This window comes from Xiphias gladius, chromosome 14 (genome assembly GCF_016859285.1).
Source record: "Xiphias gladius isolate SHS-SW01 ecotype Sanya breed wild chromosome 14, ASM1685928v1, whole genome shotgun sequence".
In the NCBI taxonomy this organism is placed as follows: Eukaryota; Metazoa; Chordata; class Actinopteri; order Istiophoriformes; family Xiphiidae; genus Xiphias; species Xiphias gladius.
The window spans coordinates 16,552,640-16,661,789 of NC_053413.1; the positions used below are offsets into that span (position 1 = coordinate 16,552,640).

General features: G+C 40.6%; 9 protein-coding genes across 15 annotated transcripts; 3 read left to right on the forward strand and 6 right to left on the reverse strand.

Annotated features, from left to right (window-relative positions):
- Nucleotides 1-31,705: 31,705 nt before the first annotated feature.
- mylk4a (myosin light chain kinase family, member 4a) lies at nt 31,706-55,932 on the reverse strand. Of its 2 annotated transcripts, XM_040142944.1 has the most exons (16): nt 55,848-55,932; nt 42,012-42,550; nt 39,171-39,308; nt 38,565-38,700; nt 37,797-38,241; nt 36,884-37,221; nt 36,123-36,228; nt 35,542-35,635; nt 35,075-35,184; nt 34,699-34,840; nt 34,520-34,590; nt 34,285-34,413; nt 34,056-34,208; nt 33,849-33,927; nt 33,537-33,591; nt 31,706-33,277 (listed from the first exon to the last, which is right to left on the reverse strand). In XM_040142944.1, exons 2-15 carry the CDS (start codon nt 42,540-42,542, stop codon nt 33,538-33,540), a joined length of 2,526 nt encoding a protein of 841 aa, XP_039998878.1. In that variant the 5' UTR covers nt 42,543-42,550; nt 55,848-55,932; the 3' UTR covers nt 31,706-33,277; nt 33,537. The 2 variants fall into 2 exon arrangements, with proteins under 2 accessions (XP_039998878.1, XP_039998880.1); XM_040142946.1 differs by lacking the exon at nt 55,848-55,932 and having other exon boundaries at nt 38,604-38,700; nt 42,012-43,808.
- Nucleotides 53,013-61,672, forward strand: wrnip1 (WRN helicase interacting protein 1). The gene is made up of 7 exons (XM_040142947.1): nt 53,013-53,827; nt 55,874-56,068; nt 56,924-57,162; nt 58,106-58,329; nt 59,505-59,660; nt 60,681-60,760; nt 60,905-61,672. Exons 1-7 carry the CDS (start codon nt 53,186-53,188, stop codon nt 61,184-61,186), a joined length of 1,818 nt encoding a protein of 605 aa, XP_039998881.1. The 5' UTR covers nt 53,013-53,185; the 3' UTR covers nt 61,187-61,672.
- Nucleotides 61,673-61,758: 86 nt separating this feature from the next.
- On the reverse strand, nt 61,759-63,665 carry LOC120798574 (chymotrypsin-like elastase family member 3B). The gene is made up of 8 exons (XM_040142948.1): nt 63,626-63,665; nt 63,380-63,468; nt 63,205-63,287; nt 62,880-63,005; nt 62,467-62,603; nt 62,163-62,305; nt 61,922-62,074; nt 61,759-61,803 (listed from the first exon to the last, which is right to left on the reverse strand). Exons 1-8 carry the CDS (start codon nt 63,663-63,665, stop codon nt 61,786-61,788), a joined length of 789 nt encoding a protein of 262 aa, XP_039998882.1. The 3' UTR covers nt 61,759-61,785.
- A 1,081-nt stretch (nt 63,666-64,746) lies between these two features.
- Nucleotides 64,747-74,124, forward strand: dhx30 (DEAH (Asp-Glu-Ala-His) box helicase 30). The gene is made up of 19 exons (XM_040144652.1): nt 64,747-64,923; nt 65,909-66,045; nt 66,158-66,268; nt 66,372-66,641; nt 66,734-66,883; nt 66,961-67,113; nt 67,789-68,259; nt 69,153-69,536; nt 69,621-69,699; nt 69,818-69,922; nt 70,057-70,232; nt 70,389-70,595; nt 70,705-70,786; nt 70,911-71,104; nt 71,224-71,383; nt 72,322-72,479; nt 72,597-72,700; nt 72,786-72,925; nt 73,521-74,124. The coding sequence occupies exons 1-19, from the start codon at nt 64,752-64,754 to the stop codon at nt 73,778-73,780; spliced, it is 3,513 nt and encodes a 1,170-aa protein (XP_040000586.1). The 5' UTR covers nt 64,747-64,751; the 3' UTR covers nt 73,781-74,124.
- A 73-nt stretch (nt 74,125-74,197) lies between these two features.
- On the reverse strand, nt 74,198-85,100 carry LOC120798962 (alanine aminotransferase 2). The gene is given in 10 exon segments (XM_040143760.1): nt 74,198-74,222; nt 74,224-74,286; nt 74,507-74,607; nt 75,079-75,110; nt 75,113-75,218; nt 75,342-75,516; nt 76,109-76,245; nt 76,347-76,429; nt 76,528-76,774; nt 85,020-85,100. Coding segments are annotated over 10 exon segments (1,050 nt in total).
- LOC120798672 (ranBP-type and C3HC4-type zinc finger-containing protein 1-like) lies at nt 79,219-85,526 on the forward strand. 3 transcript variants are annotated; one of them, XM_040143147.1, is made up of 10 exons: nt 79,219-79,262; nt 79,525-80,086; nt 81,828-82,002; nt 82,948-83,040; nt 83,145-83,286; nt 83,382-83,472; nt 83,579-83,864; nt 84,425-84,528; nt 84,632-84,733; nt 84,827-85,526. In XM_040143147.1, the coding sequence occupies exons 2-10, from the start codon at nt 79,823-79,825 to the stop codon at nt 84,878-84,880; spliced, it is 1,311 nt and encodes a 436-aa protein (XP_039999081.1). In that variant the 5' UTR covers nt 79,219-79,262; nt 79,525-79,822; the 3' UTR covers nt 84,881-85,526. The 3 variants fall into 3 exon arrangements, with proteins under 3 accessions (XP_039999081.1, XP_039999082.1, XP_039999083.1); XM_040143148.1 differs by having other exon boundaries at nt 79,658-80,086; XM_040143149.1 differs by having other exon boundaries at nt 79,225-80,086; nt 84,635-84,733.
- A 1,070-nt stretch (nt 85,527-86,596) lies between these two features.
- Nucleotides 86,597-91,928, reverse strand: gpaa1 (glycosylphosphatidylinositol anchor attachment 1). Of its 2 annotated transcripts, none has more exons than XM_040143146.1 (13): nt 91,817-91,928; nt 91,362-91,482; nt 90,766-90,945; nt 90,386-90,497; nt 90,090-90,237; nt 89,763-89,864; nt 89,381-89,577; nt 89,082-89,278; nt 88,803-88,956; nt 88,613-88,684; nt 88,317-88,510; nt 87,680-87,850; nt 86,597-87,585 (listed from the first exon to the last, which is right to left on the reverse strand). In XM_040143146.1, exons 2-13 carry the CDS (start codon nt 91,433-91,435, stop codon nt 87,342-87,344), a joined length of 1,845 nt encoding a protein of 614 aa, XP_039999080.1. In that variant the 5' UTR covers nt 91,436-91,482; nt 91,817-91,928; the 3' UTR covers nt 86,597-87,341. The 2 variants fall into 2 exon arrangements, with proteins under 2 accessions (XP_039999080.1, XP_039999079.1); XM_040143145.1 differs by having other exon boundaries at nt 88,317-88,513.
- Nucleotides 91,929-92,577: 649 nt separating this feature from the next.
- exosc4 (exosome component 4) lies at nt 92,578-94,581 on the reverse strand. The gene is made up of 3 exons (XM_040142850.1): nt 94,297-94,581; nt 93,256-93,462; nt 92,578-93,118 (listed from the first exon to the last, which is right to left on the reverse strand). The coding sequence occupies exons 1-3, from the start codon at nt 94,465-94,467 to the stop codon at nt 92,759-92,761; spliced, it is 738 nt and encodes a 245-aa protein (XP_039998784.1). The 5' UTR covers nt 94,468-94,581; the 3' UTR covers nt 92,578-92,758.
- Nucleotides 94,582-97,131: 2,550 nt separating this feature from the next.
- Nucleotides 97,132-106,469, reverse strand: prkacbb (protein kinase, cAMP-dependent, catalytic, beta b). Of its 3 annotated transcripts, XM_040144352.1 has the most exons (11): nt 106,103-106,469; nt 102,981-102,989; nt 102,245-102,306; nt 102,035-102,163; nt 101,662-101,760; nt 101,489-101,571; nt 101,146-101,272; nt 100,956-101,051; nt 99,813-99,935; nt 99,458-99,622; nt 97,132-97,359 (listed from the first exon to the last, which is right to left on the reverse strand). In XM_040144352.1, exons 1-11 carry the CDS (start codon nt 106,146-106,148, stop codon nt 97,234-97,236), a joined length of 1,065 nt encoding a protein of 354 aa, XP_040000286.1. In that variant the 5' UTR covers nt 106,149-106,469; the 3' UTR covers nt 97,132-97,233. The 3 variants fall into 3 exon arrangements, with proteins under 3 accessions (XP_040000286.1, XP_040000287.1, XP_040000289.1); XM_040144353.1 differs by lacking the exon at nt 102,981-102,989; XM_040144355.1 differs by lacking the exons at nt 102,981-102,989; nt 106,103-106,469 and adding an exon at nt 102,934-102,972.
- Between the last annotated feature and the right edge of the window lie 2,681 nt (nt 106,470-109,150).

The window sequence follows — 109,150 nt, forward strand, 5'->3', positions numbered from 1 at the left end:
GGAAATTGTGGGGAAAGGTTAGACAAAACCCACATTCCTGCCCTGGCAATATGACCATATTTTTACTGTAAAAGCACCCACATTCTTGGTTTTAATATTTCTCTGTATGATTCGTTGGTATTTGTGACTAAATAAGCAACAATTCCCTCGATACATGTTTTATGACATATTAAAATACACTGCTTTGAATAATAATTTGTGTCTGCTGTTTTTTCCACACACATAAAAGTTAATTCAACTAGTTAACAAGTCTCAATAGCACGTTTACTCATTCCTCCTATTTTCTGTTTCCAAATTTTGACTGCTGAACACGAGATGTCTCCTACCTCACTGCAAATTGAGCCATTCTCTGTGGTGTGCCCTTGTCAGCGAAGGTTTCAAGTTTCCACATCTCACTTGTGTAAATCTGGATCACTTTTTGCATCACCCTCATTTTGGCAGATATACAAAAAAAATTCAGTGTAACTGTGTATTCATGTAGGTTTCCACTGGGTAAAGTGAGAAGCAGATTAGATTAAAAGAGGTTATCAGGTCTTTAAAGATCAAGGTTGGGATTGTACATTAATTCTTATTTGTTGCTGCTTATCAAATACTGAAAACACTAGAGCTGTCTTAATAAGGTTATGCCTGTGGAAAATTACTGAAGAGAATTACTGAAGAGGACAATCCTCTTGATTTATTCATCACTCCCACTGAGGACTACTGATAATGCCTGACTCTACCCTCTCAGGCCTCAGGTCACATTCAGGTGGAGTTTCTGTTTGACGCCACAGGGCCACGATCCCAACTCAACAGACCTCTTTTTTTAATCCTTCCGTGACCCACAGGCCCCAGACAGTACGCTGACCTGTGTACTGGAGCTTGAGTTAGCTTTTATAGAGGCTTTTCCGGTCCATCACTGTACGGATTGTGCCAAAAAGATGGCAACTATCAAAAGAGACGGAGAGTCTGAGGTGAGAAAGGGCAAAGAGATGTACAAACAAAGGGAGGGAATGAGAGATAAGGTGTCAGACAAAGAGATAGTGAGAGCAGCGGAGTGAAAAACATGTTATCGGCGGACCTGTTCGTCATACACTCAGGTCAGAGGGGTGTGAGACATGAGTTGGCAGAGCTAAGAGCAGGGGCTAGTTGGAATATGTGTGGGGCCATAGGAAGTGCTGTGTGGAGAAGATAACAGTGTGTGACTGTGTGTGTGTGTGTGTGTGTGTGTGTGTGTGTGTGTGTGTGTGTGTGTGTGTGTGTGTGTGTGTGTGTGTGTGTGTGTGTGTGTGTGTGTGTGTGTGTGTGTGTGTGTGTGTGTGTGTGTGTGATGGAGGGGAGGGGAGGCAGTAGAGGTGGGGTGGTTGAGAGAGTAACAGTGTCCTCAGCCCTGCCCTGCTTTCCTCTATTCACTACCCGCATCCTGTCTGTGTGCTGCTCCTTAATGGCTTTTAATGAGCCACCGGTGAATCCCTCTCCTTCCTGCCTTCACACAAAATGCCAGGCGAGAGAGCGAGTGAAAGGAAGAGAGAGAGACAGATAGACAGAGAGAGAGAGAGAGAGAGAAAGAGAGAAGGAGAAGTAGCACACTTGGAACATCACAGGCTCCAGTGGTGGTCACTTGTTCTATCCATTAAGATACCACGAGGCAACAACCGAAATGATAAGGTCATGGGGTGGTGGGGGTGGGGTCATTCTTTTCAGTCATTTTTCAAATTATTGATTAAAACTAAAATCCCATCTACTTGTTCAAGTCTATCTTAATACAACAATCATTTGATTTGCCGAATAATGTTTGTTCACTTCTGTGACTACTATAACACAATTTGTACAGAGGTGGTCGGGATGCATGGAGGACGTGCAAAAAGTTCTACGACACCAGAGACCTGGGTTTGCGTCTTTAGTCTTGGATGTGGTAAACTTCTCCTGTCTTGTTCTTTACGTCACTATTCACTTTTTCAGTATTTAGAGCTTTGAGGGCTTAAACATAACCAAAAAATAAACCAAAAAACCTTAATAATTCTTTAATTGTGAATTAATTTGACGTTCTATTCCAACAACAAATATATTATTATTACAGGTTGCCAGTGGCCATTTTGTAACTTTATACATACGTCCATTAACATCTTTTCCCCATGTTGTGTTGATTTTTTTTTAAAAACGCAATTAGGGCATTTCTCTCAAAACGTATTTGCTGTTGCAAAATGATAGCATATAAATGTAAGCAAAAAATGAATGTTCAGAATGTTCACTAGACAAAAAAAATTTCAGTGAGAACCAAAATCATCTCAGCCTGCTGTCAGAAAGATGAATGTTGTTTGAGTGTTTTACGTGAGGAAAATCAACACAGCCAAGAGCAAACAGACATGTGGTACACTAGAGAAACACTGCACAGGTTGAACACTTGTAATTGCTCACTCACGTAGAAAGGTATGAAACCCTACTTAACACTCCCTTGAAACGTCACCCTCTCTCATTCGCTGTCTCCCCCGCTCTCCTTCCCCAGTGTGGCTGGCAGGATTTCATGGCTCCGAGTTGTGTCTCGTCGTCGTGATAGATGACAGGTGAGAGAGTCTCTCTGATCCCCCTGACACTCTGTAATCGAGTTAAGAATGCTGGATTAGAGGCTCCTTTTGAAAGGGGCTGAGGTCAGCTCTCTATTCTGCCTGATGCATAGCTTCAGAGAGCGAGAAAAGGCCAGACATTGATTGCAGGAATGCGTGCGCATGTGAGACAGAGATAGAAGGGGGAGAGAAGGAGGGAGACAGTTATAGCGCTCATAGAGGAGACTGTGTGGGGCCTTGAGGGTGCTCTTAGGTTAGGATTGAAAACAAAGCTTGTAAGCAAAGTGGAATTGACTGTTCGCTAATCCCAGGCCCTCTTAGTTACTGTTGCTACGCCTGTCGAGTTTTCTGTTCGCCCGCAGTACGTAAGCAGTTTACAGTGATAAATGTGGCGGATTTACCACTCGAAATCAGTAGTTTTTGAAACAATAGGTATTCGATTTCACACAGAAGTAAACAAAACTAGGCTTCTCCTTTTGCGCCGACAACTGTTGATTTAGTCAGTTTTGCTAGCAGAATTTGGTAGCTGTAGATAGCTAGTGTAAGCTAATGCCAAAGCTAAAGCTCCGTGAGTTGGTTGAAAACCATGTCTCCAGCTGACTTTTTAATGTCTCTACTGGATTTGTTGATTGTTGATTTAAAACGAGAGGCCTGCAGAGGAGTCTTAAATATGCACATTATGGCTACATGTAAGGCTAAAAAATAAGGCCAAATCTACATGTCCCAGGCAATAGGTCAGCATACGTAATAGTGATGATAAAAAAAAGCATTGTTCATGTATTGCAGGATAGAACTAGTTATCCCTAGTTTTATAGTACTATATTATAAATAAAAATGTAACTAAATTGTTATTCCTCCAACATAATACTTGGAAGGTTTGAAACCTTATAAAAAAAAACATACTTATACAGGCAATGCAATGGTTAGATTTATGTTTTAATGTTCATGTTGTCAAAAGATATACAAGGATTTCAGGATGAGGAATAACCGCTGAGTTTGGCATCCGTAACACTTTATACTGTAAGTTTGGGTGGAGATGCTGGAGTGTAAACTTCCCCCAACCGAATAAAGAGCAGGACAGAGCCAGTGTTTACACTAAACTCACACACAGGCATCTTGCGTGGATGTTACAGTCCTGAACTTTTGGAACGTAACCTGCAAACCCCACAAAATAATGTAATTAGTAGCTACTGACATGCCCTTTCACTTTGGAAATAACATAAGGTTACAAAAAAAAAAAAATAAGACATGACCCTACATACTGACCTGATCATCCTTCCCTTTCCGACCAGATCAAGACCTTCTATTGCAGTTAATGACGCATTAGATCCACTGTACAAGCAGCTCTATTCCTCTGTGAAATGAACAATAGTGAAAGGAGAGAAAGATGAATGAGGTCATTTAGTAAATCTACCGCAGGAAACACATACCACAATAAAAATGATGAAATATGGGATTTCATTCCATTCCACTGCTAAACAGCTAATGTTACCTAGCTATTATTTTCCCATCAATATATGAAACCAGATTTATTTTAACTTTAGTGTTCAGTTTTACAAATTTGTAATAACCTACTGAACCTGTTGTAACCTAATGATTAAAAGGTATAATTTACAGTATTTTCTTATCGTCATCTTTTGTAATGTTTTCTTGGGATTCTGTTATAACACAGTTGTTTTAGTATATTATAGTATATTTTTAGAGTATAGTGGTTAGAGTTGCAAAATTCATCCTTAACTATAACTGAAAGTCGTCATTTGTTAAGGGTTAATGATCAGGTAGTGACAGCAAAAGTCCTCAGGAAAAAGTTCAGGAACATCTACAATGCCCACAAAAATGGAAAAGCATTGCACCGTAGATGATCTTTGCTTCGAAATCATAAAAAGGATTTACGTCATGTCAAGTAAGTCAATGACCACAAATACTGTATATAGCACGCTGTTGTATGACTGTATAATAAAATCCATTCACACAGCAGAAGCTGTGTGAATGGATTTTATTCCAGTGTTTTATGGCTTTTATTCCAGTGTTTTATGGCTTTTATTCCAGTGTTTTCAACCACAGTTGAGCAATAGAAGGAAGAGTTGTCTTTTCATTCCTTAAAAATCACCCATCATTTCTTTGGGAATAAATGTAGTGGTGACAGCACCCAACAGATGGTGGTTAGGTTAACATTAGTCATAATAGTCATGATGGCAATGATGATGACAATAATAGCTCCAGCAGACGACGGCTACAGTTGCAGGTGGGGATACAAGGAGGAGGAAATGTGTTTGTGTGTGTGTCCATGCAAACACCTGAGTGTCTTGGCAACCCTCAGAGGAAGGGTCCCGGTCGTCGGACATCCCTGTTGCAGGGCCCACTCCCAGCACCAGACCCCCTAATCAGTGGGAACAAAGGGGGGAGGGCGTGTAACAGCTCCAAAATAGCTTGAGGAGTAGGAGGAGTGGAAGGATGTAGGGAATCTGTTGTAATGCCTTGTAGTGCACGTATTAGTTATGGTCAAAGTCGACTGAAGAAGCAGTACACCAAGTTACTATCTCTACTGTCTTATAAAAGTAAATACTTAATGTACAGGAAGCCAAGACAGTAAAGGAGGACAGAAAGTGAGGAAGTAGGAAGGAAGGTTTCACTGTTGTTTTTAAAATGTTTACCTTTCTGTGTTTATCATGCGTTTGATTATTTGAATCTGGAGGGTAATTGTGTGTGTATTATGTGTGTGTGCCGGCATGTGGTTGTGTGTGACTTCCTCAGCTGTTCATTATGAAGTGACAGCCTGACAAACTGTGGCTCTAGTGGTTGCATCAACTTCCTGACCCCACAAGCCACAGTGTTTTCCCTGATTGACTTTTCCTCTTAGACACCACACAAGATGGGAAAAGAGTGTACAGACATAGTTTCTGGGAAGGATTACTTCACTGATCTTGACATGAATCTGCCTGGATTGCATGTGAGAGTTCTGTCATGAATTTTGTAGAAATTAGTACCCTCAGATGTTCATAGAAATCCACTTGATGACACGTGTAAGCTTCCTTGTAGGTTACTCTAACCAGCCCTCTTTGTCTCCTGTGGCTCTTTTTCATGATAAGTCCCTGTCCACATGGAGAAGGGCCCATCAAAAGCAGGAGATGATAAAGTGGACAATAAGCGGGGGCCACCAGGTCCCCATCCTCTGGGGGCCACAGATTAGGCCTCCTGCACTTCCTTTGGAAAACAGGCACCGGACCCAGAGGAAGCTCCTGTCAGCTGCGCTCCCTCACCTCCCTGGCCTCTCTCGCTCTAATTCCTAACTCCCTTTCTCCACCGCTGTCTATCTCCCTCTTTCTCTCCCTTTCTCTCTCTCTCTTTTGCTCTTATTCTCTCTGTTTCAGAGATGAAACACAGGCCTCTCCATCCACAACTTGCCACCGTACTCCACCCGGATACCACAGGCCAAGCCTCATCAGGCTACTGCAGCATGTCACACCGAAACTCTTTTTTTTTCTGCTTTATACTGCCAAATGCCAAGTGGTAACTGAATTTAAAAAAAGAATCTTTTTTGTGGATAGCCTTCATCAATACATCATGAACCGTACCATGGGTGTAATTACAGAGGAATATAAATCTGTGAATAGAACAGCGAAGCTCCTGCTGAGAATATCCTGTGTTCTACAGCCAGGGCTAGACGGTCGGACAGTGAAAGGTTGTGTTTGTGGGGTTTTTTTTTTTGTTTTTTTTTTGGGGGGGGTCAGGTGGTCAACAGTGATTGAGTATGGACGCTCCCTTGACTCCAGTTACAAATCACAGTTAAAGTCATCAGACAGATAGTCCTCTACCCCTCTACTGTCTTGAGGATGACCCAGACAATTATGTTGGGATTAGGTGGTTCTTTGGCCTTTAACATCACAGTAGTATAGTCGGCTGCATCACACAGCAGCTGTAGCAGACTTGAAATCAGCTATTCGGTCATTTGTTGCAAGACTATGTAACTTTCGAAAACTTTGCAAAGTTTGCAAATAAAAACGCAGACAACTCCAGCAATGAACGCAGGGTCATCAGGCAAAAAAAGTAGAACCTGGCTTGACTTTTGCCAGACTGGAATACAGCATCATTTGGAAAGGCATTGCATTGCGTATCAAATACTTGCAAGCCCCCATTCCTAATGGATTAATGGATTGTTGGATTTCTACCATTTAACTCACAATTGTCGCAACGAAAGATAAAATAATTGCTGCTGTGAAAACCTTCCAAAGTTATAAAATCCTGTCTCATAATATCATATTATAGAATTATGTGCAGTTCCCTTGGTATCTCATAGGCCTTGAAATTCACAAACCTGTCACTCAAAAATGTCCCACCAGTATCTGAAACAACACATCCCCACTAACTTGGTTACTTGGTATGGTATGACCAGTCACTTTTGGTGGCTAAAACATCCATGGTCCCAGTTCACTTGTTCAGTCGGGTCGCCTTATGATAATATCACAAGGCTAACTGATACCTGACTCAAGATAATATTAAGAAATGGAGGGCATTTCAATTTCAATGTGCTATTATCCTTTAATTACCACTTGTGGCCACAGAGGCTGCTGTGAAGCAAACGTTACTTTAAAACCCAAGTTTAGTCTCAAAGAAAAAACAAGGTATATTACAACTTTCATTTTTCATAGTTTCGGCCATCAGTTCTATCAGTTATGATAACATCAATCTCTCTTGCAATATTGCAGGACTTGCAATAGTAGTGCAGACTCACCGTTTTCCTGTGCAATGAGAAATTATTAGCAACATTTTGGGTGCAGTCAGTGTCATGTTTACCTCCAGATAATGTAGTTTAGATAATTGTAAATAAATTGTTTGCTTGTTTAAAAACTCTGTTTTTAAAAACGCTGTCATAGGCAAACAATCGTCCAAGCTACAAAAGCAACAGCTGTGTTGTAATAAACCATAGTTTTCCTTTAAGCATATGGAATACAACCTTTATTTTGTTGGATTTTAACAGTATTTTCAACCTTACTCATGAACAGACTTTCACTGAACCTCATGACTGTACTTGAGGTTATATCCTGTCTGGCACAGACAATGCCAAAAATCATACTGAAGTCACAGACCCTAATGATTGACATGTTTAGTGTCACATGTGTGGTTATTATTCCATCCAGGGGCTGCATTCTGTTCTTTGTAGACGTGAGAGGCATTTCAGAAGACTGTGGTACTGTAGGTTCTATTTCCAGCAGAACCGCCACAGGCAATTTGGATCTCCAGCTGGCCAAGTAGTGTGCCTGGTGTGGGCGCACATGGAAAGCCTAAGTAGGTAACTCTGTCAGGCCTCCCTTCAGGCCCAGTGGCCACTGAAGGCTGGCACACAGTGCCCTCCTCACCACAAACACTGCCACAGGTAAAGTTTTCCTGAAGTCATGCCAGTGTTTTAAGAATTTCCATGCATTGAGGGAAAAAGACCCAGGCCTGACTCCTGAAATACAAGCACTCTTTTCAGCCAAGACCGACACTAATGTAGTCTGCCTTTACAGACAGCAAGCAGACTAAAGCTCTCCTGTCTTCGAACCAAAGAGGTGAGAGGATTAGGGCTTGTGACAACATTTATCGACACTGAACCGTGTTTGATTCAATCAAGTGTGGTAAAAAGCAGGCACAAACGACTCTGACCTAAACTTCCTGTTTTTGACCTTGCCATGCAAAGTGCGGTTGTGTTCATTTGTATGGGCTTCTATGATGACTGAGTGTGTGTGAGTGCTTGCATGCGTGTGTCTGCTGAGTGGAGAGACTTCTGGCACCTTGCAGCACATCAGCGACTGGAGAGGACAGATTGATCTTGAAGCAAATTTCATCATGTTTTCCCCTGACAAATTTGACAAATTCACAGGAAAATCCCATCATTTGTAATCAACATGCACCTCTGATGAGATTAAAGGTGAGACACTGTTCCTTTCCGAGAGGTACTTACTTAATGTCTGAATGCTGAACAACCCTATATTAACATGTACATGAGTCATTTTAAGTCTGAGGAAAACGATTTTTACAGCTGAATGTGTCAACATTATAAATTTTATGTCTACATTTTAAAAAGCTATATTACAAAAATGTTTTCTCACTAGTTCCTTCAGGTTCATATAAGATGAAAACCAACCTTGACACCTGAATACTCCTTTTGCATAAATTTCCAGTGTATGACAAAATGAATGACAGCTAACGTGCCAACTTCATTTTTACATTTCAGAGTAAGAGCTCAGCTCTTGACTGAGATGTGCCTTGCTATCATTCCTTCCATTTCATACGAGCCAAAAGCCAGACCTCAGCCAGACACCAGTACACCCTATCCCTCTGGAGGCAGGTTCTGTGATTTGACAGGGTCTGGGCCTCAATCTGGTCAGCCTGGAGCGGAGCGAGCCACAAAGGAACAACATGTGATAAATGGGTCTTATCTGGAGGTTGTGGCGTTGGGAAGCTGACCTGTTTCCCTTCGATTGCATTAGCAGGCAGGAAAATGGGACGCGGGGGGAATGGCTGGAATTCCATAGAACGAGGGGCAGACGCTTGTTTTCACTTGTTTGCCGACTGATAAAGAGACTAGGAGGAGGCATAGAGGAGGTGTGCTCGACACGGTCTGGGCAAATATGAGGACTGAGTACGATTTGCCATGGTTTTAGTGGTTTTAGTTGACTAAGCACAGTACACAGGTCATTGTGAATAGGGAAAATTAGATGAGGTCAGCTCAAGTCCAGTTAATCTGAGCATACACAACCCGTTCACATTCATTTGCGAGAGCAGAGTTCTTTCTTGCTGCCAACATAAGGGGGACACTATATGTGCTGCTATCTCTTGACCTTAGCCCCTGCAATCACAGACTGTTTACAGCCAATGTCCTGATGACTGCATGAGTCCATACTGGGTGATTCATTACTAAGTACCAAAGTGTCACCTGTGCCACTGCGCCACTTGACTGCACTTGACTGGATTGTTTTCCAGCCGCAGACTTGCAGTGTTGCACGGCTCAGTTTAAAACAGGTGTCACAAGGTCGTGAATCAGCAGCGCGTCAATCTCAGAGTGGGACAGAATTACAGTTCAATGGGAACTTTAATAATTTGGGTTCCTTTCAATGTGCAGTGGTTGAGTAGCAAAACATTTATAGATTTTGAATCTAACAGAAATTACAGAAATGTAAAGGTTTGGTAATTTTTTTTTAAAATCGTTTGCAGGCTTAGTTATTTGCTTATTTTTAATCAATGTTTATTTGAATATTGAAAGAAGCTTTATAAAAAACAAAAAGATTTTGGTATATGAATATTATTGAGTAAACAGATATTCATGGATTATCTGCACATACAGTGTTTGCATTGCATGATTTTTCACAAAGCACACAGTTTTGCATTTCGCCGAACAAAAACCCCTTTGCTATTTGATGTATATATTTATTAAATTGCTGAAAATGTTGGACAGAAATCTTTATAACTCACTAGCATCACCCAGATCCTGCAGATATTTCACACATCTGTGCTGCCAACATCTCATTCCACCTAATTTCCAAAGGTGATCTATAGGTTTGGAATCTTGGCACTGTGCTCTGGAGTAAACAAAACCTGCACCCACATACCTGGAAAAGTTTTGAGACAGAGATCATAACCTGCTGCAAGTGCTGATTTACAAAATTTTAAACAGAGGCACTGTGTAAACCGGCGACCATGAGCATGAAAGTTGATTCTTAAGCAAATTCAAAGTGGACTTACTACTTCATCATTGGGATTTTCACCCTAGTTTTTCGCTGGGTTTTTTTGTTTGTCAACCATTTTCCATAAAATGCTAGCTAGTTACTAACATACATTAAAAAAAAACATTATTTACCTTGTTGCAACTTTATTTCATCTCTCTGAGAAGAAATAACATTTTTCAAGATTTCAGAACAGATAGAAAAACACAGAGATATAGTATGATATTGAGGGAGAGGGAGAAAAAGGAAGAGAGAGCGGTTGTGATAAGAAGTAGGCAGCAGCCCAGACAAACATGGCGTGGCCCTTCCTTACTGACATCCTGAGGAGGAAGCTGTGGTGTTCTGGCCCCTCTGCTCCAATTCCTCGGAGACGAGCTCCTCCAACGGGTCATCAAAGTGAATCAGGATCAGCGCATTTTAACACTTTCCCTTCCGCTTTTTCCTTTCTCTCTTACTCTCTCTCTCTCACCCCTTTTTTTGTTTAATTTAACCTTAGATCAACACAAAGGCTACATGCTTGTCTGTCTTTCTGTCTGTCTAGATATCTTTCTTTCTGTATCACACTAGCTTGCCTGTTTTTGCTCCCACCATTGTCTTGTTTCTACAATCTATCTCTATTTTTCCATCATTTCCATCAACTTCCCCTCATTCCCTTCCTTTCCACTCTCTTCATTTCTTATTTTCCACACCTGCTTGTCATGGTTCTCAATGTAAATCATATGCCAAATAGCTGCAGATATCCACCAGACATGCAGGAGAGCAAACAGAGGGAAAATCCTACTCCCGGCTCCATAAATCACCATTCAGACAGTCAAGCTAATTGCTGCTCAAATGGCTCCTAACGAAGCTCTAATTGAATAAGGTGGCTGGTGCATTTAAGCAGCGCCGTAAGCTGAACTCTGGAAAGCATATCTTGGAGTGTGTGTGTTTAAGCGAGGCAGGCCTGCTGGCACCAGAGACACAGTGGTAAATGGCTCAGTTTAGCATTACAGTGGTGGCTCCCTGTGGGCCTGTCTTCCACTGTAGCAGCAACCTGAGGAATTGCAGGCTCTCGGAGAAAAGGCTGGAAAATAAAGAGTGAGACCAGAAGAGAACCAGGTTGTGCCAGTAAAATATGTACGCCGCAAACACCAGAGAGTGAGCGATTTACACACAAACTCGCAAGTGCATTCTGGCTGCAAAGTAAAAATGTGTCTGTGTTTAAGTCATAAATGTTTATGGGTTTCTTATTATTACATATTTCATTTTGTTTTGAAAGAAATGTGCTATCGGCTTTCAAACGCTGAAGGGTTGACAGATGTGTTTTAAACAAGGCGTCACCATCAAAAACATAGAATAGTCCAAAAAACAATGAGCAAACCACTTTTTTTACTATGTTGGGTAGGTATGATGCCATGTGTCATTGTTGTTATTCTCCCTTCATTTTGTTCTCACATCTATTCATCCTCTGGCGAGGTTATCTGCCTTCTGCATGCCTGTCCAGCACAGCAGGGGTCCCCCGGGAGAACAAACCCACAGCGGCGGGTATGAAGCAGTCCCACAATCCCCGTCTCCCTCCCCCTTCCCTCGCCTACTCTGTCTGCCTTCTCCTGTCCCACTATGTCCATGCCTTTATACCCCGCCAGTTTGCCTTATGACCTGGTTGCTGATAAGACCAGAGGCCCCGCAGTGCCCAGCGCCTGGTGCCAGCACTTCCCTCTCATACAAAGTCAGCCATGCTGTGTCACAGATGGGATAGGAGATCAAAAACAGCAGCCCTGCTCAAAAAAAAAAGAGCAGAACTATGAGACAATAGGGCTCCATGACATGGTAGTATGGCCCTTTTAACCCCGTGTGTAGCTCCTTTCTCACCATGAGAGATTTCTTTCTTAGGCATGCTAACGGCAAAGCTATAAGGATGGCAATGTTGGTCAGTCAGACAGTCAGTCCAACACTTTGGTCCAGACTGAAGTAGCTCAAAAAATAATCAATGTATTGAAATGAAATTTTATATAGATATTCATGGTTACCAGAGGATGAATCTTTGCTGATCCCCTGACTTTTCCTCTGGTGCCACCAGGAGATTCTTTCACTTCCAATACTTTGTTTTATAACCAAATATTCCCAACAGCCTCAGCTGTGCTTTGTGTTTGGTGCTAATTAGAAAAAGGCTAGCATTGTGAGCATGTTTGCATGCTGACGTTAGCATTTAGCATGACTGTAGAAACTTACTCTTGTTTTTTCTTTAAGATGAAGTCATTTTACCCAGGAAGAGAGCTCTGACTTGTTCAGCTGAGTAAAACTTATTTGGCCCCTTTTCCTGCTGCAGACCGACACCTATACAAGGTGACACACACCCTCACACACACTCCCACAGATAAATGTTTACGTACAACTCTTGACTCACTCGCTCAATTAATCACTCAATAATTCAGTCAAGAGTAGACATATTCAGAAAGAGAGAGAGTGTGTGCGCGTGTGCGTGCGTGTATGTGCCATTTGGGGTGGCTGAGTGTAGTCCCTGTTACTATTTGTCTGGACACATATAACAAGGCTCATCAATCTTCTTCAGGGACTGTTTCAGAGTTTGGATTAAAAACACCTGGGCCTCTACAGGCTGACTCATGAGGTGGAAACACACTCCTACCCTGTCAGAACACCAAACAGCAGCCAGTCTAACAAGACCTCAGACAGATAGAGATGGAGACCTGGGCAGGGTACAGACCCCGGCTGGTACTGTGGTGCTCTGGGAGCTGTCTGAAATGTTATCCCTTCTTGCAAAGCACCGCTGGAAACAAAAGAAGGAGCAAGACAGTTTAGACTAGGAACCTCTTCTTTCAAACCCATAATAAATCTGTTGTAAAAGGTCTGCGGTAGAAAGAATCAATAATCCTACACCAGCAGTCCAAAACATGCACTTAATGATGATAAGGCTGTGACTCACTATACAATGCACCTCCTACTGGTCGACGAATGTAGCAAAACATTAAAAAATCCCAGAACTGAGAAGGATATTGGCTTCCTTTGTGGTCTGTTTGCCTTCCTGAGCTGTTCTTGGCTCTCACATAGAGTAAGTCAACTACAGAAACAAGAAAGGTGAGACCTCAGGTTGACTTAAAAGTGTACCCATGTTGAAAGCTTGGTATAATCCACACAGGAAGGAAGAACAGGCAATCTGAGGCTGTTTCATAAACACATTCCTGAACAAAGAGTAAGCGGTGCAAACAATACATTTGTCTGGGGAGAAATTTAAGGCAGTCCTTGCAAAGAAAGATGATAAAGACATTTGAGTGTCATTCTGAGTCTTTGCACATATGCATGTTTTTGTGTGTGTGTGTGTGTGTGTGTGTGTGTGTGTGTGTGTGTGTGTGTGTGTGTGTGTGTGTGTGTGTGTGTGTGTGTGTGTCTGAAAGAGGTGCTTTGACCCCGGTCAAGTCACTTGACTTCTCAGCACCTCTGCCTACCCCAGCTGTATCAACACAGCCGAGCTCTACCCGCGCAGGCAGGCACTGGGCCGGTGGTGTGTCAGGAGCCTGGCTTGAGCTCATCACCCAGAGACTGACTGGGTGTTTGTGTGCGTTTGGGTGGAGGTGATAGAGGGTGGTTGAAAAGGACCTGCACCCCTCACCACAACTCCACTCTATGGAATTCAAATTATTCCTTGCTACCCCCACACCCCCCACTAGCAACCATGTCCTGAGTAAACAAGCAGCTGGGGTCAGGGGCAAAGCAATCAGCACCACTAGGCAGTGCTTAATGGATTGCTGTGTTTGCTGACAGGTGGCTCAGTGGTGCCTCCGAATCGATATCAGAAGAGGCCCCTTGTGTGACATGTTGTAATGCAACAATGCAGCAAAGATGATGTTGCATTTTTCTTTTGGAAATAAAAAAAAAAACTTCTCAGATGTTAAAAATTATGGGACAAAGAATTCATTTTTTAACGAGAGTAAGTCAGGGTTATGAGTTTCTCACTTTCTATGGTATGGTAAATTTAAAATAAATTTATATATATATATACATATATATATATAATATATTTTTTATTTTATATTTCAGTTCTTTAGCTGCTTTTAGCCAACACCACTTCCTGGAACATCATAAGGTAATTGTCACCAGCTCCAAAGAAGAGTGGCCACGGCAAGTAACAGCAGATTGATAAAGTTTCAACTTTTAATAGTAAATTTTGTAATAGATGGCCATTTATCTTATAATATTTACATTAGAGAGACATCCATAAAAACGACCCCATAGGTCGTCTATGCAAGAGGCTTATTGCGACTCATAGTTACGTTTTATTAAGACAGTGTGAGACAGCCTCAGTCTTTTCAGCAAATGCCCTAAAACGACATTACATTGAAGTGACAAAGCCCTCCATAATTATGACAGGAGCACAGGAGGAAGTCAGGTGAGGTTGTTACGTAGCAACAAAGTCAGGAGGAGGTCGGCATGGATGGATTGGTCGATAAAACATTGGATACGGCTGTTTGTTTCCCATTTCAAACTGATACCATGTCCATTCAAGAACCTCTTGACAAAGTAGTTATTTTAACCTAAACCATTTTTCCCTGAACCTTACTATGTTGTTTTTGTGCCAAAATCTAATCCAACCTTTACTATAGCATTGCCACATCATAAAAGGGTTAGTTATCTAATTTTGAACACTAATTTTCAACAGTTTATCTGTGGCATATCTCTTGCACTAGGGGCACTAATTCAGGAGACACCTCTGTGGGTCGTATCAGAGGTCAAGGTAAAGACAAACGACCTATATGGTAATTTAGGGACTTGTTGATACTTGTTGAACATATTTCATAAATGGAACAGCAGCTAGCCCCAAGGGGATGGCAGGGCATCACCCCCGTATATTTCATGCACTTATTAATCATCAACATTTTCTGTCATCACAGACAAGTGAAGTGTTGCATAACTGTAATTGACACGTCTACACGTAAGCTCAGGAGTAAAGGTGAAGCATTGCATTGTTGTATATTTTTAGCATAAAGTAACAAAGACATTTTTTGTTCCATTATTGGAATTTTGCAGAAATTTTGCACTTGTGTTTGAACACTCAAATATAATTCTGAAAAGTACACGACAGCAAATAAGGAATGAATTAGGATACAAATCACAGTCCTCCTCTTACCCACCGGGGATCTTGATAGTTGATAGTAGTCTTCATATTATGCTTTACTCCAGACTCACTTTAGACAGTCACCGGAAGAGGATGTGAATATGGGTGGAGGGAGAGAGTGGAAGAGGAGGACTCTGGAAGGAGGGTGTTTGTCTAGACATATAATATGAAAAGCAGAAATCGTTGGCATATGGTGTATCTTGCCTTTTCATGACAGTGAGGAAAGACACACTATCAAATTATCTCAATACACAAGTGTAGACAGGCTTGTTTGGTTAAGATTTTAAAAAGGACCCAGCCATTGAGCAAGCTGCCTACCTCACTTGACCTTGGTATAGGCCAACTCCTTTAACAATTTTATTAACAGATTTGTTAGGATGATGAGGCACTGCTTTTTTTTTTTAAGGATGACACAAATTTCACACCACAGGAAGACTGACTTTCAATGCAGGCAGCTCTCCTTGAGCAGTTGTTAAAGATATGATGCATGTTTCATTTCTATCCACTGGGTCCCCCTTCAAAGGATTTAAGGATGTTGCATGCCCTCACCAGTGACATTAAAAGCAAAAAGTATGCTACTTTGCTAATCCTCTCTGAACCTCTAATATCATTACTGTGGTAAATTCATCTTGGGGGAGGAGGAATGAATGGGCCTCTTTGTTTTATTATTATTATTTCTGGCACGGGGAACCACACACACGTCTGTGCAGCGCTGACCGAAGGTCTATACCCAGATGGCAATGGTGCTACAACTTATTGTACAACAAACACATCTTTCAGGCTTTCGAGCCAGCAACAGCCTCAATATGGGCTGGGACAATGGCCAAACAATGCATTACCTCTCACCGCCTAACCTCCACTGCTTCCATTTCACATAGTTAGCCCTCCTCTGAACAGGAGCATCCCAATTCCCGGGCTGATTTACTGTCTGAGGGATACTATTGGTTTCCTGCTCCAGAGTACACAGAAGCAGGACATAGCATGCAGACAAACATCCTTTAACACAATAGTGCAGTATATGGGGAAAAAGGGAACATTGAAACATTTAATTGCTTATCAAATATTGCATGCATGCCATTGGATGACAAATGACTATTTGGAGTTGAAAGCGTTGGTGGGGCCTTGAGTGCTTGGGTGTGCGGTTCTGTACAGTCTGTGTTCTGACAGCTGGCAGAGGAAAAAATTAACCTGGCAGAAACCTGCTCTCCACAAAAAAAAAAAAAAAAAGAAAAACAGTCAATAACAGGAACTCAATCAAACTGCCCTGGTTTCCGGTAAGCTATGCACTCTGGACTGCCTGGTCTGACAGAGGCTGGGCTTGGTGAAAGACTGGCTGGCTAGAGGTCGGCCCCCAACCGCAGCACAGAGAGCTCTCAGTTGGCTCCATTGTACCACACTCATTTGTACCTCATCTGAATGAGGTTTCGTCTTTTATTCAGGTGGGTAAAAAAAATGTGCCTAACAGTGCAATGATTTGCCAAAAACAGTATTGAGCCCCAGCCTCAAGTCAGGTCAATGCAACATAAAGACTTGAGTTATCCTGTGCTTGCTTTTCAAAACGCACAAAGTGATTAAAAATAGAACATTTTTGGGAAAAGCCACTTGCTATATGATGTAAGGGAAATAAAGGGATTGGGTAGGACTACTCACTTTTTAAAGTGATATTCAACCCAAAGAGCATTTTTTGAGACTGAAAAAAAGTTTGTCCTTCACAGAGAGAAGGGGCTGTGGTCAGCTGGGATTCACGGCAATTACAAAGGATTCCAATTGTAACAAGATTCTCAGCTGAAAGAAAACATCCATAGAAACTTGTCAAACCACCCCTGCTACATAATCCTCTTTTCCACTGTCAACGTGCATGTTCAGTATTTTCCAAACTGCATTGCGGCGTTACTTTTAGCACATTTGCGGCTGTCTCCTGATCTTCCACGGTCAAGTCACGACTCTGAACTGCTGTGTTCAGCTAGCCTGATCACTTTCAATGGCAGAATTGTTTGGATTTTATCTTATCACTTTGACTACCAGTGATGGTGTTTCGCAATCATTTTTCCAATAGTTTTTTGATATTTCTGTTGTTATTCTTACCTAGTTGGAGATATCGTAGCAGTCAGAAATGCCCGATATCTCCAACCCAGAATCCCAACTGGGAAGCTGATGTGAATGGTCTTTCCAACCCAGTTGCTAGTTTTCATGGTCTGAACAATAATAACGTGAACGCAACATAAGGAGCTATACACATAGCTTGAAGGCAGACATTCTTCTCAATACACAACTGTTAAGATTTCTAATTGTTCAAATGATAACTAAGACGCAATGTCTAAAGACGACAGCATGGGAGTTTTTTACTCCTGACAAAGCTGGGATAGATTTTTCCCTCTGCTTCCAGCACTTATGCTATGCTTTGCTAAACACGTAATGTCACATACTGATGAAATGAAGCTTATACTGATCTTCTTCTCTTGATAAGAGCTAACAAGCGTATTTCTCGAAATGTCTGAATTTAAAGACTTTAAATGTGATGTTGCAGTAACAAATGTGTACAGGTTAAAAGGCCTGCGTGACGCGGTGCAAACTGATACGGATACTTACCAGCAGGATGGTGCACATGGCACCTAATGTCACAGCCAGTAAACCTCCAGAGTGACAAGCAGTGTTGGCGGGTTGGGTCTTCCACGTTTTGATTGCACAGCTCCTGTCATCACCTCTACCTTGTTTAGCCTAAATGTCACTGTCTATCTTTTCTCCCTGCAGACAAAGGAGGAGACAGAGCTGTGAAAATCCGCTCCAGAACTGAGAAACGAGACAAACATTTATTGGAACCTTTAATGTATTGTAGAGACTTTTGTCAGATTTTACCCAAAATGAGAGGGGCTGTGCGTTTGATGACAAACAATAGAGTAAGACTCACAGGTATTCATCCGTTCATCTAAACTGTTTCAACCAGATATTTCAACTGTTCTTGGCTTCTGTTTCAGCTGTGACGTGGCTTCGTTTCATCAGCCAAGTCGCCACCCAAGATCCAGTGCATCCTCAGTTGACGAGAACTGTTTTTATAACTTGGCTCATATATGGATGCAGCAACATCACATAAAAGCTTTAAAACATTTTTTTTTCTAAGTGAAGTGATTCCAAATTTCTAAAAAACATGTTTTAAGATCGCGGTATGTTGAAAATGAAGCTCAACATACCCATTTATTTCCACCGAAAGACAAAACTGTGAGCATGCTGAGCAAAGTATGGTAAATACGTTGATCCAGACCTTGCTCTGAAATGCAACATCTATGACAATGTATACATTCTTTATAGAGTTTTGAATGTAAATTTAAAAAAATGTCATTTAATTTAAGCAGTCATAGTTTCAGTCATTTCTGATGTTCACCATTATCTCCTCTTATATCATTGTTTTACACCTGTATGGTGATTCATGTCGTAATGCTCTATGCAGTGACATGAAATGTTGACATGTTAGAGGTGGTGGTACCGATTTGTGAATTTGAAACATCACATTTTCATTGTAACAATGGTGATAAAATACTTGCCTTACAACAATTTTTATTTTATTTTTTTTACATTACTCTACATGATTTATCCATAATATTAAATTTATGGTCAGACACTCTGTACCCCTCAACTGCATGTGGGGTATGAAATACAGTTACTGCTTTAGAAACAACAGTGCTTGACACAAGCAGGCTTGATTATAATGATACTGTATAATATGTGTTAATACATTTATTACATTCAGATTTAGGCTGACATATAATTTTTCATCAATTATTTGCTCCATGCAAAGTTCATGAAAATATATTGCTGATCGTTAAAAAATATTAATAAATTACACAACTACCAAAAAGATATGATTAACTTTTGCTGGATAGTATGTTTGCTTGATTAATACAAATAATGTTAGGTAAAAGCTAATAAGAGTGCAGCTTTTACTGTGCTGAATTTTTACAGAGGAGGAAGAACTTGATGACTTTGCACGGAATTGGAGTCCGGAGCTTCAGGTAACTGAACAGCTGCCTCAGGGAGTGTGATTTAGGCTTCTGGCTTAGCGATGACCCCTCTGGAATGGGCTGTATCCTCTCACGTCCCTTTTATCAAGCTCCCAAAGTTATTAACACCTACTTATGAGATGTCATATAGGCGCCACCCTCTGGCAGGAGACCTCATCTACGCTTAGCAGGAACTTAATATCACAAAATATTTTCGGTCTTTCAGACTTTCATGTGCTTAACTCAGATAATTCCTGCCTCTTCAGCCCATAATAAAAGACACAGAATGGGTGCCTAAATATTCAACATAAACAGATATAACTTCCATAATAGCCCCACACCATCACCTCCAACATACACACACACACTGACCACCATCCTCTCTATCTGTACACTTTCTCACACTCTTTCTTGCCCTACCATGTTTAGAGCCATGACTTTGGACTAATTGAATAAGCAGCGACCCTGTGGACTCCCTCTCTGAGGGATTAGGATATGATCTCAAAAGAGCGCTCCTCTGAGGGCAAACACAGCCAATTTAGAGCCATTTCATGCTCTGCGCTCCAGCACACGAGAGGCCGGCATGGAGGCCACACACACACACACACACACACACACACACACACACTAGAAAAAAGTAATTCATGGGCTTTCAAATCAAGCATGCTTTAAATTCTGGTCTTTCTCTTATGAAACACAGCTGTTTTTTTTCTTTTCTTTTTTTTTTTTTGTCTGTCCCTTGCCTCTAAAAATGCTGCAGACACCATTAATTATCAAAAACTACCTTGGTATGCAAAACACCTGAATCCCACATGTCCATACAACAGCAATTCAATGTTAAATAATAGAGATAATAAATAATAAAGATCTTAAATACAATTGAGATCTTAAAGATTTCAAATGTTTGTTTTTTTTTTTTTTTTTCAATTAGTGGTAACAAAAAATATAATTTTGTCCATTTCTGTCTGTTAATGGTGATTTGACTGTATTTCAATTCTCAGTATTTGTTTGAGTCACCCAGCAGTAACCCCTCTAATGCTTTCACCCTTCTGGCTCTACGCCAAGGCTTTGTTTCTTCAAATTAATTGTCCAAATCCTGTTTTTAATGATGCTTGCTTCCATTACATTTATTAAAGCCCTCTCTATGGGCTGTTTCTTGTAATTGGAAAAAGTAAAAGGATTTAATTTACAGATAAGAATCCCCGGAGATCTTTTGACTCACCATTTTATTTCTGAAATATTTTTGCAGCAAACCATCAGAATAAGTCTGAAAATTTGTTTCCTTTGCTCACATTCCATGGTGTAAACCCAAAAATCAATCCAATTTCAAAAACCATAGCTATATTTAAAGAAAAATAATGATGCTTTCATGCAAATATTAATTCTTTTCTTTATCGATGTGCAGACAAGTTTTGTAATCCTCCAGTCTCTTATTTTTTACCTGCGTGTTTTGGTTTTTCACTCCCTTTCTTAAATATGAAATTCATGAGCATTCACATCACCTTAAACACCATTTCTGGGGGCTCAAGGGTTCAGAGGAAGCAAGTCAAACAGTGTGTGTTTTATTACATGCCTCAGTAATCCAGGAAAGGGGAAGCACATGTCTCGGTGAAATATGATCGAATTCAGATTATCTGTGGATATTTTGCCCCGTTTTAACCTCTCACATAAAATGAATCATATAAAAGTCTCTCGTAATTCAGTATATGTTATTTGTTATGTAGAGTCTTCTTCTTCTTCTCATAGCAGCCAGTCCAGTAGTTTATGTCTGCCTTTCTTTTTCCAGCTGCCTGTTAGGATTGTGGCTTCCCCTGTGGCGGTGTATTTCTCCCCCCTGGCAGAGAGAGAAGTATGCCATTAGTTCACCAGACCTGCCATTGCTGTCAAAATACAAGCGGGGAGTAGATCTATTAGATACCTATATTTCCTGGTAGAACAACCTCCATCTCTGCCTTCCCCCTTGGCACATTAAACAGAGAGACAAAACCCAGATGACTGGTTCTGAATCTATGAAAACATGGACTAAGTACACTGCTTTGGATGTGGATTCTAAAAGAAAATAATGAAAAAGCCACTGGTGGAAAAAATTGTTTCTCAGAGGACAATTCAATTGAGAAGACACAGTCTGCTGTCATGGTCAGCTATGATGCCAGCTTTAGACTTTTTTTTACTTTTACCATTTTTACTGATTTTTATTTGTTACATATATTTTCCACGATGCTCGGAGAACTCTTATTAAAAGACTGTGTTTTGCAAGAATTAAACTTTAACCTTGATCTTTCCCACAAACAGAGTAATTTTTTTTTTTTTTTTTTTTTTGTGAAAGTGCTAGTTGCAAATTCTCAGGATTTCACGTCATCTATCTTTATCACGAGAGTTAAAAAACAGTTGGAACCCATCTATGCTATTTAGTACTGGGGTGCAGCTCCACAATGATGTCAGCCTGATTCCTTTAGTAGAAGAGGGAATGGTGCAAGAAAGATTTGTAATAAAAGCCCACTCAGGTAAATCACTTTTCAACCTGTCATCACCCGCAATTGTAATATTATTAGAAACGGACAGCGTGTATAACAAGTGGATACTGGCTACTCATTTCACGGTCCCTTAAGACTTGGGCACCGGTGAATTCTATACTTTTTTATGAATTATCTTTAAACCTCGTTTTGGCAGAAATTTTGATGTCATTTTTCTCCCACTGATAAATATTTGATGGTTCACCCTTTTATGTATAAACTCTAAGTCCATAGTCAATGATAAATCATGAAGTCATTCTGTGGCTGGAATATCACAAACCAAAAATAGTCTTCTCTAATAAAATAATCAAATCTAATGAATTGGCTTCTGGTGAAAATGTCAAGTTTGTGCTCTCAGGAAAATTAATTCAGCAGTTATTTGACTACCCCCTCTGTCTGGCCAAAGCCTTATCCACTAAGCTGAGTCTCAGGGCGGTCCACTGTTTGTGAGAGCTCTGAATCTGCAGGCTTTACAGGCTTTCCTCTTCCCCAGGCAGGGTGGAGAGGCTGCTGACTCCACAATCTCATCCCTATATCCCTCTATCCCTCTTCCTCCATCCCTCCATCCCCCAGTGTCCTGTTTACTCTCTGCAGCCCTGTGGCCGTGCCACCTCGGAGACACTCCAGACCACCAAGGTCCTGGCGGCTGTCTCGGATTGGCCAGTGACGGCCCTCGCCATGGGAACAGCAGGGAGAGGTGCTAGAGTGGGTGGGGGAGTGGCGCTGACAGTGGCTTAGTGGTGAGGATTTTCTATGCTGTGGGACCAGGCAGGAGGGTGAAGGTATGATTAAATGTGGCTGGTCCTTGACATTCAAAATATAGCGATGCTGTTGCATTGTGTGGCCAGGTGACCTCTTACCGGGCTCCTCCACAGCAGTGGATTTTTGTATTTGTGAGCTTTTCAGTGTTTGACAAACATTTAAAAAAAAACCTAAAAACCATTATGAAAAAGAAATGGCATTTTACCGTGACTATCTGGAGAAAATTTGTGAAGATGTTGCATCTCTGTTACACAAGCACTGAATAGGAACATTTTCTTCTGTCAGATTATACTGTTACGTTTTGTCTCAGCCCTGGTTGGCAGGAGGTTTTCATACCATCCTACTTAAATTTCCTGAATAGCCATGAATGTAATGGGAGATGTTATTTTTGACACTGAGAAATCGGGAGGGGAGGTCATGTTGGCCTAATAATGTTAAGGGAATCTTTCCAAAAGCTTTAGTCGCCCTCTGCTGGTTAAATGCTCCACTGTTCTCCCTTCCTTGTCAGCAATAATGTGCTGTGTTTGCACAGAACTACAGCCTACCAGCTCAGCAACCTCAGCCAGCTCCATCATGACATCTATTTTTGCATGGGTGGTCCCCTTTACATTGTTGAACTCAGTGACAGCAAGCTCTCGTGAATGTAAAAAGTAAGTGCTGCTCCACTTTTGGGCAGTAAAAAGAGTTCTGCTTAGGTCAGTCTGTCATCAACCCATCAGAGCAAACAGCATTGGCCAAGCAGTGTATGCAGCCATTGAATGGTTTTCTCAAAACACTCCCTGGCAGGACATTGTATTCTCCACAAGAAGGCAGCCATTGTGGAATGATGAGAGAGTAAAGGGGATATTAGAGTTTTTTTTTTTTTTTGGAAGCGTTGTATATGAGGTGTTCAAGAGCTTCTTTTTGGGGGCAGACATCCAGGCAGGGATAAAGAGTGACTGCTGGAGAAAGAGAGGTGGGGAGGGGATACAGGTGTCTGTGCATTAGCCTCAACTTGGAGCCAGTCTGCACTAATTTTCTGCTGAGTTTCGGGAAAGTGGGTTCCCACTCTGAGGCAATCAGCGGTGTGTTTTCCCTGTGCTGATGTGTGCTGATGTGAGCTATGCAGGTTGCGATGGCCTTTCCCTTTCAGACTGGAGGGAGGGGGGCTGCTGAGACAGCATATAGGGGGAAAGGGCCCATGATCAAGTAAATTTCAAAAAACCCTGTGTTTGTGTAAGCAAGACCCTACCACTGCATAAAAAATAATCGCTGGAATATTCTTCCAAGATCCCTGTATTCCCCTACGGAGCAATCCTGACTTGTGTCAAAAAGAAAAGCTTCCCAGATGACGCTACAGTCCATCTGTAACTTCATATTTTGTGTCTCATCCAAGACAGGGAAACACACAACAGAAAGAAGAACTTTTCATCAGAAAAAAAAAGTGAAAGACTGCAACTTAAAAAAAAAAAAAAAACCTGGAACACTGAGGAAAAAGGGGGGATTTTGAGCCCTGACTCCAAAGTGTTTGTGTAGGGTCTTAAGACAGCCACAGGATATGTGTGGGCCATTGTTAGTCCCTTTCTCAGTGGTACAACTTCCTCCTCTCCCACCAGCCTCCATGCCCACACACATACACACACACACATACACACACACACACACACACACACACAACTATGTGCAACATTCACAACTAAGCATATTTCTGTTATACAGTATGAGTATGATTTATTTAAAAAGACTGAAACTTGACAATTCTGTTTCATTTTCATATTCACAATGTATTTATAATTTTTTTAATTTGTTACTCTTTTCATTGAAATTTGAGATGGAATTAGCTGCTATGTGATGTTGCCACATTTTCTGCATTTACATTTACTGCAATTATCAAAGGTCAGCTTAACTGAAGCTAAACTGGGAAAGCTTTAAGAGAGGAGGGATTGCACATTTTTTTATGATCCCAATAATGACCCCATTTCAAAAGATGTTGAAAAATTCCTTTAAAGTCAGGTATTATTTTTTATTCGATTTAACCATTAAATTATAAATATAACATTTAAAATTTAAAGAAATAAAAACCAAACTATGATTGATAATGCCACATTTTTAAATTGTATGAGCAATATTTGATATCAATTTAGTGAATAGATGTAACTGTATGAAATATAACCCTTTTATAATTAGATTATTGATTGAAAGTGATAAAACTTTGGTCCAAAAATCTCATTTCTGAGTATTTTTTAAAAAATAGATGACACATGATCTTTTTTTTTACTTAACACATCTATAAAACAGGTCACAAAAGAATGTAAAATATTTTCCCTCTTTCATGTTGCATTTAAAAATTTCTTTGCCAACACAATTCTTTAATATGTAGCCTATTCTTAATCTTTAACATATGTCACTGTTATACTTACTGTAATATGTCTTGCTAAAGATACCACACGACATCATACCAAAGAAGTGCAAAGTGTTCATGCATGTCATATTACACAGACATTAAACCTTTCGTGTAACAGTGTAGTGCAGCTTTATCATTTCATAAAATTCGTTCAATGTTGTCAAAAATGTCTATTTGATAGTGTTTCCGCAATAAATCCCCAGTCTCTACCAGTAAGAGCATGAACATCATCCAAAACGCCCCTGAATAGACACAGACACAGTAAATCTTTTTTGCCTGTGTTGCCTGCCGCACAACACATAAAATGTCTCCCTCAAAATGGGCTCTTTGTGTGGTCAAGTGAATATGGCCCGAAGAATGAACCACAGCACTGTGAGTCTTTTCCTGTTTCCCCTGTCTAAAAGCAGACTGGACTCAAATGAAGGCATGCCCCAAAAAACTCCAAACCAAGAACAAACCAGGCAATCATTGCTTGTGTAATCATTTTAATAAACTTAATATGGCCGGACAATGATACAAATAAAGCTATGTGGCTGCTGTGGCTGCATACTGTTTCTCAAAATATGCAGTGTGGCAAAAGTTGTACTCATTTTCACCATTCTTTACTTTACGTTTCAACAAGATACACGTTGTTACGACAGAAGTTAACTCATTGCATCTTCTGCTTCACCTCAGTCTGACCCTTGTCTCTCAATCTCAGGGTTGTGTCATCCATCGAATCCTCCTCTCCTGTCTTGAGCTCCATCGTGGGAAACATTTCACACTACAAAAGCAGCAGCAGCACGGGTTGCTATTTGGGTGCCTTGTGCTGTGTTTTTGTTGGCCATGGGAGCTGTTTTTGGGAGTCAGACAGAGAACAGGCAAAGGGTCTTTTCCCCTCAGTATGTCCCTGCTGCAAAGAGACCAGGGCTCAGCTCATCGATCACTGTGCACCGGGAGGGAGGACAGACTCTGTGGGTGGGATGGGAGAACATAACCGAGACATGTATAATATGGATACGTATGAAGCTTATGCATGTCTAGAATTTGCTATTCTGTAACAAATTAAAGTTATGCAAGCATGTGTGTGTACGTATGTGTGTGGGGGCAAGTCCAAGTTTGTGGGAGTAGATAAAGGGGATCCAATAAAACATGACCGAGGTATGTTTTGGGCACAAAAAGTAGATGTTTGCAGGGGTAAGGGGTCAAGAAGAAGTTCATTTGTCTGGCTGGAAAGATCTGATGTGATAAAACATGCACACAAGCAGCATGTTCATACACCCACGCCTGCACACAAGCTTGTGTTAACACACTAACCTCAGACACAGAGAACATGCTCCTTCAGTCTGTTTGAACAAGACGCTTGGCTCCATTTAGTTCCTTCAGCAAAGTCTCCTCAGCAAGAGCTAGAGCATAAAAGAGTGAAGCACGTACACACACAGAGGCCTGATGGATTATGGCTCTCTTGGCCACTGAGGCCTCTCAGCAGGGCTGGCAGACTGAACAGAGACCCCGTGCAGGCTGAGGGGTGAGCCAGAGGGACAAGTAAATACAAAGCTGATGGAAAGGGCCCCACTGTGGGACCGCCTGACCAGCAGTAGGGCCCAACATGGAGATGATATGGAGCCAAGCAGATGACCCAACAGCGGGGAACCTCCAAGATCATTAAAGGCTTCAGCGTGGCCATTTGATCAGTGTTGAAAACACCAACTGAAAACACTGGACACAGCAAGCTGCTGTGTTTCCCCTCATCTGGAAATCAATTTATGTGTGGATGGGAGATGGCTATTTTCATTTCAAAAGTCATGTTTTACTGTTACTGAAAAATGTGTTGCAGAGTAAAAGTATGGAGCACATATGGGCTGATCAAATAATCAAATAGTTCCCAATAACAATTGTTGAGCATATTACAGCAATTAGAAATTTTATACATCATAGAATATCAAGAAATACAATGAATCCATTATCAATACATAACACCAGGGATATCTAGGTTTAAACCTGCAATAATAGATCTTTTGACCAGCTGTCAGCAGCGGAAACAAGCTGTAAACATAACACTGATATATCATCACCTTTTATGTTGGCACAGGGTGAGCTTGTTAGCAACCAGTTGCCTATTTATACATCCAGCAGATAAAGAGCATAATTAGCATTCATTTGGACTCATTTGTGTCCACTTTGTGTCCACCTGATGAAAGTTCAAACTTTTAGCTTTGCTTTTGGTCTCCACCAACTCCTGAGGAAAATATCTGCTTCTTTAGCTGCTAAATGCTCCAATGCTATGTTCACCAGCTAGTCTCTAACTGTGTCTGTCTGCTGTTTGGTGCTGGTCAGGTTGTGTACAGTGGGTTTTTAGAGCCTGCTGCGGCCAAAGACCTTAGTGATGAGAGCCAGGAGAGTAAATCTAAACATTAAATTAGGAATTTGGATGGCTAAACGCTAAGCTGAAACTCACTATAAAGCTCTGTAAAACCAAGGGGAAGTGCAGATTTAGGGGAAAATTATCTGTATTATTACAAGAAGATAAGAGTCATAAAGGAAACTGACCCAGTAATGTCAGTTAGACACCAAAGTTTGTTAGCATTGGCTAACATTAGCCACCATAAGATCCTGGTCATACCAGACTAGCTAATGGTGTAGCAGTGAAAACCCTGAGTATATTGAACTGAACAAAGGTGTGTTTTATGCTTATGAATTCTACTTCTTTATAAGAAGAAGAATCTTTTTTTTTCCTATACATGTTACATAGTTACATAGCTTAAGTTGAACAACATTATAAAGATGATAAAAAAAGATCCTTTGAAAAAACTGGACACTATAAGTGATATCCAGGTTTATGATGACTACTTTTGAGGAAAACCATAACGGGATAATTGGAAATTGTGTTCTTATTGATGTCAAATCTCAGTGGTGTTAAAAACAGATAACGCACCCAGCATGTTCCCACCACTGGACGTGACGACACGTGTTCTGCTATTAACTGAACATAAACGTGGTCTGCCCCCCCAAGTAAATCAGAACCACCTGCCCCCAGGCCCTGAGAACTGGCTGGTCCTCTCTCCGGACCTCCTTGGAGAGAGAGAGCGCCTCTTGTTTGGACAAACGTCAGGCCCAGCTCCGGGGCTCATATATGAAACGAAGAGTGGAGCAGGGAATCTTACCCTTCACATAGTCTCCTACAACCCGGGGCCCCGTCTCCTCCCTTGTGAGCTGGGCCCAATATTTTTTAATTACGTACAGGAAACTCCTGTTACAAAGGACACTTTCTTAGTCAATCTGCAGGGAGGCTGTGAGGAGTTCTGGGGTCACCCTCCTTTTTTTTTCTCTCTCTGTCCTTTCTTACTGAGTGTGTGTGGGCGGTAGATGTATCGGCTAACAAACTGGAGAGCATGTCACCCAGAGATTCAGGTCACCGCTGACAGCCTACCTTCCCAAAGCCAAGATGGCATCTGGTTTCTGAATGCATTCCCTTTTTACACATGCACCAGCACCAAAGCTACACCCAGCTTGCCAACCCTTAACAAGCTCCTACCCTACCAAACAACTCAACTTCAACTGCACCTTATGTCTTACTTTCTTGTTCACATGTTCTGTATTTTAATACCTGTCAATATTAATGCTATTTTATATAGCAAGACATAGAGTTAGACATGCCAGTAGGCTTTTTCCACCCCAGCTTCTTTGCTCCGGTGGTCTCTAACTGACAGGAACTCAGACACTATTTGTTATCTTTAGGCCCAATAAGTCCATCTGGTTTTGGTTTGGCTCCTCATGATCGCCCCTAGAGATGTGGATGGAGGGGACTTAGGGGTGATGTGGTTGAGGGGCAGTTCTAGGAGGCTTTTTTCTCCTCTTAAATTGAATTTCTCACCATTCCAACCTGGGCCTTGGACCAGGGATAAGAGCGAGAGCTCGCGTTCAGCTTCCAACCCTCAGGCTCCTGAAAAGCTATGCAAAAAAGTAAGTAAGAGGGGGGGAAAAAATCCATGGAAGAAATCAGTATCACCTGTTTTGCCAACCAACTCGCATATTCGCAGTAATAGCTATTAACTGACTCGGATTCTCTCTGCCTGCGTGTGTGTAATAGAGGAATGTATGAACTCTCTCTGAACCATTGCTGACATGAAACCTTTTGTGTCTGATGAAATGATGTGTGAAAATAACCAAATAGTAGACTAAACAAAGCTGTCAGTCCTTGATAGGAAATCAGGAAGGAAAGTATTTGAAATTCGTGTTTAGGGTGTTATATTTAACATAATCTATCTATCCAGTTAACTAGCTAGTAGCTACATGAACCTAGCTGGATTTACCTGCACTTTGTATATTTTTTATTTACATATACAGTCAATATCTCAGGAAACTGTTCACTTTTCACTTTAAAGTCTTTGGGTTTCTCATGTCTTTATTTGAATTACAAGTAATCTAATGCAAAATTAAATTGAGCTTTTTAATTCTTTATTCTTATCATACGCATCTATGTTAAATTTTGTTTTTCACTTGGCTTTGATATCTGAAACTCTGTAAATATTCCAAATCATTTCTAAAAAGCCAAAGTCTAGTGAAGATCCGCATAATGTTGTGGTAGCAGTAGCCAACAGGAAAATCTCGCTTGATAGCTAGATAGCTAGATAGCTAAATAGCTAGCAAGAATGCAAGCAGCCATCTCCCTAAATCTATGTTTACGTGTCCTCGTCACTGAATCTGCACTTGAAATACACACTACACGCTTTTATTTACATGTACAATCAATATCCTACGAAACTGCAAGAAAAAGTGAATATTTGAGCCAAAGCAGGACTTAGCTTATGACTGTTTCCTTTTCACATTAAGGCATTCACATTTTGTTTTTCAGTTTTAAAATGTTTTAAAAGGATTAATTAAAAAAAAAAAAAAAAAAGGCCTATTGAGCAAGTTGTTTTCTTATACTTCTTCCTATGTTTGCCATCGTTGGTTCTTGGTTCTGAACCCACAAGAACCCCATCCATTAGGATTATGGAACATACAAGTTGTCAGGTATTATCCTTTACACATACTTATTTATTATATCTTTATTTTCAGTTGGCTTTGATATCAAATGTTCTGTAAATATTCCAATCCAGATGGATCCATTTTTAACTTCTTTACACTTTCTAAGAAGAAATTCCACAAAAGGAGCCTGATCTCAAGTCAATTTCGGGTTTTCACACGGATTGAAGACGTATTCTCTCTCTCATCCATCTCTCTTGTCACTGTCCAGTGCATGCTATATAAATCAAAATGTAAGAAAAAATTAAAATAACCCAAAACTGTGAATTTTTTGTTTGCCCTTACAATTTTTTGGCCCTAACAGTCTCAAACCACTGGATGTTAAAGTGGTGGTCAACTACTGGGTTTCTATGCTTTTTTGGTGGTACAGTTTGCTTTTCTGATATTTCTGTACAATTAAATACATGTTTCCCAGGTTATTCCCCCATAAAGTCTGCACGTATCCCTGACTAACCCTGTGGGTTCTGTAAAATAAGACCTTACTGTCTTTCAAAGGATAGAGCAGGCTGGTAGTTAAGGTATACTTTGTGTAAATGTAGCTTGAACTGTCATTCATCCTGTTTTTTTTCTGTTCTGTCAAGCCCTCTTGTGACCTCTGTAAAAATTCTTGATAGACACATTTTTTCTCCGGTTTATCTGATTCAAAGCCCGATTCCCCAACATCATCATCATCCCGCACCCTCATCTTATTTTGTCAGGTGAACAAACTGTATTGCACACACTGGCTCGCTCAGATGCTCTTCATTACGCCCCTGGAATTGCTGTACTTTCATCTTGAGTAAGAGTGTATGTTTGTGGGTTTAGGGTTTAAATAGACATGGGCTGAGATTGTAAAACTCTCACCAGAAATAGTTCAGGACATTGTCACAGACAGACAAAATTCTTTTATGAAGACTGCTTTTAATCACACAGAGAGAATGTTTTCCTCTCAATGACCCAGCAAGAGTTTAAAGACTTGAAAAAGGTTCATGTGATTGTCCCAGACCCAAATATACCACAGAGAGAGCTGCTGAAAACATTTGGTTGAGTTTAGACTTATGTTTCACATTAGAAGACCACAAATTGGCTATAATTTGTTTTAGAAAGAATGTATCATTACCCCAGCTGTATATCTAAAATTTATGTATGTGACAATTTACAAATGCTACTTGTTGACAAGTGGCATACTTTTAAAAAAGCATAACATTGTGTTTTCATTTCTTCTAATATAAAAACATACTTTATTCATAGATTAGTTTCAGGATATCTTTTAAGGTGTAATGGGGCATTCACTGAGACATCTATGCCTTAAGGGGCAAAGGTTGTCGAATTCCAATCTCCTAACTTAGCTCCTCACAGACCTCAGACTCAGAATCCTTGATTGATAGATATTTTGAGTTCAAGAGGAGAAAAGTTTTCCACTTCATGATTACACAAAACACAATTTAGCAGAATCCCTTACAAACCTCGATTCCAGGTTCAAGGCTCTTTATTTCATATATCACCCCTTATTTATGCACGCATTTTTTAGTGCACGCACTGGTTAGTGTTTCCTCATTTTCTTATTGCCTTCAACTTTAAATTCATGATCTTGTGTATTAAGTCTCTTTATAGTTTTGAGTATTCTCGGGTGTAATGTCTGTTGTCAAACTGAAAACTGACAAAAGTGGAATAAAAGCAAACAAACTCTGATTTAGGGCACAATTTCAGTTTAATGGATGTGTACACACTTCACAAATACATGCTGAATTTGAAATTGTTAACAATTGGTGGGGACAGCCTCTTTTACTAGCGCTCTGTGTTCAACAAAAACGTAATGTAACATTAATCATGAAGTTAAATAAAAATCACAAAAACTTAGTTCTAACAATATTTTATCCACTTAGGCATCATAAGGTAGGTAGTGTATTACTTTCAGTTAGTGAACCTTCACAGAAGGTATTTCAAAGATAACTTTGTAATGTGGAAAAAGCATCTACAGTGACATGAATATGCAGCCAGATTGGCACTGGAGTGGTATGACAGCTCAAGCGTAGAGTACAATAAAAAAGAACAAAGAAAAAAAAGTTTTAAAAAGTTATTACTCTGTTTCTGTCAAGTTTAAGATTTAATGGCTGATAACACATAACACATTACGACATGCAACAAAGAATGAAAATAATACACTTAACTGACAAACACATAAACTGTGTTGGTGAAATATATTTTCTTTATGAACACCGGGACAAAGAAGGATGAAACAGATGAAGGGGACACGAGGCGATCCGACCGCACAAGCCTTTTCAATGGAACTACTAGGTTCATGTATAATATATATTTAAATAAATAACAGTATAAAGTGCACATACTACAGCTCATGACACCAACCACACAAATTCCATTCTTTCCATACGTACAATAAACATCGCCTAAAATATGAGAAAATCAGGGTTTTAATCTACGGTTCTGCATCTATTTACAGCCCAAAAAGAATATTTCTAACTGAGAGGGGAGAAAGGCAGCACAGATTATTACAGTCACTTAATATGAATCATGCTGTAGCCCTCATACAGAGGCAGTTGAGGTATGTTTCTAAACATGTAACTTCTCATCTACAGTATCAGCAGAAATTGAAAACAGCAGCAAACAATGACGGCACAGTGTGTTTGGTTACAGATAAGTGAGGGTGAGTGGATATTTGAAAGTGAAGTAGAAAGTTGCATGTTTCAAGGCGAAGGTGACACACACACACACACACACACACACACACAGTCAGGCATATATGTATGATAGTATGTGTCAAATGATGCTACGTCAGATTATGACTAAGCACCACTTTGAAATACCATCTACAACAGGATGAAAAAAAATTAAAAAACACCTGACAAAGTAATGTAATAAAATAAAACACTACCACAAGTTACAAACTCAACAGCTGAGTTATCATTTCTCTTAGACAGCCTCCACAGTAATTGAACATTGTAAGCTTCACAAAGGTCGAATGGCAACTGATTAATGTTATAAGATGTTCCTGTTATTTCTTTCACCTGTTTTTCCATTAGCTTAACAATTATGAGTTGTGCACTATTCATGGGAAAAGTATTGCAGTACAATGCTTGCTGTGACTGTCGCCTATTTAATCCCATTTAGAAATGAAACTGTTCTCTTGCATATTGTTTTGGCATATGCGTTACATTTACACGGCACAATGGATCAAATTTCGACTGAAATTTAGGTAATTTACATGGACAGGAGGGTTGGTCCGAGTGGCCGCAGCTGGAGCTGTCACATCACTGTAGAGTCCTAAAATTAAAAAAAACCAATTAGGACAGTTATTATATCTGTAACACACAGGTACTGAATCTTTTGTCTCTGCTATGCTACCCTGCACAAGATTTGAGACATGCTTCCCCCTTGTGGATGTTTTGAAAGCCTTCCTGGAAAGGTAAATATCGAATGCAGTATTTACATCTCCTCTGACAAGAATAAAGAAGTAAATTGGTCAAAGCAAAAGAAGACAAAGTGACACCGAAATAAAACAAAAACAAAACAACAGACCAACCTCAACTATCAGTCGTGGGCACACAAGATGATCGTCGTGATCTGCACATAGTTTTCTGTGAAATAGAGAGGGTCAACAATAATACTTCACTAAATGACTAATTAAAACATATGTATTAGCACAGTGACACATAATATAGGTGTCCTTATTCCCTTACCATTTTTCTGTATCTCTAATTTGTTTTAAAAAGTTACATATTTTACTTACCAAAGCATTTCTACCATGGAATATAACATTATTATCGATATTACTAATATTATTTTATCACTTATCTTATTTATGATAAATGTTGGCCAGGACTGTATATTCTACCTTTGTGTGAAGGCGATAATGAAGCACTGAGTCAGATAGCCAAGGATGTCTTAAGGCCTCAGATGCCCCCATCCGCCAACTGATGAGAAACACAATGAGACATAAGCATTATTCACTGCATAGACTGTATTTCAATGGTAAGTGTCACCAGCTGTTAATCTCAGTTTAGGACAGAGACGCAACAGGACACAGACAGAAGATGGATACCCTTTATTGACAAGCAGGAGCCTGGAGATGAAATCTTTGGCTTCCTTGGATGTATCTACAAACTCTTGTTCCTCAAAGTTCCACTGACAGGCCAAGATGTTATTCAGAGTCTCATTGTCATCATCGCCGAGGAAGGGACAGAGACCACTCAGACTAACAAGAAGAGACAATTAGTCATTAACAATAGTCTGTTAAAAAGGTGTGCGCATGTGCTTGTGTGTTTGCTTACAGCATGTAGGTGATGACACCAAGGCTCCACATGTCTGTGTTGAACGACACAAAGTCGTAGTTGACGACTTCAGGAGCGAGAAACTCTGGAGTACCAAAATTCACTCGCAGCTTCTCCCTTGGTTTATATCTATGTGGGGATATAATCACAATTCACACAAGGACATTTTACATTTTGCATGATTACAGCAGTCAATAAAACTGTGAATAAAACAGAAGCAAATACCAGTACTTACACCCTAGCGAGACCAAAGTCGATGATTTTGATCTTATTTGTGACTCTGCTCACGCACAGAATATTTTCTGGCTGAAATTCAGAACAAAACAAAGGATTTGAACTGAGAAGCTTTAAATTAAACCGCAGGAATGTATGAACTCTGTTCTTAAAGAGTCATAAAAATATAAGTTTTGTTACCTTCAAGTCTAGGTGTAGGATGTACATTTTGTGCATGTGCTGCAGGCCCTCACAGATCTGCCTGATGAACACCACGGCGTCCAGCTCCATTAAAGTGTAGTTTTCATCAATGATCCTGTCAAACAGCTCCCCTCCACCAACACTAAGGTTGAAGATAAATGCATAAAAAATAACACTCAAACACCCCAAATTTAAAGCATATTAATTATGGTATTATTTTCTCTTAGCAAAATTGTCCGTACCTTTAAGAATATATTTCTCGTGCAAATCAATTAATAATTTAAGTCTCTTAAGGATAATATCTTACTACAAAGTGATCAATAAGATGTTTTGAAATGAATAAACACGTGCTGAAAATATAAAAGAAGGAGCATACTATTCAAGTACAAGGATGATGTCATTCCTTGACTCATAAGCTGCATAGAGCTGGATCAGGTTGGCATGGTCCAGATTATTCATGACCTGGATCTCATTCTTCACCACCTCCTACGAAAAACACAGGCACAGACAGTCAGACAGACAGACAGATGCAGACAAACATGGACACACAGATACACAGGCAAGCGAGCACACACAGACACACGCGCACACACACGATGAGAGCTGTCAGCTGTTCTCTGCTATGAGACAATGCATCTTCTCTTCTAGGTCAAATATTTCTCACCTAGGTGAGAAGTATTCCCTTTGCTTCTGTTCCAAGCGTGGCCTTGTAGTGTACTAGTATGTACTAAAAATTGCAACTGAGCCCTTCTCCTGCTTTTTATATCATGTGGCGTGGCTCTCACTGTAGTTATCAAAATAGGGCTAATTCATTATCATGACAGTGTGGATTAGGTGCTGTACCTTTTCTTTCTGACTCCTGGCTTTGATGACCTTCGCTGCCAAAGTGAGACCAGAGGAGTTTTCAACACATTTATGCACCTGGCCGAAGCGACCCCTTGAAAAAAAAGAGAGGAAAAAAACCTTGCCAACTCTATCATTTCAAATCGTACATCCTAGAAGCCTAGAAGCAGTTGTGAAACAGGACAGAGGTAGTTTTTGATGTGTTTGTGTGACAAATCAAAAACATGAGCTTGCTTCAAACAGGGATGTTTTAGAAGAGTGTCGTGCTTAATCTGTTATTTCATTAAATCTGAGCTGGGCTCTGTCTCCTCTTTGAAGACTTGGATTAACACTTAGTGATTAGCTACCAGCTGGCACAGGGGATACAGTTTCACATACCATTCAGTCCTAAAGTAAAAATAAGTACTGTGACTCTGAAGTTATGAACCAGGGGAGGGAAGCGGAGAGGAGACGAGGGGGGAGGGTTACGCAATCAGGCTTTATGGGAATTGAAACTCTTTCTCACTGTCTTTGATCTGTGATGGATCACCTAGTCAACGGTAGCTTTAATTTTTAAAATTACACAGAAGTACAACGCTCACCCGCCCAGGACCTCCTGCCAGTTGATGGTGTAGAAGTTGCTGATCTGGTTCGGCTTGGCCGACACAATGCGGTGATTAAAAGGAGCCGCTGGAGGAGGAGTGGTGTCTAAAGTAGGATGGGGGATGAGAGAAAAGATATAATCTGTTTTAATTGGTTATGAGGAATGTGAGAACACAGGAGCTTCGTTGTTAATCAGCTATAGTAAGGCTTTTGAAAGGGTACATGGGTGCCATAATCAAGTTAGCACATTGTGCTATAATAAACATCTACTACAGACACAGTTGTTGCCTTGTTATTACAGCGGAGTAACCATGCTTTGGCACAATATATCTTCTAGTCATAGTGCCAGACAACCATAAAGGCTTTATATTACTTCATACTGCTGTATTGTACCAACTGTCTCAGACGGGCAAACTATGTAATGGCGACACTGTGTCTTCATTACCTTTAACCCAGTTTGGCATTTCTGTGCTGCAGATTCTGTCACTCAGCCGACATATACGCTATCCCCAATATCTCTGCAATAAGCTACTATCGACCGATATATCAGCCTGGTTGATTCATCAGTTTATCTCTAGTATGAACTGATATATAGTATAAAGCAACTATATACTGTCTCCAACAAGTAGGTTTTGTAATGATTAATTTTTTTGGCACTGCTTTGGCTCTTTTCTTGACCAAAAGAATTGTGTAAATAAGACTCAGTTATTTGAACTTTCATCTTCCTACCATGATTAGTAGTCAATGAGTCCTGACTTACCAATAAAGTACCGCTCAGGATTGTCATCATCCTCCTTTTCTGCATCATTTTCTTTCCTCCCTCTCGCCACCCTTTGTTGAAGGTTTAACTGGATTTCAACTCCATCTGCCCTGAAGACGGCCCAGCCCTCGGACTCAAGCTTCTGTTCGTCCTCCTTGTCTTCTCTCTTTTCCTCCTCCTCTTCCTCCTCCACCACCACCAAAGAAGAACTCTTTGTGGGTTCTCCCAACACAATGTGTTCCTCAGTAACAAAGGACTTGATGATTGTGGTGCTGATCTCTGCTAACTGGTCTTGCCCGGCCTCTTGAGATGGGGTGGCATCTCTGTGGTCATCAGGCCTGACACAAAATTTATGGTAGTTCATTTTTTGTATTCTTTTTTATATAAATCAAGAGACTTGTTTTTGTATAGAGAATTTTCAGGAAAATTATTTTTTTTCATCAGAGTTTCAATACAGAGTAATAATTGACTAAGGCTAATTACAAATTGATTCTTACATCAGATGCATATGCTCAAGACTATCATGCTAAGAACTGTCTCATGGAGCTTGTTTTTAAATATATATATATATATATATATATATCAATTAGTCATTTTGATCAATAAAACATCAGAAAAGAGTAAAAATATGGCCATCACAATTTCATCGAGCCCTAGGTGACACCATCAAATGTCTTGTTTTGTTCAACCAACGGTCCTAAATCTAAAAATATTCAATGTACTATAATGTCAGAGACAAGGAAAGGTAGCAATTCTCACATTTGAGAACATGGAATCATCAACTGTTTGGCATTTGGTTTAAAAATGACTTTCATATTATTACCAAAATATTTGCAGATCAATTTTCTATTGACCAATTTATCGATTAATTTACTAATCATTGCAGCTCTTATAGGTGTTAAACATAGACTACCTTGTAGCAGTTGGTTCTTTTTCATTATGATGGGCTGCAGGTAGCTCTGGGGCTTTAGTTATTTCTTCTGCAACTGAAGCTTCCTCTTCCTTCTTTTCCTCTGCGACTTCAAGCTTTTCATCTTCTGTCTCTTTCACAGCATCCTCCACATCAAGCTTGGGTTCCTTCTCGGTAACCACTGCCTCTCCCTCAGGCACTGTTTCCCCCGCCTCCTCCTCACTAACTGCCTCCACATCCTCACGGCTCTCAGCAACCTGGGAATCTTCAAGCAAGGAGTCCACCAAATTACATGCAGGAACATCAGGCTGTTGATCTTCAGGGGGCACTCCAGCCTCCAAATCCAGATATCCAGGGGTGAGCTGGGGACCTGATTTCTCTGCATTTTCCCTGTTGAGTTTCTGCACCTCTTCAAGTAGCAAAACCTGCTTCTTCAAAGAGATATTATCTACAAAAAGTCCAAAGAGAATCTGGATTTAGACTTTTTTAACCTGTTAAATATTCATCATAGCTTTCCGTCATCCTCAAGATTGACTCCGTTTTTTGTGTGTGAAGGTTATAGGGTAAAGAATTAGGTTGTCAAATATTTCACTCCTTTGACCTTTTGAACGTGGTTTCAGTGTCACAGTATACATGCTAGTAGGCTATAGCCGTACATGTAATAGAATATTTCTCACACATTAAGATGTGCCTCTCATAGAAGCTTTGAGAGCAAATGCATGCTTTTATGTTAACAAGCAACGGAAAATGGAAGTTTAACCACTGACATACAGTATTTTTGTAGAGGTAACAGTATGTCGATCTCAGCACCTGCTGTATCTGGGGGCTTCATCTTCTTTTGAGCTGTCTGACTCTTAGGGCTCAAACATGGCTTCTCTGTCCCATCTTTACCTTTATGTTCTTTCAACTGTGAAATACAAATAAAAACAGTCAAAAGAAAAATCTGCACAATTTATCAACATAAAATGTTTACATCTTCAAATAAATGATCTCAATTACAATGTTATATTAAAAGAATATTTTGACATTTAGAATTTTCTTCTTCACCAGAACTTTGCTTTATTATTCCTGTTTAAAATAAAAAAAAATCAGCCAGTTTACACTGGTGCCATCCATCATCCCAAAGCTAAAATTAAAGGCATCAACTTTTCTTTTTTTCTTTGCCAAATGTAATTTCACATGGCTCTATTGTGGCTATGCAATAATTTCACATTGTTGCACTTACATTCACAGTATGGAGCTGACACTTAAAGCTAAAAACAGGAAAAACAAGGAGCCAGCCTGAAGCCAGAAATGTAAAAGCACATATACTTACATATTACCAAAAAAAAAGACATGTTCCTGTGTAAATACGCTCAATAAGCACAATAAACCTACAAAGTTTCCACATTTGCGACAGGCGATGAAATGCTTTGGTCCATGGAGCTTTATCTTGTGAGAAGGCTGTGGAGTACTGGGCTCACATGCAGGATCTATCTGTTGACTCCTTTTATTGGCTTTATTAGAAGTAGTTTTCTAGTAAAAAGACAAGACGGCAGTGCTTAGTAGGGTTATATGAATGCACATGGAATCTAAAAAATATCACATGTTAAGTATGATGTCAGTAAAACATTGATATAATGAAGTTAGGGTCACATGTAAAACACACACCATAAAAAATATACCAAAAATCAAATAAATAATTCAATAAAATTACAGTGACAGGTAGATGTGATGAAGTTAGGGTCACATGTAAAATGCACTACACAAATGAATCAATAATTCAGTGAAATGACACATAAAGTAATGAAAAAGACAAAATATAAACAACACTTTTCATCTTACAGATTAGCTCATTTATTGCACATCTCCATGCGCAGACTGACTTGTATGGCCTGCCTTTGATTATTCATGGCAGATGGATAGACAGCAGCAGGGCAGTGAATTTATAGCTTATCACTTGTCGCACTCAGCGATGGAATGCAATGCTGACCCTGAGCGGAAAATATTACAAGCAACCATAGGCTGTTGTTCAAATTTATCAGCTGAGGAAACTCACTAAACACTCTCTGACCAGGTTAGCATGGAAAACCCTGTCCCTAACCCTGGGGTTCATTTGTTCTCTGAATGCTGTCGTGAGGTAAACAGCACAGGAGTTATTTGGAGTGCAGTGTTTCCCCAGTGACAGTAGTGTTTTCAGGAGTTCAAAACTCTGATTGGGAGAGTGGGGAAAGCGTGTGGGGGCCACAGTAACACGCAGGAATCTCGCACCTCTGAAGGTGGAGGAAGATGGCGTAACCACCGGACAAGTGCTCTGACGACAACAGAAATTCTGTGAAATGTGACTCACACGGACGTCATCAGAATGGTATGTGGTCATTAATCATCAGCATATAATCTAAACCATGAATTTATGATCCAAGCTATTAAATGACTTCAAAAAGTCATGTCTTAATTTAATACAAATATGGATACAAAAAGGAGACTGCACTGTTGTACACTGTGCACTATAACATACGTATTTCTTCGAGTGTGTGATAACGTTGTCACCTCACGTCACAACCACTCAGGTGAGTTTGCTCTTTGCGTGGAGGTCATAGAGGAAAAGAGATATGACTCTAACGTCTGCAGCTACACAAGTGATTGGAGTGTGGTGGTGATGTCTGTAAGTGCAACTCATGCCTCTGATGCCAAGCAGCACTTAGTGACCTTTATACAGGGTCATGGTTTGTCTAATGATTGGATAATTAAGACAAGAGCTTCAGGTTTGATTTGGAGGTGACTTTAGAGTCACAGGCGATGATTGATGATGAAGTCTAAAAAGCCTTACAATATGTAGCTTTGAGTACCTTAGGGGCAATCCAGCCAAACCAAACTTTGGAGTTAAAAAGGTCAATTCTGCATCCGCACATACAAGTGCAGAGCACAGTGGAGCAACAGTAACCTCACTGAGATCATATTTACACTAGTACATATTTACTTTTTTTACTTTTCTGACCCTGTACCACCAGTTCTCCAACACTACATGTCGTGTTATATGCTGTCCTTTACTGGAACCACTAAATCAAAGGTACTTTGACAGCATTATCAGCAGGACTCCCAATAAAATTTTACGAAGAGCTATTTTGCACTGCAGGAAGTTCTGCTGTAAGAATCATATGGCATAGACTTTCAGTAATGCCTATATTACAGCAGAGGAGTAACTACTGGTAACTAGCGATGTAGAACATAACAAACAACTGGCACAGAATTGAAAAGGACAGAAGCAAGGCTACAAATGATAGGCACAAAAGTACCTAGTTTAAGTGAGAGAAGCAAACTGCTAAAGAGAGAATGGGAGAAAAACTGACTCATCACAATTTGCTGACAACTGACTCCTGGTGAGCTGAAGGGGTTAAAGCCCTTTAAGACCATAGACACTGCAGCCCCAATCCAAAAACAGCATTTCTAAACTGGGCCACTCACATTTCACCCCTGGCCTCACACCAGCCCTCTCGTGCCCTGCCGGGGGGACCCACAGTGAGTCTCATGCCAAGAAGGCCACGTTGCACTCAGCCCAGATAGAGGTCCAAAAAGTAAAAATTTGAGTCAAATCTGGACTTTATATAAGCTATAGGTGACATATTTATTGAGCAGCAACTTACATAACACTATAAAACGAGCTTTCTTAATCACTTTGCCTTCAATCAGCGGTTGTCAAGTATTAACATACCAAAGCCCAGACACAACCAATCACCCCTGCCCATTTTATGGAGAATTTAGCACATAAGCCAAGTCACATTCATAGGCAAGAGAACTGTTGGAGTGGTCAGCTTTGCTGCTATGATAATTTTCACATGTTCTGCCAAGAATAACAATATCCTGGTAAGATCTAAGAATTATAGCATGAAAAAAATATATCATCTTTTACAACACTGACAAGAACAGGACTGGATATCTATAACAATGGATGAAGGGCTGCAATACCTGGCAACACCTTTATATACTTAAAATGATAAATGCACACTTAGAAATGTCAAATACATAATTCATAATGTTAAAAGCATACTTCAGAATCTAAACGGGAAAAATATCAATCTTTAACCATATCAACAATAACATAAGTTGGATCATATTTCTCCAAAACCCACTTTATGCAACAGCAATAGAATGCAGCTTGTTAAAATTGAAATATACTGTAGGTACACATTTAAAACAAAGATATTTTTGAGTCTCAGCATTTCAGGCTCTAAATTTTACCTTGTCAAGCTTCTTGGTCATTATATCTGTAGATGTTTTTTTCTTGATAGCTTGCTTTCCTTTATTGTCTTTGGGTTTGGAGCCCTTCCGAACTGTAGGGCCTTTGAACATCAGCTCCATAATCCTCGAACTCTTCAACTTCTGTCCAATGAAGCTGATCACCTGCTGCATGCTGAGGACCAGTTTCTCCATCCCTTCCAGCTTCTGAGCCTGCTGCTCAGACCGCTGGTTCACCACCGACATGATGGTGCTCATCTCCTGGCATATCTCCCTTACTTCTCGCCCCATGACTTGGGTCTGGTTCACTACCCTTGGTGGCAGATGGATCTCCTCCTTGTCAACCTTCAGATTCTCCATATCCTTTTCAATGCCATCAATGTCCTGGGACATCCCGTCTAGTCGGTTGAGGACCTTTTCTTGAATGTTGATGAGCTTGTCCATTTTGATGCTCAGTGACTCAATCCGATTTTGGATGAGGTCAAAGTTCGCAATGCTGCCATCTTCTACTGTCTTCGTTACCAAGGTACTCATGGCTTCCGCTGATATAGAAATCACGTTAGGACAACCACTTGTGACAAAAATAGGACTAGCAATGTCTGTGAAACAGACGAAAAGACTTTTTCAAAAATCGTAGCCAGCTCTACCCTTCAGTGCTTCACATTGGTGTGCAAACTAATTAAAGTACATAAATGTGAAACAAGAAATCCAGCGAAAAAAGATTCAAAAATCATCAATCACCAGCTATGAAGATTTTAAATCTCTAAAACTGTAAAGCTCAAGTTAAATGAACTCTGCAGTGTATTAAGTCAAGAAAATCAATTTCTCTCACACTTTATCCCTGACGCCTGATTCTCTCCACAATACAAATGGTATTAAGAATGGAGTGAGCCGGTGTCCCTAAATGTAAATGGACAGCCTACGTCAGCAGGGGTCAAGTGTTTGGGGTGGGGGCTTGGCATTGCTTGGGCTATGAGACATTTGAGAGCCTTTAAGTGCTAAGCCCACCACCGTCATTCGCCTGTTGAGTGTCAAAATGGTCCATGTACACAGTACTTCTTCAGCGTGTAAGACAAGTGGGTCAATGTTCATTCATTTTTAAAGTTTTTCCTTTTAAAATGACAATGACATTAAGTCGTTGTAACAGGTGGAAATGTCTGGTCCACATTCTCGAGTGGACTGCACAGGTGCCCATAAAGGAGAAGGGTAAAGATGGAGTTAACAGGTGGGTTTTTTTAAGCAGAAGAAGAGATTTATGAGATCATTTCAAAATAGAAGCTGTTTTGACAATTTAAATGAAATGATTCAAATCAATGTCATGGCACTGAAGAGACTAAAAGGACTGGTTACTTGGCACGGCTGTATGTGGTTCTGTCTGTGTACAACTGTGACTGAGAAGCATGTTGCAATGGATCTTCCCTCCTTATCCTCTGCCTCTAACTTGCACCCAGTGTCAGGGGATATGTGAGGAACCCTGTGGTTCCTGGCTATGGGGATATACAGTAAGATGTTTGGCCCTTCTGCCGATGGGTGACACTGATAATTTATACGATGCCTACTCACTGACAAAAACATCCACTGATAACCTCACTTAAGAAAGTAAGGGATCAATTTTAATTTAGCTCCCGTAATATGATCGTAATCCGTGTTCTGTAATCCTGTAAATCAAAATATTATTTACTCTAACAACAGACGTGTTTATGTCAACCCACCGGGTACAAACACTGAAAAAAAATTCTGCTGTCAAAATTATTCAAAGTTTAAATAACCAGACGCTGAAACATTCTTGCCGCTGATTAATGAAGCTATTTCCTGACAAGTTTGCCTCCACAAACTTCACAAACTCATTTTGCCCCCATAATGTCACAGATGATAGAGCCAAGGAGGAATCCAGCTTTGCTCAAGCCACCATGAAATACTTTTGACAACAGAAGCACAGACTGCAAACTGAGCCACAGTGACCCAGGCCAAACCCGCCTCACTCCGATGGCTCAAGCCAAAATCTGGGCTCATGGTTGCAGGGACCAAGGAGGGATGTGAACTTGGCATATAGATATTGGAATCGAGTGGGGTAAGGTGAGGGAAGGGAAGGGAAGGGAAGGAGTTCACCTGTCAGCTCATATTTCATGACGAGTCATCACACCAGTTTGCATAATATTCTCTCTCTTATTTAGACAATAACCAAGTTGCGTTGTGCAAAACCTTGTGTCATTTTCCTACACCAGTGAGGCTTGTGAGAGCCAACCGAACCACTGCATTTCCCTGTATTTTTAGTTTCATCTGGGCTCACTCGCGTAAGATGGCTATGGCAGAAAGAAGTGACTCTGACGGGTCAGAAACAGATGGGACTGGAACCAACCATCAATCATTCAGGGAGAGACAGGGACGCTCACACCTGTCTCTGGATGCCAACAGATGACAGACAACGTAGGTCATTTGCAGCATGTTGTGTCAATTTGAGGGGCATAGACAGTCAACTTTCTTATGCAGTGGTGTGCATGGAACAGACAATCTGGATTTTTTTCCACAGAAGCAGCAAGAAGTTAGGTGTTTCTTTACAAATGGTAAAAGAGAGAAAAATAAATGTAACCGTTATTTTACTGCACAATAAAGGTTAGCATGCATGACTGCAATGGACCTATCGCATTATATCTCGCACTGCTTAGAGGTAGAGGGGCACTTTAAGGTTCATAAACCCTGCGGACAATATAAACAGGCCTTAGGACTCTGAAGACTATGACATAAAGCAAATATCGAGTTAACTTTACAGTGAAACTAACGCCAAAGAAAGTAACAGCATCATGACCGATGCTCAAAGTCTTCTCTCACCTTCTCTGCCAAACCCGAGCATGTGTACACATAGCCCGAGCACACAAGGTGGCAGCTGAGAAATCACTGCCATGTCTAGTGGTGCATGATTAAAATGTTGTTTAGTTAATGTGACAGCAAAATTATCAAGATGTTTGGAGACATTGTCAACTGCGTGAATGGTCGGAAAGGCTGTGTAAAATAAGATGAGTAACTGTGTGTTTGTGGGTGTGTGTGCGTCCTGGTTGACCTTGTAGTTTGAAGTTGAGGACTTCTAGAGTGGAAAGAATTTAAAGGTAAACTGATATACAGCAGAAGGCTTTGCTCCTTCAGGCAGTAAAACTTCAAACTTTTAAAGTCACCATGTTATCCTTTGTACCTCTAATGATTGTGAAATCAAAATCTTTTTTTACTCTCTTTATCTTTTGTTAAGTGTCTTTGACTAGCGTATAAATCTGATTTATTATAAAATTTCGGGGCTGCAACTAATGATTGTTTTCATTATTGACTATTTTGCAGATTGTTTAATTGATTTATTGACTAATCGAAACGCCTGGCATTTTGGCTTGAAAAAATACCTCAAAATAATTAAATTAATAGATTATTAAAATGGATCAGCTAATTGATTAATTGAGTTGTCATTGTAGCTTTAATACATTGTTGTTTATTATAGGTGAATAGATGACCTGATTGTAACATGCATAATTATGAGAACATCTGGAAGTCTTGAACATTCAATAAAGCATAATGGTCTTATACGCCTAATAAAGCACATGTTGAGCAGGATGGTTTAACGTCTATATAAAATGATACATACATATGGTACATAAACTGAGAGAAAAAAGGCAAAAAGGGCACTTAATCAATGTACAAATGTTTTTTTAGTTCGACAGTATCTTCTTTTTTCTGAACAATCCATTCATGTTGAGGGGTATATGGTTGGATAGTTTTGACCTGCATGGCCCTCTCTATTAGGCTATTTGTTTGGCATTTGAGAGAAGGTGAACTGATAAAAATGGAGCACCACCTCCCTTACAGAGAACACAATGTCCTGGGAAGCACCGGGTCTGTATGCTGTGGCTACTGTCCAGTCACCTCTCCAGTCTCCACTCAAACATCACACAGCCTGCCAGCTCTGGCTATACTTTCTCTCGGAAACTTGTGGGCTTAAATGTGTGTGGCAGCCATGAAACTTTACTCCTCGTGCTAATGTCTAAGACGTCTCTTCTGTTCTTTCCCTGTCATCTCAAGTTTGCTCTTGGCATGTAAACACGTTATGCTGCTGCACTTTGACAGACTTTTTGGTTTTGTTTATATATGGTGATAGAACTACATTAGAGAACATTATGTTGATTCAGTACACTGAATGAGCCTACACACACACAGACATACACACATTCAAACACATGCCTGTCTGTCTTGTGAAATGTGATAAATTTGTATGTTATCACACGCAAGTTGAAGTAATGTCGCAGTTTTGAGTAATGTTGAGAGATTACACATGATATGCACTTATGCCTTTTGGAACTGGACATGCTCAGAGGAACTAAATTATGTGAAACTGTATGTGCCTGGTCCAGTTACTGACAAAGTGATGGAAAGATCCACTTTTTTTTTCAGTTCCAATCCAATTCTGGTATCTGAATTTGGATATCTGCCGATACCGATACTGATACCAATACCAGAGCTCTTTTTTCTTGAATATTATTATCCTTATTATTAGTAGTAGTAATAATAGCAGGAGTATGTTACATGTTACATACTCATGGACCCACATCCCTTCCTGGACGGGTGTCCTCTTCCATGCTCTCTCTGCCACGTGTGAATCCAGCAGCCCACTTTTTCACCATGCTGTAAGATGGGGCACCCTTTCCTAGTGTTGCCACCATGTCCTTGTGGACCTCCTTGGCCCCTGAGACTGAGGTAGCAGATGACTGCTTGAAGGCCGATGTTGTCCATTTTCTCAGACAGTGCTGACTTGCAATTTTCAATAATCCCCGAAACAGAAATACCACAAAATTTATCAACTTCAAACTTTCTGCATAATCACTCAGAGTTGATCTGCACGTGCATGTAACGTATGCCACAAACTTATCAATCACCCATCGTACCGCTTTGAAAGGTATTGTTCTGCAAAATAAGACCTTACCTTTGGTATTTTAATTATATTTTGCTGATAATACTTTAGAAAAAATATGAATGCATTATCTTTACTCGTAATGGGATATTTTTTTAGGGTGGTTTTGCTACTGCCACTTACTAAAGTAAATGATATGAGTCCATCTTCCACCACTGCTCTCTAGTTTGAACAGCAGGTGGCAATGTTCATCAGCATAAATGATGAACAGTGCGACTTCAGAGGTTTGAACGGGGGCTGTTTTCCCTGTAAAGTATGAAAACATCAATAGAAAACATCTCACCCAAGTTCTGCAGCATAATCCACTTCTACTACAGACGAGTTCTCCTGACCAAAGGTAGAGCAGGAGGTGCATACTAATGTTTGCAAAGGAATGTATGTGCCTGCTCACATTTTAGAGTGTGAGGGAGCAGAAGATGATTGGCAGGAGTAGTACTAACTTTTGGTGCGTAAGGGCTGCAACTAGGGATTTTTTTCATTTTTAATGAAATTGTTTGGTCAATAAATTGCCCAGTCCAAGCTTGCATGTTGAAATTGTTTGTTTGGTCTGACCAGCAGCTGAAAACCAAAAGGTATTTGGTTTACTGCCAGAGACAACTAAGAAAACCAACAAATATTCATATCTGAGTAACTGCTTGGATTTGGTGCATTCATGGCATATTTGCTTTAAAAAAATGACGGAAAAAAAAGGTTATTTTCCATCGACCACCTAAATAATTGATCACTGAATTTTCTGAGAGATTAAGTGTATTCATTATTGAAATGGTTTAAGTGAGGATGACACATTGAATATTATGTAACTGGGGAAGCAGAGTAGTTTTGAAAAGAGCTGCTGTAGTACCTTTATCTCCATTCAGCACAAGTAATCTATCTTGTACTTGAGTAATACTTCAACTTCAATGCCTCTATTTGAGAAAGATATTCCGAGAAGCACTATTATTATCAGTATGGAAATGTAAGCAGCACTTTACATTGAGGATGTCCTATAGGGTATTAAAGGTTAGTGACAGAATGCAAAGAAAGCCTAGTCACATACTTGTGGATCTCCTACAGTAAATGTCAGTGTGGATCTCCTAAATGCCAAGAGAGGAATGGAAACAAGAGGGGGTGAGAGGGCTTCATCTTGTCTCTGAGGCATACTACCTCAGCATTGAAGATAACTATAGAATGTGTTTATTTAACTATATATTTATACATATATATAGTATATATATGTATAAATATGCATTTTACAATTTAAAACAGGTAAAGTGACACTGGTTCATATCTTATGGTTTGAACGAAACAACTAACCCATGAAATGCAGATATTAAAGGGTAATGAAACACTTAAAACAATCGGGCAAAAAGCTCTTTGCACTGATCTGTTAGAAGTTGAGGTTTCAAGCTTTTCCAACCACATGCACCGTGACAGTGAGGTCACCATTAAAGCATAATGCTGCACTGAAAGCAGCCGTGTAAAATGTTTACTCTCTAGATGGCAGCAAAAGCAGGATTGTGAGCCCTCAGTGTGCGTGTCATGCTGTACCACTAGAGCTCACTGTACCTTCACAGCAGATTCTCTACACTCTGCGCTCATAAACACCACCAACCCTTTAGCTCATGTTCCATCCTTCCTGCTGCTATCCACAACATAGCGAAGCACACATGCATCAGAACTACCAGTCTCACCTTTCACTTAGATACTGACAGTCACATTACTGCTGAAAGGACGATCCCCATATGTTGAGCTAACTAATTCAATTAGATGTGACATTTAACGGGAGGATAACGTGGGAAAAGTAAGGGGAAGAGTAAGCGCTTAAGTGCACAAATAAAATGTACTTTAAAGGCAACACAAAGATGGCTTCATACGCAGGTCATGAAGCTAAATGCTTATGGTTTTTTAGACAAAATAGAAATATATAATGGGACGCCATAAGTAGACAAGAAATTTAAAAGAAAAGAACTATGTACGGAGTAATGTAACAGTCATCTCATAACCATACCTGGTATAAGTATAATACGAGATGAACACACTGTACCTGTCTAATAAACCCATTTAAGTACAGAAATGTACTGATATTAAAAGTTCTTTAAAATTAACATATAAGTTAATCACGGGACGAGCTCGTTTGTGGTCTGAGGGTACAGTAATCAAAGCACTATGATTAAACAGGAAACCCATCTCCATTAGTTGCCAGCATTATCCCTGTCATAAGAAATGGCCGAGAGCCTACTCTTCGTGAAACCTGGTGCAACACTACATCACAACAGCACCAAGCCTGTGTTCCCTGCTGGCAACTCATTTGTTCTGTTTAAGAGGACTTGTGAGTTGGATATCACTCACAGAATTCAAGCAATTGGTGTGAATCTGTAATAATTCATGTATCTGAAGCATCAGGGCCTTTTCCAAGGTACCTAAGAAAATAGATATTAGCCAAGGACACTTATATCTGATAACATCACTGTAGAGATACCGTACATGTTTCAAGAAATGTCATGTTTCTGTTCTATTAACCACGACATATCATTACATATCTGAAGATTGTCCAAAAAATTGTTGACAAGATTTGTAGTATTAGTGAATGATCAAGGCATCTGTCTGGTATTCACACAACTATCCATGGTTGTTTCATAGGAAAAGCAAACAGAACATCACATACAATAATGAGTTTCTGCAGTACAGTCAAATTTGTATGCAATGTACCTATGAATGACAGTGAAGACTTAAATTCCAACCTACATATAATAATCATATGAAAATGGTGACATGACACAAAGATGTGTTCCTCTAAAAGCGTCAACTTTTGAAGCGGTAGACCTACCATCCTACAGGCAACTTATGCAGGTGTGAGTGAAGAATTCAAGAAAAGTCCTGACACAACTGAGCTTTTGATCTGATACGTATTCTCTCCGTTGGACTTGTAATAATAAAATTAAGTGGATTTTCAGTGGACTAATGTAGAATAGAGTACAACTTTATTGTCCTAAAAATTGTCTTTGGCCCATCTGGCAGTTAATTCAAACATTAAAACATATTCAGACTCCATGATAACACTGATGATATGAAAGATAGTTTTGGGAAGTCTCAGTCCATAAACCACATTATGAGGAAGTGAAATTGTGAAACTGATACATCAACAGCTACCATTGCTACAAGGTTAATATTATTGTTACGTTCCTTTTAAAGAAAAAAAACGTGTTAGTGATCCTCAGCTTATGTTTGAGTACTATTCAGCAAGTCAAACGTCCTTGTGTATACCTGAGTGGCAGGTGGGGTAGGTGCTCTGTGCCTCCTGCTGTAGCAGAGTAAATCAGATAGCCTGCACCAGAGGTATGAGGCAACCAAACACAAGCTGTTAACTAACCAAATGTCCCAGCCCGTGACGAATTTCTCCATGGCTTTCTCTTTACTCCTCATCCTTCTTCTGTAGTCTCACTTTTCCTAGCTTTAACTAAAAAGGACCCTTTGGAGCTCAGGGAGAAGAGTCTCAAGTGTAGGGTTAGAGGAGATGAGAGCTCCTTCACAGGGTAAGGACCGCCCAAACGTTAATACTACACTATCCTCCACAGCCTCTGTTAATTCCCCCCCTCACCAGCACTTAGAGCCAAAGGACGGGAAGTTTGTCCTCGTGACAAAAGAGTGACAGGTGCCAGCAAAGGGTGCTTGAGAGACATGTTCTTTCTCACCTCCCATCTTCACTAGAGGCTTTTTTTCTATCTCCTTTTCTCCCATATTCCTCACTGTGAATAAACTATGTGAACCACAATCTACCAAAGGCAAGATTAATCTCCAATGCAGCATTGACATTGAAAACTGAGAGAATTGTGATAGGGAATCTAGTCTCCCTGTCAACACAGACACTTGGATGTGGTGTAAATAAATAGCCTGTGCTATTGGATTACTGCTGCAAATGTCACACCAACTATTATGTGTGGGCTTGCACTAAGTGATCTCAGCAATGGCAATTTTATACCAACTTTTATTGTTTGCAAACCTGGATTACAGCACCCAGTGTAAACACAACCGTAATTCAAATACAGTATTATCATTAACTGCCAATCCAAATGAACATAGAACAGGTATTAAATGAGGGCAAAACAGGATAAGTGTGTGTACAATTGAACACTTTTTGAGTGAAACCCATATGGCCAGAAGGCCAAGAATGCAACATCTGGCCAACATTGGCCAGTCACAGCTATGTGCAGCATGTCTGGAAACTTCCCCAGCGTCCTCTGGCTCCACCACCGACTCTGCCAAATGAGCTCACTTTTGGATTGGAGCTGTGGTCTCACTGCTCAAATGAATCTCTCAGCTGCCATGGAGGAAAAAATAAGCAAAGCAATATCTCACAATGCTTTACAGAACTTAAGTTTCACCTACAACATGTGATTAATTGAATCCCAGACTACATGTTTTACACTATTTTTGGCACTTCTTGGCCATCACATGTGACAATTGATAAAACTGACATATCCAAAGCTCCAAAGCTATTTTGGCACTAATGCAGTGTGCTGAGTAGGCGCTACATATGGTGTCATATTTTACCACTTCATAATTTGGTAAACAATATGGTGTTTATTTTTGACTGTCTGGGTAAAGCCATATTGAATAACCATTAAAAATAAACGTCAAAGCCACATCAGTCTTTTAAATCTTGACAATAAAAAGTTCACTAGTGGTGTAGTCTCTGTTTATAATTGGAGCAAATTAGTGAATGAACCATTATATTGTTACAGCATTTCTATTATTTAAAAATGCATTAGCACCCACTGCTGGTGCTCATGCAGACTCAAAAGGTTGATTCAAAAAGCATATCACTGTTGTTCTCCTTCAAATAGGTTAACTAAACAAGGAATTCATGATCTACTTTGAAACCAGTGGTTCTAACTTCAATTTACTAGAAGCAGCGCATTGTTTTCACCTTCTCTAAGTAGGGGAACAAGGCCAGCTTGGTCGTGTTTCAGCTGTTGGCACACTGATGAACGGACTTCATCTTGGCCACTCTCCCTGAGGGGGACACCGCCAGCCCTTTCGTTCGGAGCTCTCTCTCAGTCGTCCTGGCCTGTTTGACCTCTCTGTTGTGTTTTGCTTAACTGAATCTTTGGTCTGAGCAGAGGAGAGAAAGACTGAGGAAGGCTGCAGTAAAACTCTTATTGAATTTGTAAAAAATGGAGGCATCAAATAATTTCAGACTTTTGTTTTTTGATCATACTCAATATATTTTTTCCTTACTTTAAATTATAAATCACTTATAATATTGTACAACTGTATCCTTTGTAGGATGGTGGACCTTGATGGTATTGCAAATTTCTGAAGTAGTTCAACAAGTCATACTTTGCCAGTATATATTCAGCCAGAGCCAAAGTAATGCTTTGTACTACTTTGATTGGACAAACCAGCTGACACACAGTAATCATGGAGCATTCGGGCCCTCTGCAGTTCTGGGGCCCTGGGACATGTTCCCCACTTTTTCAGGTTGGAAATCCAGCCATGCTAATTACATAAAAATTAATAAATCGCATTAATTTTTTATTTACTGTCTGGTTAATTTTTTAATGCTGTGTTGTGTTTTATCCATGCCTGTTTCCACCTCTCACTTAGGTGAAATAAATATCCATCAATGAACTTTGTTTTTATAAACATATGAACTAAAGCTGCAATGATTCATTAATTAGTCAACCAACAGACAATATTGGGCTAATAGAAATAATCATTAGCCCTAATAAAAACCCAGAAGTCCTCCATACTGGTGGTTTAAGTGTGTAGCCTGGTTGTTTCCGTACCTAGATGTTTGCTGCATTCACGTACCATAGAACCTACGGGAAAATAAATTGACCCTGGCCCACACTGAAGTTTTGAAAAAAACGGTTATGGTCATATTTGAGTGACAACGTTAGCTTTACTCACCATCTTAACGGTTTAACTAAGATTCAATCAACACTTAACTTTAAAACGTCTGTTATTTTTTGGTTAGCGTTTGTGCCGCAAACACACCATGGACCAGAAAAGTCCTCATGTCGGACCGTCCCGTCAGCACGTAAACGCCCAAAGACAGGAACGAAATCAAAGTAGGTCCACTAAAAAAGTTAAACTAACATAATCTTAGAATAAACGTCACTTTTAGCTTAAAAACGGGGGGAAGTCACAGCTGGGACCAACATTTAGGCGAAAACTGGTTTCTAACAGTTAATCTCAAAACAGTGTTTGGTCACGTGGTTAAAGGTCAAAAGTTTCACGGGGAATCAACATGGCGAACGAGATGACATCTAGAGCCCCGGAGTCGCTGCAATGTCCCGTTTGCTTTAAAGACTTCAACCCGGCCACAATTAACGGACACCTCGATGTGTGTCTGCTGAAAGGAGTCACCGACGGCATCCCGTCCCCCACGGAGGAGACCGGACCTCCCTCAAAGAAACCGCGCGCTAGTGCGGAGGCTGTACCACCCGGCCCCGCTGTCAACAAAACCGGGGCAGGGACCCCGGCATCTGCGATGTTCTCCCTGTTTCAGACCAACAAGAGTAACGTGTCGGTTCAAAGTGGACGGAGTGGTTTGTTTACCGCTAAGCAGAGCGTTGCCGCTGCCGTCAACAGGGGGGTTCAACGTGGTGTGCTGAAGGGGGCTGAACCTGAACCTGGACCAGCAGGGACAGAGACTGCGAGGGGCCAAACATGTGTGTCCAGCGGACAGACGGTGAAGACAGCACGGGGTTCATCGCCGCGGACACTGCTAGCGATGGACAAGCCTTTGGCGGAGATACTGCGACCAAACACACTGGCGGAATACTTTGGCCAAAGCGAAGTGGTGGGCCAGCGAACGCTCCTCCGGTCCCTTCTGGACTCGCAGGACATACCGTCCCTGATCCTCTGGGGACCACCGGGATGCGGAAAGGTGTGGTGGCGACAGCTGAGACGAAGAGCCCAGCATCGTGCACCGGCCACTTGTTGACCGGATCTGATTTTCATCTGTTCTCCCACTGTCTCATATGCAGCGCTTCTTTTCAACAACAGCGTGTTGCTTTGATAACACAACACTGATCTTATTCTTAACACAAGTAGCTATATCTGAAGCTTTAAGATAATCAATACCATTGACTAAGATTGTTCTCATTACCGATCAATCTGTTCATTATTTTTGCAATTAATCAACCACTGCTTTGGTCTTAGAGATGCCGGAAAATAATCAAAAATGCCCTGCATAATTTTCCAGAGCCTTAGGTGCCATCTTTCTTGTTTTATCCAACTAACAGTTGGATAAAACAGACGTGAAACAAAGAAAAGCAGCATATTTTCTAATTGTAGAATATTTGCTGCTTTTGCTCCAAACGTGACGTAAAGTGGAGCTGGAACAAGTTGTGATTAATAGATAATTAGTAGATTGACTGAAAATTAATCTGCAACTATTTTGATAATCAAATACTCATTTTACTAATTTTGAAAAGGTCTCAAACATTTGCTGGTTCTGGCTTCTCAAATGTGAGCTTTTCATGCTTTACTTAATCATACATTATAGTAAACTGAGTATCTTTGGGATTTAGACTGTGGGTTGGACAAAACAAGACATCGGAAAGACTTCACCTTGGGCCATGGGATGTTTTAACGTGACATTTTATCCACAAATGAATTAATCAAGAAAATAATCGTCAGTTTGATTGTTAGTGAAAATAATCATTAATTGCAGCCCTAATCTAAACAATACTCAGTTATCAAAATTGCTGTCAATCATGTTTCAGCTCTTAATACATTGCATGTCTTTAGCACTAACCTATTGCTTTTAGTAATACACCACTCTTGCCCAAACAAGGGAAGCTTCAAAATACTCAGCACCACTACCTATTGGGTTGCAACTCATATTATTTTCATTTTCTTTTTTTTTCTTTTTTTTCAGTTATTTGATTAAGTATATACTCTATAAAGTGTTGGAAAAACATTGAAAATGGCCATCACAGTACCCCACGGTAGGATTAGAGATTTCAGTTAACCCTTAAAGGTTTTACATAGACAAGGAAAGGGTTGTTGAAAAATACTAAAACAAAAATTAATTGGTTGATAAAGTACAAAATTTAGTTCAGACATTCAGATTGTTGTATGCTTTGAGATTTTTTTAGACTTCCTCTACAACCCCAATTCAATGGAGGTGAATTGAATTTCAGTTGTTTTGCTCTATGCATAAAAAATGCCATTTAAAAAAACTGAGAGGCTTTCTTTTCATAAACAATATCCCAGTTTCTTCAGATGTTTCATATATCTTGCCGTCCCCTGTTTTTTGTTTGACTCTACGACTAAAACTTACAATACGGCCTTTTCTGTTAGTGCAAGTTTTTTATTGCTGTTCTCTCTGTTGCACTTGATAAAGCAGGAAACGTTTACAGCATTTTTAAACGGTGAATTATTCAGTCTGTGGCTGCCAGGTTGGTGCTTGCAACTCTTCTCTTTGTCAGACCTTTGAACACAGCATGTTAATGATTACTTAGGTATGCCAAGCTATATGCATGGGTTGTTGTACAGCAGCTGGCCATACTTAGACTTTGTCAACATGCTTTACTCATACTTGACCTCTTTATCTCCACTGTCAGTTGTCCAACAGCATTCAGGTTTCGCAATTTAGTGTTTATTTTAGCAGCTGGTTTAAAAGATTAACAGTGAATATGAGATTTATGAGGCTCTTAAAGCAAGATGAATTATATGACAAGGGATATTACATGTATGGGTCAAACGCTAGAGATTAAAGATGTCATACATGTGCGAATAATTATTAAGATCCCCTACGTCGTCGAGCAGAAAATGTTTTCCAATGGTTGTTTTGTTTTGTTTTGTTTTGTCTTGTTTGTTTGTTTGTTTTTTAAAATTTGGTTTCACCTCTAGGCGCATTGAGATTCCAGAAAGCAGTGCATATGTTTTGATCAAATTACCTTGTATATGTTCTGTCCTCTTTCAGACGACTCTAGCTCACATCATTGCCAGCACCAGTAAAAAGAACGGCACAGCTCGTTTTGTCACTATGTCTGCGACCAGCGCGTCCACCAATGAAGTCCGAGAGGTTATCAAGCAGGCGCAGAATGAGCTCCGACTGTGCAAGAGGAAGACCATCCTGTTCATTGATGAAATTCACCGCTTCAACAAATCCCAGCAGGTGGAGTACTCAGGCAGTTCATGGGTTTTTAATGTTAGCTTCAGCTACAAAATGTTTAAAATGACTTCTGAGGCACTGTGAGATAATCTGTGTATTATAGTACAGGTTGTCAAGCTAATGTTTATATTTATCTTCCGTTTCTGTATCAAAAATACTAAGTAACACCAGTGTTTGTGTTTATCATTAGGTTTTTTTTTTTCACATTTCGAGATTGTGAGGTTTCCATTTAGTCTGATAAGATGATCATGTTTTATGATGTTATCCCCCTTGCTAAACTACAGTTAAATTTTTTCTACAAGAATAAATATAAAGTTATGAATACCTTACAGCCCAGCGTGCCTACTGCCCGTCAGCACTATTACGAGAATGTGCTCACTCAAAATAAATGCTCAGTTGATCCCTGAGTACCAGTTCCTCAGTTTGATTCTTGGAAAGCTTTCGTTATGTTATGTGAGTCAGTGAAAGAAGAAATAGTTTCAACTTTGCTGTACAGAGATTGCTTTAAATCTTAGCTATTTAGTCATCAGTAACACTTGACAAAATTTTAAACTGAGGTTTGAGTTATTTGAATAGTTTGAATAGTTTACTTCCCTTACTGTCCCTGTTTTAGCTGCCATGGAGGACCAGTCCAGATCCTCACTTAATGACCTGATTAATATTCAAAGCATGAAAATACATGTGTTCTCAGTGACTTTGTTTTACCATAGTGACAACAAAATGAGAAAATTCTCTAATGGAGCATTATGAAAGTGGTCAAACAAATGCTTCCTCTTGATACTCTTGTCGCTTTCCCGCTTTTCATTCCATGTTTTGCTCTCACCTTTTTCTTCACTCCGTATGTGTGTGTATCTGTAGGACACGTTCCTTCCTCACGTGGAGTGTGGGACGGTAACACTGATCGGAGCAACCACCGAGAATCCGTCCTTCCAGGTGAATGCTGCCCTGCTGAGCAGGTGCAGGGTGCTAGTTCTGGAGAAGCTCTCAGTGGAGGCAATGGGCTCAATCCTGGACAGGGCTGTGGCCACACTCGGTATCAGAGTCCTGGGGCGAGATCCAGCAACTCCCGAAGATCAAGAGCAAACAGATGGACATGAGTAAGCGCTCCTCTGGGGGCCGAGCCCTCAGTGTCCCACATGTCATGACCGGGTGTCACCTCACAATTCAAAATCTTTGTTTGAGTTGAGTCCTGCTCTCATCTTCTGTTCCTGGCTTCATGGGTTCAGTTAGATAATATATGGGAGGAGTGTGCTAGTAGTTGTTGGAGCTGCAGCAATCTCCCAGACTCTGGTTTGGTTTGATATGTTGACAGAAAAGAATTTGCATATCAGTTGCAGACAGTGAGACAGCTGTTAACTGCTGGCTGCAGATGGTATGCGATGATGATCTTCAGGGACATAATCAAGAAGCTGTGTTAGATTTAATGATTGGGATGTGCTGAAATCCGAGTCTGTAACACGTATTGAGATTAAAGGTTTAGCCAGCGAACTCGGAGCTTAAACAGGAATGAAGTCGGCTCATTTTTATGTATTGTAAATCACCATGGCAACCAATACTACACAACTAACCTGCTGAGGAGTAGTTTTTAAGTTCAGAGGATCAATCCGTGTAAACAATTCGCCTTTAAACCAATCAGCTCTTTAGAAAAATGTAGTTATCATTTCTACATATCCAGACATTGACAATAGTACTACATTTACAATAAATTGATAAGTAACAAGTAGAATGACTTTGCTTTCAATGATTATTCGATGAAAGTGAATCAAGAGACTTACGTGGAAATATATGTTTTCATATTTTCCTCAACATACCCAGTAACAAGCAGTAATCTGAGTTTGCAGTCATTTCTTTTTCAGGTGTAATGTGATATAACTGCAGTGGCCTTATTGTCAAATGAGTCCAAATCACTAATATTCATCTTTTAGCAATATTTGTCATCATTGTTGATTCAGATTTTATTCCTCAGGCACTGAGTCTTTACAAAGGAAATTACTGCATTAAAAAATATTGACACTGATGTATATTTTTCTCTCTTCCTAGGCCAAAGATTTACATTGAGCAAAAAGCTCTGGACACCGTAGCCTACCTCTGTGATGGTGACGCTAGAGCAGGACTCAATGGTCTGCAGCTGGCTGTTAAGGCTCAGGTGAGCTTGACCCAGCAAAACCTGTTAGCAGAAGACGGTTCTCCTCAAGATATTCTAGTGAAGGAGGAGCATGTCAAGGAGGGTCTTCAGAGATCCCATATACTCTATGATAAAGCTGGTAAGCCCAGATGTACTTGTCATTTCAGTTACTGTAGTTTCTTACCAGAGTAACCCCTGTGAGCCCCACTGATCTGAAAGGTGTCTTGTGCAACTTCAGGGCACCCTAAATTTATCAAAGCATCGACTGTAATAACATCCATACAATTCCTTTCTGTTATTATTGAAATATTACTAATGTATTACTTCTATCAATATCTTCATTTTCAGTAACTTCTAAATAACTTGAGGTTTTAAGCTTCAGAGCCCTATCATATTACCTCCCAGTAGCTGTTATCACTTTCATTTTGTCATGGGGCATTTCATATGAAATGCATTTAACGATAAAAGAAAAAGAAAAACCTGGGGGTGTTTATAGCCATGCTTATGGTTGCTTAGGAGTGCCGTGTGTGTGTGTGTGTGTGTGTGTGTGTGTGTGTGTGTGTGTGTGTGTGTGTGTGTGTGTGTGTGTGTGTGTGTGTGTGTGTGTGTGTGTGTGTGTGTGTGTGTGTGTGTGTGTGTGTGTGTGTGTGTGTGACACTTTATTTCACCACACACATTTTAGTATGGCCCCAGTGCCCTTTAGAACATGAAATATAAAACCATTACTCTGCTTAAAATTGGTTTGCTGTACATACATAAAACTTGGTATTTTCCTAACTGAAATAGCTAACCAATGAATAATAAAATCAATGCTGACCACAGTACTGGGGGAATTGTTTTTAGTAATAGGTTGAGGTTTTAACATCTACATAGTTTGCAGTTTCAGGCACTCCAGTCATTTACACCTCCCTACCCGACCCCTTTTGATGAGCATCCATGGATTACTCCCCTCATAAGACTTCAGCAGTCCTCCACACTGTCCTGTTACATAACACTCAACTGTCCCGAAAGATTGAGATTTACTGTTCCCTGTTACACAGGGTGATGAAAAAGCCCCGCGGTTTGACGAATGACCTTAATGGAAACAGTGGTTTTCCCTTCATTATGGTTTTATATGATCTGCTATTCGTTTACTTTCTGTTCCTTTGTCTTAGTGCAGCATGGTTTCATGATAATCTGTATGTAATGTACTTTGTACCATGGTGAAGGCTTGGGAAATGGTTGCTGTAATGCCACCTGCAGAATGTTTTTTTTTTTTTTTTCCTTGCTTCACACGTTGATTTATTTGAGTGTATGTATCTGTGTTACTCAAAGGGGAAGAGCATTACAACTGTATCTCAGCGTTGCATAAATCGATGAGAGGCTCCCATGAGAATGCCTCTCTCTACTGGCTGGGCCGCATGCTGGAGGGCGGTGAGGATCCCCTCTATGTGGCTCGCAGACTGGTCCGCTTTGCCAGCGAGGATGTTGGTATGTGAAATTACCGTATGACATCATCTCACCTGTTTTATCTTTTTATAATCTGTTTTTCTAATCATTCAATATGCAGCTGCCCAGTTGCTGCCACTCTGATCCTCCTGGTCTTAACATACTGGTCGCCTGTATGGATGAGATTAGATTTTACTGCTCGTGTGTGCAGCCTTGCATGGCTGTGCTCCTGGTTACATCACTGACACTGTGGTTCAGTTGTAGCCAGAGTAAAGATTGTGTTGATTGCACAGGGTCCTATTGTCCCTAAATCTCGGCTCATAATTAAAGATGATTGATGGCTGTTGTGCTGAGATCCTTTAGCACAACAGCCCACATGCCAATGGATCCTTCAGAAATCCATTTGCATGAGAAGTCTGTCTCTTCTTTTAAAACTTATTTTTATGCAGAGGCCTTTTATGATTGATTTTCTTAACCTTTCAGTAATTTAATTTAATTTAATTAATTAACTGATTTAATATTCTGCTCTTTTATGCTTTGCGTTGTTTTATTCGGGTTTTGTTTTATTATCTCTGCGAGCCGGTCCTGGTACGTCGTGGTGACAATTGAAACTTTTTTTAGTTTTTTTTTTTTTTTTTTTTTTGAAAGTACTTGTATTATGTTACTGTCCTTTAATTTACTTTTTGACAAAGTACTTTGTAACATTGTTTTGAAGAGTGAAAAATAGCGCATATAAAGTAAGTGTTTGTTAGTAAAACTGAATTTTTTAACAGTAGTTACTGTAAAGTGCATACTCACATATACAGTACTGTACTGTACTGTGCCTTTTAAACAACAGTGTTCTATCAATTGCTTATGAAAATGTTCCTAAACATTATGTGGGTCATTTTCCCTGATGTTGGGCAAATTGTACTTTGAATTTATTACCGGAAAGAGAACACTGGCTGAAATGCAAACAGAGAATGCTTACAGATGAAATGGGAAATGTAAGATTTTGACCAAGGAAAATTAATTTTTGAATGAGGTCTGACTGGGTGCCCTGCTTCTCATGTCTCCCTTCAGGTATGGCAGATCCCTCTGCTCTCCCTCAGGCTGTTTCCACCTTCCAGGCCTGTCACTTCATCGGGATGCCGGAATGTGAGGTAGGGTGAGCTGCCCAATCGGTGATGGTTTTACACAGTCTTCCCTCAAAATATCAAACTGCCATACCTTAGTCATTTACACAATCATTGTATCTCAGTGTCTTATCTCTGTCATCCTCCTTCTGTTCACATGCTGCTCCACAGGTGATCCTGGCTCAGTGTGTGACGTATCTGGCAAGAGCACCCAAGTCTGTGGAGATCTACAAGGCCTATGGTAATGTGAAGGCCTGTTTGAGGAACCACAAAGGCCCCCTGCCTCCTGTGCCCCTGCACCTCCGCAATGCCCCCACAAGGCTGATGAAGCAGCTGGGCTACGCTGAAGGCTACAAATACAACCCGGCCTTCTGCAGCCCCATAGAGCAAGAGTACTTACCTGAGGACCTGCAGGGCATTGACTTCTTCACCTGGACGCCCTCTGACCCATGAGATTCTCTTGTAAGGCTTTACGCCACATAATGTATAGTCTGAAACCAAGGCTGCTGAATGAAAATAATCTTTTGACATGAACTTTACTAGGGTATATGTTTTGATGTAACTGCTGATCCAAATTCACACTTGCAGTTGGGGCTTTTGACATGTTCATGTTCATGTTCAAATTTTCATCACAGCCATTTACATTCACATGTTCTGTCGTGCAAATGTATATACCGTTTTACTTTGGTCAATTGTTTTTGATTATAAAGGATACACAAACCATTTATAGTTTCATTTACTTTTCAATATGCTCATAATAAAGTCCTTAATTTGTTAAAAATAGCAAAAAACATACAGTTAATCTACACAACATGCCTTTGTGTTTCCATTATAAATACTTAAATGTTTACTATGTAAAATATGTGTATGTTTGGGTTCATCTTTGTCCTGCCCCTGTAAAAATGTCATACATTGTTGAAAATCATTAAAATGTTTTTTTTTTTTTTTAAAGTCATGAATACAGTCCCTTTTTGATGAAATACAAGACAAGTACATGGAAATTTCTTAATACTGTTTATTGTTCAGTCACTTCATCAGTTATGGAAACGTCTTCAGTTTTGGGCCATGGTCTGCAAGGAAATAACACAAGATTAAGTTTGTACATTTCACAAAGAGGCTACAGTATATTTACTGTATGTCTTCATGTAAAGTGATTGTGCAAAGGGACATTTAAGTGGTTTCCCTCACCTCACTGATCCAGGGGATGAAAGCGGCCAGGCGGGTAAAGACTGTGGGCTTTCGAGGGGTATTACATCCACGTCCATCCACAAAACTAGTCACTCCTTCCACATACCATCTACCGTCTCTGCCCTTGCAGTTCAGAGGGCCACCAGAGTCACCCTGGAAGATGATAGCAGATATTGGAGAATTGGAGAAAATGGTATCGTTTGTGTCACACAAAGCATGGAGTTGCATTGTTGTTCCTTACATGGCATGCTGACTTGCCCCCTCCTCCTGCACAGACCATTGTTGTCTTCGCTGAGCTGCCCCACCAGTCATTTTGACTGCAGATACTATGATCCACCACAGGAAGGAGGGCCTGCTGTAGTGTAGTTGCCGGGGGACCTCCAGCTAAAGAGAAATTGACACACTCATTGTAACAACAGTTGAACCACTAAATAATATTTGATGCATCTCTACAGATCCCAGAGCAGTGAAATATTTTGCTTTACACAAGGGTACACTACACCCAACATGAGCCGGGTGTTAGCAGACTTGGCAGCAGGTCTTACAGATGAGACGACCCCAGCCTGTGACATAACAGGGCTGGTTGTGGGCAAGGGTAGAGCCACGCTGCGGCAGGCAAGCCGGCTGAACCTTATCATTGATAACAGCACTCTTCTCCAGCTTAAGCAGGGCAATATCATTCCTGTGTAACAGAATGAAACACGAATAATTAACCATGTCAGTAATTATGTTTTCTCAATAGCTTAATAGAGTTTTCTTAACTTTGTAGAGCGCCTGTTTCCTCTACACGTTTAGGTGCATTAATTTATGTTTGACAAAACGTCTATTTACTTAGCTACTCCTCAACAGAAACTCAGGGTAAGCACTTTTTTCAAGGACATATTTATTGTGTTTCTTAATAATCCACCACAGATCTAGAGTGCCGGACTGAATATGTTGAGAAAGGATGATAACCTACCCACAAGACACACAGTTGTCATTCCATTTGGGATGGATGAACATTTTTTTCACCATAATGGACTGTTCAGGTCCCTCCTCCTTGTTCATATCATGCTCAGCAAGAACTACCCTGTATGTGTGGAATCTGGATTGGAAAAAATAGCTTCCATGAGTTTTAGAAATGAATATCAATGACATTACCATTACATAACCCAGATTTTAATCAGGAAATATTATGTGACCATCGCAAGGAAAAACAACCTAGTTTAGTTCAGGGTCCTCAAATGCCATTTATTTTAGTTTTTTAAACAACTGTTTATCATGAGATGTAAAATTTTCCTCACGTGATGCAGTGTGCAGCAGTCAGGACCCAGTCAGGTGCAATAAGTGTTCCTCCACAGGTGGGGAAGAAAGACTCCAAAGAAACCTACACATAAAAAGAAAACGGAATGGCTTAAGCAGCATGTGAATCAAATGGGAAAATGTTTGAGAAAAGGAAAAGCGTTTGCATTGACTCACCTGCCATGGCCAGCTGTAGGGACGGGCTTCGTCCCCATTCACCACACGGCCGGTGTTTGGCTGGTAACTGGGTACACCACACCCAGACACTTCAACACAGTGAGACGCAGAAACAAGACAAGTTGAATAAGAGTAAGAAGGTCCCCAAAAAGTATATGGCTTTCTCTCAAATCGAGATATATGCGTGCTTCATATTAATTTTAGTAACTCCCACCAAAAAATACAATGTGTTTAACATGAACTAACCAGTTGTGACAAGCAAGAGGAGGACAAATGCCAGTTCCATCTGTTATTGATCCAGAAGAGCCGTTTTATCATGCAGAGCTATTTATGGGCAGAAGTCCAGAAGACACTAGACACAGCCTGGGAGTTTTCCTCCCATTCTCCAGGTGTGTGCAAGCAAAGAAGTCAGATAATGGCTGAAATTCAGACTGTGGACAGCATGTGCAGATTGAGACAACCTAATAAGACAATGCAATAAACAAATTTTTACACCTTATGTTTTATCCACACTATCTACACCCAAACTGATAATCAAGAGATTTGACAAATATTCCAAATCAATATGTAGATTAAGGGAAAATGTCTATACCCCTTAAAGTTATTTAGGAGCATTATAAATTCAGTTTTTTTTTAAAGAGGTTTGGGTTTGCCCTTGATAACTTAATGAAATGACTGATAAAGAGTCAGTAAAACCATAAATTGATAATTGAGGGATTTGACATGTTCAAAATGTATAAAGGGAGTCATGTACCCTTTAAAATCTACTTAATTTATTCAACAAAAGATTTTGAAATCAAGGTGTTTTTAAGGGGTTTAGTTTTTGCCTTTTCAGAACCCTTTTAATTGTTTAAAAAAACCTTGAAATGATCATCAAGGAATCGGTCAAATATTTCAAATTATTGTGTAAATTAAAGGCATGCACACCTTAAAATGTCCTTAATTTATTAATTAAGGTCTTCTGGAATCGAGATTTTTTTAAAGGGTTTTGCCTTTTGGTTAATGCAACAAAATAGAACCTGAAATGGATGGTTAAGGACTTGGACAAATATTCCAGATTTTTGTGTACATTAAGCAGAAGGTCTTGCACTCCATGATGAGTACCCAGGGTGTTTTTACATTTTTCAAATTTATTTTAAATGAATTTCAAAGATTAAGAGATGTCTGGCTAATTTAGATTCAAGTGTTTGGTGTGTTTTCAGGGACAAATATAGGTTTAATTCATGTTATTTTATTTTTATTTTATTTTATTTTAAACCCCTGAGAAGAAAGTTTTATAGGAATAATTTATTCTCCTCGCCAAACGGTGTCGCTGTGAACACCACTGTCTACTTCCGCTCACTGCCGCAGAAGAAGAAATTGCATTTTAAAAATGGCGGTAGCCGGTGTTTCACTCATGCGACTGAAAGGGCTGAGCAAAATCGCCAAATGTGTTTATACAGGAGGCAAAACAGCGTCCAACTGGACCAGGGAAATGCGGTGGTACACGACTAAACCCGGAAGCTTTGAGGAACCCGTTGCATCTTATTTTCATACTAAACGAGGTGAGTGAAAACGGTTGTTAGGTAAGTTAGCTATCGGCTAACAGGTGACAGCTCGCAGCAGTGCTAAGCCTCAAGGACATCCATCCAGAAAACATAACTTTCACTCTTATATACAATGGTTTACCTGAGCATTAAATAAACAATAGTAACATAATAAATAAATTAATACAAGCCTTTCAGAAGAGTTATAAATAAAAGCAAAGTTTTCATGGCTGTAACATTGTAGTAAGACTTAATTGTGTCAAAACACCTCTTCACCACAACTTAAAAAAAAAACTAGGAACGGCCTAGACTTACTGAATACACATTTATGTAGGTAAAATCTGTCAATTTAAAAAATAACATAAATAAAAGCAATGCGGCCATTTTCCTTTTGGTAATTAAAGATACAAAAGCAACCATTTTTAAAAGAAAATCACTGAAGAGATGCGTTTTGAATTAAGTTTACAACATCGGAGCAGAATTTCTTAGTATGGATTCAAGATCAAAACAAATGAACCTGTGTTTCAGTGCTGGTTTCACAGAAGGAGCAGCAGGAGTCAATGTTCTTAGGATGAACTGATTTACCTGGGTAGAATTAATGGAGTGGTCTGAAAGTGATTTCTCTCGCAAAGTCCAGGCTTTCTTCCTTTTCCACAACACCAGACCAGTACGAGACGACTGAAGGTGTACTGTAAAAAATCCATGTTTTTTTTTTGTTTGTTTGTTTGTTTGTTTTTTTGCCCACATCAGTTTTCACAAGGATCAGGAAAATGAAAATTAATGTCTTTCAGCAACGTAACGACTCCAGAGGAAATGGTATCAAAACCAAGGAAGAAATCTTTAGGAGTTACTGGAGCAGCTTAAGCTGCATGAAATTCTGAATAGTTATGTGGCTGACCATTTGGTCTTAGCAGCTGGCCTGCCATCGGAAAATTATTCTGACACCAATTCTCCAAGAACTGTATGTGTGTCTGAGCTTTTTTTTTTTTTTTTTTCTATTTAGATAACCTTAGCCCAGACCTCCTGAAGGAGTTTCCAGATCCCAAAAGCCTCTTGAATAACACCATCTCTCGGTCACTGGGAGTCAGCGACCTGTCCCAGTTCATCCAGTACAGCTACACTGAACATGCGGGTATCAAGGTCAGAACAAAAGTCATGTTGATATGGGGTTTCTGGACCCACTGTATACTTGAGAGCTTGTGTCTCTAATAGGTGATTTTAAAAAAATTTTGTTGAAACTTTGTTTCTCTAGAAAGCCATTGTCACACTGCTGTGGCCCTGCAAGATTGAAGAGGAGGGTTATGGTTCCAAGAGGAGTGATGCAGAACGATTTGCTGCAGCTGCTGCTTGTCTCAAGCTCAAAGTAAGACTTAGGGCTGTAAAAAGCGGACACATTTCTTTTTTACTTTACTTTTTCTGTAATGATTTCCTCCGTCTCTCCCCTTCCCTTCTCTCTTTGTGCACAGGAAATGGGTGTGATTGGTCCAAACAATCAGCTCCCCAGGAGGAGAGCTGGCAGGGGGAGAGGAGGGATACATTCACCCTTTTATGATAACGAGGACGACTCTTGGAAAGATAATGTCCATGTGTCTAAAGCTAAAGCAGATGCACAAAAACAATACCTCCCTCCCGTAGAAGATACCGCCAATGTCGCTGAAGCTCTCTCCCTTTTTCCTCAACCTAAATCTCTCCTGGGCAGAGTCATCCAGGTGGCCACATCATCCGACAGAATCAAGGTCAGTGGCTGTCATCCTTGCCACAATGACAGCTAATCGCTCTTAGATCATCAGATATTCTAAATTCAGCTGTCTGTCATCTGTCATTAAAGGAGCTAATGAAGTTCAGAACAACAGGAGGGAAGCAAAAGAAGTGTGAACTAACCCTGCACTGGCCTGAGGAGATGACGTTCACAGCTACAGCAAGCAATAGAGTGACAGCAGAGAAGAAAGCTGCAGCTCTTGCCTGCATGACTCTGAAGGTGGGAATGACTTAGGCGAAATACCATGCTCTCACATGTTCAAGCTGTACTAAGATCTGTCATGTCACCTGGTTTAGGAGCTACAGCTGCTGGATAAAAACAACAATCCGCTGACTCATGCCAAGTATCACCATGAGAAGGTGAGGGAGGCTGGGGAGAGGGAGAGACGCCCCCTCCCACTGGAAGTCCCAAAATACCTGGAGATTCACATGAGAGAGTATCTCGCACAAGTGAGTGAGATGGATGAAAGTTGAAGGTTTGTTTGTTTGTTTGTTTGTTTGTTTGTTTGTGTTTTTTTTTTTTTCTTGTAATCATGTGTATATATGTGTGTGTGCACTACATGGCCAAAATTTGTGGACACATACTTTTGTGTACTTTTGGTCTGGGGTTGTTTTCATTTTTTTGTGTGTACCTCCTTAGAGAAATCTTAATGTCACAGCATACAATAATATATTAAACAAAAGTGTGTTTATCTTTGTGGCAACAAATCAGGGAAGAGTGGAGGACATTATAGCAGCATAGTAATGCCCTGGGTTTTGGAATCATCATGTTTGGTTGTAATGTTCTGCTGTCCACATGCTTTAGGCCAGTGATTCTCAAGCTTTTTGACTTGTGACCCCACATCCCAGGTTACGGTCTCTTCGATCTAATACTTTTTGTACTTGATCCCAAGAAGGGGAAAGTATTTCACAGGAAAAAAGAAGAGGGAAAAGTCCGAAAAAATATACATCATTTTGTGTAACAGAAATATTTTTATTTCTTAACCCGTCAGTTGTTTTGTGACCTCTCAGATTTATCGTGGGACCTCTTTGAGGGTCCCAACCCCCAGTTTGGGAACCATTGTCATAGGCCATGTGGTGATATTTTAATTTTCTGCCAAAGCTAAAGCCTCATCTTTATAACAGTACCCAGTGGCAACAGAAGTGCAGAAACTATGGGAGGAGGAAGAGGCGAGAGGACAGCAGACAGTAAACCAGGAGGATGAAGAGGAAGAGGAGGACTTGGTGACAGACGCCATCACTGGCAGACCATACAAACCTTTGTCTAAACAGGAGGCTCAGCAGCTCAACATCCACCTACAGGAGGAATGGGAGCAGGTGAACCGTGGACTGAGTGTGGAGCTCCCGGTTGATGGCCACCGTCAGCATGTGGTCTCGGCTGTGCAGTCCTCCAAGGTGGTTGTGATCGCTGGTGAAACAGGATGTGGCAAAACGACACGGATCCCCCGCTTCCTGCTGGAGGAGTGTGTGAGAGGCGGGGAGGGAGCCGAGTGCAACATCCTGGTGACCCAGCCTCGTCGAATCAGCGCTGTATCAGTGGCCCATCGTGTTGCTCATGAGATGGGGCCAGCTCTGAAACACTCTGTGGGATATCAGGTGGATACACATTTGCAGTAAACTGCATTTATTATTTAATGTATTATGTCAATTAGAGCTGAAGAATTTCTTACCATAGTTTAAGTTATTTTTAAAGCAAAAAATGGTAAACATTACCTGGTTCCAGCATCTCATTTGTGATGATTTGCTGCTCTTCTCCTTCTTATGTGATAATAAACTGAATGTCTTTTAGGATTTGCAGTGTTTTTCAGACAAAACATGAAATTTAAAGACATCATGTTCGGCTTTAGAAAAGTGTGGTTGACATTTGTGACTATTTTCACACATTTAATGAACTAAAGGATGAAAAAACAACTGTCAGATTAATCAATTATGAAAATAATTGTATGTTGCAGCCATAATTTTAGTTCACATTTTTTAATTGCAGTACTCAGCTATAGCCCTGGGGGGGGGCACATCTCTTTCTAGTGGCATTAAAGTACAGATAACAGAGGTAGAAATATCAGAAAAGAATTTCCAAACAAAATTAGTGTTTTGAGTTGCTTGGTTTTCTTAAACTGTGAATTATTTAAAGTATTATTATTTTTTATTATTTACTAAGATTATTAACTAATTGGCAGATGTAATATTGACAAATAGTTAAATTTTTCTTTTCGGCATCAGTACTGTTATAAAGAGTGAGCAGTCACAAATTTTCATCGTACCTTTTCATTTAGGAAATGATTTGATTTCATGTGAATTTAATAGACTTTTGCTTCTGGATGGTAGCACCTTTTTTATTAACTTATTTAATTTATTTTTTAAAAAGGATTTCAAGAGTACAGCTGACACTTTCCATTGTAAAGCTGTTACAGTTATTTGTGTTAGTGGGCAAATCTATGACTGTTTTGGAGTTTTTGTACAATAAGTAAGTAATTCTTCTCTGTGCATAGGTGAGACTCGAGAGCCGACCCCCAGAGCACAGCGGAGGAGCCTTGCTCTTCCTCACAGTGGGCGTCCTGCTGAGGAAGCTGCAGTCGAATCCGTCCCTGAGGGGTATCAGTCATGTGGTGGTGGATGAGGTCCATGAGAGAGACATAAACACAGACCTGCTGCTGGCCTTGCTGCGCTCCTGCTTAAGAGAGAACCCCGATTTACGAGTTGTGCTTATGAGCGCTACTGGGGACAACAAGAGGCTGGTCCAGTACTTTGGAGGCTGCCCAATTGTGAAGGTGCCAGGGTTCATGCACCCAGTGAGGGACAGATACTTGGAGGATGTGCTAACAGAGATGGGACGCCCACTGCCAGTCCAAGAGAGAGAGAAGAGAGACAAGCAGGTGAGTCAGGTTTTGATGTGTTACTTCCAGATTTATCCCACTTTAGTGTATTTTGTGTGTAAAATTTCTTTTATCTTGTTTAAGGGAGGAAGAGATGAGATTACACCCGATCTAGATTTAGTAGCTGATGTAATTGAGCACATTGACAGAAAAGGAGAGCCAGGTAACTGATATACTATCTTTTTTACTTACTTTTGCTTTTTTAATAATGCATTTATGGCACTGTTTAAGGTGATGGCCTCAGTTGTATTTCTCAAAACTTCTTTCCCCTCATGATTCAGGTGCAGTGTTGTGTTTCCTCCCCGGATGGCAAGACATCAAGGCAGTTCAGGAGAAACTCGAAGGGAAGCCCCACTTTTCCTCAGGCTCACAGATGATCCTGCCATGTAAGAGCACAGATAAAGACTTGTCTTATGTCTCCCAAGTATAAAAATAGGATTTCTCACTATAAACAGATGCATTTATAGTTTCCTTCCTTTTTTCTTTTTTTTTTTTTCTTTTTTTTTTTTCTTTCTTTTAGTGCACTCTAGTTTATCAGTGGCCGACCAGCAGGCTGTGTTTCAGCGCCCCCAAACGGGCCAGAGGAAGATTGTGCTCACCACCAATATTGCTGAGACCTCTATCACCATAGATGACATTGTCCATGTGGTGGATGCAGGAACTCACAAAGAACAGAATTATGACCCACGGACGAAGGTTGGTGTAATAGAATCTGCATTTAACTCCAGTTTTTTGTTTAACCTTTTCATATCTGCAAAAGTGTAGATTTGTGGATTGTTGTATTTTCTGCTAGAATTATGTAAAACAACAAGAAGTCGGTAAGAATCCAACCTTTTTCGTTTGGTTTTCCAGGTGTCCTGTCTGGACACAGTTTGGATATCCCACTCTAATGTCACTCAAAGAAAAGGGAGAGCAGGGCGATGTCAGCCAGGACAGTCCTACCACCTGTTCCCACGAAAACATTTGGAATCAATGACTCCATTCCCAATCCCTGAGATCCTGCGCACCCCGCTGGAGAGTTTAGTAATGCAGGCTAAAATCCACAGTCCTAACTCCAAGGTACTGACAGAGAACCATGGCTTTTCTGCACTTTTTTTAACTGTTTTATATTGTATTTTTCTGACATTGAATAATGACCTATGCCTTTTTTTTTTTTTTGTGCATGGAGGCTGAAGATTTCTTATCCCAAGTGTTGGACAGTCCAGAGCCAGAAGCTGTCAGATGCGCTGTCCGAAATCTACAAGACATAGGTGAGTAATTCACAACAACTTGTGTTTTGTATGTTGATATTTTAACTAATTTATGTGTCTAATTTTGCAAGTTCATGCATTTATATGCCGGATTAAATTGATGTCAATGCCTTTATTTTGGTAGGAGTTCTGGACAAGACAGAAACCCTGACACCTTTAGGAGAGCGTGTTGCGTGTATGTCATGTGACCCTCGGCTGGGCAAAATGCTGGTCCTGAGTGCCATGTTCAGATGTGTTCTGCCCATGTTGTCTATTGCTGCCTGTCTGACGAGAGAGCCCTTTCACAACAGCCTGCAGAACAGAGCACTAGTCAACAAGGTGACATGTTCTCACACCCACGTGTTTATTCATCTATGCAGTTTTAAAATAAAACAGATTTGACTTCTTCAATATAACATACTGATTTTCATTCAAACATCTGTGCTCTGTGTGTCCAGGCGAAAGAGGCTCTGAGCGGCTCCAGCTACAGTGACTATTTGGTGTTCAGTAGAGCTGTGTTAGGCTGGAGGAGAGTTCAGCAGGAGGGCAACAGAGAGGACAGAGATGAGTATCTGGACAAACACAATCTGTCCAGGGCCAGCCTTCGATTCATCAATGGTTAGTTTAAAGCATCAGTCTCATAGACTTTGTCCCACAAAAACAGACTAGGTCTCAAGTGGCTTATACAAGTGATTTAAGAGAATTTGTGGCATTCACCAATTTTCTCTGTGATACTAATGATATTTACAAGTGGCCCTGACCTGTCGTGAACAGGTCGTCTGCCTTTCTCCACGAGGAGAAAACATTTGTTTGACCTGAAGTCATAATGCCTTAATCTGAATGAATTTGGAGTTTTTAAATACGATACTGAAATTAACTAAAATAAAATATATAACTAAGAACAGACTTAACCTAAAGCTGCTTCAGGGTCTTTTATGCAGGTCGCTGTGGAGGGTCATTCTGTTATAACACCCGCCATGTAACATCAACTGCTGTTGGCTGTGATATTTTCCCATCTAATATCTCTGACTGCCACATGACCACCTCTCTTATTTTTTAAGTGCTGAGTGTTGTGCTTTAGAAAGACATTATTTACCTCAAGTTAAGACATTCCCTCTTTACTTCTGTCACAGTGGAGCGCTGCTCTTATGACATCTCATCAGCAGCTGTACTTATATTTTTTTTTTTGTTTCAGGTCCTCTAATGTCAGTATATGTACACTGCTAAATTGTATTTACAACAGCAGGACTTGAGGCTCTGCCTTGTGAAATTCTTCTTTTTACTCTCTGGTGACATATGTCTGAATGAAACTTGTTCACAAACGGAGCAGGACAGGTGTCCTTGTACGGCAATTTAAGGGCCATGGATTATCTTAATGAGGAAATCTCACCTTCTCGCAAACAGGCAGAATTCATCAGGCTGAAATGAGCTTTTTTTTTTTTTTTAATTTTCTGTGTCCCATGTCACTGGGTCTTAAAAGCCCCCCCTCTAACTTTTTTTTAAATTGTTAACTTTCTTCACAAAATGATTCATTTTATTGTGTCATCCTGTTGTAGGGCTCATCTCTCAGTTCAGTGAGAACCTGCATGAAGCTGAGATGGTTTCTCGTGCCAGTGAGTGCCAGCGTCACACTTCTCTCTACAATGAACACAGCAACCAGGATGAGCTGCTTAAAGCTGTGCTGCTGGCTGGACTCTATCCCAACCTCATTCAGGTACATGGCAACTTCTTGTGAACCTGTTCCTCTGTTTTTTGCTAATACCACATGCTGAGTTTGGATTCCAGCTTGACAAGGATGGAAAAATCTTTCGTTTATTGTGCTTTGTGTTAGGTGAAGAAAGGTGTCGTGACCAAAGGAGGGCGCTTTCGCCCCAATGGTGTGCTTTTCCGCACACTCAGTGGACCAGTGCTGCTTCACCGCTCATCAGTGAACAGGTTTGAGTACACTCAAGTCTGACTACAGCAGGTGTTGACTTACATAATGCGTATGTAAACGTTACGTCTTCCTTTTGTGTTGTAGAGGAGAGGAAGAGTTCCCCAGTCGCTGGTTGACCTTCTTCTCCGCAGTCAAGTCCAGCGGGAACGTTTTCATCAGAGACTCTTCTGTGGTCCATCCACTCGCCCTGCTGCTGCTAACAGACTGTGATATCACGGAGACAGGTAGGACATGTACCGCTGTCCATGAAGAAGATTCAAATAACAAATGCACTGGTGTTTCTAGGTGCTAAGGAGAGTCTGCAGGATTGTAGGGCACGCTCACCCTGCCCTTAGCTTGGTCATCGCACTAAATAGCAATTTAACTTCACTTCAGTTTATTCAGTCTGACATTGTGTTCATTTTAGCCGTTTTTTGAAATGGAGGAGTTGTTGTTATTGCTTTAACCGATCAGTAGTGACTGACTTACCCACCCTGTCAACGTCAGTTTCAGTCCGCTAGAAGCTGCAGTTGCTAGGAGCAGTTAACATTTTTCACTTCCAATAAAGTAATATTCTGATTTTTAAAAATTGTTTCTGTAAATTCAGCAACCTGTATAGCAGCTTAAATCTCATCAGTTTTTTTTGTTTTTGTCTTTTGCCATTCTTTGACTCTTGCAAGAAAGTTGACGTCACCATTCTTAATCCCACCGACAAATCTGATTGGTTTAGTTGGTTTTCGATCTGGTCAAGGCTACCCGTAACTAATCATTATTATGTATGTGTGTGTGTGTGTGTGTGTGTGTGTGTATGTGTGTATGTATTTTTCTCCTATGTCCTAGTGAGCAGAGACAGAGTGGAAGTGTCATTTCCTGGTCGCTCTCTGGTGCGCTGTGAGTTGACGGTTGAGATTTGGGAGCTGCTTTGGGAGCTACGCACTTCGATTCAGACCATGCTGTATCGAAACCTCAGCAATCCCAACAACGCAATCACCCACTCTTCTCAAGATGGAAAGCTCATCTCCTTACTTGTGGAGCTGCTCAGCAATACAGACTCAAATCCTTTTGCTCAAAATCACAACAGCGACAGTGAGGTGGATTGATGACGATGAACGCATGTGTACGCTAGATCTGGCTGGTACAGAGGAACCAAAAAAGATTATGGGAGACAGAGAGAGAGTTGTTTGTTTTGTTTTTTTTTTTTTTTGTTAAATTGAGATAAATGATAAACTCGAACTGTAGCGTGAGGAAATCCATTTGTATGGATTGTGAAGTAAGGTTTATTGTTTATGGTTATTTGCTTTCTGAAAAGCATAAATTGAATTTTACTCCAACGAGTAAAGACGAAGGTTGCCTGGCCGAAAGGTCATTAAAATGGACTGCATGCAGTAAATGTCATATTTATTGTAATAAATATTAACATGTCAACGTGAGGGGAAAACGGCTGATTTCTTTTATTCTCTGCACTGAATAAGTGAACTCATAACTTTTTTTTTTTTTTTTTTTTAAGAGCCTTTTATTTATGAAAAATCCTTCATAAACTGTGTGAAAGCTGGTCAGGTGTTTTAGTAATTCCTCCATGATGTCCACAGGGGTCATAATGTAAAATCTGCAGAAAGAAAGGAGGGTTACAGACCTGAGGTGTAAAATGAGTTAAACCTCTATTTACAGTGCACAGTTCAATATTTCAAAAGTACATTGAATGTAACTGGCCTATGAAATCCAGCCCTTATCTTTATCCATATCAGTTTGTCTACTAATAAACATGCTTTTTATTTGGTATTTGTTAAAGTTGTATTTAGACACTTGATTTATCCGCAGTATTATACCTGATGTGTTGGGTGCCCTCCTTTTTGTCGATGCTGATTAACACACCAGCCTCCTCTAGCAGTCTGACACAGTAGAACGTATCTGGCTGCAGCCCCACATCCTAAAATATCCAAAGACACCCCATTTTATGACTGATGTACCGATGTGACAGCTGTGGCCGGAGCCATTATGTTTTCAGGTTCTCTGTCCATATGCCCTATTCTCGTGAATGCGATATCTCACGAACGACTTGAGGAAGTTTCTTCAATTTTGGCACAAATGTTCAAACGGACTCGAGGCTGAACTGACTACAGCTGCTGGTCAAAGGTCAGAGGTCAAGGTCACTGTGACCTAACAAAACACATTTTTGGCCATAACTCAAGAATTGATATGCCAAATATGATGAAACACACTTAATACCTTTTACTAAATCCCTTTAAAGTCTGCTACATATGAGTCTGGACAGGTATGGATGTAAACGGCAACGTCAGTGGTTGGCAAAGGCAAACAACTGCGAGGCGGTAATTCTAGTTAATGATTATATTGCTCTGGTTTTGCAGTGTATACTTGGTTATATAAACAGTACTGTAACCTTTGCTCTGTGGATTGCTTTAGGTGGAACACAAATGCCCCACCTTCCACTGGTTGGCAGCTGAAACCCAGCAGACTGTTTAAAACGGCATAGGTTCTCGTCACATTATGACTCAGCACGGTCCTGATGTGTTGTGTCTCCTGCAGAAGAGAGAGTTGAAGGCAAGAACAAAAGAAAATCTCAAACTGGGACATAGAGTAATACCATTTTTAACATTTCAAGAAAAGCAGGCTATCAAACATCCTACAAAACAGGATAGTCACCTGATTATACAGAGGGTATGAGGAATCCCCTAGTTGTGGAGGGTTCGTCATCAGATCCAGGGCAACCTGACCCAATACGGGGGCACAGCTGTCTTTCGAGAACAGTTTGTAGATGTATGTCATAACAGCAGGGTCCAGGTTTACCAGCTCCACATATCCACCACGCAGACCACACCTGGTGGGAGAGACAAATCCAAATAGAGCTGTATCGCTGACAAAATAATCTCACCAGGTGCACATTTAGTCAGGAGCTTTTGGTGGTATCGTATGTCCCTCTGTGCTTTAGGGACTTCTCGTCAACACTTCACTTAACAGAGCATAATATAGCTGTTGGCACACGTGTGTTTATTAATGTATTCATCCCATGGGCACCCACACCGTAAGTGGGAGCCTCTGTATAAACTGATAATGAATGACAATGCAGTAAAACACTATTATAATAATATACAATATGTCTTCATAGGAAAAGTAGAAATTGCTCACAAATACTGTACATTGATAAACACTTGAAATGCCCTCATAGCTGCATACAACTACATTATAGTGTTTAATAAACGGTTTATTAAATGTTTGTCTTTAAGGGAATTAATATTACGTGTTACCAACTTCTCGTCTTCTTCTTCATCATCTTTACAACCTTGTAGTGAGATTATTTTGTAAACTGCCTTTTCCAGGGTCATGAATGAACTTTATTTCAAGTTTTGTGAAGATCACCTGGCACAGAGTAGCTGACAAACTTCAGATACTCATCAGGACTGAGAACTTGCTCTCCCACGAAGCCCTTGGATGCTGAGTGGAAGGACGCCAGCTCCACTGTGTCTGAGAGAGGAGGCCCCATCTCCGCTAGAATCCTCTTGTAGGAGACAAACGCACAGTTTTCCCCATAAACGCAGTCCTGATAAACCTGTTATAAGGGACATAGATCCACATGTTAATATGCTGTATACGTGCATTTATGTGTATGAATCTTTCATTATGTTTGGATAGATAACAATGCTTTAAGACATCCATTTCATCAGCCAGAAGGAAGAGCCTCTTCTCCGAAACAAACTGGATCACCTCTTGCATTGATTTTCTGCTTTGAACGTGACCCATAGGCGACACAGCATGAAAGCAACCATGTGCTATATAGTCTTTGATACAAAAATATACTTAGATTATCTCCATTCGTTTTTTTTTTTTTTACAACCTGATGGATTTCCAGGGTTGATGACATACAGAGAAACAGGGTTACAGACTCCCTTTGCAGATTCCAGCGCTCGATGGAGCTCCACCACCTGAAGCTCCCAGCCCTGCTCCTCACTCAGGTAGTAGGGAACGATGACTGCTCCACGTCCCGTTATGGACAAAATGGTGGTTTCGTGGCATGGCACAGGAATTAAAACACCTGTTGTGGTTGAAGCCTCGTTGTTCACCGGGACATTAAGAATGTTCTAGTAAGCACAGGAAAAGATTGGGTTAACTTCAAGAGGATGATAATTTACAGGAGGAATAGGCTGGATAAAACATACATACAGAGTGTTACAGACCTGGTTGAAATTATTGGCATCCCTGAATTATAAGCACAGAATTTAGAATATCTTAAGAAATAAATGCAAATTAACCAATTTTGTATGATCAAAATTAACACATATACAAACAGAAAAGGTACAAAGACACAATTATTGGCAGCCTTCACTATTATTTGGTTGCAGAACTTTTGGCAGCAATCACAGCCTCTAAACATTTCTTGTAGCCATCTAGAAGCTTCTCTCACCCGTCTGCTGTTAGTTTCTGCCTCTCTTCCATTGCTATGAGTTCAAGCTCTTTGAGTTCAAGTCCTTTTTGCAATGGCAGATTTCAGCTCCCTCCAAAAGTTTACAATGGGATTCAGGTCAGGACTCACTGCTGGCCGGTTTCAAACAGTCCATCTTTTCCTTTTCAACCATTCTTTTGTGCTTCTGGATGTGTGCTTTGTGTCGTTGTTCTACTGAAAGACCAGAGAACTTTGCCCGAAACGTAGTCTTCTGACACTAGGTAACACAATTCGCTCTAAAATGCCTTGGTCATCTTCTGGTATCATCATTCCTTTAATACATTCAGTGCCTCCAGTACCAGAGGCAGCGGGCAGCCCCACGGCATGATGGAACCTCCACCATGTTTTACTGTAGGTAGGGTCTTCTTTTCCTTATGGGCTTCATTTTGTTGTCTATAAACAAACTGATGCACTGCATTCCCAAGGAGCTCTACTTTGGTTTCATCTGTCTATAGAAAATTATCCGAAAAAGACAAAAGAAAGTTTTTGCAAACATCAGTCTTGCCTTTTTGTGCCTTTCTTTCAATAGTGGTGTCCTCCTTGGCCTTCGACCAAGGAGCCCTACTGATCTCCTGCAGAACACACATCTCTGCAAATTGTCTGTAACTTCTATCAGACAGGACCAGTGGCTGTCTTGAGCTGAGCTGTGTCTGCTGGTCAACTTGCTGCAAGCTCAATTATGTAAATGACGATAGGACGTCTAGTTAAAGATACACATGGGAAAAATGTGTTTGTCCGAGCCTTATTAACAGACACAGTTTAGGGACAATCTGTTGTAGGCAGTCTGACATTTACCCTTTCATTAGGTATTAAGTTTTAACTCATGACTGCGAATGGCACCAGGCTGAAATTACAAACATCTTATCTTAGACTGTAACCACTAGAGTATCAGTCCACATTTTTATAGTTTACAATCATAGAAGTCCTAACAGAGATCTGCATTAGTCAACTATTCAGTTTGATCTGTATAATCAATATATTAAATCCATATAAAGATATTTAGTACACATAAGAGACGAAAATCCAAATCAAGAAAATTTTATCATCTCTTCCAAGGCTACAAAGTCACAAAAGTATAAGCAAGTGGCTGCATTAAACTGGTAATGAATATCTCAATTGTCTGTACTTATACCCAACTATCTCACAATATCAAAATGCAGTACACCACAGGCAAAAAATGTGGGTGTTACTGTTGAGTGGAATAGAACCAGATTATATGCATGAGGGAGACAAAAGGTCAGGCTTTTTGTTCCCCTCATGCAGAGAAGTTTCTGCCTTCATGACAAAAAGGCTCAACTGCTGCAGTGAACTGATCTCAGGTCTTCGCAGAAAGTGTATAAATCAATTACAACTCATACAAAGTTCTCCTGCCGAAGTTTGAACTGGCGCACAGCCCACATCACTCTGACTCCAAAGTTCCTATACTGCCACTCAGTTAATCTTGAGATATATTTTAGGATCCTATTATATACAGACTACAGCAAAACTGAGCACACCCCTGTGCAATGTCACCAAGATGCTGGATGTTTTTTTTTTTTGTATAACTCTTTGGTGAGTGGGTTACAAACCAACCTCTTAACTCAGCTCCTGAAATCCCGTGTAACCTGTCGCTATATACAGTATTTAGCTGTTTTCTGTTAAATGTTTTGTACTTCTCAAGTATCACTTTATAAAGTATGTTGTTATGCCCTATATCTGTGGGAGGTGTTTGTTTAATTTATTTCTTTTACTGTTTTCTGATTTCCAAGCTTTTGTGCTGTTTAATTGTTTTTGTCCGTAGTGTGTGGGAAGGCAGAAAACAGTTTTTAACCGAATCGGTCCAACAGGTGGTACTATTTTTTTTTTTCTTTTTGTTTGTCCTGATAAAATAAAAATAAATACTTTTTTCTCTTTTTTTTTAAATTGTGTAAGCGCCTGTGTTGATGATTGGTGCCCTTCCCAGGAAGGAGTATTTTTCTTTTTGTAGATGACATACCATGTTTCCTCAAATAATAACCGATAGTTGATTAAAAATGGCTGGGGGCGTGGTCAGGACGAGCAAATAAAAGCTGGCCTGCAACTACCGGCCAGGTACAAAAGAAGGGTGGATCCATTCCTGACACCTGTTCATGCAAGTGAAGTATTATGTACGTTTCTATCGATCAAAACGAGGCTTCGTACTAAAATATGACCGATAATACGTATCGAGCAGAGGGAATTACAAATAAAGGCCTGCTTCTAATACAAGTCTGCTTCAAATAAAGGCCCTGAGGAAATACGGTGTATACATATACAATCTCAGAGAGTAATTAATTGTAATTAATTTAAAAATTGATTTCTGGTAATTATGAGATAGTAAGTGATGATTGTGAGATACAGAAGTCTTTTTTTTGTCTTTTGTAAATGCAGTGCGCTTCCGTCATCGTAGCAACATTGTTAGGACGGATGTTTCACGGCCACGTTTCTCTACGGAGATAAATAAGGGATGTACTCCTGCACTTCCTGTTTTGTTTTTCTTTCGCTCCGTGGTCGGGTCGGGTAGATATGGAAGAATTTGCGAGGCGAGGAGAAAACCACAGCCTGCCCGTTAAGAAACGCGCTCTCCTCAGACACCGGTGGACCTTATAAACCACACAGAAGCAGCGGGCAGCGATAACGTCCGCAGCCGGGCTTCAGACACCCTCACCCAGCCTCTGGTGTCCGCGACATGGCACTCAGCTCGGGCGGCTGGGCTCCTCCAGCCCCCGTCCCTGCGCCGTCCCAGCAGGCTGCATGCGGCGGGCCTGCGCCGACGGCTTGCTGCAGTACTGTTTTGATGTCAGTCCGGGTTTCGGTCTGCCACTCCGGGATTCGGCCCCTGTGCCTCCCCGGAGCAGGCAGCGAGACTCTTCGCCTACAGCTCAGCATGGACCCGAGCCGGGCCGGAGAGTTCAGACTGGCGCTGCGAGACACGAGCGGAAACCGCAGTGTGGTGAGAGTTCGCACATACACCTGTGTGTTTAGGAGAAGTGCTGTCACCATGCGCTTAGATATGTTTGTGATGAACCATCTTATTATACAACATTTAATTTTAATAGCAGCACGGGCCTGTACACGCCATTTTATGGAGCAGTCAGCCAGAGACATGCAGCTCCACAGATTAAGATTTCGGGGGTTAAAATTATCTAGATTTCTTTCTGTGCATGACTATATCGTGGCAGGCGGTTGCAACACCAACCAAGACTTTCCTCTGGATCCACTATAACAATTATGTGCCAAACGTTTAGCAAAATCTGAACTTTCCCTCTTAATTTGCTTTTTAACTGTACTCATCTGACAGTGACTCCAGTTTAGTCCTAATTATTTTGCAAATGGTATAACCTGCATGATGTAAACAGCCTCAAATTGTTGTTTATGAGTTATCAATATTGTACCAATTTAAGAGGGCTTTTAGTTTCATTTTCTTCTCAGCCTCCCCATCATTCAGTTTTATTAGAACCATGACAGCATCAGGGGGAAATCCTTCAGTAGAGATTGTAGTGGTAAACTGCTTCTGTGAGACTCTCCTGGACTTAGTGGGAAACCAAGTGGGTATTTTCCATTATACAGGGGAAAAAAAAGTCAAACCACAAAACCAGAAGGTTTCGACTGGGCTTCGACTGACCTTTACTCTGGCCCCCGAAATAGCAAACTCATTTTGTAAACCTGAGGCCGACAAAACCTAGACTGACTGAGGATGGCTGAGCAAAGTTTGGTCATGTAGAAGGGAGGCTGACAAACTGAGCTTGAGAAATCCTGCTGTGGACCTCCGTAAGAAAGATAAAGCCTTTTGATTCAACTAACAACATAGCATTTCTCTTGTGCCCCATTTAGGCCAAACTTCATGTATTTTTTTGCCCAACTATGTTTTCTCTCTCCATTTTTCATTCATTTTTTGGTATGTAATGAGTATTGCAGCATGGGTCCACTAGTGTGTTACCTATAAAAGAGACATTCCAATCATTTAGCGTTGCACTTCCATAAAGTTGGGGACTCACAGGAGACAGATTTTTTCTGTAGAAAACAATGGTCAGAATGGAGGCAGCAGTGGATGAGATATGTGGGTCAAGCTCCAAAAACACAGGGTCATACAATTCCCATAATGCAACTAAATAGTGTTTATCATTAGACACTCCCTGCCTGGTAAATGTCCATGTCTTTCAAACTCTACACTCCAAGTTTATTAGCAGACTTCATGGTGAAATGTTTAAGTCTTGACTTTACAAAGCTCCTCCAGAGCCACAGAAGACTTTTAAACACCAGCTGTTTTCACAGGTTGAATCTTCCGTACTGTAGAGCTAAAACAGTGACTCGATTTGATTGATTGGCCCATCACTAGGACAGCAATCTGCAATTATTTTGATAATGGATAAAATTGTTTTTGTCATTTTTCGAGCTAAAATGTTTGCTTGTTTCCAGCTTTTCAAACGTGAAGATTTGCCTATAAATAAAAGGTTTTTTGGATTATGGACTGTTTGGTCGGACAAAACAATCAATTTGAAGATTTCACAGTAAATATACATGTTTTTTTAAATTTTTTTATTGGATTAGGAGTAATTGGTGTAACCCTTTTCTTTCTTTTGTTTTTATTAATAGAAATGAATAAAATGCACTACATTCCCTGCATTATGACCTAGCAGAATGACAGGCCTTTTGAGATCTGGTTGTTTTTTGTTTTTTGTTTTTTCCCTCAGTTCATTGCAGAGTTTGACCTGCGCTCGGTGCAGTATGAGGTCAAGTCCCCTCGCTGCCATGAGATGCGTCTTGCTGCTCCGCCCCAAGACTGCATCCGCTTCAATTTCCGCTGCGACCGAGAGGCCGAGGAGTGGGCCACGGTGGTGATGTCGTCACTGAGAGAGGCACACAGGGGTCAGTCTGACAGCTGTTTTCTTTACTCCGCAACTTGCTTTGTGACCCATGGTTCAATTCAAAAGAAAATGATACATGCTTGATAATTGAAAAATGTGGTTAATAAATGTGTATTAAATAGTTCTTATCACGTCACACACACACTGCAATTATTCAAGAACAAAATAGCACTTAGATTATATAGATATTAAAGCTTATGTCATTTATTCTTACAGCATAGCACTAATAATTATGTGGACTATCAGTGACCTGAAAAATAAAATATAAAACAAGACTATTCCTATGATGTGTCCACATCTGGATTTCTGCTTCTTTTAGGCCAGGTAGAAAATAGGGTAAACCAAGAAACGGCATATTTTGGCCTCAGATGAAAACGAATGACTAAATGAGCTACTGCTGCATGTGAAAAGTTTCAAGAGACACCTGCACTTTGAGTAAAGAGTGGAAGGGCAAATCAGTTTCCACAGACGTGAAACAGAGAGACCAGATGCGCTGCTGCTTAAGCTCTTTAGGCTACTCCTCACCGTCTAGTGAGTGTTTCGGACACACAATTGTGGCCAGTTTTCAGAGCAGAAGAACAAGCGCTTTAGGTGCCCTGTGGCTGATTTGCAGGTGAAAGCTTTTGACCAGCCTTGTGTCCGCTACCCAGAAGACATAAGTTGCTAAAAAAAAACTCTGTCAATGTGGTTTCTTGTAGCAACTGTAAACTGGGAACATAAGGATATGTTAAGAAAGTTATGGGTTAAAAGCAACGTGTCTGCAAATTAAATATAGGTAAGAAAATGCCAGCTCCTGTGTCTGTGACCTGGATTCAACTGAGACATGAAAGTTGTTCAAACCTTTTCCCTGCGATTGAAGTGTGTTTGTTTGGGCCTTTGTCATATATATATACTGATACTGATACCGGTCGTTGTTGTTGTTGTTGTCTCGCCGCTCCTCTGTCAGTTGCAAATATCAACACGTGTGAATCAGACGGCAGACAGGACCACACAGCGGCAGCCGCGGAGCAGTGGAGCTCGGCCTCGCTGCCACTCACCGGTGAGTATCGCCGTTGGTCATCGTGTACGGTTGACCCCGCCCCCCCTTCTCCGTTACTGTGCCCGACAAACGTCCCGGTTGACTGCCGCCTCCTTGCTTTGCAGAGGAGCTGTGCTTGGAGCTCGCCAGGGCGATTGAGGCGGGCGACGCCCAGGCCGCCTCCCAGCACGCATCCGCCCTGGCCCGGCAGAAGGCGGTGCTGACGATTCAACCGTCTGAGAAGAACTACGCCGACGCCGAGATTAGGTGAGAGGTGTCGGGCCAAGGTGGCCCCGGCTGATGCGTTTCCCCAGGGCCGTGTGCGTCTGGCTGCGACTTACCGTGCCGGTTCTGTGTTGCAGTTTATCCGTGGTGGTGGAGGATGTCTCGTCTTCCTGTTGTGTCACGGTGAAGGTTTTCCCCTACATGACCGTGGCTGCTCTCAAGCAACAGGTCAGTCAACTGCCAGGTGACCGGTAGTGAAATGCAGACAACCAGGCGGCGGCTCTTGCGGCTCTTGCACCTCTTACCGGCGTCTCCCGCCCTTCTCCTCCTGCAGGTGTTCCTCGAGTACGGCTTCCACCCCCGCGTGCAGCGCTGGGTGATCGGTCAGTGTTTGTGCACCGAGCCGAGGTCACTGGCGTCCTACGGCGTGCAGAAGGACGGCGACACGGCGTACCTCTACCTGATCTCCGCCCGGCAAGCCCGCATCACCCGCCACCTGTTCCAGCAGGACCTGGAGAGCGCCCTCCTCGCCCCGCCCCTCCCGCCGGGCAACGGACCCGCCTCCCAAGATTGGAGGGGCTACAGCACCCTGCCCTCGAAACTACCCCACAGCAACCAGGGTCAGCTCGATAAATACCCCCGATAATCTGGGGCTTTTGACTCCGGGACGTTAGATTCAGTGCTTTTAGTGATTTGAGGTTAAAGTGCTTCCTCTCAGCTGGAAGGGGGTTCAGCGGTGTTTACACTGGGGTTGGCAGCCGTCGCGTAAAACACGGAGTCACTCCTGTAGTTGGAAACCAAAAGACGCGTCGCGTATTCAAACGATACCGGACGCGCTTTGTCCCGTGAGTTTCGATAAATCAATCCAGTGCTAATCTAAGGAAGATAAATACAACAGGTGAGACTATTGAGACAGGGCGATTTGTATGAGATGGAAGGAACCCAAGTTTCTTCAGCGCTTCCCTCCTCCACCGTCCATCCGATATGGATGTAACCAGGCACGTCGGCCTCGTACTCACTGTTTAGTCTGAAATCCAGCGTGCTGCAGTACAGAGCCAGCACCAGAAAAAAAACATGCATCACTTTGCAAATATTTACTGACCCACTGTAAATACCACCTTCAACCCAGAGAGAGCACGACTCTGTGAACTCGTTTTATTGTTGTGTTTATCAATTCCAGGGAACACAGGTGGAGGAAGCGATAGACCCAGTGATATCAAAGATGTTCTCGACATAGAGAATCTGCAACTGAATGATCCCACCAACAAAGCCAGTAAAACGCAGGTGTGTGACCAGTTCGTACGGTGTGCTTCTCATAAGTAGGCAGAAAAGTACATTTACCCCAAACCTTGTCCTTCTAAATCTGTATCAACCTTTATCCTCTCAGCAGACAGAGTGGGCTTGTCCTTCATGCACTTTCATCAACAAGCCATCTCGTCCGGGCTGCGAAATTTGCGCTACGGCCAGACCCGACACACACATCCAGCAGGTAAAGCATGATCTCTCACAATCAGTACCCTTGTGCTGCTCCTCTTAGCATTTCACCTCAGTGACAGTCACTCCTTTTTCGTCTCTCACAAAGGAGAAAGGAAGGCGAGAGGACCGGGGAGAGTCCGGTTTAAGCAGCAGCAGCTGACTGCCCATCCTCACAGTCTGGTTGCAATTTCTCACTCACTTACACACACACGCACACGCACGCACGCACGCACACACACACGCACACACACAGGGTGAGGATTCTACATCTGCCGCATAGATGTTGAACAAATACTCACATCAAGACTGTCAAGTGCACTGAGAGTCCTGTGACCGCTGGCTGGCTGCTGAAGACTGGAGCGTTTGAAGCACTGTAGCATGACAGAGACTCAGACGATGAACTGCAGCGGCAGCTTCGACCCGTTTATATGGACATGACACGACCATGACCTACATCTGAATTTGGCCTGACCTCTTTATTTATTTTAGTGTGTGCGTGTGTGTGTGTGTGTGTGTGTGTGTGTGTGTGTGTGTGTGTGTGTGTGTGTGTGTGTGTGTGTGTGTGTTGCAAACGACACAAACGGCCTAATATTTATTTTAGGGGAGAAAGACATGATGTAAGTTCTTTGCATTTGATTGTGGCTGAAGTTGAGGGAATGTCGTACTTTCAGTTTCTGCCAACTGTGAAGCGAGAGGAAAAGTAAAGCCTTGTGCAATACCCTGTTCTGTTCAAGTGTGTCATCTGTTGGTGCCAAAATCAATGTTGGGAATTAAAAAAAAAAAAAAAAGCCATGTGAACAGAGAAGGAATGTTGCATTTACAGGGTTGTCAAGTGTTTTTATTTTTTTATAACATTGTATTAAGTGTATTATTTTTAACAAGATGCATTGAGTAATTGATGTACATTTTAGCAGTTGATATAATTTTTCTTGATTCCCTCTGAGCTGTGACAGCAGTGGAATTATCTGTTTTCAGTACATAATACTGTAAAAACTTGCATTAGCTGAATAAACATAATGGAACTAAATCAAGTTTATCCATCTATTGCTCTGTTTTTATAAGATACTCTGATTGATGGACAAATCGATTGTTCATTAGCGGCCTTTGGTCTTGCAAGCGTCATGGCTCTGTGGATTCTGTTGGTTGAGCCACCACTTTGGTCCACTCTGAAATATCTCAACAACTATTCGATGGATTGCCATGAAATGTAGTTCGGACATTCATGGTTCCTAGACAAGGTCACCTAAGGACTTTGGTGACCTCTAGCGCCGCCAGCAGGTTGACATTCTTGGCTTTTGGTGAAATGTCTTGACAACTTTTGCAGGGTTTGCCAGGACATGGTACCCTGAGGACAAATTCAGTAGACTTTGGTGTTCCCTCTGCCTTTTCCTTTTGTCCCACCATCATGTTAAATTTTTCACATATCTTGCAAAATATCTGTCTCTACTACTGATTGGCAAAATAAAAACAGTCGTTCATGGTTCCCAGGTGATTTATCTCAATTACTTTGGAGATCCCGAGAGTTCGCTTCTAGCAACAACGTGAAGTTAACATTAAAGGGATTTAGTAATCCCAGTACAGCCTAGCAGGGCTAGCTAGTGTATCTGTAAACTCACTACTTCACTAAACTTTTTTTAAACCCTTTTGCTGTAATTGCACACAGTTTGTCTTGCAGGAGGCTGCGTTGCTAATGTTCCAGATTTTGTCTTTTGTGAATCATGTTTTTGTAATCCGTGAAATTACTAATTTACACAAAACATAGGAGTAAGTCCTTTGTACAATGTTTTTGAATTAAATTTGAAGTAAATATCAATTTCTTAGTTTTGAGGTTGTATGCAAGTGCACTAATATACAGGGAAGTATTATGCTCCAAACGTGGGACCCAAACTTTTCCAGTCTTTTATTTTGACATTCATAAATACAAAATAAACATGTTTCAAATAAGGTTATCAAAAAAAGTATAAAAATATTAGATGTAGTGATGGCTTAGTCAACAGGTGCAGGTGTAGAGGATGAAGACCAACAAACTGGTTTATTCTTTTTCTCCACTGTTTACCCTGAGAATAAACCATGTTGCTACTGTCTCAACTTCTTCCATCATTACAACCCTGCCCAATTTTAAAAAACAAACAAAACAAAAAAAAAAAAAAAAACTAACAGTGCAGTATTTTCCCTATGTATCACAAACCAAAAGCCTTAGAAATAAATTCCTAAACCAAAGTGTTTTTTTTTGTTTTTACAGAAACCAATCCAACCATGAAATTTCTTGTTAGTTGTTGAAAGATCATCCCCTCTTCCACTTATTTATAACTGAGATGTTTAGTAAAAAAACAGTCCATTCTGCTTAGTTTATCAAGAAGTCCTGATTTTTCTTCAGTGCTTTAAGAATGAAATACTTGGAGTTGATATTGAAATACCAACAAAATGTCCAAAAAAAGGGAGTCACTGTACTCTCTCCAAGTCTACTATAGATATTCCCCTTCTTTTCCAATTTCTCCAGTGGATTTAACTGTCATTCTTCATACCCCTCCACCCCCACCCCCACTGAAGACAAACCTGAGAACACCTCAAGGGGGTTTTTCTCCCCATGAAAGCCTTCAGTGGTCCTGCATGACCGGCATCTACTTCCAGAAGAGGATGTTCCAGAAAAGCAGCCAGCACGGATAGACCAGTAGGGATATGAGTGGGTAGACCAGAGAGCCGTACAGGGAGTGGTCCAGGATGCCCTGCGAGATGACTGACAGGTAGAGCAACCAACCATCCTGGAAGCTGACAGGCATTTCCTGTAGCTCTTGGAAGAAATAGACGGAAAAGAGGAGCGTGCAGGCTGGGCTGAGGATGACCAATATGAAGGCTGACAGAACCCTAAGGGGAGAAGAACAAAAGAGTTAAATATTACTTCCATATAACTATGGTATGGCAGTACAGAGCTCACGAAACATCTGTGTGCAGTTCTTACTTTGGGACGTGAGGTGTGACGAAAGCAGCCACAGGCACCAGGGTGAGAGCCAGGATGAAGCCCAGGGAGAAGTTGATGAGGGCGGTGCAACCCAGCAGCACAGCTAGGTACAGTACCGCAACCAGTTTCAGCACTCGCCAGCCCTGCTCCGTCCCCTCACCTGACAGGAATCTGCAAAAAAAAACGAACACCACAAACTGCTCACTCTCCTGCATCAAAGTGCCCCCAAAAGTTGCACGTTTCCCACTGTCTCAACTAAAGTGTTATGTGCTCATTTTCAGCTGCTCAAATAAGGGTTAATAGGATTTTGAGCCTGTGACGTGAAGTTCAGGAATAATTTCAAAGCCTGTGGTTGCACATAACCCTTTGTAAACCTGTGAAAAAACTCAGCATGAGAAACTTGTTTGAAGTTTGTAAATGTGTAATCCGTACTCGCATGTTCACGAAAAGCATTTTTTTCTGATTCTTAACCAGGATTACACCGGACATCACATTCTGCACAGTCAGCTCAGAATATTGTATCTCTTAACCTATAATGCCTTTCTTTAAGACCAGGAAAAGAGCATTAAACCATATAAAAAGTAAAAAAAAAAAAGGGGTCAAAAATCTGAGGGGTGTTGCTGGTGTCTGTATGTACCTGTGTGTGTTATGAGGCAAAGCCAGCCCTGCCGTGTAAACGGCAATAGCTGTCAGGACCACAGCCTCGGTCTCAGACACTGGGAAGTGTTCAACAGCCATCTCCTGAAAACGGATTGGCAGCGTGTACAGAGCTACTCCAGTCAGGTGGCTGATCACCAGAGGCGTCAAAACAGACAGCACTCCTGGACTGGACTGCTGGGAGGAAGCAGATCTCATTAAAAGTGGCAATTTATCAACTCCAGCCACGTAAATAGTTCAATTTACGCCATGTTGTTTGGGATGTGTGTTTCTCACCTGCTCAACGTCAGTTTCTCCATCTTCTGTTCTTGGTGGTGGAGTCGCGAGTTGAACCCACAGGTCTAAGGCCTGTAGCATTGTCAAGGGAAACTGACAATCAAGCACACATCAACAGCAATGTCAAAAAGTCATACTTTTAAAACTACAACGTCATCAAACTGTGAGTAAAATCATTCTGAAAGGATACACGAAGCAGCAGAATGACAGCCAGCAATCCGAAGGCAGGCATGTAGTAGCCAATAGAGACGAAGTGAGAGAGTGACGGCATGAGGTAGAAAAAGTAGGACTGGTGCAGGCGCTCCAGGAGGTTATTCAGCTTACGGTACATTCCTTCCAGAAGCCTAAAGGATTTTCATTGGGACAAAAACGGCAATTGTCAGCTTATACAAGGTGTAATCTACAAAATAAAGTACATAAATACATCAAACCTAAAATCAATTAAATGTCAGTGGACACTTGCTCTGACCTGCCAATTGTTGTAGTGTCAGTCTTGTACTGGCGGAAGCTGTTGATGCCCTTGATGGTGGCAGCCTCGATGTGGTAGCGCAGGAACAGGCCGTGGTCCCCCCAAGGCCGCCCGCTGGCCTGCTTCATCACCATCAGCATCATGGTCTGGACTGCGTGGCTGTAGCCGGATACACTGTCCCAGTCATTCCTCTGCAGCTATAGAAACACATAAAGCTAAATATGACCCAGCCTACACCGAGGTAATCGCCACTCTCTGTGAGAAAAGAGAAAATGTCCAGAGTGTTAGTGAGACTTCACCTTTCCCTGGATGGTGCAAAGAACTCCTATCTTCTGGCAGAAGGCATAGAAGAGGTTGGCTAAATCCAGGTTGGGTAACTGGCCGTTGAGGCCTTCCAATACCAGGTCCAAACTAGTGACGACATCACTGCTGAGCTCCAGGGACAGAGCTGCCTGGATTGAACCACCACGGCCCTGCAGCGGAGACCAGTCCATACCTAGATGATCCATTACAATTGGTAATGCAGAAGAAAAGTCAATTGAGAAATTCACTTTTTTCGTTTTTGATCAGCTCTGAAATAAAGTGGTTGAACGGTGTTGACTCCCAAAGTAAAGGAAGAATTCAATACTTGGAGGGAAATTTGTTGACGTGGTTTGTAACTGGGTGGAAGCAGGTGATCACCTGTAGTGTTGGTGTGGTGGTAGCCCTCCAGCCAAGCCTGCATACCAATCAGATCATGCTCATTGACGAGGAAGACGATGTCCTTGGCCCAGAAAATCTGATCTATTAAGGAAAACAGCAGTCATTAGACCAGGAAATGCAACTGTAACGTCATTCATATTGTGTCAAATTGTGTTGAAGCCATGCAACTGATGTGAGCGTGCAGTGTTCACATAAACTGAAGTACCTGCAGGAGTAAATGCACCAGCTGTCCTGTATATAGTGAATTTTACAGCATTGTATGCAGGTATACTGTTGCGCTGTGGACTTTATGGGAACTATACTCACTTCTGAAGTACTGTGCTAAACCAAGCAGCAGTCCCACAGCCTGGTTGTTGTTATCGCCCGGGCTGCAGGGAGCACTGAGCACCAGGGCTTCAGTCCGTGGAGCCCTAGGGGCCCGAAGGATCCCATATACATTAGTGCCTTTCACCATCTGAGAGGATGGCGCGAGATGAAGAACAGCCACAGAATAAGCACAAAAATAATTTTTTAAGAATCAGTCAGTTGCTTGCCAGGAAAAAAGTGAACAAGAGAAGCATCTTTAATACAAAAATGTAACAAGTCTTCCATCACAAACTCACATATCTCTCTTTGTTTTCATCAGGAAAGGGAAGAGTGCGAGAGAAGCTCTGGGTAAACACTTCTAGCCCTCTAGCCTGCATGGTCCTCACCAACCAATCCACGGGCATCCCACTGCAGAGAAACAACTGGTAACACTACAGCACAGATTTGAGGCATAAGAGCGAATGCTATAGGACTTAGAATTGCGGCTAGAGTCAGAAAACACATAAGGAAAGTTTTAAAATCCTGTGAGACTCCGACAAGGCTTAGCATTACAAACGTAACAACTGACTTATGTTTGTTATATTCCTAAATAAAACTCTGAAGTCTTGACAATCAGATTATAGTCAGGCTTTCTACCACGTTATGTCTCTTTTAATTGAGGCTGTATGTTACTTACCCCGCTTTCTTCTTGTGAGCTGCGAACTCCCTGCCGGTGGCCAGCGCCCTCTCGCCCGCTGGAAACCGCTCCTCCACCATGGTAGACCCCATGGCATTCTCTGACATGTATGTCCGCAGAGTGAACGGCTCAAAAGCTAAACCCATGAACCAAGCCACGCCCGCCATGTAGCAGACCATACTGAGATGGAGACATGGAGGTGACGGAAGTCATACAAGGTATACACACAGGTGCATAGTAGGTATTGTAATAAAATGCAAAACAGGCTTAAAAAAAAAAAGAGTCACCCTTGGTTCACTTTGGCATATTAATCTTTCAGTGAGTAAAAAGCACGTACAGATTATCAGATAATGGGCCCCTGGTTACAGGCATGTAAAAGCCCCCCCCAACCCACCTACACAGAAGCAAGGCACCCAGACTGGAAGAGATGCAGAACAACTACAACTGGTCGTTTTGCGCCTTTTTGTCGTCGTTTTGTGTCTCTGGCCATCAAGAAAAATGTTAAGAGTCACTTCAAACAAAGGCTCTAAACCCCTGGTGCCCCTGGGGCTGCGCAGGGGTCATTCCACGCTAAAAAAAAAAAAAAAAGAACTCACCAGATCGGGGAATTGAGGCGGGTGAGCAGGCCGATCAAAGCCCGTCTTCTGTTCGGGTCAGACAGTAGTCCCATGTTGTTATCCGCTGGAACACAATCTCGACGCCTGGACACACTGGACCCTGAAAGCGGCACACGCGCTTTCACTGTTACTATCATTTAAAATATGTGATTATTGATCATTTGTCATTGGGACAGACAACCGTAAAACTGGATAGCATGAGTTTGATCTATATAGGACACTCCGTTACTTAAATGGAAATCATTGTAAGCGTTTTCTGCCGCCCACTGTCTCAGCATCGATTGACAGCTGTGGTTAGCATTCTGTTAGCTCGCAGGCTAACTACGCTGGATTGTGCAATGTATCAAACCGCTGCCCACCGCGAAGGTAAAATGGCTATTAAAAGTTCTTCGGTTATTTTTTCAATACGTAGCACAATATGTATGAAGACATACCTGCTTCCAGTGTATAGCCGGTCACATCCACCTGCAGAGGCGGAGCTCACTCACAAATGTTTTCAATTTCCGTGTTCCTGCGGGAACATTAATGTGGCGGACTTACTTCCGGTCCAGAAACATAATCAATTACATTAAATTAAAAAATTAAATAAAATTAAAAAATTAAATAAAATAAAATAACAGATTTCACATCCACAGAAAAATATATTTTAAGAATTAAAATAATAGTATATAAAATGCCACAGCTTTGAATTTATCTGGATATATCAATCAATTGCTTATTTATTATTATTATTGCATTACTAAATTGACCTTCAAAGGAACCGTGTTTCTGTGTGCATTAAAATGCTCAATCCAATGCAATTTTAACAACATAAGCATTTTCTGTTTGTCAAATTGAACGAAATCCAAATCAAAAAAAGGGCACAGCATCACAAAACACTGAAACACTAGTCTGGTGTTCGTTGGCACATCCAAAGAGCGAAGTGAAAGCGAGATTCTGGTCTTGTGTTTTGATTTTTTTTTTAAATCTTGACGCTTTTGGTTGGAGTTTAGATTTGGATCTGGTGACTGCAAAAGGCCGAGCATATTGACGTTTTTCTTTAACTTTGCCATTCTTTTTATATGTTGGCTGTTAGTCAGATTAATAAATGAGCAGTTTTGTCTATTTTTGCATTTGAGGATTCTTCCTTCAACTACTTGAATAAACATGTAAATTCAGCAACTCACATATAAACAAGCAACAAAAAAAAAGGATGCAGAGCTCACATATTTATTGTTAGCTTCACAACGAATATACAAAAGTAAACAGTAATTGCTATGAATGCATTAAAAAAAAACTCAAACAAGATTCTCCATCATTCCTCTCCATTCAAAGTCCAAGAACATTTCCAGGCTTCAGCCAAAAACACAGTCCAGATGCCCCCCCTCCTCCCTGTATCACTCTCCAGTGAGCACTGACACTTCTTGGAGATGCTGTCGGACCACCTCATCCAGCACCTTGCTCACACCTTTACAAGCCGTCATGGCAGCCTCAATCAAAGTCTCTAGGTGGTCCTGATGCAGTCTGGCGTCCATCTGCAGCAAAGCGATCTGTCCGCTCCGGGGTAGCAGCGCTAGGGCCAGAGAGCTCACTCCTCCACTTTCCTCTGCATAGCAAAGGTCCGCAAGGGGGGTCTCGTCCACAAACCCGACAGTGCAGGCACACACGTAGTCCCGCATGGGGATGCCGGCGTCAATCACCGCGAGAGTGGCGGCATTCACACACACGCTGTAGTTCCCTCCATCGGACTGCAGGATCTGTTTGGAAGGAAAAGATGTCACGTGCTTTGGTGCAGCAAAAAAAAATAAATCTATTCACACTGATCAAATCTCGAAAAGTAAACGTAACCCCCATTCAGACCCACGTCTCCCTGTTCAACAGTCTAATTACTGACCTTGACATAGATGTCTATCTGAGACCGCGGGTAGAGCTGAGTCATCACAGCAGCTTCGAACGTCTGCTTGAGGTGCAGGCTCATCTCAGTGGACTTGCGGTCCCCATGCGGTCTCCTTTTCCTCTCTGCTGTGCTGAATGTGGCCATGCTGTACTGACAGTTGATAACGGCCCGATCGTGAAGAGTCCGACTGCGTGAGCCCCGCATCTGGCGGTGACAAACACAAACATCTCCTAACACCTCTTCATTATTCATATGCTGCTCTTAAATAACATTACTGAGACGTCATTAATATACACTTCAGTACAGACTGCCTGGTCAAATGTATGTGGACCCCCATGTGTGATGGGAGGGCATGAATTTGCTGGGGAGGCTTTCGACCAGATTTGGGAAATCTGGCCGCAGGGACTTGCTCCCCGTCAGCCGCGAGAGCATCACTGAGGTCGGGCACCGACGTTGGGCGATAGGGCCTGGCTTCAGTGCTCCAGTTCATCCCAGAGGCGTTGGATTGGGGTTGAGGTCAGTGCTGTGTCCCCGCCCCAAAATGTCCCCACAAAGTCGGTAGGAAATGTCAGTGTGTGTTGAGGCACTAAGATTTGGTCCTCATTATAACTGAACCGTGAAAAAACAGCCGCAGATCAAAAACACGCGAGACTGTCCACATACTTTTAGCCAAATGATTAATTGCTGAATCAATTAATGTTGACAAGCCGAATAGGTGGTCAGAGCAGTGAATGAATAAGACATTTATTTGGGCTCTGAGAACTTAACTCGTTACTTGACTGACCATAACACACTAGCACAGCGGACTGTTTATAACAATAACCCGCTCTCGCTTTGAGTGGCACATCGTGCCTCACCCGGATCACGGATAAAACAGACACGCAAACAGCAAAGCGACCTTTCCAAACGCACAGTGATGTGCCTGTTCTGAGCGGACGAGGTACAGACACTAGCCACGGCAGATCATTTGCCGAACAAATACGCGTGAGTTCATGCCATGTTGTGGCTGTCGGCTACCCCTCCGTCCACGACGCTTACCTCGTGTGGACCGTACACCACAGCCAGGGCTTTGGTGTTTCCCTGCTCTAGATACGCAGAACCGTCCGCCTGAGCGAACACCCCCATGCGGGCCTGAACCTTCCGCAGCTCGGTGGCTTTTCGTCCGTCTAAACGGTACCCCTGGTCGGACAGCAGCTCCAGGCCCGCCATGTTTTTTTCGCAGGCTTCGCGTGGACGGCGACGCGACGCAACGCCCCGCGTGTCTGGCGCCGAACTACGTTACCCACACACCCGCTCACTGGGAGGGCTACGGCAAAGCCGAAGGCTCAAAAATGCAAAGTTCTGATTATTAGCCGGAAATGCTAATAGTTTTGTCCTCCTCGCAGCTACTACACAGCTGTGGCTACAATATAACGTAAACGTAAATGATCTGCAGACAGACCGCTAGTCATGTGTTTCAAAAATGAACTTAAAATATGTCTGCAAACTACTGATAAATGCCAAAATCATAAAGCATTTTTTTAAAATGTATTTTAAAATATATGTATGTCTATGTACACTTGATTTTTAATTCCACAACTGAGACTGAGCCGTTGAGTTATCATAAAGTTATCACTCACTATTATTGATTTATGAACGTAATAAATAACCTGTTTGTCAAAGTAAAGTTGAAAAAACGTTTATGTACAGGCCATCTTCATTACTTAGCTGAAATATACTATTTACTCAACACTTAAAAGCAGGAGACATAGAGTTGTTGACTCATGTATTACAGCTGATGTATAATTTAAAATTTCTTTGGTCCTTTGGTTTATATGCTTGTACATCTGCTTTTTTTCACTACCACTAAAAACTTAATATAAAATCATGTTTAGTTACTTTTTTTTTGATTCACACATTTGACATGAAGTTCATAAATCTGAATTTCATGCTAAACATACTGTATGTATATTCATTTGTTGTGTAATAAATGGAGAAAAATAAAAATGAAAATGTAATGAATATGGTTTTGAGAGGTTACTGTATAATATCACTATATAATATAATGTGTATATTTAATGTGCAACATCACATCACTAAACTTGAGCATCCAAAAATATCTGCTCAAGGACCACTGGATATTTATATCACCATAAATACCCATTTAATAACTGTTTTCACTATGTATGAAACTACACAATTTGGATTTTCATTATGATGAAGTGAAAAAGTTAAAGAAAAGGAGAGAAAAATCTGAAACAACTAGAGAAAGCAAAAGAGTAGGCCTATACTCTCATTTTACTGACTCCCAAAGACTCAAAGTGCAGATTTTTCTTGAGACCCCTTGTAATTTGTCAAAAAACATCATGGACTTGTTGGATTATCACACTGGGAACCACTAACCTGCAACAAAGAAATTAAACCTTAAAGCATGGACTACTAAAGATTACTGCGTAGTGAAATTCAAATCTTACGATACAATCTTTATATGCAAGTGTGACAGTGAAATGGGTGGAACAGTGGTAAATGTCACAATGGAAGGAGAGTTGCACAACTTTAACACTTTTAAAAATAAAATTTATTAGCATCTCTAATGTGTATAAATAAAAACATATGAAACAATGCATATATGTATAATGTAATGAGCTTAACAATAACAGGGTTACATGTGATACAAAGGAGCAGTCTTTATTTTAGACAGTGTATTGTGAGGAAAACTGTACCTTGAAATCAAGCTTTCAAATATGCATACCTATAAGTTGCAAATCTACATTCTTTGACAAGAATGAAACAACATAATCTGTTTGGGGGTGGTAACAGGGAGAATATGGCAAATTGCAGTTTTGCGTTCCTGTTTCTTAAGATTTTAAAACATCTTTGATTTAATACATTATAAATTCTGTACTTTTTTTTCTTTTTTCTTTTTTTTTTAAGGTATCACTAACAATGTCGAGGCACAAAGCCGCAACACTATTCACACCGACCTTCTCAACTTTACATTACACTCAATGAAAACCCTAAAAAGGATTTCACTTCACTCTTTTCCATTTACTGAAGTCACATTGTTCCACAGACTCATAACAATAGGTCTTTACGAGCAGACCTGAAATCTAGGGACAATATGACTATTATGTTAGACACAGTGACAAAAAAGAGTAAGATACCAAATGACAAATTTTACATGTAACTAACAGATCCAAAAGGATCAAACGAACAACTGGATTTGCATTTTACTAATGTAACAAGGTTTGTCATTTTCCGCGATGGCTTGCTGTGCCTGGATTAGAATACCAAGAAGACAGTGGAGGCTTTCGTGGGGGGTCTGAGGACTTGGCTCTCTAAGGCAAAAAGCAAAGAAAGGAAAGGACCTCTCTTCTTGTGTCACCCAATGTTTTATATTTGGTCATGCTTTAAACACCCAACGTGTTCAAATGTCTTACAAAACCGACAGATATGCACATAGGACGAATACTACCTTTGAAAGCTGGCCAGTACTTTACAATGGCCAATGTGATGTGCACTTGTAACAGATCATTAAATATACACCGCTGACGAGTAGAGGGAATACCTTTCAATCCACACAACTGTGTGTCAAACTGCGACAGGCAAGTCAGTTACAATGCGTGGACTATTATTGGCCATTGTCTTAGGTTTTCCTCATAAATTGAAAAATATCACATTTTAAAAGGGGATAACAACATCCAAGACTAACTGCTTCAAAGTAAAAAAAAAAAAAGAAAAGAAAAAGAAAAAAAACAGTGGGTAGGTACAAAAAAAAAAAAAAAAAGAAAAAAGTGGTGTGTCTGCTTTAATACGCAGGTGTACGTGACAGTGAGAGGTTATCGGCACCCAAGGATCATGGCGACCTCATTCAGCCTTGTGGAATGAAGGGACTATGTAGTAGATTTGAAAAACGATGGTCTCTGCTCCATCCCAAGTCTTTAGAAGAGTGCAAAGATCCCCTTATTTTCCCTGATATATCCATGTTACCACGTCCTAAAACTCTGCAAACTCTTTTGCGCATTTTTCCGTTAAAGAAACGCGGATTTCCTCCTCCTCGTAGTCGTCAAAGTTGCTGGTGTCCCCTGGGCCTCTGCACTTTGGTATGAACGGGGCTTCCACCTGCAAGAAGAAGAGAAATAAATATTTTAACAGGCAGGATTTATATTTATGACTACACTGCCAGTCAGAACAACAACAGGACACAGAGAAATGGAAAGCTATTATTTCTCTGAGGAAAAGCAGACTGTCTTACAGAAAAATTGTCAAAACGCTTCAAATCTCAGGACTGTCAAAATGCATCTAGAAAACAGCAAGACCCGATCGTGCACAATAGAACAGACCTGCTGCGTGTTAAGTAGAATCAGTAAGGCTAAAATACACTGAATGCTGAATGCTAAAGCAGTCAGTAAGTCAATGAAGCGCTTTCTCAGACGATCAGAGTGTGAAACCATCTCCCTACACACTTCTCCAGTGTCGGGGTTCGGGGCTCGGGTACAACAATTTTCGTTACTCTCCGAAACTGACAATCACGCCCACTTCACACAGTGAGGGGAGACAGTATGCAGAATTAGAACTTTTCTCTTAAGCTTTCCTTTCTTTTACACAACTATGTTCATAACTTTTCGCGTTCAACACCATGACTTTCTTTGCAGCATGAACGCTTTTGCCTTTAGATATGGCTGGACAACACTTTGTAGTTCATCTCAAGCATAGTCCAGCAATAAAAATGACCTAATGTCATGGATTTTGTTTTGCATGTGACTGTAAAGCTTGACTTGAAGGAGCACCTTTACCGACTATAATTTTGACCCTCTGATGATTGATCTGATGATCTACATTCTATATTGGAAAAGCATGTGAAACAGCACATGGGCCTCTCTTCTGCGATTTAAGCTTCTGAGCCTTTTCCCAGGTGAAACTCAGTCTCTTATCAATAAACGTCAGTGTCAGTTCTTGCTTCCAGGCTACATTAAACTTCCCATGTTTTCAAGGATGCTCCCAATACACAGTAATCTATATATTCTTTGAGACTAAAAAGCCTGGCATGTCACAAATGTAAGCCTTCGGTGTACTATTTCTTCAAAGTTGTCAGTCCGCCTCCCTCAACTCTCTATTTGGTAAACAGAGTGTGTTTGGCTGGTAGAGAGAAGACACTGGAGGTGGAGAGATACAGACAGAAGAAGATGACTTTAGCTGGGAATCAGAAGCATACGGGAATTCATTTGTGTGCACAGCAACAAAATACCACCCTGAAAATACAATTCATTGGGGAAATGGGTTTTGTCGATTTTGCAGATGATCAAATATAATCAAACTGATCTGATCATTTCATCTACACAGACGGTGTCTTTCTGTTTACATACTACTAATACTACATCCTAACACTGTCACAGTGTACTATTTAACAAGAAAAAATAAATCACATTTTATGATTGTCAATAGACAAGAAAAACAAACCAGGCTTCCTGATTTGTGTGTCAAATCTAGCTACCTAGCTTTGCTTTTTTAAACTGTTTCTACATCACAGAATCTCACTAGGTTTTGTCTTGTGGAAGCAGATTTTTTGTTTTGCAACCAGTTACTACTGTAAAGCATGGGAGTAACAATAAATCAGGGACGAACATAAAAAGTTAATGAAAATGGTAACGTCGTGTAATAAATCACAGCAAACAGGCCCAGATTTAAGGATGCATTTGACAAGAAAGAGCCGGTCTAAAGTTTATAAGATGATAGTATGATTGTATGACAACTGAGGTTAAACAGAATCAATAGATCGATAGGATTCAAGGCCGAGCTTAATATCTACTTTGATTAATCGAAACACTCTATTACTATTGTCCTCCCTGCAAAATGACATGTAACACTGATACCTCACAGCCAGCGCTGGAGCTGGGTTATTTCCAAGTTAAAAAAAAAAAAAAAAAAAAAACCACAACATAACATTACACAGTGACTGGCCAGTTGTGAAATGACTTTTAACATTCATGCAAAAAATACTGTGCTCCACACAGCTGGAACCCAGAACCATATACAAATTTGATGAAGAGTCCTCAGATAACCTTCCGGAAACAAAATAGTGTAAAATAATACTGTTGCAGCAGCACAGCTGGGAATTTTACAACTAGCAAAAAATCAATATGAACAAATCAGCAATCAACTTGGTTTTCACAGGGGTAACACTGTTTGGTGTCAATACAAAATGCATTTGGTGTCTTGCCTTTCTCTCATAGATTGCAATCCAGTCTGTTGTGGCGAACCATTTGTGGCCCTTAATGTCATTGACTCCGTTCTTCAGGTTCCCGTAACGTTTGGTCAGATCCACCTGCAGCAGGTTTCTCAACAGATCCTTCAAGTCGGAGCTGAAGTGGGAGGGGAATCGGACCTAGAAACAAGGAGGAGGAACTTTTTAGACTTTCCTTCTATCAGTTTAAATAGAGTTTAAGTAGAGTTCTGTACAAGCTCACCAGGAAATACACTTTACCTAGCTTATTCTCAAACTACAGGTAGAATTCAAATTGAAGGATATCTTTTTTTCATTCATGCAGAAATTTCCAAAACAAACACCTGCTTACCTTTCCAGACACTATTTTCTCATAGATCTGAATAGGTTGATCTGCAAAGAATGGAGGGTAGCCAGCTGCCATTTCATAGATGAGAACACCGAGGGCCCACCAGTCCACAGCTTTGTTATAGCCCTAAAAGAGTCAAGACAGATACAAGTATAAGAGGTTCCATATTAAGACATCTTTTAAATTTAAGAGGGAACTTCCAAGTGTCTCCTACACCGCCAGCTGGACCAAATGATAACATCATGCTAGGGGTATCTTCTTTGTTTTGGCGTTCCTTGCATTAAAAAAAAAAAAGCTCATTCTTCATACTGTACAGTATAATTTTACTACGAGGTACATTATGAAAACTCCACACAAGATTGCAAATGGCAATAGTCATTTCTACCAATGTACAACCCATGTGGTAAAAGGCAATATCCACCTTTGGTTACTCAGAATGTGGGATATAATACATTTAGGATACTTTCATAGTGTGCTGTAATTTACCTTTTTGTTATCCTAATTATTATGTTATTTCCTAATTTTGCCTCAACCTGAGTGATTTTCTGTAATTTTTTAAATCCAAATGTAGTTTTTACTTTTGGGTAGAAAGAGCTGCTGTGATAGCAAAGTGAGTTTTTTCCAGTTGATAAATGTTTAGATTTGTAGCTCACGCACAAAAACAAATCATGTATTTTTGCTGCATTACATTATGGTCTACAGAGGCTACTGAAAGTGAAAAAGTTGGTATCTCTTCTCTTATACAGGTTTCCTCTTGATGTCTGCTCCACAGTGAAAGTGTTCAGTCTAAAAAAAAAAAAAAAAAAAAAACCGACCTGATTTCTACTATGGATGCTTTAAGCAGCTTGACAATTTTTTTCTGCCTGAAAACTTACTTCCGTAAGGGCTGGAAAACGCCTTAAATAAATACAAAAGATTGATGTTATCTACTGGAGGAAGAAAACGACTCAGCCAAACTACGTCTTCCAAGAAATGCTAAGTGCAATGCAAATACAAAAACTGTATTACAAGAATTTTAGACTAGACTTTTTGTTTCAGTACAGAGAAAGCAAAGTGATCACTGTGATATTCATGCATTGAAAATATTTGTCCATTCAATTATATCTATTCAGACATTTAAAAAAAAAAAAAAAAGAAACTCCATACTTTGCTAAGGATGATTTCTGGCGCCAGGTACTCCGGTGTCCCACACAACGTCCAGGTCCTGCCTTTTACCCTCTTGGCAAATCCAAAGTCTGTCACCTAGAAGTCAGCAGCACATATACAATACATGGGCAAAGCGTGGACGTAGAGGACACAGCGGCATTACGTACTCATTCGTCGTGTTCACGCTCACCTGAATGTAGCCGCTGTGGTCAATGAGAAGGTTCTCAGGTTTCAGATCTCTGTATATGAGATCTAGTGAATGAAGGTACTCAAATGTAAGCACTATTTGGGCAGCATAAAATCGTGCATGTGGTTCACTAGAAAGGAAGAAGAGAGAAGAGTGTTCATAGTCACAAAAAAAAAAAAAACCCACAAACACATCTAATCTCAACAACCGATCAATGTTTGTTATAGGACAGATCTGAACAGCAGAAAATAAACCTCAATCAAAATGTAATCAAGGGGCATTGCACAATAAAACGTTGTATATTTTATATGTAATAATTTAGTGACTATTGCAGAATAATGCTTACCTGAACCTTCCAATTCGTCTTAAGTGTGAGAACATCTCTCCTCCTGGCACGTACTCCATCACCATGTACAAATTGGAGTTGTCCTAAAAAAAAAAGAAGAGGCAATTAAACATAGCTGATAACCCTAATAAAGGAATTTCAATTACTACATTTTTTAAAAAAGCACACTGTACCTTAAACGCGTACTCAACTTTGACGAGAAAGGGGAAGCTCACAGCCTGTAATATCCTCTTCTCATTTAATGTGTGTTCTATTTGCTTGAGTTTCACCACCTGAGATAAAAAGAGATAAGATGACCTTGTCAGGCAAATCGCACAAACAGTAGCAACAGAGAAACTGAGAGGGAAGAAAGGCTATTTATTTTACTTGTGTCCCCTAGTAACCCTGTATTGCAACAAGAACAGGTTGTAATATCATTTTTAGGGTATTTGCAAGATATGTTAAGTGGCACCAAACATGTATTGTCACTGCATATTTACTGCTAATGTCGATACTATTATTTTTGTTGAAAATTTCCCATGAGGCCTGATACAAGTTTCAACTGACCTTCTGCTTGTCCAGTATTTTCATGGCATAGTATTGCTCTGTTCCTTTGTGTTTCACCAGCATGACTCTCCCAAACGAGCCGGTACCCAGGGTCTTTAATCTGTCAAAGTCATCTAGGCACGTTGTGCTCTGTGAAAAATAACAACGCGTTAGCCTACTCTGTGGACGAAGCTACCGCAAACGTTAAGTTCAACTTTTCGTTGTTCTGACCTGTTGTGGGCATTCCCATTTCCGTAAGAAATCTTCTTTGGCCTTGGCTAGAAACTCTTTCACTAAAATTACAAAAAAAGAGCACAGTAAGATACAGTTAGCCTACGCTTCTTCTTCTGCAACACAATTTGGGTTATTAGTATAAAGACACATTAAGGTTTTACATGGAACTGGCAAAGAGACCAAATGCTATTGTACTAGACGGGGAAAGGAAGAAATGTGGGAAATTAAATTTTAAAATCAATGGAGAAGAAAAAGGGGGAAAAGTCAACTCTCATCTGGATATAAATTAAACAGGATATTAAAGATATCACATACTTTTGTTCTGAAGGTAAAACAAAACACACAAACACAAGAATACAACATTCAAGACAGGCAGACTAGTGATGCATGCCAAGAAACTCAGTATATTTCCTTTTATTTAGTAGCCTTATTCAAATGGGAAGGGGACCACAACACTTAAAAATTACAGGGTAGGTTTCTCTGAGCATCTTGTGCATCACTTAATACGGTTTGGGGGAAAGCTATTAAACACAGCATAAAAATGGTAAGCAGAGACAAACCAATGTATGAGAAACACAGCAGACAGCAGATATCCAGATTGAGAGAATGTGGATAACAAAAACACTGACTTATTATCAGAGAAAACAATAAAAGCAAGCACATCTAGTAGGTTTTAACAATGAGACCAATGCCGTTCTGCCATTCTGGTCATCTTTTGGAGGAGTGAGCATACCAAAAGTCTCTATCGATCACCAAGGTTTTGCAGGAACAATCACCCACATGGATGGGATGATACGGAAGAGAAGACAGAGAGAAATATAGAGTTCATGTACACAACAACAAGTATAACATATCAACAAACATGAAGCATATGTAGTGAATCAAAGCAACAAGAATGAAAACACAGTTGACATTCACCTGAGGAATTTAAACAGAGACTGACTGTCTGCTGTGGTGTTCGAAGAACAGGTGTACCAAAACGTCGTGTAGTTGAAATTCAGTCGTGCATATGAAGTCAGATTGAAAAGATAACAATCCATACTAGAGAAAAAAAACATTCAAAATCTACTGTATACGAAGGTTTGGAGTTTTTTTAACGACAAAGTTTCGATGAGTTAAGTGTTTTCAGTGTTTTCTTTGACCTATGTGACTAATAAACGTTTGGTTGAATACGTCACCTTGGGCTTCAGGAAATTGTGATTGATATCGATATTTTCAGACATTTGATGGACCAAACTAAGGCTGCAACAAGCTATTATTTTCCTTACTGATTAATCTGACATTATTTTATCGATTATTCGTTGGGTCTATAAAACATCAAAAAATATTAAGAAATACCCATCACAATTTTCAAAAGCCCGAGATGATCTCCTCAAATGTCACATTGAATTTATAATGACGTAAACAGAGAAAAACAGAGAAAAACAGAAAATCTTCACATTTTAGACTCTGGAAACATCAAATGTTTTGCTTTTTTGTTTGACACATGACTTAAACAATTAATTAATTATAACATAGATGTTGGTTAATTTTGTGAAGATAACCCGATTGATTAATCAACCAACTGTTTTAGCTGTAGTCTGACATTTTAAAAGCCAAATGATTAATCAAAAAATTAACCTACAGATTATTTGATTATAAAAGTTATTGTTAGGTGCAGTCCTAGCCCTTCACACTGATTTAGTATTCCCCATCCATTTCCAGAAACTTTAAACAGTGGTAAATATGAACTGTTTTTGTACGCACAAATGTCTCTCTAACATTTTGTACCTTCAGGGAAAAATAAATGGTCCAAAGCCACAGTTGGCCAACCCATCCTGACAGCAATGCCAAAATCCAGACAAGCATAACATGGTTTAGTTATGTCGGTCTGTCCTGTTGCACTACAGTGTGAAACACAATACATGGGCACAGTGAAATAAAATTGGTGTCATGATGGCAACTGTTTAATCTCCCTGACCGTGTTGGTGCTTTTCCAACTGATCCAGCCAAAGGCAGCTATACAGAGTAAACACAGGTAGTCTAGTGTATAAACAGCACTGTAGGTAACCAGGTCGTCTTGTCAGAACGGCTACACTCCAGACAAATCTGCAGCTAAGGGCACAGTGTCAGCTTAAACAGGTTTAACAGTTAGCCATGGCCCAGGTTCTCGGGATCATAGTTACACTCAAAAAAAATTCTTGGCAGTGTGGGAACTATTCCTGATCTGAGCATCTCTGTCTGCACGAGTGTCTCTGGTTGGCACTGTTCACTGTGGCTGCCTGGTCTCTCTCAACAGGTCAATAAATCTCCGAGGAGCATTTTCACTGCATTATAAAGTGACGTTACTTTAAACAAACTAAGTGCGTAACTCAACACAGACGGTTCTCTGGAGGTGTTTAGAGTGTAAAAAGTGCATGAAGAAAGTGGACAAATTCAGTGCATAAGAGACTGATTTTAAACCAAAAAATGCAACTGACTCTGCAAAAAACCACAAACGCCTACAGCTTTTATGTTTACAACCAGGCATAGGGAAACATGTAGGATACTGCACGGGATGCTCAATGACAACCAGCGGCACACATCAAAGTATAAGAGCACAAAGTAACACCGGCACAGGCCGCGTTACGTCAAACCTTTCAAAGCTTGTAATACCCCTTATCCTCTGACGAAGGTCTGATGACAAGCTGCTCCAGTCAATGACAAGCTGAGTGTGAGAAGACAGCCTGGATGGACCTTTACCACAGCAAGATTAGAAATGGGGCTCTAATAAACACAAGTGATACAATTCAAGTGTGTTTGTGTGGGTGTGTGAGCATATGCCAGGAAGACAGTAGTAGGTCACAGTTTTATGAATGGAAAGAGGGCATTTGTCATTTCTTCACCATATTTGGTCAGGGTGCTGTACAGAGGGAAAGCTTTGTTTATGTAGCCAAGAATAAAATGTAGCAGTGAAGCCTGAGGCAGAAACAGTCCCACACTGCCTTCAAGTCAAATTTATTGGCTATTTATAACAATTACTTATGGGTTTGTGGTTTATTGCTGCAGATTTCAGATCATCGGTGCAAAGTTTCTTTGTGAAACAGCTAGCTGTTCTGAGAAGAGGCTGCAAGAGAACACACAGTACGAAACCACGTCGTGCCTGTTATAAGCCCAGGATGACACCACAGAAGAGATGATGAGGTGATGCTAGGCTGGAGATTTTTAGCCATTATTCAAGGATTTAGTTGGGGGGCGACTACACGCCACGGCTAACTGTACGTGTGTACAGGCCTGAGCAGCTACCACCATCAAGAGCCACCGAAATGACAGGGGCCTTCCGAGGGCTAATCCCCCCTCTCACAGCTAAAGTTAGCGGGCTAGCTGGTCATCAAGCTTGATCTTTCTTGTGCTCCAGATGGCATGCAAGCAACCTTTTAAACGTGTGAAATTGTCAATATGATAAATGTATCGATGAGCATCGCATTCACAGCTCTGTGACATGCTTTAATAGCCTGTTAACGCTGTCACTCAATGTTCCCTCCCCAACCCCCTTGCAGCCTAGAAAACCACAACATCCACGGGGTGTTCTTGCTGCTAGCGACATTAGCTTAAAATAATTCCATGTGTAAAAAAAAAAAAAAAAAAAAAAAAAATCTCACAAAAAATTAATTCAGGGTTGTTTTTCGTCAACTAAATGGCGAGGGTCTGCAGCGCTGGTGGGATAGCTGTGCGGGGAATGACTGACGGCCCTACCCCGCTTCACTTTAGCTGCCAGATAGCACAGTGTTAAGTGTAATAACAGGGTAGCTAGCTACTTTATGGAGGCTCGGCAAGTGTCAAACGCCTAAATACCACATGAAACGCCGTGGAGGCCACACAACAGTCCGGACTCACCGCTCTCTAGCTCGTTGCCCTTCTTGGCGGTGGCAGCGTTCCCCATGGTGTGGAAGACACGGCGGTCGCTCCGACTGCGAAGAGATGGCGGCGGCTATAGCTAACCTCTCTACAGCGGATATCCCCGAGCTCTTTTAAGAAAGGTAAACACAAATCGGCAGCAATATTTAGTCGAGTTCAAATGCGAGGAAGTAAAGTCCAGTATCCCTTGCAGCAGCCCCCCTCACTCTCCCTCTGTCTCTCCCTCTCCTTCTTCCCTCTGAAAGATTTCCGCTCTTGCTAGTAGAGTACTGTCTGTGTGGCTGACATGAAGCTAGCGGTCACTTCTGTTTCTGGCTGTGCTGCTGCTGCTGCTGCTGCTACTGCTACTGCTACTACTTCCACTGCTACTTCCACTTCCACTTCCACTTCCACTTCCACTTCCACACACACACCCCCCCAGCCCCAAGCCCTCCCTGGCCCCTCAACTGCGCTCAAGGTACGGTTAGGGTTTGGATTGGCCAGAGATGTCTCTGTGGAGATAACGAACCAGCTTTGCTTCCGCGTTTTTGGAGCATCACGATTGCATTCACAGATAGGAGATGACATTTGAGTACCCGTTTACCTGACTTTAATAGAGGCTAAATATAACGTAGGCGTTCAGAAATTCGCCTTCTTCGCTTGATATGTAATTTGTCACCAGTGCAGCTCTTAATGGGGACACCCGCAGTTTCACGAGTGTTCATAGGGCGCAAAGAGTAACAGACTGTTGCCATTATGACCGAATGTTTTACTGTTCAGCGGATATTTCGTTTTTAAGTGTTCCTATAAAGTTTTATCCAATGACAATTACACTTTTTCCATTAAATTCATCTACAGTATAGGCCTTCCTTTAATTGTAAGTTAATGTATTTATGTATGGCAAGCATGAATAACTTGACAACTAGACGGCATTTCATCATTATCAAATCTTTAATATAAACACGATAAATAAATAACTAAAAAAAGAATCCCGTGACAAAATTAAAGTCTCATCAGTTTCATTTAAATAGCCAAAAATCACATATCACAAGTATTCAGATCCTTCACTTAAGTAAAAGTAGTAATGAAACACTGCTAAAGTACTTCATTACAAGTAAAAGTCCTGCATAAATGTAGTGAAGTAGAAGTAAAAAGTATGATAAAATTAAAATACTCAAAGTAGAAATACCTCAAAATTTCATTTAAGTACAGTTCTTGAGTAAATATAATTCTTTACTTTCTACCACTGCTAATCCACCTGTTAATGGCCACAACTGGCAATTTTAACAGTGTTTATGGCTCATAGGCTCATAGACTGTCTCCAGTATGATCTAACGTTTTAATATTTTGTAGGTAACTTTTTTAACTTAGTTTTTATTTCAGTTTCAGTAACTTATACAATCATATTCATAATTTTGCCTGTTGTTTATTTTTTTCATTTTTTCAGCTGCCTCTATATGGTTCATAGATAATTAAACAACAACAACAAAAAAAACCCCAACAACTTCACTTCATTTTCAAGTATTAATTGTAATGGTTAGAGTAAACCAAAGGTACAAATTAGGGGAAAAAAGAGATGGGAAGACAAAGATACGTGTATGGTTCAGAATGTGTACAAGGACTCGGGTCACTTCACTGTATTAGTAAAGCCATGGCAGGGCTCCACCTCTTTTTGGCGTACCTTCTCAATATATAAGTTGTATGTTGGGGAGGTTTTAACCACTTAGTTGTGATGCATTTAATTGCTGCTGTTAGCGATATTTGTAAAATATATATTTTTAGCTCTTCCATCAATGCCTTCCAGTATTAGACCCAGTAGAGCCACCTTTGGATCCTTTGTGAAATTTTGTTGGAATACTTCTTTAAGTTTGGAATTCTACCACCTATTTCCATGGCATTTGTTTTGTAGTAGATATTTAATTTTTTAAGCGCTCTTTGAAACTTTTACTTCTTGTGCATCTCAGCATTTCAAGTTAATGTATTTAGAAAATGATATGTATGAAGAACCCGGTAGAGAAATAAACAATGTTTAGATAGAATTCAGTTAAAAACAATTAATCCCAAGACAAAATCTGCCTCATAGGACAAAAAAGAAATAATCTGGTCCTTAACTTAAGTAAAAGTAATAATAGTAGTGCAAAAACACACCATTACAAGCAAAACTATGACATTCAAAATATTTTCTTCAGTAAAAGTACAGCAAAATGTACTTAAAGTATCAAAAGTAATAACACTCATTATTTTTGTTTTTGTATGTGAAATTTCAATTTGCAAAATATAGCTGTTAAATAAATGTAAAGGTGTAAATAATATATCTGCCTTTCAGAAATAGAGGTATAAAGTAGGATACAATGAAAATACTCAAAATTGCAATTAAGCACAGTACTTGTAAAAGGAGTTATTTTCAACCACTGCTGATCCACCTGTTAATGGGTGCATCTGCAATTTTAACAGTGTTTAAGGCTCAAAGACAGGACTCTTGCCATTATGACATAAAATTATTGTATATAGCATGAATTAATTTTTTAACCTTTCCCAGAAAATTACATCTCATTACTATTACACTTTCTAGTAGCTGCACATACTGTATACTTTGACTTGTTGTGCATAACAGCATTTCGAGTTTATGTGTTTATATATGACAAGCATGAAGGACTTGACAGGGAGAAACTGATGATATTTAGATGTAACTTCATAAGAATACATTTAAAACAATCCAAAGACAAAACAAATACTATGCCAGAATCAGTAGAGAGTGAAGTCACTCAATTTTATTTTAGCCCAAAATCAAAATGCTTGAAAAGACAAAAAAGAAGCACTCATATCCTTTACTTAAGTAAAAGTAATAATACCACAATTTAAAAGTACTCCATTAAAAAGAAAAGTCCTGCATTAATGTTCTTTAAGTAAAGTGCAGAAGTAAATAAAAATATATCATATAAATATATATAAATAAATCACAAAGTTGTTATATGTGAAATACTTTTATTATAACTAAAATATAATACATAAATTGTTCAAATGCCATTTAAGTTTTCCTTTTCAAGG

What these genes read in the sequence shown, in the direction of transcription:
- mylk4a (XM_040142944.1), bottom strand. Translation starts at nt 42,542, where the DNA reads ATGAGTACCTTGGTAACGAAGACAGTAGAAGATGGCAGCATTGCGAAC. An exon ending in TGGCAGGAGGTCCTGGGCGG is followed by an intron (nt 35,636 to 36,122) that starts GTGAGCGTTGTA and finishes TTTTTTTTCAAG; the next exon opens with GGGTCGCTTCGGCCAGGTGC. An exon ending in GGTGTCATCACCTACATGCT is followed by an intron (nt 34,209 to 34,284) that starts GTAAGCAAACAC and finishes TCTTCTTGTTAG; the next exon opens with TCTGAGTGGTCTCTGTCCCT.
- wrnip1 (XM_040142947.1), top strand. Translation starts at nt 53,186, where the DNA reads ATGGCGAACGAGATGACATCTAGAGCCCCGGAGTCGCTGCAATGTCCC. An exon ending in GAGCAAACAGATGGACATGA is followed by an intron (nt 57,163 to 58,105) that starts GTAAGCGCTCCT and finishes CTCTCTTCCTAG; the next exon opens with GCCAAAGATTTACATTGAGC. An exon ending in CTTTGCCAGCGAGGATGTTG is followed by an intron (nt 59,661 to 60,680) that starts GTATGTGAAATT and finishes GTCTCCCTTCAG; the next exon opens with GTATGGCAGATCCCTCTGCT.
- LOC120798574 (XM_040142948.1), bottom strand. Translation starts at nt 63,665, where the DNA reads ATGGAACTGGCATTTGTCCTCCTCTTGCTTGTCACAACTG. An exon ending in CCTCTTGCTTGTCACAACTG is followed by an intron (nt 63,469 to 63,625) that starts GTTAGTTCATGT and finishes ACTGTGTTGAAG; the next exon opens with TGTCTGGGTGTGGTGTACCC. An exon ending in ACTGCTGCACACTGCATCAC is followed by an intron (nt 63,006 to 63,204) that starts GTGAGGAAAATT and finishes TTTCCAATCCAG; the next exon opens with ATTCCACACATACAGGGTAG.
- dhx30 (XM_040144652.1), top strand. Translation starts at nt 64,752, where the DNA reads ATGGCGGTAGCCGGTGTTTCACTCATGCGACTGAAAGGGCTGAGCAAA. An exon ending in TGAGAGAGTATCTCGCACAA is followed by an intron (nt 67,114 to 67,788) that starts GTGAGTGAGATG and finishes TCTTTATAACAG; the next exon opens with TACCCAGTGGCAACAGAAGT. An exon ending in CACCGCTCATCAGTGAACAG is followed by an intron (nt 72,701 to 72,785) that starts GTTTGAGTACAC and finishes TTTGTGTTGTAG; the next exon opens with AGGAGAGGAAGAGTTCCCCA.
- LOC120798672 (XM_040143147.1), top strand. Translation starts at nt 79,823, where the DNA reads ATGGCACTCAGCTCGGGCGGCTGGGCTCCTCCAGCCCCCGTCCCTGCG. An exon ending in CGAGCGGAAACCGCAGTGTG is followed by an intron (nt 80,087 to 81,827) that starts GTGAGAGTTCGC and finishes TTTTTCCCTCAG; the next exon opens with TTCATTGCAGAGTTTGACCT. An exon ending in TACGCCGACGCCGAGATTAG is followed by an intron (nt 83,287 to 83,381) that starts GTGAGAGGTGTC and finishes TCTGTGTTGCAG; the next exon opens with TTTATCCGTGGTGGTGGAGG.
- gpaa1 (XM_040143145.1), bottom strand. Translation starts at nt 91,435, where the DNA reads ATGGGACTACTGTCTGACCCGAACAGAAGACGGGCTTTGATCGGCCTG. An exon ending in GCTCACAAGAAGAAAGCGGG is followed by an intron (nt 90,498 to 90,765) that starts GTAAGTAACATA and finishes GTTTCTCTGCAG; the next exon opens with TGGGATGCCCGTGGATTGGT. An exon ending in CCACCACACCAACACTACAG is followed by an intron (nt 89,578 to 89,762) that starts GTGATCACCTGC and finishes TGGATCATCTAG; the next exon opens with GTATGGACTGGTCTCCGCTG.
- exosc4 (XM_040142850.1), bottom strand. Translation starts at nt 94,467, where the DNA reads ATGGCGGGCCTGGAGCTGCTGTCCGACCAGGGGTACCGTTTAGACGGA. An exon ending in TGGTGTACGGTCCACACGAG is followed by an intron (nt 93,463 to 94,296) that starts GTAAGCGTCGTG and finishes TGTCACCGCCAG; the next exon opens with ATGCGGGGCTCACGCAGTCG. An exon ending in AGATAGACATCTATGTCAAG is followed by an intron (nt 93,119 to 93,255) that starts GTCAGTAATTAG and finishes CCTTCCAAACAG; the next exon opens with ATCCTGCAGTCCGATGGAGG.
- prkacbb (XM_040144352.1), bottom strand. Translation starts at nt 106,148, where the DNA reads ATGGGGAACGCTGCCACCGCCAAGAAGGGCAACGAGCTAGAGAGCG. An exon ending in AGACGAATTGGAAGGTTCAG is followed by an intron (nt 101,273 to 101,488) that starts GTAAGCATTATT and finishes CTTCCTTTCTAG; the next exon opens with TGAACCACATGCACGATTTT. An exon ending in TTGCAATCTATGAGAGAAAG is followed by an intron (nt 97,360 to 99,457) that starts GCAAGACACCAA and finishes TTCTTCTTGCAG; the next exon opens with GTGGAAGCCCCGTTCATACC.